Source organism: Nicotiana tomentosiformis, chromosome 5, assembly GCF_000390325.3.
Source record: "Nicotiana tomentosiformis chromosome 5, ASM39032v3, whole genome shotgun sequence".
In the NCBI taxonomy this organism is placed as follows: Eukaryota; Viridiplantae; Streptophyta; class Magnoliopsida; order Solanales; family Solanaceae; genus Nicotiana; species Nicotiana tomentosiformis.
Window position 1 is genome coordinate 136190842 of NC_090816.1, and position 139703 is coordinate 136330544.

General features: G+C 36.0%; 10 protein-coding genes and 1 long non-coding RNA gene across 11 annotated transcripts; 4 read left to right on the forward strand and 7 right to left on the reverse strand.

Moving 5' to 3' along the window:
• Window positions 1–1032: 1032 nt before the first annotated feature.
• Window positions 1033–2164, reverse strand: LOC104117578 (uncharacterized). The gene is made up of 2 exons (XR_691089.4): window positions 1735–2164; window positions 1033–1253 (listed from the first exon to the last, which is right to left on the reverse strand). It is a non-coding gene; the product is annotated as an uncharacterized lncRNA (long non-coding RNA).
• A 2919-nt stretch (window positions 2165–5083) lies between these two features.
• LOC104117588 (non-specific lipid-transfer protein P5-like) lies at window positions 5084–5431 on the reverse strand. Its single transcript, XM_009628657.4, has one exon. It carries the CDS (start codon window positions 5429–5431, stop codon window positions 5084–5086), a length of 348 nt encoding a protein of 115 aa, XP_009626952.3.
• Window positions 5432–24752: 19321 nt separating this feature from the next.
• LOC104117587 (RPM1-interacting protein 4-like) lies at window positions 24753–27180 on the forward strand. The gene is made up of 3 exons (XM_018778065.3): window positions 24753–25258; window positions 25998–26186; window positions 26969–27180. The coding sequence occupies exons 1-3, from the start codon at window positions 24971–24973 to the stop codon at window positions 26987–26989; spliced, it is 498 nt and encodes a 165-aa protein (XP_018633581.3). The 5' UTR covers window positions 24753–24970; the 3' UTR covers window positions 26990–27180.
• A 1903-nt stretch (window positions 27181–29083) lies between these two features.
• LOC104117577 (EH domain-containing protein 1-like) lies at window positions 29084–34328 on the forward strand. Its single transcript, XM_009628644.4, has 16 exons — window positions 29084–29251; window positions 29349–29428; window positions 30212–30280; window positions 30370–30427; window positions 30953–31008; window positions 31091–31136; window positions 31238–31299; window positions 31761–31880; window positions 31977–32079; window positions 32193–32242; window positions 32457–32585; window positions 32670–32921; window positions 33033–33112; window positions 33314–33440; window positions 33732–33875; window positions 33960–34328. Exons 1-16 carry the CDS (start codon window positions 29167–29169, stop codon window positions 34143–34145), a joined length of 1647 nt encoding a protein of 548 aa, XP_009626939.1. The 5' UTR covers window positions 29084–29166; the 3' UTR covers window positions 34146–34328.
• Window positions 34329–34564: 236 nt separating this feature from the next.
• LOC104117576 (uncharacterized) lies at window positions 34565–36229 on the reverse strand. The gene has a single exon (XM_009628643.4). The coding sequence runs from the start codon at window positions 36227–36229 to the stop codon at window positions 34796–34798; it is 1434 nt and encodes a 477-aa protein (XP_009626938.1). The 3' UTR covers window positions 34565–34795.
• Window positions 36230–37552: 1323 nt separating this feature from the next.
• LOC104117575 (tropinone reductase-like 3) lies at window positions 37553–40941 on the forward strand. Its single transcript, XM_009628642.4, has 6 exons — window positions 37553–37885; window positions 38655–38771; window positions 39730–39864; window positions 40063–40188; window positions 40445–40546; window positions 40639–40941. Exons 1-6 carry the CDS (start codon window positions 37754–37756, stop codon window positions 40786–40788), a joined length of 762 nt encoding a protein of 253 aa, XP_009626937.1. The 5' UTR covers window positions 37553–37753; the 3' UTR covers window positions 40789–40941.
• Window positions 40942–41496: 555 nt separating this feature from the next.
• LOC104117585 (glucan endo-1,3-beta-glucosidase 8-like) lies at window positions 41497–44143 on the reverse strand. The gene is made up of 2 exons (XM_018778064.3): window positions 43582–44143; window positions 41497–42789 (listed from the first exon to the last, which is right to left on the reverse strand). Exons 1-2 carry the CDS (start codon window positions 43935–43937, stop codon window positions 41661–41663), a joined length of 1485 nt encoding a protein of 494 aa, XP_018633580.3. The 5' UTR covers window positions 43938–44143; the 3' UTR covers window positions 41497–41660.
• A 1162-nt stretch (window positions 44144–45305) lies between these two features.
• On the reverse strand, window positions 45306–50590 carry LOC104117574 (uncharacterized membrane protein At1g16860). Its single transcript, XM_009628641.4, has 4 exons — window positions 49737–50590; window positions 46995–47150; window positions 45960–46171; window positions 45306–45873 (listed from the first exon to the last, which is right to left on the reverse strand). The coding sequence occupies exons 1-4, from the start codon at window positions 50463–50465 to the stop codon at window positions 45681–45683; spliced, it is 1290 nt and encodes a 429-aa protein (XP_009626936.1). The 5' UTR covers window positions 50466–50590; the 3' UTR covers window positions 45306–45680.
• An 8656-nt stretch (window positions 50591–59246) lies between these two features.
• Window positions 59247–63794, forward strand: LOC104117573 (serine/threonine/tyrosine-protein kinase HT1-like). Its single transcript, XM_009628639.4, has 3 exons — window positions 59247–60563; window positions 61823–62278; window positions 63359–63794. The coding sequence occupies exons 1-3, from the start codon at window positions 60144–60146 to the stop codon at window positions 63605–63607; spliced, it is 1125 nt and encodes a 374-aa protein (XP_009626934.1). The 5' UTR covers window positions 59247–60143; the 3' UTR covers window positions 63608–63794.
• Window positions 63795–92490: 28696 nt separating this feature from the next.
• LOC104107620 (uncharacterized) lies at window positions 92491–93698 on the reverse strand. Its single transcript, XM_009616468.4, has one exon. The coding sequence runs from the start codon at window positions 93690–93692 to the stop codon at window positions 92694–92696; it is 999 nt and encodes a 332-aa protein (XP_009614763.3). The 5' UTR covers window positions 93693–93698; the 3' UTR covers window positions 92491–92693.
• Window positions 93699–99158: 5460 nt separating this feature from the next.
• Window positions 99159–104003, reverse strand: LOC104107621 (probable carboxylesterase SOBER1-like). Its single transcript, XM_009616469.4, has 6 exons — window positions 103682–104003; window positions 101101–101153; window positions 100610–100733; window positions 100398–100519; window positions 99572–99679; window positions 99159–99489 (listed from the first exon to the last, which is right to left on the reverse strand). Exons 1-6 carry the CDS (start codon window positions 103950–103952, stop codon window positions 99400–99402), a joined length of 768 nt encoding a protein of 255 aa, XP_009614764.1. The 5' UTR covers window positions 103953–104003; the 3' UTR covers window positions 99159–99399.
• Window positions 104004–139703: the final 35700 nt, after the last annotated feature.

Genomic DNA, 139703 nt, shown 5'->3' on the forward strand with positions numbered 1-139703 from the left:
TACTAAATAAGTACAGACAATATATTTCGAGCATAATAAATTAAATGAATTGTGGTAGAATCTCAAACTCGAATCCATAATATTCGAATATTGGATCCGCTTCTGTCAAAGCAGATGCAAAATATCACTCGATTTACTAAGTTACTATTCTTTTGCTACAGTGAGTGCGAATTTAGATTTATACCCTTAAGATTTTCAACTACGAATACATTATACAGAATTTCAATCGGATTTTAAGGTGATACCTAAACCGGTGTTTCATCTATTTTTTAAAAATTTTGTGGTTAACGTAAGGTTTAAGAATACAAAAAATATAGGTAAAACTTTACAAAGTTGAGTAGTGTACGAAAAATAAAAAATTCAAAGCTTATCTAAGCCTAAGTAAGTATAAATCCACTTGCATTTCCTTTTCACTTTATTGACATTTTCTGCATGACTTGGTGAATGGATTTTCTTAAAATATACATTATAATGGTGGCAAATTTTAAGTATTGCTAATTCAAAAGCATTCATGACAGATGCAAAGTCAGGATTTCAAGCTTATGGGTTCAGGATCTTAATTATTTTAAGTTACTGGGTTCTAAATTAATAATTTGTACATATTTAATATAAATTTTAAGACAAATACATGATTTGAACCAAAACAACTGAGTTCGGCTGAACTCGCAACCGACATTGTGGCTCCGCCTCTGTCCATGGATGGAGTCATAATATGATAAAATTAAAGTCATATACCAACTAAAGTCTATTTGGTGATCCATATAAAGGAGAAATCCATTTTAATTCTCCCTTAACTCTTGCGAACACACTACGCAGTCCTTGGCATGTCAAATTTTTTCACGTAGTATCAGAGTAGACAAAAATCTAAGGTTTGAATCTCACAAGCACTTAATCAAAGAATCAAGTTCGCAAGTGAAGGCACGTGTTTTACCTGACATGTTAAACTTTTTAGATGACTTAGGTCCGTATGTGAAAAGAAGTATTATAAACCTAAAATAAATAATAATGATCAATATATGAAAATTTAAGAGATACTGATAATATTTGTTTCATTTCATAGCACTGGTAACAAGAGTCTTTTTTACCAAACTTAAGTCAATTGAGATTGGTACCAGTACACTTAAGCTAAAGCAAGAGTAGGAATGAAATTGAAATACATTTCAATAAGTAATAGTAGTAGTTTCTTAGCTTGGCTGACTTTCTTCTCAAATTTCAAACAGTGAAGCTTCTTTGCCAGTCCATATTGTCAAATACTGCATATATCCAAAAAAAAACTTGCAATTGAATTGAAAAAAACTCTTAGTTGAAACAGAGAATAATAGAGAAACCTCTTGGCTTTCAATTATAATTACTAATCACAAAACATGATAAAATCGCATGATAATTGGTTATGTACCGATTCAAGTTTATTATCAAGAGTTGTGATGATATAGATAGAATCCCTCCACCTTTACACAAAAGTCTCAAGTTCGCGCCTTAAAAATGAAAAAAATTTGGTTGAGAGCGCTTCATCTTTAATGAATCTTATGCGTCGTAAATTCAAATTAATCAGATCAGTAAGTTTCAGATACCGAATGGTTATAAAAAAAATAATAGACTCAAATGACCCTAATAATTAACTTGAAAACTTAATACTTTTTGTTTTCATCGTCGAAACCAAAAGGTTAGCTTATTAAAAGGAAAAAAATGAAGAGGATCAACATAAAATAGAAAATAATGGAGAATAAAATTTACCTGTCACAATCCACTTGTGGACCAATAGGAACTCTCTTGATCTTACAAACCTTGAAAAGTTTTCTTCCTTTTTTAACATCAATAACAGAAGAATTCCCAGTTTTCTGAAGACACTTACATAATTCTTTAATATCATCAATTGTACTATTTTTTACAAGACTAGCCAAAGTTTGAGAACCTTGACAACATTCTTCTGTAATAGTTTTTCTACAACCCAATAAAAATGGTTGACATGGTGATAATAAATCTTGGGCTTGATAACAAATCAATGATTTCATAGGAATATTAGTATTTTGCATAGTCACAAATCCTACTATTCCTAGAACCATTAGTGACCATATCATTGATTTTTTCATCCCCATACTTTGAAAATATTCTAAATAATTAAAGATTTTTTGGTTGCTTTGTTGGTTTTGGATATATGGTGTTCAAGTGAATTATTTTGTGGGCTAATTATATAAATGCATGGACTCTTTTACTGTCAATATTGGAGTGGTGTTCAACATTTTCTAGAGATCATGATTACCATTTCTTTTTATTTTTGGTGGGGGAGGGGGAGGGGGAGGGGTTGGATCTAAGGCGAGTTCTCTAATTCACCTGATTCATTTTTTACGATTATGTATGTATATGTAAGAAAAACATTTAATGCACAACCACACAAAGCATAACGTATTCACACATGTTCTTGAAAAGGATCACGCTCCAAGTAGGTATAATGTATGCAGCCTACCTTCAGTGGCGGAGCCAGAATTTTTGTTAAGGGGTGTCAAAATACATAAAAGTAAACATACCAGGAAAATAAGAGGAGTCAATACATAGTATATATACATATAATTTATTTTTTTACCTACCTATACAGTGTATTTTTTCCGCAAAGGGGTGTCATTTGACACCCCTTTCTATAAGGTGGCTCCGCCACTGCCTACATTTGATGCAAGCATTAGTGGTTAATTCTACGGCTCGAACCCGTGACCTTTGCTCAAGACTGGCCTTCAATATAATGTGAAAAATTATTTCAATCTCAACTTGCTATTTTTGTTTATTAAAAACACAAAAACAAGAAGATAATATACAAACTTAGGTGTGGAATCAAGTGAAAGCACTAAAGATTGTGGAATACTGCAAGTAGTGGATATTGGAAGACATATAATCAAGGATTTGGCAAGGGGATATTATAATTTTGTTGAATATTCACACAAATCATTAACTATAGAATTGGATTTGACACCCATTAACTTGCCGTCCATTGGAATTAAAAAGTCTTTTATTGGTTCTAAGCACCAAAATTCTTAAATATTATCATCGCGTAGGTCCTATTAAAGGAAGTGAAACATATTTTATTTAGATTTCTCCGTGGCTCGAAATCGAGATCTTAAGTTAAGAATGAAGGGATGGTATACATCCTGCACCCTTTGGTGGTAAGACATTTATGTTACTTTGATTAAATTGTAGACTTGGATTTACATAAAGTAAATATGATTATTTTATTTAAATCATTTGAGCATAACATACATATTCAACCATAATACAAGCTTTATGTGTGCTAAAGAAATGCCCACATGCTTCTTAGTGCGTTCCACTTGATGAAGATATAATACTGCATTTTCCAAAACAAACCAATAAGTATATTAGTAAAGTATTATTGAACTGGAAAATAATTTACATATAGTCTAAACTAGAAGAATAGTAAGAATTAATCTAAATAGCTGCTCACTCAACTGCATAAAATAAAAAATGCCAGCAACTAATGTTAGACGTATAATATATGTATAATTCATGTATAGTATATGTATAATTTATGTACACCAGTCAGAAAATATAAACAGTGAATCAGACTGGCTATTTATGTAAAGATTCCGAAGAATACATAGTAAACTATTTATAATATAGCCATGAAATTTCACCTTCATGGGACAATAACAAGAGGTTTCTTGTGGTGAATTGAATGGTTGTCATGATTAGGAATTGGTCTCTTGAAAGACATGATTCCTGTATTCCTGTATTTGTTCAGCTTGAAGCCTTGAGTTGATGCCGATGAAGCCTTTAGTCTACACAAGCAATCAAGTTCAAGATCAAACACTTGTAGGGTGTCAAATTTAGCACAGGAAAGTATAATGCGCAAAATATAAAATTGGTCGGTCGATAAAAATTAATTACATTCGCTAGCCGGAAAGTGTATATAATATGTATATTTTGTATATACATTATATTAGCTATTACTCAAGGGAGCGACTAATATATATATATTTCAAGTATAGTCCATCCAACCTATCAAAATTGGGCGAGTTAAACGGGACATATATTCATTGACGGGTTAATTTGAGCATAACTTGAATTAGCCCATCTAAGAGTTTGTGCCAAGTTGGGTAGTCTATGTAACTCAAATTGGCCCATAAAAATTGTCAAAATAGAGAAAAAGTTTAATAGCATGTTTGGCCAAGCTGTAAAAATCAGCTTATTTTAAGAAGTATTTTTTTCAAAAGTGCTTTTCTCAAAAGTACTTTTGGTGAGAAACAGTTTGTGTTTGACTAATTAATTTGAAAAGACTTCTGAGTAGCAATTAGTGTTTGGCAAAGCTTTTAAAAACTGATTCTAAGTGGATTTTTTTCTCAAAAGTGCTTTTGGAGAGAAGCTACATTTTTTAATTTTCTGTTTCTCCTCAAAAACACTTTTTTTCTTCCAAAAGCTTGGCCAAACACCTCAAATTTGAAAAAAAAAGTATTTTTTTGAAAAAAAAAGTAATGCTAGGATTGGAGAAGCTTGGCCAAACAGGCTATAGGTACGATTGGTTAGATATAAACAATATAAATAAAAGAAAAAGTAATGGTTGGTTTGATTAGACAATTAATCAAATCATAAATAATTTTTGAGTTGGACGTACGGGTTGAGTGACAACAACACCAACAACAACAACCCAATATAATCCCACTAGTGGGGTCTGGGGAGGGTAGTGTGTACGCAGACCTTACCCCTACCATGGGATAGAGAGACTGTTTCCAAATGACCCTCGGCATCCTTCCCTCCAAGAACTCCCCACCTTGCTCTTGGGGTGACTCGAACTCACAACCTTTTGGTTGGAAATGGTTGAGTGAGGAACCATTATTTATCCAACTTGACCCAAGTAAATTTAGTAAATTTTGAGTGTAACCTAACATTATTTTTAATGTAGCCCGCTTATCTGGATCCAAAGAAATTCAATCCGCTCATTTAATTGGCCAATCATGTGTAAAATCAAAAGTGAGCAAGAATTAAGAGGAGAGAGAGAGAGAGAGAGAGAGAGAGAGAGAGAGAGAGAGAGAGAGAGAGAGAGAGAGAGAGAGAGAGAGAGAGAGAGAGAGAGAGAGAGAGATTACGTTTTGCAATCGACATTGGGACCAATAGGAAGAGAAATATTAATATTGCAAAGGTGAGGAATTTGCTCAGCTCTCTCTTGAACTACTCCAATAGACAAAGCTTCTTTCTTGAGACATTCACATACATTTTTAAGCTTCAAATCATTATCATTAGTAGCTAATATTTTCATTAATCCCTTAACACCATTGCAACAAGGAACACTAATATCACCTTTTCCCATTAAAAACCCCTTGCATGGCAAAAGCTTAACAATGGTATTTGGACATTCATTGCCATTAACAGAACTAATTGCAATAATTAGAGCTAAAACCACGAACCCGAAAACAAAAATTGAACGACCCATATTTGTTATTTTTGATTGAAATTAATAAATTTGTGATGGAAAATTTAAGATTTGTGTATATTTTTATAGTAGAAATTTTAGCTTAAAGTTCTTGAGCAAAAGTGTGAGTATGAGAAGTGCATGCATGAAAAATGCAACTTAATTAAAAAGAGTTATAGGTGAAAAGGGTTGGATTTTACATGTGAGCATGTAATTGTTAATAATGTGAACATTTGGACTATCTTATAGTAGCATAGAACATGTGTAATCCACTTGAAAACTTGTTTCTTTATTTTCAAGCAAATGATCATGCTATGTTTAAGTATAATTGATCTTTTTCCCTCTTATTGGAAAAAATATTCAGTCTTACCCTGGAAAAAGAAAAACCACTTTGAACTGAAATCGATAAAACTCAATATATATTTAGTTTGATTCATTTTATATATTTAGCTAGCAAAATTACTTAATTAGTTGGTATGATCTTTTTCATTACCTTGACTCCAATCGAACCATGAGCAACCCCACTAAATCAATCATCAGGATCAAGATTAATGGAAACTTTTGTGATCAAAACCAAATATTGCTATTATTTTTAATTGAAATTATAGGACTATGTCCTAACCGATCGATGCAGTGCTGGATAATCATTGATTTCTATACCCCTTTTTTGGTGGTGTATCACTATGCTCTGGTATTGTTGGTGGAGAGTCGTTGACCCCCGATCAATGCCGGAGCTAAAATTTTGGTTAAGAAGTGTCAAAATATATAAAAATAAACATACTAGAAAATTAAGGAGAGTCAAAACATAGTATATATATACATATAATTTATTCTTTTTCCTACCTACACAGTGTATATTTTTTGTGAAGGGGTGTCAAATGACACCCCTTCCTATAAGGTGGCTCCGCCACTGCCCCGACCCTTTTGGTGCACCAATACAATTGGTACATTTATGCCCTTGTGTTGTGGACGGAGTGATATCTACCCCTTATTTTGGTGGTGCATCACCATGACCAATACCAGGACTATGCCCTGGTATTGTTGGTGGATAGTCGTTGACCCCCGACCCTTCTGGTGCACCAATACAATTGGTAAATCTATGCCCTTGTGTTGTGGACGGAGTGATATCTACCCCTTGTTTTGGTGGTGCATCACCATGACCAATACCAGGACTATGCGCTGGTATTGTTGGTGGAGAGTAGTTGACTCCCGGCTCTTTTGGTGCACCAATACAATTAGTAATTCTATGCCCTTGTGATGTGGACAGATAATCGGTGATCTCTACCCTTTGTTTTGGTGGTGCATAACCATGACCAATACCGGGACTATGCCCTACTATTATTGGTGGAGAGTCGACCCCCGACCCTTTTGGTGCACCAATACAATTGATAAATCTATGCCCTTGTGATGTGGACAGATAATCGATGATATCTACCCTTTGTTTTGGTGGTGCATCACCATGACCAATATCAGGACTATGCCTTGATATTGTTGGTGGAGAGTAGTTGACCCCCGACCCTTTTGGTGCACCAATAAAATTGGTAAATCTAGGCCCTTGTGTTATGGACAGATAATCGGTGATCTCTACCCTTTATTTTGGTGGTGCATCACCATGACCAATACCAGGACTATGCCCAACTATTGTTGGTGGAGAGTCGTTGACCCCCGATCCTTTTGGTGCACCAATATAATTGGTAAATCTATGCCCTTGTGTTGTGGACAGATAATCGATGATCTCTACCCTTTGTTTTGGTGGTGCATCACTATGACCTATACCAGGACTATGCCTTGATATTGTTGGTGGAGAGTCGTTAACCCCCGACCCTTTTGGTGCACCAATAAAATTGGTAAATCTATGTCCTTGTGTTATGAACAGATAATCGGTGATCTCTACCCTTTGTTTTGGTGGTGCATCAGCATGACCAATACCAGGATTATGCCCTGGTATTGTTGGTGGAGAGTCGTTGACCCCCGACCCTTTTGGTGCACCAATACAATTGGTAAATCTATGCCATTGTCTTGTGGATGGGTAATCGTTGATCTTCACAACTTGTTTTGGTGCATCATGATAATTTGTAGAATCATGTTCTGGTCTTGCAGGTGAATAATCGTCGACCTTTGCTCCTTGTTTTGGTGTACTAAGACCAATACCATATCCAGGGGCGGAGCTATAGTAGTGGGTGCGGGTTCGGGCGAATTCAGTGACTTTTTCCGGAATCCTGTATTTGTATTTAAAATATATACTAAATCTATATACATATTATAATATGGCCATTATTTTGTCAAATGGAGTCCATCTCACATAAGTATAAGCATCTTTGCAAAGTGTAGACTTTGTTGGCAATATTCTTTGGGACCCAAAAATATTGCATTGTGTGTTGGACATCATTTGCACAAGTTGTATCTCTTCTTTTACACCTAAGAGGTCAAGACTTTTTGCCTATAAAAGGAAAGGCTATTAGTTCATTTTAGACACACCAACAAGACTTGTCTTCATTTCTTGTTTCTTCCTTTCTTCCTTTATTAAGAGTGTTTTGTATGAGAGTTAAGTGTTGGGAAGCACTTGTGTGAACCCTTTCTTTGGAGTGATCTTGTGAGGTTATTCTCTTAGGGTATTTGGGATTAATTAGAGTGTTTACTTTAATTTTGTACTCTCTTTTGTACTCTTATTGTTATAGTAAATTGCTCCTCTCCGCTTGTGGACGTAGGTTACTTTGACCGAACCCCGTTAAATTTGTGTCTTCTTTATCTACTTTAATTGTCGTTGTTATCAACTTTCATTGTCTTTGTTATTGTCATTATATCGTTGTTTGGCTAAATTCCGCACTACCCGGGTTCCCGATCCTAACAAATTGGTATCAGAGCCGGATCTAACCGAATTAGTTTCAATAGCCAAAATGACTCTAACAAAGACCTATGTTGAGAAATTTGACCGAAGAGCAAACTTCGTAATATGGCAATTAAAGATGGAAGCTATCCTAATTCAGGATGGCTTAGACTTGGCGTTGCAAGGAAAGGAGAAGAAGCCGGATAAAATGACGGACGAGGAGTTTGCCGTCATAGACAAAAAGGCAAAAGCATGTATCATTTTAAATCTCTCAAATGAGGTTTTACGTGAAGTTTCTGTAGAAACCACAGCTAAAGGCATGTGGGAAAAATTGAAAACCTTATATATGAAGAGGATGGTAGAAAATAGACTTTACCTGAAGCAGAAGCTTTATACAATTCGTATGGGTGAATGTACCTCTATTCTCTCTCATCTTGACACCTTTGATTCCATTCTTTTGGATTTGAGTAATATAGATGCTGAAATTAAAGATGAGGATCAAGTCGTGTTACTGCTTTGTTCTCTACCCCTATCTTTTAAGCATATAAGAGATACTATGCTTTATGCAAAGGATAATATCTCTTATAAGGATATTAAATCTATCTTAAAATCAAAAGAACAGATAGATAGTGATATTACTGGGGAAGCTAGTGGAACTCAAGCGGAAGTTGGCTTGTTTGTTAGGGGCAAATCCGACTCCAATTCCAGATATAATAATTTAGAGTGTCGCTATTGTCATAAGAAAGGTCACATTATCTCTGAATGCTATAAACTGAAAAATAAAGAAAAGTACAAAGAAAGAAAAAATGAGCACAAAAATACTGACACCGCCGAAGCTAGTGTAGCAACTGATGAGATTGAGGGAACTATATTTTTAGCAACTGAAACTAGTTTCAGATTAGACAATGAGTGGATTTTAGATTCCGATTGTTCATATCATATGTGTCCTAGAAGGGACTTATTTTCTACATATGATTCAGTTGCAGGTGGAGTTGTCCAATTGGGTAACAATGTTACTTGTAACGTTATTGGCAAAGGTACAATTCGGGTCAGAATGCACGATAATGTGCTGAAAACTCTCACTGATGTTAGATATGTTCCTGAGTTGAAGAAAAATCTCATATCTTTGGGCACTTTAGAATCCCTTGGGTGCAAATTCACTGGTGAAGGTGGAGTTCTGAAAATTTTTCAAGGTGCTCGTGTGATCATGAAAGCACACAGATCTGGTTCGTTGTATACTTTATTGGGATCCACTGTTATAGGCCCTACTACAGTTTCGGTATCAGACAATTTATCTGATTTTGATGGCATTAAATTTTGACATATGCCCATTGGGGCTTTTGCGGAGAAGGTGGAGCAAATTTACTATATCATCCAAAATTAGGCCAAGGTGGAGATTTGTAATATGGCCATTATTTTGTCAAATGGAGTCTATCTCACATAAGCATAAGCATCTTTGCAAAGTGTAGACTTTGTTGGCAATATTCTTTGGGACCCAAAAATATTGCATTGTGTGTTGGACATCATTTGCACAAGTTGTATCTCTTCTTTTACACCTAAGAGGTCAAGACTTTTTGCCTATAAAAGGAAAGGCTATTAGTTCATTTTAGACACACCAACAAGACTTGTCTTCAATTCTTGTTTCTTCCTTTCTTCCTTTATTAAGAGTGTTTTGTATGAGAGTTAAGTGTTGGGAAGCACTTGTGTGAACCCTTTCTTTGGAGTGATCTTGTGAGGTTATTCTCTTAGGGTATTTGGGATTAATTAGAGTGTTTACTCTAATTTTGTACTCTCTTTTGTACTCTTATTGTTATAGTAAATTGCTCCTCTCCGCTTGTGGACGTAGGTCACTTTGACCGAACCACGTTAAATTTGTGTCTTCTTTATCTACTTTAATTGTCGTTGTTATCAACTTTCATTGTCTTTGTTATTGTCATTATACCGTTGTTTGGCTAAATTTTGCACTACCCGGGTTCCCGATCCTAACACATATATACTGCTGAACCCAGTTACAAAAGGGGTCTTGATTCAACGGTAAGAGCTGTGGGTTCGCTGGAAAAGATGAGGGTTCGATTCTCGCTGAAAGCGATGTTTTATTTTAAAATTTAGAACCACACACTACAAATCCTAGCTCCGCCTCTGACCATATCTATGCCCTATTCTTATTGATCTCTACCCCTCGTTTTGGACCATGACTCGCTCTGGGGGGTCCATAATCATCGACATGTTGATCATCAATGGATCGACTCGTAGCTAGAGTTTTTGGTATAATATGATCGGGGACAATTATCAAAGCCAAAGAAAGAAATATTGTTAAAGAGATTGAGTAACGAGCCATTATTTTAGTGCTTGCCTATGTTTTCAGTAGTGAATGCAGAGCCATTAGACTGTTGCTGTGTTTATATAGTTGAAGTAGTGATGAATCTGATTAATGTGATAGATCATTTGAGATTATGCAAATCACCCAAAATACAATAATCTTAGATACATTTACGATCCTATTTGAGTGATGCAATTTTCTGTTTACTTTAGATTACTTTGACATAAATGGACTCTTAACTCATTTTTAACCTTCATTATTCTTACTTGAGAAAGATATAGGAAAACTTCATTAATTATGGTCCAATAACCATTTTAGCTGCATTTTGGTTTATTTCTCGTGGATGGGTTTTGAATTTACCACGGATAGTCATTGATGCCATAGCTAATCTTAGTTAATGGAATATTCAAAATTAAATATTTATACATATTTAATGAAGTTCCTAATATAAATACTTAAGCAAAGGGTTCGGCCGAATTCGCGCACTATAGGCTAGCTCTACCTCTCACAGAATATTGGTTTTTGGGATTTCGATATTGTATTTGTGTAAAATATTATCATTTGCAACTTTTCGGAAAAGGATATATCAAATGTTGGTGATTTATTAGATATTAATCTTTTAAAAATTGTCCCCTAAATCTCTTAATGTTATGTTTATACAAAGCGTTTCATTAACAACTTATCAAACAAATTACAGATGCTAAAATTTACGAAGGGATCGAGAATAAGGCACTAGCAACCAAAGTGATCAAAATTGAATGATAGAATGATGAACAGAAAATAAATAGATCTGAGGCTAATAAGGGTTGTAATTGAGTAGTAAGTAGGTTCGAGCCTGGTATAAAGTCGCTTTTGTTAGGAATCGCTCTATTCTAAATATGGGACTTCACGACGCGAAATCTGAATTTAGTCGGGTCTCAATACAAGTACCAAACACCAGATGGGAAACAGAAAATTTAGAGAGAAAGACAACGGTTCTATTTATAGTTTGTGTTCACATGTCATTATTGAGCATTCTTAAATAAAAAAATACAATGTTCTAATTTGATTCAATCTTTGGTTTGATTCATTTTCACGTATTTACCAAATTACTTATTTGATGACTTCATAATCCTGATTTAAATTACGAAGAATAAACAACATAACTCGATATTCATTATGATCAAGACTACTAAAACATGCATGTAATCAAGAAGCAGATTTTTTAAGCAAATTTTTTGCTATTAATTTAAATTGAAATTCACCAACTTCTCACAGTGCAATCATGATTGCAGATACATCTACAAAATTTACCAAAATAGATGATTAATTTATCCTTGCATTGGTGCATCATTGATCTCTATACCTTGTTTTGTCACACCATAATCAATTGCAAGATCATGCATTGGTCTCGTGGGTGGGTAATCGTTGATCTCTGCCCCTTGTTTTGGCGTGCTAAAATCATTAACAAGTCCATGGGGTGGGCAAACATAGAATTCTTCACTCTCTTTTTGTTCTTGATCTTTATTGCTAAGACAATGACTTGCTCTTGGGGGACTATAATCTTCAATGTGGATTAAAGATCTAGAATGGCCATAATCAGGAACAATTATCAAAGCCAAAATAAGAAATGTTTCTAAAGAGATTGAGTAAGTGGCCATTTTTGTAAATTTTTTGCCTGTGTTTTGTAGTGAGTGTAGAGCTATTCAGGTTGTTGCTACATTATATAGTTGAGGTAGTGATGAGTCTAATCTTAGTGGATGCAAAAAACATTAAATGTTTTTTTCTTATCTGTCTAATCCTTTGTGAATTTAATTATTCGATATCTTATTGATAGGAGATAATAAGTACTATGTGAAATTAGTTGAGCTACGCGCAAGCTGATCCGGACATCATGAATATTAATAAACAAAGCAGTGATAAATCAATAGTCTTAGATATTTATATTTAGGGCAAATATATATACGGCCCCTTAAACTTGGTTCCAATTTCCATTTTGACACCTTAATTTAGCGCTTTTCCTATTGAACACTTTAATTCTATTTTGGTGTATACCATTTAAACACAACGTATGTCCGACCAAAGGAGAATTATGTCCACACATGATAAGCGCGTGAATGTTATTAATACTTGCTTAGGTGGATATTCCAACGGTAAAAATAAAACCCACCCGTTAGACCTACTTTAAAATACCCGATTTTTTCATTTTTTCTCTCAAGAATGCCCTAACTCCTCTTTCGTTTTCTTCCCTTGTGTCACACCTCCTTTTTTCCGAAGGGGGATAAGAGAGTTTTTTCAATTTAAGTGACATTGTTCGAAATGAGATTATTTATTTATTCAGAGTCGCCACTTGGAATAAGTTATGGTGTCACAAGTCACCGGTTTATTTTAAATCCCAAATCGAGGAAATTTGACTCTATTTATGGTCTGCGAACACAGAAGATCGGGTAAGGAATTATGTTAACCCGGGAGAAGGTGTGAGGCACTCTCGAGTTCCGTGGTTTTAGCACGGTCGCTCAACTATTATTAATTTGCCTAATTATATGATTTAATACATTTTTAAAACCTATTGTGTATTTTTAACCTTTTAAACCGCTTTTAGTATGTATGGAATTATTTCTAAAATAAGTCACGATGTCGTACACTTGTCATTTTGGTACACATTGCAAACCGCGCCACGTGAAACGCACCCGCAATTTATAACATGTTTATTTTTATTATTATTTGAAGTTATGGTCGAGTCACGTGAAACGCACACTCGAATTGGGATTATGTATCGTGACCATGCCACGGGAACCGTACCCATAGCCACAATGATTTATTAATCGCGCCTAAAGCAAGTTAGGATGTTCAAAATTGCTCTTCCTACTTTGAGATTGCATGTGAGGACATCAAGAAGTATGGATAAGGTTTATGAAATGAGTGCAGATTCATTTATCCTACGTTGTGTTACCATACAAAGATTGATGACACTATCACAACAAATATTTTAGTATGAGAAATCAACAAAAAATAAAAACAACAACAATTGAATTGGCCTGTTTGATCTTTTGGATAGGATCACTAAATACATTATGACATTGAATTTATTGAAGAAGCACCACAATTGAAATCATATTACATTGTGAACCATTTGGTGAACACGTATTCACTGGGATGGCAGGGCCAATTAACCTTAAGCCCATTTGACTCTGTAACTTCAAAGTTCTGCAGTCAAACTTGCCGTAACTGGTACATACGGAAATCAAATATTTTGCAACAATTCCAATTCCATAGCTTATATTTAGACTTTGAAGTTATATATGAACTAGCAATTGAAAATTTCGAATTATGACTAAGTGTACAGAGATGTGCTAATTCTATATAACCATTCTGTAAACAACCCAGATTCATATAGTTTTCGATCAATTTATAAACATACAAACCGAACCAAGAAAGCAGTCTTCAGATGCATAAGAACAATAAATTTTCGAGCTCGATAGAATCTATTCGACATATTCTGGCATAAATCAACAAATCAACTTTATAGATCAATGTAATTGCAAGCTTTTGTGTGTACCTTAAATGCAAGATAAAATAGAGAAACAATGCCAAATAAAGGCAAAGAGAAGAAGAAGAACACTCAGCACACAGGGACATCAACAATCAACAACTTCTTATATCCCACAGCTCGAGAATCCCAGAAACATACGCAGCGACAACTCACAACTTTGATTTTAATTCCAGGAACAGCTTGAGAATCACAAAAATATGCAGCAACGTTGCTGACTCTTGCTTTTTTAAGATGTGGGGAGGGGGGATCTGATTCTATGTTGAAGATGGTGAGGGTGAGATAGTAGTCCTTTTCTTCAGAACTGCTGGGATTTTTCTTTTATGTGGGGAGGGTGCGCCGCTGCTAAGGGTTGGGCGTCAAAAACAATCAGGGGAAGGGTCTGTTATGGGTGTCTTAAAGAGAGGGGGTTCGTTCTCTTTTTTTTTTTAGGTTTTTGGTAAAATGGGTATTTTAAAGAGAGGGGGATCCGGTTGGGTCAGGCGGGTCATGGAAATTGGGTTTCTAAAGGGACGGGCTTGACTAAACCAATTTGTGTGGCTAAACTATTATATATATTTTACTCACTAATTGACTAATGACCTAATTAATTAACTAGCCTAAGAATGTATTTTTTGGTTTTTAGATATTTAAATAATGCATGTAACAATGTAATTAAATCCTAAAAATGCAATTTAAAAACTAAAATGCTATGAAATTAAGATTTGAATATTTTTATGATTTTTATGATTTACGATATTCCTAACATGCATAAACAATGCGAATAAATATAAAACAAATAAAGAAAAACTTCTAAAGTTCATAAAACAATTGAAATTATTTTTGGATTATTTTTTAGGAATAACTTCATATGTGAGGCAAAAACAGGTGCTCACACCTTACAAATTCGCCATTTTCCCCTTCTACTGAAGTTTAGATGCCCAAGCTTGAATCTTGATCTGATTTCTTCCTCATCTTTCTCGTTTATCAGTTCCATGTCACAATAATCAACAACTTCTCGCAATGGAATGGAAATTTGTGTAACGACCCGACTTGTCGTTTTAAGAATTAATACCTCGTTCATTTACTTAAGGTCTCAAGCAGTTTCGCAATATGTATTATGATCCGCGGGTGTGGTCGAGTTGAATTACTAAATATTCAGAATTAAATTAAAAGAACAATCCTAATTTAGAAGATTAAATGTAAAGAGCGGATCAGAGAGTTGAGTTTTGAGCAAACTGCTCCGGAATGGAATTTTGATGATGTCAATAACTTCGTATGGCGATTATGGACTTAGGAGCGTGTCCGAAAAATTATTTGGAGGTCTGTAGTGGAATTAGGCTTGAAATGGCGAAAGATAAATTTTTGAAAAGTTTGACCGGGGGTTGACTTTTTGATATCATGGTCAGAATCCGATTCTGGAAATTGGAATAGCTTCGTTGTGCCATTTCTGACTTGTGTGCAAAATTTGAGGTCATTCGGACGTGGTTTGGGAGGTTTCGACGTAATTTGTGGAATACGAAAATTTCTAAGTTCATTAGGCTTGAATCCGTGTGTAATTCATGTTTTTGGTGTTGTTAAAGGCGATTTGAAGGTTCGACTAAGTTCGTATGATGTTATGGGACGCTTTGGTATGTTTGGTTGAGGTCCCGAGGATCTCGGGTGTGTTTCAGATCATTTTGGGCTACTTTGGATGCTGATTTGCTGATATCTAGTGTTGTTCTTCGCGTTCGCGGAGAAGGATTTGACTTCTGGGATTTTGTTCTTCGCGTTCGCGAAGAAGAAAATCTCTGTTGCAATAGTCTGACTTTGAAGGCTCATATCTCGCAATCTATAATGAATTTGGAGATGATCCAAAAATGAAAGTTGAATCCCTTTGTGTCTAGTTTTCAGAAAGGTAAACCATTTGTCATTTGGAGTTGTGTACCAAAGGTTATGGTGGATATTCTACAGGCTATCTGGGAAGAGTTTGGAAATCTCTGCTGCACATGGCTGACTTTGGAAACTTATATCTCGCAATCTATAAAGAATGAGGAAATGAGTAACAAATGAAAGTTATAGCTCTTTGATTCTAGGTTCCATAAAGTTAAACTATTTGTAATTTGGAGTTTTGTACAAAAAATTATGACCATTATACTAGAGGCTGTCTAAGAAGAGTTTGAAAATGGTAGTTGTAGAATTTGTTCATCGCGAACGCGAAAAACAAATCCCTAGGCAGCAGAATAAAGTCCAAATTCATCTCATTCTTCCATTTTTGGACCAAGGAAGCTCGGGTGAAGCGAGTTTTCAAGAGTTTTTCAAGAAAAATATTGGGGTAAGAATTCCTAACTTGATTTTGGTTAAATTACATGAATCTAGTGTTGTTTTTATCACTAAATTAGTGAATTGGGTTGAAAATGGTAGAAATCCTCTAGATTTAATTTAAGATTTGAAGGGAGATCCGTCATCAGAATTTGATAATTTTGGTATGGTTGAACTCGTATCGGAATAGGTGTTCGAATTTCGTAAATATTTTGTCGGGTTCCGAGGGGCGGGCCCCGCACTTACTTTTTAGAATAAAATTTTAAGTTGTTATTTTATTATCCGAAATTATTTTCGATGAATTTTAATGAAGTGGTACAATTAATTTGGATAGATTTGAGTTGTCAGGAGGTCAATTCAAGCAAGAAGACGATTTTGGAACATCGGCATAACTTCAATAAGGTAAGTATCTTGCCTAACCTCGAGTGGGAAAATTACCCCTTAGGCATTGAGTCTTATGTGAAAATTGTGTGATTTGAAAGCCGTGTACGCAAGGTGACGAGTATGTACTAAGGCTTATATGTGCAAATTTTATTGGTTTAAAGTTTTAGGCATTCTTATGTATTAAATTAGATAATTGTTGGCATTAGTAAATCCTTGAATTATCACGCCTCATTCCTTATTTGTCAAATTTGTATTTTATATAATAACTTGGTGTTATTGTCATTTGGATTTTATGTGAATTACGTATGTTTGTTGATTTGATATTTTTCTTGGAATTAAATTAATGATGGAATCCTTATCTGCAAATATTTATTAAATAAGTTTAAATTAAGGAGTTAATATAATTATCAAAAATTTGGATTGATGAAGGTGTTGCCCTATACTGAATAATTTTCACCTCTGTTGATTGTTTTGAGGTTTTATATACGTTTTGTGGAGCCTTGGGCTATTTGTTGAAGAATTTATTGATTCTGCTACATATTTGAAATTTGATTTTGGTCAGTGGCAAATTGTGATATGAATTGTTGTATTGTGTTGTGGTTTAAACACTCTCCTTGATGTTATTTATGCTTCCTACCTTGCTTGTTAATGATATACATGTGCTTGGTAAGGAAGAGTGTAATGCACGAAGGGTGATGCCGTGCCATTTGAGAATGTAAAGCACGAAGTGTGATGTCGTATCATTTGAGAGTGTAAAGCACGAAGGGTGATGTCATGCCATTTGAGAGTGTAAAGCACGAAGGGTGATGCCGTGCTATTTCATTTATATTATCAGGTGAGGATGAGATTAAAAATACGAAGGGTGATGTCGTGCAATTATTTTTATATTATCATATATTCATGGCACGAAGGGTGTTTCCGTGCAGGCAAGGATGAGAGACATACATTATATTGTGATATCGTTTTGTTATGTATACATTCATGCCTTTATCTTGAGATGTTATTGTGCACCTTTATTTTCTATGTGACTTGTAGTCGTTATTTCTTCCTGTGTGCCTCCACTTTATTTCTTTTATTGTTATTGACATTTCTCCCACCTAGTTGGTACTGTTATATGTATGCACGGTGAGAAAGATATAAATGCACGAAGGGTGTTACCGTGCCTATTGAATTGATCTACATATATGTATTGGGTGAGAATGAGACAAGTGCATGAAGGTATTGCCGTGCCATTTGATGTGATACGTTGAATATATTTCTCATGCCAGGAAAGTTAAATGAGGTGTCACAAGGTGACTTTTATTTGAAAGAAGTATATTTGAAAGATATTTACTTGAAAGAATTATATTTGAAGGATATTTACTTGAAAGAATTATATTAGAAAGATATTTATTTGAAAGAATTATATTAGAAAGATAATTACTTGAAAGAGTATATTTGAAAGATATTTACTTGAAAGAATTATATTCGAAAGATATTTATTTGAAAGAATTATAATGGAAGGATATTTATTTGAAGGAAGTATATTCAAAATATATTTATTGAAAAGGATTATATTCTATAGACTTTAATTGAAAAACTTATAGATAAAAGATGTATATTGAAAGGACTTGATTAATTGGTTGTACTTGTGTTTATTATTCCTTTGAGTAATATTTATGGTATTCCTGTTGCCTTGTTGTTTAAATCACTAGTTGATTTGTGTTGCTATCACTGCTATTTATTTTTTATTATTTTGTATATCATATTGCACAAGTTATTAGATTAGTGAGTGTTTTGACTGTACATCGTCTCTACTCCACTGAGGTTAGTCTTGATACTTACTGGGTACCGACGGTGGTGTACTCATACTACACTTCTGCACATTTTTGTGCAGAGCCAGGTATTGGAGATATCGAACTCGGATAGAGTTAGAGTGGGATCGCAACGATTCAAGGTAGAGCTGCTTGGTCGTCGTAGTTCCTTGGAGTCTTTCCATTTTATTGTACTGTTATTTATTATTTAAACAGTATTGAGTATTCGATCCTTGCAATCATTTTATGTATTCAGTTAGAGTTCGTGACTCAGTACTACCAGTCTTGGGAGATTTTTAAAATTATTTCCACTTTTAGTTTCGACACTGTATTAAATTATATTTTTATAAAAAAAAATGGCTTGATTTATGATTATAATCGGCTTACTTAGTCTTAGAGACTAAGTGCCATCACGACGCTTGTGGTGGAATTTTTGGGTCGGGACAATTTGCCACTGTGGATTTAATGCGCCACTGACTATATCATGGTCATCTGCAAACCCAGGTCGCCGATTTTATGGTTTTAAATTGGTAAGTCGATCGTATTATTTTTGTTAGACCTTTGAATTTCTTAATAAAGAAATCTGTTTTTAATTTTTTTTTTTGGCTGCATTTCTTTTTGAATTTTGTAGGGTCGAGGTGGCTGCAAATATTTCAGATGGCATGATGATGAAATGCCTGACCAAGCTAAGAGGGTTATACGGGGTCTGTTGAAGAGAGTCGAAAGAACTGAGAAAACAGTTGCGCGGTTGAAGTGGTTATTTGTTGTGGTGGTGGTGCTGTTTCTATGGATTTGGCTTTGGTGATGCTGGTGGTTTGAAGAACAATGTAGTATTTTTATAATATGTTGATGCTAATAGTGTTGTAGTTGCTGCTATTAGTTCAAGAAAAATATAGTATGTTTGAAGTAGGTACTAGGAATTTGGCATTTTGTTAATGTACACTATCTTGTTATGAATGAAATGGAAATGACCAATTTTTAATGCAAATTTAAGTTCAGTTGCACTTCCATAATGTGTTATGAATGAAATGCAAATTCATATTCATGAATTGAAAACATAACTGCCTAAACATTCCATTGCATAATGTGATGGACTAGCATTACATCCAAGCTAAAAAATAGAGCATTATTTTAGTCTACAAATTATAAAAAATAGAGCATTATTTTTTCAAACATATAACTGCCCAAACTAGTAAACTCTAATAGAGCATAACTGCCCAAACAAAAAACTGATAGTGACATCTTAGATAACATAAATAAAAATTGGTCTGCTTCACAGTGTAGATGCATCTGAACTTGTTTGACTTGAAGAACCTTTTTTTCTTGTTGCACTCATTTGCTGAAGTTGTGACCTTGTCACTGCATTTCTTCCTTTAAACTTCAATCCGGGGGGCTTAAATCCAATGTCTATGTTAGTTGCAGATGTATCCTTGAATGTCCCAGCTAATTTGATGTACTCATTTGTTGTGTTCTGCCATTGGTAGTAATTCCCCTATAGTTGGTACTAGTCCCTACAAAAAATAGTAATAACTATTAGTGGACAGTATATATAAAGCAGGAAAAAGAAAAATTAAAAGTTGATTGTAACTTTACCTTTTGCATATCTGACATAACAGTTAAGCCAACACCATCTCCCAACTGTAAATCTGCAATCAAATATGTGATGAACCAGCTCCAGGAGTGTTTTGTCTCTTGATCAACTACAACCCATGCAATAGAAAATATTTGATTGTCCCCATTTCTACCAACTGCAACAAGTAACTCACCCTTGTAGATTCCCTTTAGAAAACAACCATCAAATCCTATAATCCTTCTGTATAATCCTTCTGCACCCAGGCTCAACAACTTCTGGCCCACATAAAAGGCCACATGGGACAGTCTCATCAAGCAACACAGGCTCATTAACTACATGCTTAATATACAAATCTAAATGATCAAGATGATTAAGGTGACAAACTATATTATACAGTTGTTCATCATTTTCAATCAAGACAAAGTCATTAGATTTAGGATTAATTAAATAAAAACCCTCTACCTCAGCATAACCCATATCTTTTGTGTAGGACAAGAGCTCAAAAAGAGAAATGTGGTCCTTGTCTATCATGTGACCATCCTCACCCCTCTCTTCTACATATCTCGGGACAGGATCCTTGACAATATGTCCACCATGGTGAAAATCGACAAGAATATATTCGTCTGCAGACATGTCTAAACCCTCGAAACTTCAGTCACGACCAACTCCAGTCACGACCAGCTCCAGTTACGACCAACTCCACTCACCACCACAGTCAAACGAAGCAAATGATTACCCGTATTAGTAATATAATGGCCAAATAGTTGACGGACAGTTGAATCTAACTCAAAATCGATGAAGATTCCACCGGAAATCGGTCTCAATGTAGTTTATTAGGGTTTATTAGGCTAAAGAAAGGGGATTTTGGGTGGAAGATCGATTAAGTGAGGCGAGGTATACGGGTAAGGTAAAAACAGAGTTTTTTATCCAGTCTAGATAAATAAACACGTGTCAAACTATTATTGGTATGTTATTCCACGTGGGAAGCGTTTAAAAACACGCGCTTAAGTTTTTACAGCCCCGTCATGCATTGTGTTTAAATGGTATAGTCCAAAGTACAGTTAAAGTGTTCGATAGGAAAAGAGCTAAGTTAAGGTGTCAAAATGAAAACTGGAACCAAGTTTAAGGGGTCGTACACCTATTTGGCCTTATATTTACGATCCTTTTTGAGTGATGCTATTATCCATATTTTCTTTAAATTACTTTTAATAAATGAACTTTTAACTCTTTTTTTTTACCTTCATTATTCTTCCTTACCTGAAAAAGATAAAGGAAAACTTCATTAATTATAGTCAAAGAACCATTTTAATTGCATTTTGTTATTTTTATCTTTTACTTAACAAAAGTTATCTAAAGGCCAAATACAATCTTTTGACGTAGAAATAACACCAGGTAGCCACTCTAAAAGGCTGCTATTTAGGAATTAGTCAGTACGTCCTGAATTTTAATTTTTCAGTTCATTTTCTCAGGACAAAAATGTCCTGAGTTGTCCCGAAATTGAGATTTTTAATCTAATATTTCAGGACAAAATAAGTACTGACTTATCTCTATATAGCATCCCTGAGAATGGCTATATGTGCACTCACCTGATGTATTAAGCTATGTTTATCTTAGTTAACTAGAATTTATTCCATTATGCTCAATTTAGATCACTTTTTCGTAAATTTCCTTTCTGTTTTTTTATATATAATATAGTTACACCGTTTTAGCATTATGTAATTATTTCTATTTCATTTTCAATTTAATTTCAATATATATTTTTTTAAAATCAACCAATTCATATTCAAACGCCTCTAGAAATCTTTCCTCTAGTTTAGCAAGACAAGAGCCCGTTTGGACATAAAAAGAAATTCACTTTTTTTTCCAAAAAAATTTATTTTTTTCGAAATTAGTGTTTGGCCATAAAATTTTCTATTTTCACTTGAAGATGAATTTTAAAAAATTTCAAAAATTTGAAAAATTCTAAAAAGCTATTTTTCAAAATTTTCACAAAAATCACTCACAAAACTTCAAAAACAACCCAAAATAATATTCATGTCCAAACACAACTCTAATTTTCAAATATCATTTTCACTTGAAATTTTTTTCCACTTTTTTTGGAATTTTACAATTCTTATGTCCAAAACGAATACATAAAAAATACACAAAATTATGGATTGAGAAGAGCTGGAAAATGAGTTACGCACATTCTTTTTTCTGATTCTATGTACTATTTTTGTGAAATAATTGATTGTGAAAGCAAATAATATCATTTGAACCTTTTCCAAAAAAGGATTTACCAAATGTTGGTGATTTACTATAAACGTGGATGTCGATAAAAGTTTGCTAAACATTATAATGAAGAAACTATCCCATAGATCAAGAGGAGACGATCTAGTTTCATTAAAATATTCCTTCGATTTAAAAAAAATTAAAGAAAAAAGAACCATTTTGAACCGAAATCGATAAAATTCAACCAGTATTTGGTTTGATTATTTATCGCATTTAGCAAATTACTTGTTTAATTTTTTCATAATCCCGACTTTAAAAAGGGCTGTCCGGTGCAGTAAACTCCCGCTATGCGCGGGGTCCGGGGAAGGGCCGGACCACAAGGGTTTATTATACGCAACCTTACCTTGCATTTTTGCAAGAGACTGTTTCCACGGCTCGAACCCCTGACTTTTACCAGTTACGCCAAGACCTCCCTTCGTAATCCCGAATTTAGTCGAACGATAAACAGCCCCATCGATTTTATTATCAGAATCAAGATTAAAGGATGATTTTTTAATCAAGAAGCAAACTTTGCTATTATTTGAAATTAAAAGTCACCAACTTTGCATTACAAACCATGGCAAGATCAATAGAACCGAACACATACTAAAATTAAACCAGACAATAATATTACGTCTTAGTCCCAAACAAAGGGGACATCCGATAAATTAGACGATTGAGACAATTTGAAAAAGTCTAGTTTTGGTTACTGGTATTGAAAAAATAATGTGATATAAAAATTGGTGTTTTCATATAAACTTTTGAATCATTTCGCTTAATTTTGTTAAAGATATCTGGCAAGTCTAATATTGGACTCAAGGTTGTTTGGTTTTATTTCAATGGAAACAAATAGCTCTAACCAACAACAAACACTCCAAAAGATGAGTCAACAAAAACCAGTTAAATCATTTTGCTTTCGTTTAAAGATCATCTGGCTTTCCTCCATGTAAAGAAAAAGACAATTTTAAAGTCGTTGTTGGTTTTTTTAATAATCGTTCGGATTAGTTTGCGCGTACTTCAATTAATTTCACGTGATACCTGTTACCAACACAAATATTAATAGCATGTTTGGCTTATAAGCTTCTCTAATCCTAAAAGTACTTTTTTTTCCAAAAAAAATACTTTTTTTTCAAAGTTGAAGTGTTTGGCCAAGCTTTTGGAAGAAAAAAATTATTTTTAAACCTAAGCAGTTTTGAAGAATAGAAAAAAGTAGCTTCTCTTCAAAAGCACTTTTGAGAAAAATACACTTAGAAGCAATTTTTAAAAGCTTGACCAAACATTAATTACTGCTCAAAAATATTTTTTAAATTAATTAATCAAACACAAACTATTTTCTCACCAAAAATACTTTTGAAAAAATATATTATCTCAAAATAAACTGATTTTTGCTGCTTGAACCAACATACTATAAGTAATACTATCTAACGAGACGTGACCAGCTGAAAAGAAATCACTAGCATTTTGCTTTCGCTAGGAAATGTTGTTTGGTTTTATTTCAATGGAAACAAATAGTTGTAACCAACTAAACAATTTCTCTAGTTGCCTAGCAGGTCCAAATTTCATTGGGATCTCAGATAAATTAAAGAAAATACATTTAAATTGGTCCCACTTCAAATCTTAAGTTTTCTTAATTAGTCATTGTTCAATGGAAGAAATCAATAACAGGAAGAAGAGTTCCAATATCATTAATGGCTGTAAGTAATATTTTCTCTTCAGTTTCTAACTTTTGCACTTAATTAGCTTGTTATTCTTGATTATGGCTTTATTATTAAGGGGAAAAAAACACCTAAATTTAGTAGTTTATTTGTATGAACCTAATTACTCATTTGTGAAAACAAATGAAGTGCATTGTTTGCCTTTACAATCAAATATATAGTTCTGTCAATTTTACAAGGCAAAGGTGCTGTTGATTTTGGATGTTAAAAATCTTAGGAATCTTCTTATTTTGTAGATTAAGATACTATGTGATTAAAGAACAAATTCAAAGTTGTTTCTCAGGGACCAAAAGCTTAGGATTAAATATTAGTCGTGTTAACGACGAAAAGTGTCACTTTATAGAACGACCGATTTGATGTTGTCGCGTCGTTACCTCTTCTTTCCCCTCTCATCTTGCCCTTTTTTATTATTAAATAATTTTATTTTATCTTTTACCATACTTTTTTATATAATAATATTATCTCGTACCTTACTTTTCCTTATAACATTGCAAGTTTATTCTTCATATTGTGGGTGCATAACATCCTGAAACGACGACAAACAATAAAATATATCCAAACAATATATACATCAAAACAATATAATATAATACAATACATTATGAAATGATACATAACAACCATCCAAATAAGTTATAAGTCCTATATTTTCGATGAGTCTTTTAGTCATATCAATGATTTATATTCCAGTAGAAAATATAGAGAACTTAAGTGGAGCGGCATGATTAGTGATGATCCATACAGCCGACATCAACCTGCTTAATATTGAAGCGTCGTTGTATACTCGTTGCAGCAGGGATCACATGTTCCTAAGTTCGGAAACTGGGATGGTGACAATGTGCCATACACAACGTATTTTGAGAATGCGCGCAAAGGAAAAGGCGGTAAGATGATAAATCCAAATGATCCAGAGGAGAATCCAGAGGCTTTTGCATATAGAGGATATGAAGATGCTAGTATTAATGTTTCTCATGTGAATACTCCTTTAGTCGAAACGCCTCAGTACAATTATGGTCATCGCAGAAATCCTTCTGATGATCTTGTAAGTTCAGTTAACCAACCAACTGTCCATCGCAGAACATCTGATGCTAAGAAGAATAAGAATGATCGTGGCAATATATTCGTTCCACCTAGTCCAAATAGACTGAAAAATAGTAGAAATCCATCTGATGATCTTGTAAGTTCTTCTCTCTTTGATTGTCTAAATTTCAATTTATTGTCTCTTTAGAAAACACTGAATGATATACTCTGCTTTGAACGTGCAATAATTTTTATGTAGTGACAATAGTCTCTTTAAATGTTTGGTTAGAGCTTTAGAATCATCATTTTGGGGGTGAGGATCATACGATATCTTTGAATTAACACTTTGTCTAGTGTTATTATTAGTATAAAATGTAGTAACAACTTTGTAAGAACATGCAAGAATACTTAGCAAGTAAGTTGATGAAGTGATTAATATATCATAGTGATACGTATGAGATTGATGGTTAAAATGAGCAAAGCTTAGGGTGCACGCGTATTCACCCTGAAAAAAAGCAAGAGCTCGAGGCAGTGGAAAAGGAGAATCAACAAGATATGATGCTTTGAGAGCCCAAACTTGTTGTATTTCATGCTTTGCTGCCAAAATGAGCTGTTATTTTTAGGGTAAAAACTTACTCGCACTTAATGTTTACACCATGTCACTATTTAAAAGTGGAGGTAGTTCATGACTAAATCCTACTTCAATAAGAGGGGTTCTTCTCTTTTGAATTTAATCCTAGTTTTATCTCTTAGATTGTATTTAATCAAAATAAATGATGATGCAATAAACCTCTGCATCATTTTTGCTATTTTATAAGTGAATTCAGGCTTAAATTCCTAGTCGTATTGTGAATTAAATTATATGCTCTAATTGAACCACTTCCTCCATATGACAGTCTTATTATTCATCAGCATCAGTACCAAAATTTGGAGCATGGGATGAGAAAGATCCCAAATCTGGAGAAGGATTTACAGTAATTTTCAACAAAGTTAAAGAGGAAAAGCAAATAGCAGCTGCTAAGTTCCCTATTGTGCAGCCACAACCAAACATGCCTTCCTCACATAAAAGAAATGCTAAATCAAAGGTATGTCTCATTCTTGCAAATGTGAACACTAATATGCTTCGATCGAGATTTTAAAAAAAAGAGCAGATCTATTTGGAAAATAGACGATAATTGTCCTCAACTCTGAGCTATATATAGTAGTGGATGCAGTGGTACTCCACATCCGCTCGCTTAAATCAAGATCTTGTATGATATTTTTGGACTTGTACGCAAGTTTGTTTGGGGTCTGGGATGATGTGAGCGCATTTCGGCGCGTCATGTGAGAATTTGTGAAAATGAGTTTTAAAGTTGAAGTTTTTGAGTTTCGATGATCGATTCTTGTTATTTGATGTTATTTTGATGATTTGAGGTAGCGAGCAAGTTTGTAGGATGTTATTACACTCGTGTGCATGTTCGGTTTGGAACCCGAGGAGCTCGAGTGAGTTTTGAGTGTGTTACAGATGGGTTTGCAACTGCTGATGCCCAACAGCTGGTGTCCAGTTGCAGATCTCGCATTTGCGGTCACAGGACCGCATTTGCGATAAAGGGACTGGGCTTGGTGTCTTCGCAGTTGCGAAGGCAGGTTCTCTTTGTTGACTGTTTTATCGTCATTCAAAGTTTATTTATTAGCTTCCGCATGATGTATTATTATTTCAATTCCAATTGAATCATTAAGATGCATGTGTTCCATTGACAAAAGTGAAATAAGAAATTATATAAATTTAGTAACTTTACCTATTGTTAAAATGGCTTCACACTCATTCTTTAGGCATTCCTACATATTATTTGGTTGTCTGATTATCCTATTTTCTACTATTTTGCAGATGTTTTGCTGCCTCTTTTGAACATTCTCAAGTCTAGTGTTTATTTTGCTCCTATTCCTCACTCTATTGCGTAAGCGAAAGTTGAAGGATTTGTGTTAATGTTTCTTGTGAAAAAAATATTGTTTACATTTCACTCAAATTTTATTAATGCATGTTTGTTGATCAGAAGATGGTATATGCATATTATTTTCTACTGATAATTTGAGACATTAATATATTGAGTTATTGATGGATCATATAACTTAAACTCATTGCAGATAAACTATACAACCAAGTGTTATCGAATTGATGAAAGTCATATTGACTGAGTTTTTATATTTCACTATATAATTTATGAGTATTTGGTGGTAATTTTAAGGCCGTTTGACATATGTTTTTTTTCTATAAATGAAAAAATTTAAAACTAAAATCGTTAACTCACACAAACACAAAAGACATTTTCTCTTGAAAGGGAAAAAAAGGCCAAATCATAGAAATACTAAAAATAATAAAATGAAGGACATGTATTTATAACTACATGATACGAATGGATTTAATGGAAAACAATAAAATAAAGGCCATTATTTCGATCAATAAAGTTTCACGAGTTAATATGAAATTAAAAGAGAAACGAAAGTTCTAAATGATCTAGTCAATCATGTGGGAACCCCATATAATAGCCAAAAAAGAAATTAAAAGACTCATAGCTTATTTCAATTTATGTGGCTAAGCTCGAATTTCGAGAATTAAACTTTTAAATTTAATCGTGAATTAGGACATAAAATTTTTAAAATTTTTGAAATAAAATTTATATATTTGAAAATTATATAAGCAATACTACAATTTAAAAAATCTAAAAGGCATATGAAAAAATCGCACTAAAATAAAATCCGTTTCAATCTCGAAATTCGAATTCTGCCGCGTAAATTCGAACACTAGTGCCACGCTTTTGGATTTTGGCTGTCTCTTCATTCCGTTGTTGCAATTTGAATTTCAAAATTTGAGATTATGGGATAACTAAGACATTTTTTCAAAGATTCTTTTCGAGTCAATTCTTATCCTAAATTTTGAACACAACACCATCAATTATTAACCTAGATTTAAATATTTATACGGAGGGAATTTAAGGTAATTAGAAAATAACAATTGAAAATATAATGAAATTTACAAAAACTCTCTATCTTAACTAGTGCATACCTGTCTTCTTGTTTTATACCACTTACCTTCTTATATTATCCCACATAGAAGAGGATATATATCGATGCGACAAAAATATTATTACAGAAATATAAAAGAGATAAAGAAATATAATTTTTATTATTTATATTCTTAAAGATGATTTGACATCAATATGTTTGAAATTATTTTCATATTACTTCATCCATTTCAATTTATGTAACACTATTTCCTTATTAGTTATTCTAAAAAGAATGATATATTTAATGATAAGTTTTACGGTCACATAAATATTATGGCATATTTAAGACTACAAATTTCAAAAGTCTTATAGTTATAAAAATGTTATGATGAATATTAAAATTTATCAAAAGTTAATTATAGATACAGAAATGTCTTGATATGTTTAAGATTATAAATTTCAAAAATTTTATAATAATATAAATGTTATAACATATTTAAGACCAAAAACTTTTTTTTTTCTATGACGAATCAAAATAAATCATATAAAATAAAATAGAAGGAGTGTATAATATGAGTGAAGCGTATGAAATTTTCCGTTTGGACATAATTTTTTTTTAATTTTTTTCGATTTTTTTTTACTTTTTTCGAAATCAGTGTTTGACCATAAAATTTCAAATTTTCACTTGAAGATGAATTTTGGAATTTTTCAAAAATTTGAAAAACTCCAAAAAGTTATTTTTCAAAATTTTCACTCAAATCACTCACAAAACTTCAAAAATAACCCAAAATAATATTCATGTCCAAACACAACTCTAATTTTCAAATACCATTTTCACTTAGAATTTGTTTTTCACTTTTTTTGGGAATTTTACAATTGTTATGTCCAAACGCCCACTTAGTCTATCATATAAATGGGAAAAAAGCACTCTGTTCCCACCTGCTAAACGACATCGTAAGATATATAGCGCCCGCATCTGTGTTAAAAAAAATGCCGTAATAAATTCCCTCTTTCAGGGTTTTCAAATTTCAGATTACTGAAACTACATTCTTCTCTTCATCATTCATCTCCGTACACAAAAATGGAGATTGTATCAAGTTCTATTTCTTCGTGCTCTAAAGATGATCAGAAGATCTATCAAAACTGGTTCAACTTCGTCGATTCAGGTAAAGTTTCATTGGTTCATTTACAAGCATTCTTCGGTTTACATTTTCAGTGAAATCTCATCGGTTTATTGCTATGTTTTGGTCTTTCTATACGCAGATGGCGATGGCCGTATTACAGGAAATGATGCTACTAAGTTGTTTTCGTTGTCGAATCTATCTAGGCCTGAACTCAAGCAGGTAGTGTTCTGATGTGCAGTTGTCCTGATTTTGTGCATTTTTTTGGTTTTATTTTTGGTAAAAATGTAATTTATGATTGTTTATTTTGAACACACGGTTTCTTTACCTTCCAAGCCTTACTGTTTTAGTATATCTGAATTACCTATATACACACGTGAGCGCGCACACAAACATAGAGAGACATATGTATATATGTTGATTTTTGAACTTACAGCATTGTGTTTCATTCATAATTTTGTTATTTGTTTTTCGTTAGTAATTTGTTTGTCATGTGTGATTAATAGGGTTTATACCGTGTTTGGTTGAATATTTTGTAGCTTTTGGTGGTACGTCTTTTGGAGTGATTTCTTATGTTAGAACTAGTCTTCTATTTGATTGTTTATCGAGATGCAATCCGTTTCCATTAACTATCACTGTTAGATCTTATAGTCTTTGCATCTGTTATTGGAGTTTAAATGTAGAGAGTAGTGATTGATTACTTCAAATATTATGTAAGAGTCATCTATTGTGCCATCTTTTGCTTTAAAATGTTTACTAGCTTTATCTTCTGAGATATGCCAAATGTGCCAACCAATGAAAATGGAATGCACATTGTTATTTTCCAGCATAAATTTCCTTCAGTATGCAATGAGTTTAAGGGAATATTAAGGTTCTTTATTGTTTTAAAGCAATATTTTGACTGCATAAGTGGTGTTGTTGCTTGTTTGTGACTTCCTAGATATTTGCCTTATGTGATAGCATTAAATGACTAATCTGCAACTTTGTTGTGCTGTATCTATGAAGGTTTGGGCAATTGCAGATACTAAACGACAAGGTTTTTTGGGTTTCAATGAGTTTGTCACTGCAATGCAGGTCATTTTTGACACTAACCTTTTTTATTTATATAAATACTGTATAGATCGATCAGGTAGAACCTAAGTGCCTTTTTTCTTCTACTGTAGTTGATCTCCTTGGCACAAGAAGGACGTGAGCTCAGCTCTGATCTCCTTAGGAGCAAAGGTAATGCTTCTTGATCGGTTTTTATAATCCATATAGAAGCATTTAGGTTCACAGAGCCACAAGGTTATATAAGCTCAAGAATTTGAGCTCTATTTTTTCTATCATTGTTTTAAGCGAGGATAAGTATGATCCAGATATTTCTTAAATCATTATCTTATTATTTTCTGGGCATTATAGCTGAAAGATATTTCAGAAACTTCAGGAGTTGAATTTTGACATTCATTATATACACTTGGAAAGGATTTATTGCCAATCTGCTTATTGGGCTACTCAATTTCAAAAACTGAAATTTATAGTCAACGTACTTACTATTGCTACCAATTCATGCGACAAAGATTACGCAAATCTCAAGTCATTACTCATTAGTGTGGAAGTGGCAAGAATAATGCATAGCAATTGTTTTTGCAAGTTTTAGATCTATTCTTTTCAACACAGTAGTCAATTATCTGTCACGGTGATGAGAACATGTGAGTTTGTCGTGATTGGCTCAGTTCTTGTTTCCTTTTCTCTTATTTATTTTTGTAGCTAATATGGAGTTTTTGAGTCCTCCATCTATGGAAGGTTTGGATGCTTTATTATCCGTAAGTGCTTCTACAGTTCCATCTTGTTTTCTTATTGTGAATTATAAGCCTGGTAATGTATGGTTTACTTTTTGCCTCCAAGTCGCAGAAGACCAATGGTTCGTCGATGAAAAAGATTGAAACAAATGGTCAGTATAAAATATCATTTCACACCAATGATGCTTTTACTCAAACAAGAAGAAATATGAAGCCGTCTTGGCTAAATTGCCCAACTTGAAAATGTATACAGGAACTATACAACTGCAGCCACCGCCACCAATCAACTTGTTTTCCAGAAAATCTAGAAAGAAGGTGAGTTTTTTGATTTCTTTGGGATGTTGATGTGAAATCTATCTTGTGTGTATATGCTCCAATCTTTTCCACTCTCTGCCGAGGTAGCCTTGGCCTATGTTTTGTGCAGTTAATAGTCTTCTTCCTATAATTATGTCTATGCATGGTAAGCTGATTGACCAGGAAAACTGATATCTGCAGTTCTTTGCCTGTAGTTTACAACATGCATAGTTGAATAAATATGATGATTTCTCATTCTCATGAGAGCTAGTTGTTTTTATTTGACTTTAGATTGAGCTTTGTGTTATTTTTTCAAATTTATCTTATAATTTATCTCTGTTCTTTGTAACTTGGCTAACTCGGAAAATCAAAAGTTTACCAAAGCCTTGTCCCTTAATATAGTAATAGTGTCTTTACTACAAATTGGCTATTTGGTTATTTTTCATGTTGACTTAGCTAGTTTCTTTTCGTATTTGCTTCAGATCCAGCCTTCTCTTACCGCTGTTACATCAGTAACTGATGGTTTGAAGAGACTATACAATGAAAAGTTGAAGCCACTGGAACTTACTTACCGCTTTAATGATTTTGCATCTCCTGCTCTGGTGAGTAGATGAAGAAGCTTATAGTAGTACTTTTCAACAACCTTATAGATGTCAAACTTGTCATTTGTTTGTGCTTATTTTTATCTGTTGTCATAGACGGAGAGTGATTTTGATGCCAAGCCTATGGTCATGCTTTTGGGACAATACTCGACAGGAAAAACCACATTTATCAAACACTTGCTAAAGAGCAATTATCCAGGTTAGTAATAACATGTCCAATTTCGCTACTCATATTTTAATACCTGCCAATTCTTTTACCTAATGTCTATCCTTCTATTCGTCCTTTTCTTTTCACTCTTTTGACTGAAATAGGTGCACACATCGGACCAGAGCCAACAACCGACAGATTTATTGTGGTTACGGTAAATAGGGAATTATAATTGTTCCATATGTTTTATGCCCTTATTTAAAGATATATAGGTCCATAATAATAAATGTAGTAGTAATAGAAGTATAGTAACAGCAAGAGTCCCTTACAATTTGTTCTCTCCAATAAGGTTTCATGGCAGTATGTCTGTGGCAATTTGATTGTTTTGTACTTTTCATTATAGTGTCTTACAGTGATTTTTTGCTCAGTCTGGTCCAGATGAAAGGAGCATTCCTGGCAACACCATTGCTGTTCACAACGACTTGCCATTCACTGATTTGACGAAGTTTGGTGGAGCATTTTTGTCAAAATTTGAGTGCTCCCAAATGCCACATTCTGTGAGTCAATATCTAGCAATTTCTTTTACTTCTATACTATTAAGAAGCATAATTATTAATTAGTCTAATTTTTTTCCTTCATAGCTCCTTGACCATATTTCATTCGTGGATACTCCTGGAGTTTTATCGGGAGAGAAGCAAAGGACACAGAGAAGTTATGATTTTACTGGTGTCATCTCATGGTTTGCTGCAAAATGTGACATGATACTCCTCTTGTTTGACCCACATAAACTTGATATTAGTGATGAATTCAAACGAGTAATATCATCTTTGAAAGGTCATGAGGACAAAATCCGTGTAGTATTAAACAAGGCAGATCAAGTAGATACGCAACAAGTAAGATATGATGATGATCAATACATAATTATCTTCTTGTTTGCTTTTTTTACGTCACAAGATGATTTTGCGTAATGCTAAAAGTTTCTTTGCCTTTTGTTTTTATGGCAGCTGATGAGAGTTTATGGTGCATTGATGTGGTCTCTTGGAAAGGTTCTGAACACACCTGAAGTTGTGCGAGTCTATATAGGGTAAGAGAAAGGTCTTTTTTAGTTCTCTAAAGTTGCTACATTATATGCTTAGAAATGATCATTGGATAGCATGTCGACTGTAAAAGAAATGAAGAAAAGTTTATAGCTAACACCTTTTGTGCATGACTAAACATTTGTCAACATTTTCAATCATAGTCATTCTTCACATGGTGTAAGTTCTCACAACTGTTGGTTTTGCAGCTCTTTCAACGACAAACCAGTTAATGAAGAAGCTGTTGGTCCTACTGGAAAAGATCTTTTTGAAAAAGAGCAAGATGACCTTCTTGATGACTTGATAGATATTCCAAAGAAGGCTTGTGATCGTCGAGTAAGAACACCTCCCTTTCTTAAGATCACCTCTTCTTGTCCATTGGGTAGTGTATACGCAAACCTTACCCCTACCTGGGCTAGAGAGGCTGTTTCCGATAGACCCTAGGCTCCATCCCTCCAAGAACTCCCCACCTTGCTCTTGGGGTGACTCGAACTCACAACCTCTTGGTTGGAAGTGGAGGGTGCTTACCACTAGAGCAACCTCTTCTTGTCCATTGGCATTTCAATTTGCTTAACATTGTGTACCCAGATGGTTTTGGATTCTCATATAAGTTTTGTGCTATTTCAGATCAATGAATTTGTTAAACGTGCCAGAGCCGCTAAGATCCATTCCTACATTATTAGCCATCTTAAGAAGGAGATGCCTGCATTGATGGGCAAGTCCAAAACCCAACAAAAGCTCATTCAGAATCTTGATAACGTGTTCGAAAAGGTCTCTTTCTGAACACACTTGTGCTAAATGGATCTCTTTATATTTCAGATATGTGCTTATATTGAATTTACAATTATGACACAGGTCCAGAAAGAGTTTCGTTTACCACCTGGTGATTTTCCAAGTGTCGATCATTTTAGGGAAGTTTTGAGTCATTACAGCATCAACGATTTTGAAAAATTGAAGCCTAAAATGATTCAAGCTGTGGATGACATGCTCGGTCATGACATCCCAGAGCTTCTGAAGAACTTCAGAAATCCTTATGAGTAAAGCTCCTTAATGTTTGCATCACTTCAAGAAGTTTTGAGGTTGAAAGTTTTGCATGAATGATGATTCAGAATGCTACTTTTATCTTGATGTAAATTTACTGCAATTTCGTGCATTCTTTGCACTGCGAATTCGAACCTCATTCAGTTCTTTATGATAAATAGATAGTTACATTCAGTGCATAAATTTGCTGTGTCACATCCATTCTTTATTTATTTTTTTATTTTTTCTTTGAAGCAAATTTGCTTCAAAGAGCCCGAGGGTCTTCCAGAAATAATTTCTCTATTTCTTACGAGCCGAAGTTTGCATATATACTACCCTCCCCAGACCCCACTCGTGAAAATACATTGGGTATGTTGTTCTTTGAGGCAAATTGTATCAAGTCAGCAGAATCAAGTTACATATTAGTTTGCAAAATCAAGTACGGGAATCACAAAGTTTACTTCATAAGAAAATTACTACAACGTATCATCAAGATAAAAGAATGGAAAGGTAAATTTGGAAATGAAGGGCTTGATTCTCTCTTCCTTCTTCTCCTCCTCTTGGTGAACTTTCTCAAGAATTTACCTTAAGAGTAGTATGTCCAGAAAGGGCCTCCCATATCTCAACAAACACAACATCATCATCATTCTTTCCTCTAGCAACATGATTATTCAGATTCCTCCCAGCTCAGGACAAGTAAACATGGGCGAAAACGGAGACCAGCTCGAAGCATTATCTCCACCTTTCTTAAAATTCTCCAGGGAAAATCCTAAAGGCATAAATCCCCAACTACAGAAATAAGCTTCTTTTCCATCAATAATTGGTGGAGGGGACGCAATTCTCACAGCTTGAAAAGCCCTCTTACAATTTCGACACGAAAATGTACAATCAACATAATCCAAAGGGTACTCATACATAACGTAACAATAAGGGCATGCAGTCCAGAAGCTAGGTATCTTATTTGATGCATTATCTGATGCATTCCCTTCTTTCTCCTTCACATTACTCACATTATCACTAATATTAGCAGACCTGTTTTCATTGTTCCCCACCACATTCTCATTTCTATCGGAGTGCTGTTGATTACCATCCTGCTCTACAGAAACCAACGCCTCTCGGCCTCGGGTCGAGCTCAACTCGTTGCCAAATGGTGTGTTTTCTCTATTTAAGCTTCTCTCGGAAGTTACCACATTCTCATTTCTATCAGGGGGCTGTTGATTACCATGCTGCTCAACAGAAACCACCGGCTCTCGCCCTCGGGTCGAGCTCAACCCATTGCCAAATGGTGTGTTTTCTCTATTTAAGCTTCTCTCGGAAGTTACCGGCTGAGGTTGGTTTAAATTGAAGAATGTCACAGGCTGTTCATCTGTGTTTGAAAACGAAACAGAGCTCACTGGTTGTGTCTGTTGTCTCAGAAATGTTCCAGGTTGTTGCAGCTGATGTTGTTGCTCTGTACCCGAGCTTGCCATAGAGGTCACAGATTCTTGTTCACGATTCAGAAATGTGACAGGCATAGAAAATCCAGCTTGTGGGTCTCTTCCTTGATCTTGACTAGGCAAATTCACAAACACTTGGTCTGCAGTCGAACCAGGTATGTCAGAATACCCACCATGATGCACAAAACTCACAGGGGTAGGTGTAGAAGCAACTGGGTAAAGATTAACGAAGAAACCCAGCTCTTTATCATACATACTTTTCCTCAGGGGATTAGAAAGAACTGAAAATGCATCAACAACAAGGCGAAAAGCCTGATCTGAAAACGGAAAATTGTTGTTCTGAGGGTTCAGAAGAAGAGCAGATCGGCGATACTGATCGGCGATGAATTCGAAATCTTGGGTTTGATTAGGAGGGATTTGGAGGATAGAGTAATAATCAAAGTAGTGATTGTTAATCCGTTTGTCGCCGGCGATTAAGGTGTCAATGATGCCGAGTATTTGGTCGGTAGCGTGTGCTAATGTCGGGTCGGATTCACGGGCACGGGTCGCAAATGATTTGCTGCCGACTAGGTCACGGTTAGTGAGGAGTTTTTCGGCGATTGATAGCCACCTTAATGCTTCAGATGGGTTTGTGGGGGGCGGGCTATTGATGAAGAAGGGATGTTCCATTTTTAGGGTTTTCGGAAGCAATAATGGAGGAAGAAGGAAATAAGGAAAGAGAGAGTGCCTACTTAGATTGGACGACAAAGGACTGTGTGTGTGTGTGTGTAAAATGACATACAAGTCACATGCTGTTAGCATATAAACGCACCATAATCTCTAATCTTACTCTCATAGTAGATAATTAGTTTCTGATATACTCCCGGCTCAAGAAAAAAAAAAATCAGTAACAACAACAAGATAATAAGAAAATATATAGCAATAGAGAGTATTAGAATACAAGACTAACTACTAATATGTTGTTAGCATAATATTTAAACTAATAACCAAAAAATATATAATATATGTATAATTTATATATAATATATTCCCTCCATTTCAGAAAGATTGACATTATTTTCTAAGTAGTCTCTTTGGAAAAGATTTACATATATCAATATTTTCGTAATAAGAAGTATTTATAGTCACACAAATGACATGGTAGGTTTCATGCCATAAGTTTCAAAAGTTTTATAGAGATATAAATATTATGACTTATTTAAGACCACACATTTCATAGAAAAAAAATATTAAATTTTATATCAAATCAAACTAAGAAAATGTGTATATACATACAGGCTTAAAAAATTTAGCATTTGATGGAGTGACCCACACCATCATAATTTCTTTGAAAACTCTTATAGTGTTGAGAGATAAGTGTATTCTTTAATATGCAGGTAGAACCCCTTCCATTTCTACGAGATGTCTTAATTATTATTTAAATAAAAATTCATCTAACGCGAATCCAAAATAGTTAGATTATGCTAGCAAATTATCATTTGCGAGGGCTTAGACAACATTGATCCAAACTAGACTCCTTTACTTATTTTTTCTTCTCTGTTTTTTCGTTTGGAAAAATCTTCCAAATTATATGTGAGACCTAAAAAAATTAGAATTCCAAGACAAGAAGCAAAGTAGGCAAGAAATTTGAGGACTTAAATAAATTTTGCTTACACACGTGCCACTTCTCTTTTTTATTATTTAGCTATACTTTTGTTGCACATACACATTGATGGTAGCAAATAATGAAAAAAGTAAATCATTCTTGAGCAAAGATTAAAAATGATTTTATTCACTTTTATCAATTTCCTAACAATTTTATTCACTTATATCAATGCCTTTTCCTAATCCATAAATTCTCTTGTTTTAGTTTTTTTAAATTTAAAATTTCCCAACTATTAATTTTTGTAAGATATTTTCTTAATTCATTGAACTTATCAGCTACACTTTTTTGTTTCTTTGAATTTATCAGCTACTTTAATACACAGACAAAACAGGTGTGGGCCTTAAAATATATTAAACTCATTCCCATAGTAAAAATACATAAATTTTCATAATCTTCAACGTCCATAGATCCGAATCCGAATAAAAAGAGTCCCTTTCCCAATAATTCAGAAGTATTAAACTATTGCAATTCTAACTCCAACAAGAAAATCAGTACCCTTGTTTCTCTTTAATATATTTTTTTAAAGTGTTTGAGCTTATTAGTCAGCAATGGAGAAATTTGGAAAAAGATTTCAAGGAAAAGTGGCAATTGTAACTGCTTCAACACAGGGTATAGGCTTTAGCATAGCTGAGCGGCTTGGTTTAGAAGGTGCTTCTGTTGTTATCTCCTCCAGAAAACAGGTTTGCTTTATTGAAGGAAAAAAAAATTGTTTTATTTAATCTTTCAGATAATTCTTTGTTAATGTATTTCATAATTTCTTGTCAAGTTTCAGTGAATTCTTCTAACGAGTGTGTCTAGTTTGGCCAAAGTTTGATACTTTTTTCTGTATTTGATTGCATTTTCTAAAATTGGTTTTTCACCATTTCACGTAATTTACTGTTGATGTTTTAATTATCACCCTCGACCTTAACTAGATGTCTCGTGTTTGGGCTACGAAAAAATGGAGAAATTCCTAGGAGCGTCTCCCCTTTAATGGGTCCTATGTGGCACGAATCCCGATTAGTCGGTCTATATAGCTGATGGTTAGACAGTAAAATAGAAATTAACATTACCAGTAAAGTTTCTATTAATTCTTTAATTGGATGTTTCTAATTTGGCCAAAGTTTGAAGCTTTTTCTGTGTTAGATTGGATATTTTGAATTGGGTGTTTAATTATTTCATATCTTTGTTGATACTTCATCATTTCTTGTCAAGTTTATGTGAAATCTTCATTTGGGTATTTCTAATTTGGCCGGAAGTTTGGTGCTTTTTATGTCTTTGATTGCATATTTGATGGGTGTTTATTGAAAAAATTGAATCTTTCATATTTGATGGGTCTGCTGAGTCTTCAATTTTGCTTAGAGTGGATTTTATTTGCTTGTTGTAATTTGAACTATATATAGATTGGTTGCTTGTTTGTGCAATTGGTGTGTTGACTTGAGGCGTTCTCTTAATCTGTTGATTTTACAGAAAAATGTGGATGAAGCAGTCCAAAAACTTGGTGATCGAGGAATTGAAGTTTTTGGAGTAGTATGTCATGTGTCTAATGCACAACAGAGGAAGAATTTGATCGACAAGACCATTCAGGTATCCTACTAGTGTATCTATCACTTGCTCAATCAATCAAATCCAGAAGTTTGAGTTCAAATGTATGGTATATATCTACAAGATACTAATGAACTCTCGGAAGTTATTAAAACCGAGATATGCACTAATGTTTAATTGATTGGCGCTTGAATTCTTCACTGGCTAAATTTGCTAGTGAAAGAAACTAGTTAGCTTGTAATCCTTTTCTAGTGTGAGCATACTTTTCTTAATAACAGTGGTGTGTGGGCCAGCTCATGCGGACCTCGACTATTCTACCAGGTACTTGCTGCCTCTTTCACCAGCATAGGTATTGCATACGTACCTAGTAATTCTGCCCACCAAGGTTTAGGTAGATGATAAGAAATCACTTCATGTTTTTTGTCTCTGCTAGCTTTCCAAGGTTTGCACCCACTTTTGCGTGTAAATCTGGAGATGCTTTTCTCAATTGGTCCTTGCGCATGAGGTTCGTAGGGGAGTCTAACCGTTTCATCATATTAGAGTGGTTGTTGTTTACTCTTCTTAAAATGCTCTCCTCTGCAGCTAGAGATGGAGCCATTTAAGGAATCATTTTGGATAAGAAGTTTGTGAAGTATATTGGACATCGATTTAGATTTTGTGAAGATGTTAAATTTGAGTTCAGTGCCAAGAGCTTAATAGGTATTTGCATTCTCTATAAATTCTGGAGAGAAGAACTAAGAGTAATAAATATGAACATGGTGGATTAATAGTTTCCAGCAGGGATTTGGACTCTTGATTGCTCGCGAATCTTTGTTATTCATGACTGAGTGTGTTTATTCTCTTGGTGGTCAAAACTGCTCCTTAAAGTGTCTTTAACGATTTTTTTCTTTAACGATTTCATCCTTTGAGGTAATAATTTTGTCTACTTTCAAAGTGTGAAAGATGAATGAAGAATTCTGTGGTTAGTCCAATTTTTCTAATTGGAATTTCCCACTTCCAGAAATATGGGATATTAGATGTCATTGTGTCAAATGCTGCTGTAAATCCTACGGTGGATGCGATATTGGAAATTAAAGAACCAGTCCTTGACAAGTTGTGGGATATCAACGTGAAAGCCGCTATATTATTACTTCAAGTAAGTGATTTGATATGAATAACTTCAAGAGAAAAATGTTTCATCTTCATGTGTGCCTCTAGAAAATTCTATTGAGGACATTTGGTGATGCTAATATTTTCTTTTCGTCACGTGTTTCATTTTGTTCTAGATTCCATTGTCCAAATAGTATTACTTTTGGCATTGCACATAATATTTTACTCTTTTAACCACTTACAGGATGCAGCTCCTTACCTTCAGAAGGGTTCCTCAGTTGTTATAATTTCCTCTATTGCTGGTTATACACCATCAGCTGCCATGGGAATGTATGGAGTAACAAAAACAGCCCTTCTCGGATTGACCAAGGTACTTAATTTTGGCATTATTGGCATATGAATAACCACATAGTATTGGGGCATTTGCACAAATGGCCTTTTCTTCGGGCACTATTTAAATTATGCCCCCATTAGCCTAAAAAGAAAACTTCATTCAACTACTTTTGAAGAAGAAATTTAGTCCAGTGGGCTAACGAGGACAAAATTTAAAGAGTGGCCTCATAAAAGGCCATATGGTGCAAATTATCGATTTCCTATTAGTTTCCTTTTAATTTGTGGATTTTCAGGCTCTCGCAGCTGAAATGGCTCCAAATACTCGTGTGAACTGTGTAGCACCAGGTTTTGTACCCACACATTTTGCTGAATTTATCACGGGAAATGCTAATGTGGTAAGTTCTCATAATTTTAGATCTCTATCTGTTGTCAGTTAAAATTTGATCAAGTTCACAGTTTATTAATTCTCGATGCTGATTGTCTTAAGAGGAGAGAACTTGAGGCTAAGACATTACTCAATAGGCTCGGAACAACACAAGACATGGCCGCGGCTACTGCCTATCTGGCTTCAGGCGATGCTGCGTATGTAACAGGAGAAACTCTTGTAGTTGCTGGTGGAATGCATGCAAGACTGTAGCATCTTTCTTGTATGTCCTCCGTCTTTTATAATCTCGTTATCGCTTCTCCATAAGAGGAAATTACGATGATATTAAGAATCATGGTCTTTGTGCTCCTTTCATTGTTTTAAAACTACACATGAAATACAAGGGGTACTATGTTCTTCCCTTCACTGTTCTTTCCCTGCATTTAGTGAAGTACTATCTCCTATCTTGGAGCTAACAATAACATTTACTTGTTCCTGCTTTACAACAACAAAAAAACCAGTGAAATTACACAAGTAGGGTCTGGGGAGAGTAATGCGTACGTGCAGACCTTACCCCTATCTTATGAAGGTAGAAAGGTTGTTTCCGATAGACCCTCGGCTGAAGAACAGTGAAAAGGAGGGATTCGTTCCTGCTTTCTTTTCATAATTATACTCTTGAGCCGGACCTTTTTAGGTTTGTAATGTTGATTAATTTCTCCAAATCCCTCCCTCAATAGCAAAGCACATTAACAGCATTTAAACCAGCTTTAGAAACCAGTAAAAACAGCAACAGCAGCAAATTCCAACGTCAAAACAGCATTTAACCAGCATAAGAAACCATCAAAAACAACATTAGTTTCAACGAGCAGTAAACCAAGACAGCACCAGAAAAGCTGTTTATAAACTAGAATTCACAATTAGAACTAGAATTATGCTTACTCAACTTCAGCTAAATTGAACAAAGCTTGTACAATCCTAGGAAGAAATGTATCAAAATAAAATCTGCAGATGGCTTTACAAATCCAATGCTGAACTGGTTTTCACCTACAATAATCTAATAAACCTTGTTATATCATGTGAGCTGTCAATATAATACACATAAGTGGCAAATCATTAGACCAGCATTGGATTCAAAGTGACTTTCTCTAGGAAACAAGCAGCAAGAATACTAAACATCCCTCAAGAAGTATGATAAATAGTAATCTCTTCTGCAACAGCAGCACCATTGAATGACCAACAGAAATCATCAAAGGGAAGTGGCACTTATCGTCAGATGGATCGTCGTTAGTCACCACAGCCAAGCCATCGAAATCACAGTCCCAACTATTCTGATTCTTGAACTGATAATACATGTTAAAAGCATAGGAAGCATTCCCTTTCGCGCTAAGATGGTTACAGGAAGAACCATACCCCAAAGCTGTGCAATCTGAAAGACTGCACGCGTAATCAATATTTTTTGGCAAGTCTTCTTCTGCATTATCTACCCCTTCTGGTTTTAATACACACCACCTTTTGTGCATATAGTTTACACCTTCTACTGCAACCAATCCTTTATCTTTCTGCATCTTCCCGGATAAATCTAGCTCGTATTTTGGCTTTCCATCAAACTCAAAGATTCCCCAATGCCTCTCAAAGTTACCTGGAGCAATGCTTTTCGCGTTCTCATCAATGAGACTGAATAAATAAACCTCTATTTTGCCCTTGCGAGCAGGTGTTCCTTGTCCACTCAAACAATGTTGAATCAATCCTTGGTTAAATCTCATAGCATTTTCGATATTGGCATTTTTATCTCCATCTGTTGGCCACCCTACTTCTCCAACTACGATTTTCACTTCAGGAAAACCAGCTTTCTTCAATGACCAAACAAGAGTATCGAAATTGGCATCAAACACGTTAGTGTAAACATATTCACCATCTCTAACAGGCTTGTTTGAACCATCAAAAAAGGCAAAGTCTAAGGGAAAGTAGATGTTTCCATAGAGACTGAGGTAAGGATAGATGTTAACGACGAAAGGGGCATCATTTGAATACAAATATTGGACAATCTGAATGGTTAAATCGCGTACTTCTGGCCTGAAATCACCAGCAGAAGGAACTGGAGTTGACTCGGGGGAGAAGTAAATGTCAGCATTGAAGGGAATAGTTGCTTTCACCTCTGATCCTAATCCTGCTTTGTTGATGGCTTCTTGAATGTTTTTCAGAGCTGGTAATATGTAGGGCAGATATGTCCCGTTGTATGTTCGGAGAAATGGCTCATTTCCTACTGCCACATACCTACATTCATTTGAGAATTGAAACTGAGAAAAGCTACTTAGAAATTTAAAAGCAACTCTCAAGAAATCCTCCTATTTAACAAGTGCATATATTTTGATAAAACATAGGAATATACTTGAACAACCAAGGACTAATGGAAGTTCCAATCACAACAGATTGTGGATTCAATTCTTATATTGCCCCTGTTGCCCTTCCTTTCCTGGTCTCCCTATATATAACGACATTAATGTCTCAGTCCCAAATAAGTTGGGGTCGGCTATATGAATCATCAGCGATCATGTTTCTCCATTTAAACTCTAACTCATGTCGACATCATACCAAATAAAAACCAAAGTGAAATTGCTCGAGCTATGATTTTTGCAGACATAAGACATAAATTGAAATTCTTGGAGATAAATTGCACAAACCTCTACGAACTATTTAACTAGTGTATTTCTTATGACGATGCTATCCGGTCAGCTCACACGCAACTCGACTATTCCATCAAGTACCTGCTACCTCTCACCAATACAGGTACTGAATAATTATGTCGTTTAAGCAGATGGGAAGAAATCACCTAGTATTTAACTACTGGATTTTATGATGATACTATCCGTGTCAGCTTACACTCACCTCGACTATTCCATCAGGTACGTGTTACCTCCCACCAGCACAGATACCGAGTAATTCTACCACTTAGGCAGATGAGAAGAAACTACGTAGTATTTAACTAATGCATTTCTTTTTCAATGATCTTTAGTAAAGAAGGAAAAATTAAACAAACAAGGAGGCTATGAAATGAAACTTTTGAACCTGATTTTGACAACACCAGTGTAAACATAAGCAGAAACGTTTTCTTGGACCCAAGCAGTAGCCATTAAAGGGTCAGCACTCATATCATGTAACATGTAGTTAGGAATTGCAAGCATGACTTGAATATCAGTACCAACTAAAGCATTCAAAATACTGTCATCTGCCTCAAACAGTTTCACTTTATCAAATCCATTATCTTTCAGCATTTTCACCACACTCTTTGGTGGTAACTGTTGAGTTGCCATTGTACCCCAGTTCACTCCTACACTCCCCCAACACCTTGTCAACATTCCCATAAATGCAAATAATCCTACAATACACAAAATCAAGAAATGATGATCATTTCTTCTACCCATTCTCAATTTTTTCCCCTTATCTTAGCTCCCTTCAATAAAGTCTTGAAAGTTTATATCTCCTTCTTGTAAGCTCTGTGTGTGTGTGTGAGAGAGAGAGAGAGAGAGTGAGTGTGTGTGTGTGTGTGTGTGTGTGTGTGTGAAGTTCACAGGGGAATGAATGGAATCTTGATTCAGTTATTCAGTTAAGGAGGCAGGAGCCCTGCCATTTCGCGCTTCTAAGAATTGTCAGAAATATCGGTTTTGTTTATTGTTATCTTGTCAAAAATTATTTTACTTGTTATAACAGTATAAAATGTAGTACAAAGCTAAGAAAAATAGCAGAAAGAAATTTAAAAAAGAAAAATGTGTGATACTATTATCATTTAAATTAAGGGAATCCAAAATCAATTCTTAACCAACTGGACACGTGGACACTACTTAAGGCTGTCCACGTTAAAGTAAAGTAACTAAATTTTTTGTCACATTAAATCAATTGAAAATTTGAAATTACCTACTACAAAAGTAAAATCAATAAACAACAACAACCCAGTAAAATCCCACTAATTGGGTCTGGGGAGGGTAGTGTGTACGCAGACCTTACTCCTACCCCAAAGGAGTAGAGAGGTTGTTTCCGAAAACCCTCGGCTCAAGAAAACAAAAAGACAAAAGGACAAAAGGAGACAATATTAATATCACCACAACAATCATAGGAAAAATAGAAACACCATGAAATGCAGAAGAAAGATGCAAAGGAAAAGCGATAGCTAGTAAATAGGACATGCACTGAAAAGCGAAGTAGTAAAACACAATATTATCACCAGCTATCTTAGACAAAAACCCTACCTGGCTAGTCCCACAATGGTACGAAGTAAGTCAAGACTCAACTACATCCTAACCTACAACTCTAATACTCGATCTCCACATCTTCCTATCAAGTGTCATGTCCTCGAAAATTTGGAGCCTCGCCATATCCTGTCTGATCACCTTTCCCCAATACTTCTTAGGCCGTCCTCTACCTCTTCTCGTGCCCTCCACAACCAGCCGCTCACACATCCGTACGGAGCATTGATGGAAATATTTATTGTTAATGAATAAAGTTTAGTGACTACTGTTTGTGTAAAGCTAAGTTAACAAAAAGTATTTTTGTAAATTTACTTTTATAATGATTATTAATTATTTTATTGTTACTATAATAATCAACAAAATTCATATACTTTAATGGAACAAAAAAATTTATCACCTCATTGTTATAGTGGATAAATTAGAACCAGCTTGTCAACTTCTTTCTTTTTCCTTTTCTCCTTTTAAAAGAATGAATAATTAGTTGTATATTTACTTTTACTGTATTTTTCGTTCAAACGTTACAACACGCTTAGCCAAACGTTCACATGAAATGAAAAGCTAAAGTAAGCTATAAACTTATATATAAACATAACAGTTAATATACATATTGCAGCTAAAAAACAAACTAGATATAAAATCTACACGATACAACACGCTTAGCTGTTCAAGGGAGGAAAATGTCCAAGTCAGCTTGCGCACACCTGGACTAATTCCACGTGATATTAAGTATCTCCCACCAACATTGAAATACATAGGACTATCAACTTCAGACATCAAAGATATCAGTTTTGCCTGCTTCTGTTCTGCTATGCAATCTTACATACACTTGAATATTTGCATAGGAACCAAACAAGGCAGCTTTGCTGGCATCACGACGCCATAACTCATAGGGTAATCAAAATTGGTATTATACGATCAAACCTATACAGGAATTACATCGGCGTTCTGAATATCATCACAGGTCAAGATGAGACCTTCTACATAGGTTGGAAGGAGACAACGGGTCCATTGACAGCCAGTTGAAATAGGCTCGGCTGGTGGAACAATCATTAGCACATTCTCCTGGCGCCTTACAACGCCCATGACAGTAACGGTGCTCCCTTCTTTGATGTAACTGTAATTTTGAAACAACCATAAAGAACCTTAGTTTGCGTAACAGAAGCACAGAAGTAGACGAATCGCAGAATGAACTCAGCTTACCCTTCTTTCAGTCGCATTACACGGTCGTCACTTGAGAGGCTCCGATCAGCAAGCCATCTTAGGAAGTTGGGAGATAACTCCCTGTTACTCTTTGTTATATCAACAACTGTTATTGGTTTTACGAACGGCGCCACCTTTGCTCCATAACCGGCCTTCACCAGTGCTCTTAATCCAGTCTGAAAGTCTGATATATAGAAATCAGCAACATGTTTCTGTTACCACAAGACATACAGAAGTCAGCAACATATATAAGTATCTCATTAGACATAATCTTAGGAGTCATGACCACTACATAATAAGGGGCAAGTATCAATTGTCACCACTTGTTACGACCACTAAGGAGTTGAATAGTACAGAATTAGTGTATCAGAAAATTAAAAGTATCCAAAACCGTAACAGGGCTATTAGCTATAGCAACTTCTGACCAGTAGAAGCCTAGAAATTTCCCAGAACTTAAGCCTAGAAGTTGGCATATGAGGCTGGTTAAAGACCCTTTGACCCTTTGAAATCGCACATTTCAACCTTGAATATATAGATAGTCCATGGCCTTATGTGCCCTGAATTCCAAACTGTCAGCTAGTTGAAGCTTTAATACTTCCTTCAAGTTCCCATATAAGAAACCTTTTTTTTCTGAGATAAGGTAAAGGTTTCATAAAATAAAGTACCAAGATGGTACAAAAGTACAAGAAGGAAGGCTCAAGAACAGACTATCACAAATTCCTCCCTAGCATCTCTATAAAATCCAAGCATTGTTCTACATTTTCCAATATGTTCTTCTTGCACCAGAAGTACAAATTATGTGGAAAGTTATTTTTAATCCCAGAGATATCCCTTCCTTGTCCTTCAAAACATATTTTGTTTCTTTCCGGCCATACAATTATAACACTATGGCAACCTCTTGGAAGCATTTGTATAGACTTCTGATAAGTATTGTACTTGAAAATTGAAATAGCATCCAGAGACTGCTGATACCAATTGATACTGAGTACTATGACCAAATCCAGAAATACTCAAATAGTTGATATGCAAACTAACCTCCGAATGCCTGCGTCCCCATGAAAAGCAACGCTGTCTAGGATGTGCAGATTTTCCACCACAACCTTTATATTCGAGCAATTCTGTAGAAGCATATACACATCGTGGTATCTGCTGAAAAGAAGTTTCAAGAGGGATACTGCCACAAGTAACAACCTACAAAAAAAACAATATATATTATTCCCTAAATATACATTCGTGAACCGTGCATCATTTGGAATGCAAGATTTTAATGGCGACAAATGTATGGTTGACCACAACCTCAAGAGAACGCTATGACAAAGAAACGAGGACATAGAGCCATTGTGAGAGGCTTGGAGCAACAAGAAGTATAGGAACAGTACATAGTTTGTCCAGCTGAATACAGAAAAGCCCTCAAATTGCCTACTTTTGTAGGAAAAAGACATTTTAAAGGAACAACTAAGGATGATAGTTTCAAGGTGGATTTAGTTCTTGGAAACTATAAATGAGGCATATAATCCTAAAGGTTAGCAACCAATACAGTTATCAGAATATCTTAGCGACTTCTTGACTATACCATCAGCTTTACAGGTGTTACACGACCTTTTTTTTTATAACGGCAGTGTACCGTGTGCGGGCAAGCTTGTGTGCACGGTCACTTTTCATGCTACCTCCCACCGGGGCAAGGTAAAGGTGTTATTACACGACTTGAAGAATGCTAATAAGGACGGTCCCCGTTCAAGCATTATTTACACCTCATGAGGGTAGTGTTAGTAAGAACTCAACGACGAAGCCACAGTAAACGGATTAGCTTAATGTAGCAACAATTTAAAACAGTAGATATTTATCTAGATTTTACTCAAATGCTATAATTAACGCAAATGCTATACAATAATTTGATTACCACATTAAAAGCTAACTTTGTTCTCCTTATTTTACTCTGTTTGTATAAAGAAAAGTAGTTGTCCACTTTTTGGTATGGCACTTTTGGAGGGTTCCTTTTTTCCCTTTTCTGGGGAACAGGCTGGATCGAATTCAGCAAATGTCCATACATGAGGGGGTTATACAAATGCAATAATAATTCCTATACATTCATTCCATCAGGTTATTGGGAAAGGATAACTTAAATTATAATCTCAATTTTAGACTAGAATATGATTTCTCTTCCAAGCTTGCCTTTATACTAAAAGAATCTAGATTGGGAATAAAAGAATGAATCTTCCGAGGTTGCCTATATATGATAACAAGCTCAAATACTCACTTTCCAGTCATGTGGATTCAAATGTACTTAACTTTCTTATATTTAAATTTTATTTAATTTATTCTTGAGATAAAACTGGATAAAGAGAGAAATAGTTGTACTGTAATTGGACAGTCCAACTATTAGACAACACTTGTCACTATGTTGTAAATTTGATAAATTTACATGAGAAAACTTTAAATTGGATGGTCCTAACAACGTCAGGGCATTAGTTATCTATTAGTATAAGAGTCGGTCAAGATAGACCATGCCATAATATCATGTTCAAGGGTGCAAATGGCTATACGGTTAGTAAGGACAAGAAAGAAGCATAAGTTCTCCCTGTATTAGGTAGGATAGGAATCACAAAGGAGGACTAAACGAAACCAAGAGATAATAAGAACCTGAACACTACATTTAAAAGGACGGAGATGAGAAGCAGCACGCATTTTATAGTATCAAATGAAAAGACAAAAAGAAAGGAAAGGTTGCCACAAATAAACTTATAAGATACAAAAAGATATAAAAGTTATTTCTCTGTTGAATAGGTAATGAAATATCAGGAAGGTAGTTCTAACTTCTACCCTCTTATTAAAAAATAACTTTTGAAGTAACTAATTAAAAGCTGCAATGGAAGTAACTTATAAAAAAAAATGCAAAGTATATACACATCAGCAGCCAGTACATATCCACTTATTATATCATATTTTCCTTCCCATTCATCTTTCCATTTTCCCCTTTCTAAAGCAACTCTTCCACATTAAGAATCAAAGGAAAATGTTCAGAGCAACTTCAAATCACAATACTCAGCAGCCAACATTTCACAAGACTAAAACACCACATAAAGCTATGTGCTTTAACCTTTCCTTAAGCATAATTTAAGTGACAGTCAAAGTCAAAGCTTAAGAAATATCCCACCCACAAGCACACTCAAAGTCATTCACACACATGGTCATTCACTTCAAGGACAATATGGCAAATGACAATCTTAAAACTACTTACTCCACTCCACTATAAGTGATTTTTAAGGTTTTGACACACCAATAAGAAGATCACTTAATTACATTTATTATGACGGTTATTTGACTAAATTAACATTTATCTCTCCTCAACATAAATACATTAGCATTGGAAGACTATGAATTTGTTCAAATCATTTATTAGACAAGGGTAAATTTGGGAAAATGTTTAATACCTTCTTGCTTTTTAAAAAAGTCACTGATTTGAACCAAATTTTAAACCGGAGGGAGTATCATCCAAAAAATCCATCCTACTAAACAACCATAACTACCACCTAATGACAAAATCATGAAATAAAAAAATAGAATATACATTTCAACATCACCAAACAAAATTAATAGGAAATCAAATTCCAGAATTAAAATAATATTTCTTCTTGATACACTTTACTTTTTACTCTGTTCCAACAAAAAATGATACTTACTTCTTTATATTTAGAAGGACTTTAATTTTAAAATTCACAATTTATAATTTATATATGCCAGCTAAAATACAAAATGTGCATATGAGTGTAAAATTACCCCAGTAACCTTCACATACTGTCCATCAACAGCACCTCTAAGCTCAGCATCAGGAAATCTTCTTAAAAAACCCACCAAGCCTCGTTCTTTATAGCCATAATTCCACAGTAAAATCACCAAAATTGGCGCTAAAATTCCACCTACACCCACTAAAATCACCGATTTTTTAACTGCCGCCATCACAAAAGCACCCGCCATTAAAGCCATTAGTAACACAACAAGTAAAACCCACATTGCCACTCTTGAAACCCTAAAACCCATTTTAATTTCATCGCTCAAGCTCGTAACGGCTGAACCGTAGACTACTTTCTTAAACGAACCGGCCGGTTCGAGCTGGCCGGACCGTCGACCAATACTGGAACTCAGCGGACCGGAGGTAATGAGACCGGTGGGCTGAATTGGTGTCATTATTGGACCGGAACCGGAGGAAGAGGATCTTTTCGGAATTGGGCCGGAGTTAGGCCCGGATCTGACGGGTCCGGATCCACTATTATGCTGTGAAGAAGATGAAGGCCTCAGAATTGGCGGGCCCCCAAGAGGGTGGAGGTGGTCCCCAGTTGAGAAATCGATGCCGTACATTTTTCCAAGCTCGCCGGACTTTTTAACGTCGCCGCCGGTGTAAGGAACGGCACGAGATGCGACTGTGGGTTGTTTTTCCTTGTGTTGTTCGGGTCGGCCCGAGACGATTAACCCGTTGCTTAGCTGGTGCGACCCGGTTCGAGAACCCATTTTTTAGAGAATGAGAATCCAAAGTGAAGCTGTGAAGAAAGAGGAGAGTGTGGGTTTGGAGTGTGAAAGTGTAATGTAGCTAATGGAGTGGAAAAGGAGGTGATAGAAATTGGAAAGTGGAGAGTGGGGATTTGAAAAGACAAAAAAGGACATATTATTATGTATTTATAATGACATTTGTCTTACAAAGAGTATTTTAAATAAGATGATTAAGATTCCGCCTACTTTAATTAGATATCTCGAGTTCAAAATTTAGATATAGTGATCTCGTTTAGTAGTTGGTTAGGAGAAAAATTATTCATATATTAGGGCAACATAACTTATGCAATGTTTGGTAGCCGTCAGTTATTTTGTACAAAATTCAGCATAACTAATATCATATTTGGTTGTCATTTTATAATTCTACATAAATAATACATGTATAAGTTATGAGTCAATCTATGTATTATTTTATGCAAGATAGAAGATGAAATAATTAATACATGTATTAATAATTAAAATATTGAAATGATAAATTTACCCCTTTCATTTTACACATAAATGCGTCCTTCTATAGATTGATTTATATCAAATCATTTGGAGAACAAGCATGAAGATATTGATGCTATCACTGCTAGGCTCTTCCTCTTCTCAATCTATTAGAGACAAAATCAGTAAATAAGTATTTTACTTTAAAATTTATATAATTTATATCAATTTCTAATACAACAAACCAAATATTTAAAAATAATAATCAATACGTAACTAATTCATGTATAACTTATACCTGCATAACTAATCTCTGCATCACTTATTCATACATAACTAATACATGCATAACTCTAATCGGCAACCAAACCGACAACCAAAGGACCCCTTCTTAAATGTTCGATAGCGTTTGAAAATGCCTATGATAAATGCGATGAAGGGACAATAATTTTCCATCCCTTAAGTTTTAGTTTTGGATAAAGAAAATCTTTAAAAAGTACAGGATTTGCTCCTTTTAAAGATCCTTCTAATTCAATTAACTCGACCAATGAATTTTAATTAGATAGTTAAAATTTAAAAAAATGTACTAGTATTTCTTTAGAAAGTAAACTTATGATTTAACTAAGACTCATCTCAATGAATGCACTTTCTTAAGTTTTGATATAATAAATAATAGTATATTATTAGAAAGATTAAAGTATAATTAAACTAAATATGTTGTATTCCCATGCACGCTTTACGTTGTATTAGTAGTTGCTAATAAAAAAGGAGTGCTAAAGCAGAGTGGAGATTTAGGGGCTTGAAAATACAAAGATGGACCTTTGTTTAGAGATATTAACATTTGTGTCCCTGTCTATAAATAGCTGTACAACATGCGCTGTCTTTTTTTCCAATCTAGGAGGTTGCTAAACACTTTTTTGTTTTATATTATTTCTTTTATAAGTATTTTTATGATGTTATTTGTTACTAATAAAAAACCAATGAGGTTCGGACTTCGGTGGAAGATTGTCAATATAATCCATCAATTCTTGTTTTTTTTTTCTGATTGATATTAATTATTATATATTTTATGCATTAAATTACTTAATTTTCATGTCCTTGTAATTATTTTCTCCATTATGTTTATTTGTGTCGGTAGCAAATTAGCCATTGCCATCTGTTGGTCCTAGTTTGGTAAGTGAATAGATTGTTCAATAAAGGTCCCAATTTGTACTAATAATTAGTATGTGTATGATTTTGTCAATAACATGTACTGAATCTAATAAGGTCACTTTCAATTAGATTAAAACAAAATCAATTGGACTAATGATATCTCAAATTGAAATAAAAGTTTTCCTACATGTCATACTTTGAACTGATTACATATCATTCTAGTATTATCTTAGCCTTCGTTTTCTATTATTACCTATTATTTATCTTATGTTGGCTTTATTATTACCTATTGATTTGTTATTTTGATGTTGTTATTGTTCTTGCATTTATTATTTTTAACATTGCTTCTTTACTATTATTCTTCTTTTTCAAACATGATGTGAATTGTTTCTCTTAAGCCGAGGGTCTATCAGAAACAATCTCTTTACTTTCGCAAGTTAGGGTTAAGATCTGCATACACGTTATTTTTTCCAAATTCCACACTGTGAGAACATACTGTATATGTTATTATTGTAGTAATATACAGTAGCAATTTTTTTTGTTTTTGGTAGAAAGACTATTTATTATGTGATGAATAATCCAACAAATGAGTGAGGCAAAAGGCAGGTTGAAAAAAGAAGGAAATTGAGAAATGTCAATATAGGTTTGTTCAGTATTTAATGTAACTTTGATTAATGATTTATAAATATGAATTTTTTTTCCCTTGTGATTCAAGATTTTCTCTCCTTTGATTTGTTCAACAAAAATAACTTGAGTTAAAAAAAAATCACTTTTTAATGTGTATGTGTCATGTGCTTTTAAATTTCCACTACTTAATATAAAGTAGACATAAATGCCTTTTATATCACTATCTTTATTTTATTGATCACAAATCTAATCCCACCATAAATTGTCAAATGAATACAAAATAAAACAAGAGATACAAGCTTTTAAATATTCTTATTTATTACATATTTTTTTTATTTTTTTCAGCTTCTCTAATACTATTTGTCTAAGGATATTATTATTTAAAGAACTTGACTGGCATGACATAATTAAATGCATACATAAAATGATTAGCAAAAAAGAAAACTTGTTCACTTACTCAATATGGAAGAAAAGATATAAAAAAAATATACAAAAGAAGGACAAGATTGGCTTGTTATAATACATAGATTACAACATAGTTTTGGCCAATAAATAATACTTAGAAACATTTGTGTAAAGGGAAGAGCTCTTCATACAAGTCAAAATTTCATGGACGTAAATGTAATTTTGCGTACCAAAAAAAGATATAACCTGTTGATTGGGGATTCAGTTAGTACCTAAAGAAGCATAATATAAATATACTAAGTATATTTTAAAACTTTCAACTTGTTAAGTTATTTTAATCACTTTCAAATCTTATGTCCAACAAGTGGAGGATAATCTTTTGCTTTCTTAAGTTAACTGAAATTAGTAAATACACATCTTACTAATTCTCAAGTGTAATAAAAAAATAAAATAAAAAATAACTCTGTAACGACCCGACCAGTCGTTTTGAGCTCTAGCGCGTCATTCAGCGGTTTGAGACCTTGAGCAGTTTCACTTCAGGTATTATGACTTGTACGCGTGGTCGAAATTTAATTTAGGAAAGTTCGGAGTTGATCTAGAAAGAAAATTCTAATTTCGGGAGCCTTAAGTTGGAGGAATTGACTAAAGTGTAATTTTTGAGCATACGGCCTCGAAATCGGGATTTGAAGGTTCCAACAGGTTTGTATGATGATTTTGGACTTGGATGTATGTCCGGATCGGTTTTTGGATGACTCGGGAATGTTTCGGCGCCTATCGTGGAAGTTGGCATTTTGGAAGGATTTCATAAATTTGGTTTGGAGTGCATTTCAATGCTATCGATGTTCATTTGGGATTTCGAGTCTGGGAATAGTTCCGTATGGTGATTCTGGTATTGGGAGCACGTCCGGAAGTGGATGTGGAGGTCCGTAGGTCATTTCGGGATTATTTGGTGAAAGTTGGAATTTTGAAGATTTTTGAGAAGTTTGACCGGGAGTGGACTTTTTGATATCGAGGTCAAATTCTGATTCCGCAAGTTGGAGTAGGTCTGTAATGTCAAATGTGACTTGTGTGCAAAATTTGAGGCCAATCGGACGTGATTTGATAGGTTTCGGCATCGAATGTAGAAGTTTGAAGTTCTAAAGTTCATTAAACTCGAATTGGGGTGAGATTCATGATTTTGATATTGTTTGATGTGATTTGAGGCCTCGAGCAAGTTTATGTTATGTTATGGGACAAGTTGGTGTGATTGGACGGGGTCCCGGGAGCCTCGGGTGTGTTTCGGGGTGGTTTCGGGTCAAATTTGGGATGAAAAGTTGTTGTTGGTTTGCTGTTTTGCTCATAATGGTGTTGTCTTTCGCGAATACGGGAGAAGGGGCACGATCGCAAAGAAGGATTCCTGGGCTGGTGATTTTGCCCTACGCGAATGCGGTGAGGGGCATGCGAACGCGTAGGTGGGCCTGGCAGTGCTTCGCGAATGTGGAGGCCCAACCGCGAACGCGAAGAAGAGATGAGGGAGCGGGGCCTGGAGCAGTTGACCTTCACGAACGCGGCTACTGGAACGCGAATGCGAAGAGGAAATTGGAGGCAGTGTTTCTTTGGCCTTCGTGATCGCGATGGTCTTTCCGCTATCGCGAAGAAGGTCGCCTGGGCAGTGAGGTTTTAAAAACGGGAGTTTGGCCATTTTCATTTCATTTTTCTCCATGGGAGCCGACCTAGGAGCGATTTTAGAGCACCATTTTCATCAACAAGCATGAGGTAAATGATTTTTACTAGTTGTGAGTTTCATACAAGGTTTATACATAGATTTAGGCACAAAAACTTGTGTAAATTTGGAATTTTGAAGCAAAACCTAAAAATTTATATTTTTTGAATTTTGACCACTAATTTGGGCATGGAATTGAGAATAAATCATATATTGAGTTCGTAATGTTATAGATAATGTTTATCTTCGCAAATTTTCGGAATCCGGGCACTTGGGCCCGAGGGTTGCTTTATCGGCTTTTCGAGAGGAGTTGGGAATTTGTCTAAATTGATTTGTTATGAGTATTAGAGTATATTTTTATTGGTTTGCACATTGTTTGATTAGTTTTGGAGCGACGGGCATCGATTTTGAGGTGTTAAAGGGCTCTGGAGCCGGTAATGAAATTTCGGAGCAAGGTAAGTCTTCTGTCTAACTCTGTGAGGGGGAAAAACTACCCCTAGGTGATGTATTTAATGTATGAAACTTGTTGCGGGGACTACGTACACACGAGGTTACGAGAGTCCATATGTAGTTAGATTCATGTTATTGTCCGGGTAGACTTAGGCTTACATCATGTTATAGCTGTACTACTTGAGCAGTCTCTCGCCTATTTAATTCCTCTGTTTTACATTACTATTTGAGACTAGAATTTCTTTGTAGAGACTTTACGAGTTCATGATTAATCACCGAATAATGTTACTCCTCTTCCGGCATGTTCCCAGGATATATACATATACGTTTCATTGAAAGATTTTTGTTAAAGAAATTACAACTCACACGCTTATTTGTGAGTGGGGTCAAGGACCCATCAAAACTTCTTATTCTTATGGGATCGGGCCGTTCGCCTCAGCAGAATTGTGTATTTCACTTTTATGAGATCGGGTCGTTCGCCTCGACATGATTTATGTACCACACTCTCATGGGAGCGGGTCGTTCGCCTTGGCAGTTTAATAGATGCATCTATGGTTCGTGCCGTTCGACCCTCGGAAGTGCACCGTTTAAATATTTTTGTTGGATCGGGCCGTACGCCTCGGCATTTCCTATATCATATCCTCATGTAATCGTGCGTAATATTCGGCAAGAAGCCAGGGTATCTGTAAATTTTCCACCGATTCGAATTATAACAACCTGCTTGGTGAGATCTAGTACACACACATAATATATATATATATATATATATATATATATTCTCTAATATAGTGTTTAAAGATCGTGCAATATTCTCTAAAATTATTCATTTCATATTTAATCAATTTATAGCAAGGTTTCTATATATGGTAAAGTCGTTATGAAAAATATTAACGAATTCAATGGTTGAATAAACCTGTGAATTAGTGTTCCCCTTCTCCAAAACTAAAACCCTTATCACTCAACTCATTATATTAAACAAACAATTGAGCTAATCATATGCTTCAAATAATGATGTCAAGTACATGACCAACTTGTGGGGAAACCATATAATTAAAATTAGGCATAAGAAAGCTACTATTTGTACCTTATGTTTGGTACTCGAGAAAAGCAATAATTGATAGTATTAATGATTAGTGTCTAACTAGATTGTTTTCTCTGTTTATTTTTTCCAAATTTATTGCGTTTTTTTTTTCTTTTCTTTCTATTCGTTAAATATTGTTTGACTTCGTAAGAAGACGGGTATTCACTTAATTAATGAATATTCTCAACAAGTTTTGCATGTTGATTTTCAAATTCAAGGCGTATAGATTCAAAACAATTCTCAGCATAAATGAGAAATCACAATGATTCAAATATATATAAACACTATAAAGAATTCGTGAAATTATGTTATCGTAGGACATGTTCTTGGAGGCGTTTTGCAATAAATTCAAAGTATATGAAAATAAATTTGATTTATTAGTCTAATATTGTTTGACAAAAAAGAAACTCTAATAATTTATAGATCGTCCATTTACTTTTAAGAGAAAACTAATGTAAAGGACAACATAGTGTGCACAAGGCATCTCTTGTTCATATAGGGTCCGTGGAAGGGCCGCAACAAAAGGAATGTGATATAAACAACCTACCTAATGCAAACATTAGTGGTTACTTCCACGGTTCAAACCCGTTATCTATAAGTTACACAGAGTTAGAGGAAATTTTTTATAAACCACTATAGTTTAGAGCCTAATAACTATAATTTGTCTAATTACCATTCGTAACTTGTTTAATTATTACTAACTTGTATCATTTGTATTCAAATGCGCAACGATTACAGCCTGTGTCAACTGTATTCGTTCGCGCAAAGAATCCAACATGTATCAACTGTATTCGTTCGCACAATTGTATTTATTCGTGCAACGAATACAATACGTATCAAACTGTAACCAAGGCGAAATAAAGGATGTATACAAATGATACAACTTGTATCAACTACATACAAGGGTATATACAAAGGATACAATATGTAATAACTGTATTTGTTCCGCAACGAATACAATTAAGATAAATACAAAAAAATAGAAAAATAAAATATTCTTGTTGAGATTCGAACTCAAGACCTTCGCTAGCTAAGCAAACGCTCTAACCAACTGAGCTACAAATATACCCTTTTTTTGTAGTGCTTGTTTCAGCTCAAAATAATTAATTTCTTATTTCATGGATTTGCTATAAAATTTAAATATAGCTACGGATGGTAAATTTGCCGAAAGTATAGCTACGAATGGTAAATAAAATGTAAATATTCGATGTGTCGCGTAATTTTTCCATAACGTTATCGTCAATCCGAGACTGATTTAATTGGGCCTCCCTTGAGCCCAGTTGACATTATCTGCTTTTGAGTTTGGGCCTGGGAGTCACTTCTAAGCCCAATAAAATTGCTAATTGACTATCCACACTTGAAAAGGACCTCACATAATCTGCTTTAAGTGAAAAGGCATGGGCTTGACTGTCCAACTTGCATAGCAACTCCATTGAAGAAGACATAATTCAAGATATTTCACACTATGAGAATTGCAGTGGGAACCTTTTTCTAATATATTTTCACATAATATTAATGTGATAACTTGGTGAAAGATTATGTTATTACAAGTTTGAAATATGAAACAATTTTAAAATATATAGTAATTTTTTGGTGGGAAGGGGGAGGAGAGTTTCCTCTTATCAATTTTTCAAGATTCAAAACTTGTCTGTGTGAGACACTCTCTCCGAGCAAGAAACAATGTTGATGGAAATGCTATCTTAATAATTTGATCTTTCTATTGTTTATTAATAAGTTTCTAATTTAATTTGCTGAGAAGTTGTTGAATCTAAAAATAAAGTATATACAACTTGAATATTGTAAAATTTAAGAAAGACCATGATAAGTTACATGTCACTTTTTGAAACCTTTATGTAGTATGTATATGTAAACTTTTTATAGTAGTCCCGTTTATTCCGATATTTTTAAGAGAACATATATTATAATATAACATGACGAATGATTCCAAAGAAAATTTGGCTGTTATAGTGAAATATTGTTATAAAGGATGATTGTTATAGAGAGTTCTGACCGAGACAAAATTAATGAAACCTTTAATGTTTAAAATTGAAAAGATAGACAATATCAAATTTGGTCCCTAACAAGTTCATTTCATGGCAGTGCCCCCCATAAATAAATCAATTTCTAAGGATTTAGGTAGGGTAGGGTATCTTATCCCCAATTTAAATAGGAAGTATCCCCAATTCCAAACTTAAAAGGAGTTGCATAAATCAATATTTGAAGAAACTTTAGATTGGCTTACATGCAGAGGAACAATATGGGACTGTATCTTGTTTGTTTTTGGCAAAAGAACGTCCAATATTTTAGTATGGTACAAGTGTCAATGTTACAATTAGCCCTTTAAACTGGCTTTGAGCAAGTACCTCGACTATTTCATGTGTATCTGTTACTTTCCGCGTAAATATTAGTAACTCTATCCACTAAAATTTGATAGATGAAAAGATATCATCTAAATATTTTTGCCTTAACTAGAAAAAAGAAATTGAATTTAATATGACAAAATGAAAGTGATGTATTGTGGATGGCCGGATGCAAACTAAACGTAAATTTAAAATTATACCATGGAACAAAGAAATTTTTGGCGAGAAGCGCTTTATCCTCTAGTACGTTTTGTAGGACACAAATCCAAATTAATTAGTACGTTTTGTAGGACACAAATCCAAATTAATTAGATTAACGTGTTTATTAATTGAATGAGATTCAAGCTGGAAAAAATAGTATGAATATTGTTTCTATATAGAAGTGGTAAATGATTCTCTTATAAATGTGCTTAAATTTATTTCTCTATAATTTGTGGTTGTAACAATGTGGTCACTTAAAAGCAATTTAGCATTGATTGATTAAAAAGAAGAAGGAAGACTTGGATTCCTTCTAAAAAAAGCATTCCCATTTCCTTTTCCTTTTTTCTTTTACTTTCTCTATGTCAAGTCTTAAACAGCTTTTGATCTTGAACCAAGAATTCACGGGACTCCCTTGAAATTATTGCTTTGACATTCATCTTTTTTCCCCAAACCAAACTAACTTCTTTTTTCTCCTCAACATGACTATTCCAAAAGTTTCATGCAACTCTCACAGGCTACTTCTGCAAAAAAGACTCCATTTTTATGGCTATTCTTCTTTCAATTTTTATAACCATGAAATCTTTTCTACATTATCTTCATCATTTTTTCTTTTTCCATAGCTCTTTCTTGTAATTTTTACTCTTCAATGGTCTTGAAATTTTTCTTTCCTTAATCATGCAAAGCTTATTCCTTTCTTGTTTTTTAACGTCAACTTTCCTAAAACGCTATGTCTTTATTTAGGTTAAGGCAAAAAAACGTCAGCGCACTAGCCAAACACTTCCAATCTATTTAACAATGAAAGACTGATTCTTGAAAAATGGTCTTGAAGTTTGTCTTTCCTTAATCATGCAAAGCTTCCTTTCTTGTTTTTCAACGTCAACCTTCCTAAAACGCTCTGTCTTTATTTAGGTTAAGGCAAAAAAACGTCGTCAGCGCACTAGCCCAAAGACTTCCCGTCTATTTAACAATGAAAGACTGATTCTTGATCTTCGACCACTTTGAAAAACTTTTTCGGTGTAATGGCTTAATGGTTTGTTTTAATGATAGATTAATGAATTTAAGTTTACCCTTTGGAACCCATGTTTCTAAATCAGTTCATGCATTTCTTGAAATCAAATCACACATTCAGAAGAAAAACACCTTCTGAAAAGTGTGTTTTGACACTTTTTATTTAACGGGGTTGTGTCAAAATTTCTCTTTTTTTTTAAATTTTTTTTTTTTTTTGGGGTCCAATGGCTACTTGTTTTAATCCCTTTAAGCTTAGGAGGTCAAAGAGTAAACCATTAGAAATGTCTTCATCTTCAACAAGAAATCAGTGGAATTCATCTGATATAGAAACAATGGACAGGAAAAGATTTGATAGTTTAGAATCATGGTCAATGATATTAGAATCTGATAATGTTGAAACTTGGGAAGTTTCTAAAGAGGATCAAGAGGAATGGACAGCTGATTTGTCTCAGCTATTTATAGGTAATAAGTTTGCTTCAGGGGCACATAGCAGGATTTATAGAGGAATTTATAAGCAGAGAGCAGTTGCTGTTAAAATGGTAAGGATTCCAACTCATAAGGAGGAGACTAGAGCTAAACTTGAACAGCAGTTTAAGTCTGAAGTTCGTTTGCTTTCTCGATTATATCATCCCAATATAGTTCAGGTTGAGTTCCTTTACATTTCAGAATGATGGCTTTTATGCTCTTTTTATGTTATTTATATCATGTTTACTTGTAATGATAGTTATGCTCTTTTATGTTATTTATTGTGTTTATTTGTCCGGTAGTTTTAGTGCATTACTTAGTGTTAGTCTTGTATTTTCTTAAATCTATATTATTACTTGTTGTTTCTTTCGATTCGGTTTTCTGATTGCATTACTTAATGTTAGTATTATATTTTCGGTTCGGTTTTCTGATTGGTTTGCTTGTTGTTGTTCCTCCCTTTTACCTTTCCCGAGTCGAGAGTTTACCGGAAACAACCTCTCTGTCTTCTTAAAGGTAGGGGTAAAGTCTGCGTACGTACACATTACCCTCCTCAGACCCCACTTGTGGGATTACACTGGGTTTGCTATTGTTGTTGTATCGTGTTTATTTGGTACCTTTTATCTCTCACTAGCACATGTGTTACGTAATTCTTTCCGCCAAGACTTAGGCAGATGGAAGGAAATCCGGTTTTTGTCTCATGTTTACTTGTATTCTTGTAGTTGGAACAATAGAAATTTTCTCTGAGAAGTGAATTATTATGCTGTTGCAGAAGCTAAGTGGTCAGTTTATTACTGTATTTCAAAAAGAATCAACTAACCAAATATGCTACACAGGTGACTAGAGAATTGTGAGATTACCTTTGTAACACAAGATTTTTTCTTAGCACAGAAACATTGATGTCTAGTATTTATCTTTTATCTAAGGAACATACTTCTTCATGTATAGCTTCTCCCTTGTTATAAATACTTAAGTTTCTCATATCTATAGCTTAGCTTCAGCTTGATTATTAGGAGGAAATGCTTGTAAAGGCAGAAACATAATAGGCATTGTTCTGCTCCGCGCGTTATGTCAAATGCATCTTCCCTCTTTTATGTTCAAAAATCAACATGCTGTCCTCGACCATCAGCAACATCAAAAAAACAAAAAAGAAATAGGATTCAGGAAGTGATTGCTCTTTGCATTTCTTGAGAAAAATAAAGCAAGATCGGTGTAGTTTGCACACACTTTTCTCCTAGTGTAATCAGTGGTGAAGCCAGAAAATTCAATAATATTGTTCATTGAGTGGTTCTGTTGTGTGGTATCTTTCAAGTTTTTAGTTTTATTCTAATGAGACTGTCAATTTGGATTCCATAAATTTGTGCAGCTTCTATTGATGCTACTGTCAAATGCTTGTCCAATGATACAGTTTTGCTTACAAATTATCCTCTTTTATCCACAGTTCATTGCTGCTTGTAAAAAGCCTCCTGTATACTGCATTATTATGGAGTACATGTCACAAGGAACATTGAGAATGTATCTCAACAAGAAAGAGCCTTATTCACTTTCAATAGAAACAATTCTGAGGTTAGCTCTTGATATATCGCGAGGGATGGCGTATCTGCATTCACAAGGAGTGATTCATAGAGATCTTAAATCAAGTAACTTACTTCTGAACGACGAAATGCGTGTCAAGGTTGCAGATTTTGGGACATCATGTCTTGAAACACAGTGTCGAGAAGCTAAAGGAAATATGGGAACTTATCGTTGGATGGCACCAGAGATGATTAAGGAAAAACCTTATACACGTAAAGTTGATGTGTATAGCTTTGGAATTGTGCTTTGGGAGCTCACAACAGCTTTGTTACCATTTCAAGGAATGACGCCCGTGCAAGCCGCTTTTGCTGTTGCTGAGAAGGTTAGACTTCTGCACATATTTTTGTTTTCCATCAGGCAGTCGAGCGTTTCTCTTTGTCTTACTCAGTTGCTAGTATTAGTGTTAGTATGATATCTTTTTATTCATAAATTGCTATTACTACCTAGAGTTTAACTGCATTCTTGGATTCAATCTTATTTTATTTTGCTGTCATTCCTACTTGTTGCAATTACCTTTTCTTTTTCAGTCGTTCTCTAGCCGAGGGTCTATCGGAAACAACCTTTCTGCCCTTCCAGGGGTAGGGGTAAGACTGCGTACATCTTACCCTTCCCAGACCCCATTTGTGGGAAACTACTGGGTTTGTTATTGTTGTTGTTTTTCATTGGAAATTTGAGGAACTTATTAACAAGAATAATTCATCTTCAAAATGTTACGGAGAAAAGAGCTGCTCTCAACCAAAAGGAGGTGGTCATAGTACTGATATCGTGTACCTTTACCTAATACGTCAAACCTCTTTATAACAGTCTCGTTTGTTTCGATATTTTTTGGCTGCTATAGTGAAGTGTTGTTATAGAGAACTTATACTATAACATAATATAAAAATCGGTTCCGAAAAAAACTTGGCTTTTATAGTGAAAGGGATATTGTTATAGAGAAGTGTGACTGTACCTTATTCTCATCAGAAGCGATAGCAAAGAATTGCGCTTAGGCACCCTCGCTAATGAAACGGTGCCGTTACAATGGATGACAGATGGTCCATAGTACCTGAAGCACTGGAGTGATCCAGCAGCCCGGGAAGGAGCCTAGAAGTGGCTACTATTACAACACATTACACTTGGGTTTACACATTTATATCCACACCCAAAACAATAGCCAATGCGCAAATGTATATCTTTTGTATATTAAGTACAATATACATATTACCTTATACATAATCAATGTATATTTGGCTACTTGCTGTAATTATTTTTGCTCGCTTGGAGCCCTGGACAAATGTGTTAAAAGCCCGAGACTTACTGAACCATTTTCATTTATATTCTGATGCAGTCTTCTTGATATATACTTCCATAAACCTTGAAGGAATTTCATCTGTTTTTATATCTTTCTTTCACTATTTTGCAGAATGAACGACCACCCTTGCCCGCGAGTTGTCAACCAGCACTCGCGCACCTCATAAAACGCTGCTGGGCTGCGAACCCCTCAAAGAGGCCAGACTTCACAGACATTGTATCTGCATTAGAGAAATACGACGAATGTGTCAAAGAAGGGCTTCCATTGACACTCCATTCAAGACTTGTCAGTCGAAACGCCATTCTTGAACGATTGAAAGGCTGTGTATCAATGAATTCATCTATACCTGTACATGTCTGATCTTACTCTTTTATAACCAACAATAAACATTGTCATTGTATTATTGATCAGCCTTTTTGTTCTCCCAATAGGTTACTAAATTACAACTTGTATACAACTTGTATATATAGTATACTTATCACATCTGATGTAATCCTTGTTATATGATATCTAACACTAATGTGAATGGTCTGCTGGCATCTTAGTATCTTGTACTGTTAAAATATCATAAATTATTTTATTGTATTATGTATATTTAAGCTTGGCTTATTTTATTTGAGTGTGCCAGCAACATCAATTCATATTACATTATTTCATTTAAACTGAGTTTCCAAAAATGCTCTGCTTATTCTATTTTAGTTTTATGCCATACTTTCTAAATCTGTGTATTATTTACCTCGCCCTTACAAAGAGATGCAGTTTTAATTGCAGCCAATTAAATTAAAAGACCACAATTACATATAGAAATTCAAAAAAGACGAATCTTTTCAAACGTCAACAGAAGAAGAAATCAGTACCTCCCGGTCAAATTCGCAAAGGTATATGTTTCTTTTGTTATAAGACTAAAGGGCAGTGAATTGATCTCGTACATTGAGATTTTATAACATATATAGGTTAATAATTACTTTTATACATAGTATATTAAATCTTGAATACTCTTAGTTTTAGGATCAGGAACCCGGGTAGTGCGGAATTTAGCCAAACAACGGTATAATGACAATAACAAAGACAATGGAAGTTGATAATAACGACAATTAAAGAAGATAAAGAAGACACAAATTTAACGTGGTTCGGTCAAGGTGACCTACGTCCACAAGCGGAGAGAAGCAATTTCACTATACCAACAAGAGTACAAAAGAAAGTACAAAATTAGAGTAAATACTCTAATTAATCCCAAATACCCGAAGAGAATAACCTCACAAGATCACTCCAAAGAAAGGGTTCACACAAGTATTTTCCAACACTCACTCTCTTACAAAATACTCTATAATGAAATAAATGAGGAGAAAGAAAGACAAGAGTGAAAAACTCTTGAATTAGTGTGTTTGCAAATGAGGAGAAACTCCTCTATTTATAGCAAGAAATCCTTGGCATAATAATGGATATTATGTCATGGCAAATGTCATGATCCACAAATTTATTATAATGGATATTATGTCATGAACCACAAATTTGTTATAATGGATATTATGTCATGGCAAATGTCATGAAAATTTGGCCATATTACAAATCTCCACCTTGGCCTAATTTCGGCTTATAGTAAATTTGCTCCACCTTCTCCGCAAAAATCCAATGGGCAAAATCATTCTTCATAAATGCCAATCAAGTTCAGGCAAAGCTTGAACTTGGATACTGGAAGAGGTTTTGTGAACATGTCAGCAGGATTGTCTCTAGTGTTGATCTTCTGAACATAGACTTTTCTTTCAGCAATGGTTTCTCAGATGAAATGATACTTTATATCAATGTGCTTCGTCCTCTCATGATACATTTGATCTTTAGTCAAGTGAATGGCACTTTGACTATCACAAAAAATGGTAATACCACCTTGGTGTAAATTGAGTTCCGCAAATAGACTCTTCAACCATAAAGCTTCTTTGATTGCCTCAACCATAAAGCTTCCGCAAATAGTTCCGCAAAATACATAGCCTGTCAGTGATCTTCTTTTGTCAAGATCACCTGCATAATCTGAGTCTACAAAACCAACCAAAGTGTTAGTATTTCTCTCAAACTCCAAAAAGTACCTCGCAAGTATCTGAGAATCCATTTCACAGCATGCCAATGTGCTTTACCAGGGCAAGCCATATACCGGCTTACCACGCTCACTGCTTGTGAAATGTGTGGACGTGTACAAACCATTGCATATATAATACTGCCGACTGCACTGGAATAAGAAACCTGTGCCATGTACCTCTCTTCTTCCTCTGACTGCGGGAACTGAGCAGCTGATAACTTAAAATGAGCAGCAAGAGGGGTACTAACTGGTGTAGCATCTTTCATGCCAAACCTCTCCAAGACTTTCTCCAAGTACTTCTTCTGGGTCAGAAATAGCCTGTTGGCTTTTCGATCTCTTTTGATCTCCATGCCAAGGATTTTCATAGCTGCTCCCAAATCTTTCATCTCAAATTCACTTTTCAGCTGACTTTTCAAATTGTGAATTCCTGTTAAATCCTTAGCAGCAATGAGCATGTCATCAACATATAATAATAGGTACACAAATGAACCATCATTTAACTTCCGGAAGTAAACACAACTATCATACATGCTCCTCAAATAACCATGACCCAACATAAAGGAATCAAACCTTTTATACCATTGCCTTGGAGACTGCTTTAATCCGTACAAGGATTTCTTCAACAAGCAAACATGATCTTCTTTTCCTTCAATTTCAAATCCTTCGGGTTGATGCATGTATATTTGTTCCTCAAGTTCGCCATATAAGAAAACTGTCTTAACATCAAGTTGTTCTAATTTCAAATCATACATGGCAAGAAGGCAAGCAAGACACGAATAGAGTTATGTTTAACAACATGTGAGAAAATATCATTAAAATCAACTCCTTGTACCTGACTATAGCCCTTTGCAACTAATCGTGCCTTATACCTCGCATCTTCAACCCCTGGAATGCCATCCTTTTTCTTGAAGACCCATTTGCAACTAACAATTCTTTTTCCTGATGGCAGCTTCACAAGAGACCAAGTACCATTCTTGTGGAGAGACTCAATTTCTTCATTTATTGCAATCAGCCACTTGGCTGAGTCAGCACCAGAAACTGCTTCTGAATATTTTGATGGTTCTCCAATTTCTTCAGTTTCCTGTGCAACTGAAAAAGCAAATGCAACATAATCTCTAATCCTTAATGGTTGTTTACCTTCTCTTCTTGATCTATGTTTGGCTATAGAATACTCCTCTTCTTCTGGTTCAACTTCAGGAGTCTTAACTTCAGGAATTTCAGCTTCTGTCTCAACTTCAGGAGTTTCAACTGTATTTTGCTCCAAAGTTGATGAGCTTGGCTCAGAAGGAATGCCAACCTTAATCTCCACCAGGTTCTGTGTACACTTTCCTTTATCTGTATCACAAGAACTAGAAGGCTCTTTTCTAGAATGTAACATAAAGGATTCATCAAAGGTTACATCTCTGCTAATTATAAATTTTGGTGCCATGGGATCAGGATACCATAGTCGGTATCCTTTCACCCCAGATGCATACCCAAGGAAAATGTACTTTTTAGCCCTTGGCTCTAATTTTCCATCATTTACATGCATGTATGCAGTGCAACCTAATATCTTTAAATCAGAATAATTAGCAGGAGTACCTGACCACACTTCCTCTGGAGTCTTAAAGTTCAAAGGTGTAGAAGGAGCTCGGTTGACAATATAACAAGCTGTAGAGATAGCTTCTGCCCAAAAGGCATTTGTCAACCCAGCATTTGAAATCATGCAACGAGCCCTTTCCAAAAGAGTTCTATTCATCCTTTCTGCCACACCATTTTGCTGAGGTGTCATTCTCACAGTACGATGTCGAGCAATTCCTTCATTCTTGCAAAATTCGTTGAATTCATCATTACAAAATTCCAAGCCATTATCTGTTCTAAGCCGCTTAACCTGTTTTCCTGTTTGCTTCTCAATCAAAACTTTCCATTGTTTGAAATTTAAGAAAACATCACTTTTATTTTTCAGGAAATAAACCCAAACTTTTCTTGAATAATCATCAATGAAAGTTAACATATACCTGGCATCACCTTTTGATGGGGTACGTGAAGGATCTCAAAGATCTGAATGAATATAATCCAAAGTACCTTTTATTCTATGAATCACTGGAGATTTGAAGCTGACTCTTTTCTGTTTCCTGAACACACAATGTTCACAAAACTCCATATTTCCGGTACTTTGGCCACATAAGAGACCTTTTTTGCTGAGGATGGAAAGACCTTTTTCACTCATATGCCCCAATCGCATATGCCACAATTTGGTGATGTCAGAATCTGATTTATCTGATATTGAAACTACAGCAGCACATGTAATAGTAGATCCCAAAAGAGTATACAACGTACCAGATCTGCGTGCTTTCATGATCACAAGAGCACCATGAGAAATTTTTAGAACTCCACCTTCACCTGTGTACTTGCACCCAAGAGATTCTAGAGTGCCCAAAGAGATGAGATTTTTCTTCAAGTCAGGAACATGTCTAACATTGGTGAGAGTTCTTACCACACCATCGTGCATTTTGATTCGAACTATACCTTTTCCAATAACTTTGCAGGCAACATTGTTGCCCATCAAGACAACTCCACCTCCAATAAATTCATATGTGGTAAATAAATCCCGACCGGGACACATATGATAAGAACAACCCGAATCTAAAATTCACTCATTGTTAGATTTGAAACTATTATTAGTTGCTAAAAAAATAGTTCCCTCAGTTTCATCAGCAGCTACACTTGCTTCGGCAGTGTCAGTATTTTTGTGCTCATTTTTCTTTTCTGTATGCTTTTCTTTGTTTTTCAATTTAAAGCATTCAGAAATAATGTGACCTTTCTTATGACAATATTTGCACATGACATTTCTGTATCTGGATTTTGACCTTGATTTAGGTTTCTCACTACTTGAATCTTTCTTATTGGATCTACCTCTTATGAATAAGCCTTTCCCTTGGTTCCCACTAGTTTTCCCAGTAATATCTCTATCTATTTGTTCTTTTGATTTCAAAATAGATTTGATATCTTTATAAGAGATATTATCCTTTCCATAAAGCATAGTATCTCTTATATGTTTAAACGACTGGGGTGAAGAACCAAGCAATAACATAGCTTGATCCTCATCTTTGATTTCAGCATCTATGTTACTTAAATCCATAAGAAGAGAATCAAAAGTATCAAGATGAGTAAGTATAGAGGTACCTTCAGCCATACGAAAAGTGTAGAGTTTTTGCTTTAGGTAAAGCCTGTTTTCTACTGTTCTTTTCATATATAGGGTTTTAAGCTTTTCCCATATGCCTTTGGCTGAGCTTTCTGCTGCAACTTCGCGCAAAACCTCATTTGAAAGATTTAAAATAATACCTGCTTTTGCCTTTTTGTCTATGACGGCAAACTCCTCGTCCGTCATTTTATCCGGCATCTTCTCATTTCCTTGCAGTGCCAAATCTAAGCCATCCTGAATTAGGATAGCTTCCATCTTTAATTTTTACATTCCGAAGTTTGCACTTCGGTCAAATTTCTCAACATAAGACTTGTTAGAGTCATTTTGGTTATTTAAGCTAACCTGGTTAGATCTGGCTCTGATACCAATTTGTTAGGATCGGGAACTCGGGTAGTGCGGAATTTAGCCAAACAACGGTATAATGACAATAACAAAGACAATGAAAGTTGATAATAACTGCAATTAAAGAAGATAAAGAAGACACAAATTTAACGTGGTTCGGTCAAAGTGACCTACGTCCAAAAGCGGAGAGAAATAATTTTACTATACCAATAAGAGTACAAAATTAGAGTAAATACTCTAATTAATCCCAAATACCCGAAGAGAATAACCTCACAAGATCACTCCAAAGAAAGGGTTCACACAAGTGTTTCCCAACACTCACTCTCTTACAAAATACTCTATAATGAAATAAATGAGGAGAAAGAAAGACAAGAGTAAAAAGCTCTTGAATTGATGTGTTTGCAAATGAGGAGAAACTCCTCTATTTATAGCAAGAAATCCTTGGCCTAATAATGGATATTATGTCATGGCAAATGTCATGATCCACAAATTTGTTATAATGGATATTATGTCATGAACCACAAATTTATTATAATGGATATTATGTCATGACAAATGTCATGAAAATTTGGTCATATTACACTTAGCGATGTTTACACACCTTGACTGTTCCACCAAATACATATTACCTCCTAACCTTGGCTGTCAAGGCTTAGGCATATTAAAAAAAAATTCTCCGCCCTTCATCGAATCCTGCGTGAACGTGGGGATACTTTTTGCACCGGCCTGCCCATTTTTTGTTGCATTTAGCTGTGCTTTGGTGATTAATTTTTTTTTTTTTTAAAAAAAGGAAAATTTTACAATATGGCAGCAGTTTTACAGTATTTAGTGGCGCTTTGGTAAATAATTTTTTAAAATTGCAGAGGTTTGTTGCATTTCGCGGCGCTTTTGTTGCATTTAGCAGCAATTTAAAAGGAGAGGAAAAATCAATTTCCAAGTAATCCTTCCACTTCACTGCTCTTACTCTTGAATTTCTAACTAAATTGATTCATAAATATCAGTTTAAAAAGAGAAGGGAAATCACATTATCTAATGTTACACACAACACATTGTTCAGAATCTTGAAAAAAAAAAACAAGAAAAAGTATTAGGGAAAAGAAAGTGATGGACTAAACATGAATGCCCAACAGAGAAGATAAGTCAACAGCACAGTAGAAAAGTACAGAACCATTGCTCCCTTTTTTCCAAGCTACATATTTGGTCTGTCGGTCAAAAATAATTATATTCGCTAGTCAAATATTAAAAAATATATACACTGATTATGTAAAAATATGTATATAAGACATATTAATATACAAAAAATTTATATTTTGCCAGCTATTATTTTTCGGAGCGGCTAATTTTTCCTCTCTTTTTTTTCTTTCTTGTAAACTTTGTACTAAAACTCTTCTTCGCAGGAGCCTAAACTGTACGGAAAAGTACTCGCAGTATTATGTGAAGATAGAATAATGATTTTGTCCCTCTCATCTTGAGCAAAGGATTACTTGTTTTTGTTTCAATTTAGATTAAGTTCGAACCAATTCGAACCATGAACATTTCCCAGTTCAAATCATTTTTGGTTGGTGATATATCATAAATGATTAAGGAGATTCAATGTCCCATTCAAAAGGTAAACGGGGTATTGTTTCTTATGGACGTCAACTTAAATGCTCAACTCAAATTGAAATTACTAATTAAAAGCTAACAAACTTTGACAATTTGAGGACCAAAATAATTGTGGTAGAAAATGAGAGAAAAATTAGAAAAAAAAAGATTAATATGATCACACAAACACCATAAATGCTGAAGATCATGACTCATAAGATAAGATAGCATAAACAACTTTAGCAATATGTAATTGTAAGTACTCATAAATCATTAATTAGAGATCACGGGTTCGAATCCTGAGAATGAAGTCGCCTTTAATAGAAAGCGCTTTACTCCCAAAGCAGAATTTTCTGTAGCAAATTTGAATTAGTCAAGTCCCAAAGCGGATAGCGGATATCGGGTAGAAAACCACCCTTTCAGTTTAGTGGTAAGGGTTGTTAGATAGACTCTTTCAGAGATGCTACTACTAGCAGATCATTCTTGGTATCTTGTACTACTAAAATATTACTATTTCATTGTATAATTGAGATTGGCTTATTTTATTTTGGGTGTGCCAACATCAACAATAATATTACATTATTTTAATTAAACTGAGTTTCATAATCAATGCTGCATATTCCATTTAAGAATCATGCCATACTTTCTGACTCTGTATATTTGTTTTAGTTAAGCTGAGTAGTAGTTGACCTTGCCTTTATAAAGAGATGCAATTCTAATCTCAGAGGTCATTTGGTTGGCGTGATTAGGGATTATAATCTCGGGATAAAATAAGGAATACTTTATTTTGTATCTGGTTATGAGTATTAATTAATTCCGAAAATTATTTTGTATTAAATAATGAAATTAACTATTCCATATAAAAAAAGTATATGGGATAGCTAATCAAAGAGAAATTATTTTGTCACCATAAAAGCCAATTACATGTAACGCTTTGTTGTACGTAGACACAAATTTATGGTGTATATAAGTTAAATACTTTTCAGATTTCTAAGATTTGTAAGAGAACTAGTCAGTAACTAAGTGAAAATGAATAACCTACAGTAACATTGGGTAAGTTATAAAGATGAAGTACTTTTTTTAGAGAATTACACCTATTTTTTATCAAAAAAATACTTTAGTATAGATTTCCTAATAATATAAGATATTAGTAGTATTTATTTCGAAATGACATTTATTAGTTTTTTCTCTCATTACCCTTTTTGCGTGGAACTCTTTGTACCAAGGATGTGTTTGGTACGAAGGAAAATATTTTTTAATTTTTTCATGTTTGGTTGGCTTAAATAATTATCAAAAGAAGGCAAAACATTTCCAAAACTTTTTTTAACCTTTTCCACCTTATTTCTCATCCCCACAAACTCACCCCGCCCAACCCCCACCAACCCACCCCCATCTGCCACCCTCACCAACCCAACCCAACCCTCGTCCCCAACCCTCCACCCTAAATAAGAAATATTATAATGGTACTTTCTTTTTATGTTATATATAAAGTATTTTTTTTTCATTTCAACAAATGAGTATTTTTCTTTTCATGATATAATTTTTTTTTTAAAAAGTACTTTCTTTTCATGATGTAAAAAAATATTTTCTTTTATTTCAACAAAATGATGTAGTAAAAAGTATTTTCTTTTATTTCAATAAAAAAAGTATTTTCTTTTCATCATGTAGAAAAAGTACTTTATTTCATATCAATAAAATGAGTATTTTCTTCCATGATGTAGAAAAAATATCTTCTTTCATTTCAACAAAAGAAGTACTTTATTTCATGTAGTAGAAAGAATACTTTCTTTTTGAACCAAAAAAGAATATTTTCTTTTTAGTTATGGAGCATAAATTTCTAGGAAAGTAAGCAGCTTCTATTAGCGCCGGACCTTGAGTCGAATTGATCGTGTCATGTGCAACATCCATCAATGATGATTCATTAGTGTCCATTGATTTAGACTCCTTCCCCCTTCTTAACGTAAGAAAAGATCGAGAGGGGCCCCAAAGCCACCCCAGAAACGGAATTCGATTCACTCCCTATTCTCTCTAATCGACTGTAATGGTTGGAGAGGACCTACAACGAGTTGCAGTTGCTTCGCAAGCAATATAGCGCATGCGTCTCATCGTCTTGGGAGCACTCGTAGTTGTTTGAGTCGTTGCGTTAGGGCAATACAACAACGTTATTTTTGTGTAAAAACGTAATGCAACACATTAGTTCCTTTGGTTTTATGTAATTTTTTAGAAGAATAATTAAATTCTTGAAGAAAAATAGAGTTTTGAAAATATTGGGTATTTGGTGGTGGTGGTGGTGGGGGGAGGGGGAGGGAAGCACATGAAACATGGGGACTTGAGGAAAGAGGGTGAGTGATGATAGTAGCATAAAATAATATTTTCTTAAAAAATATTTTTTACTCTAATCAAACACTAAAAAATATTTTTCGAAAAAAGTTTTCCACTCACTAATCATACAAGAAAAAATAAGTCATAAAATCACTCATTTCCCATGAAAATATTTTCTATGAAAATATTTTTCATGGAAAATATTTTCTTTCTTACCAAACACACCCCAAGTTTGATAGGGTAAACTGAAAATTAAAATAAGACTGTAAGGATTTACTTATAACCAAGTAAAATGCATTGATAGTGTAAACAAATTGTTAATTTAAATAAAAAAATTCAAAAGCTATAGAAGTACTCATTTTCAACATTCATGTTGACTTAATCCAATAGTAAGAATTGTTGAACAACTAGTTGACTCTACTTCCTTAAATTCTACACGTAGACCATTCTTTAGGTTTTATTTTGGACTTGGTCTACACTAACCAAGGACATCACATTCTATTGGGTCATTGTTGTATGTATTGACTAATTTTATCCATAGACTTATGTTATTGATTTGTAATTGGAGGGCGAATTAGGGTTATTTAGCTAGAGTCTCGAATTCGAGTCATTAGAATAAAGATTTGTTGATAAAAAACACTCTACTCATTAATGTTTACCCGACATAAATTCGAATGAGACAGGTCCGTGGGTTCCGAATATTGGATGATTTAAATTTTAAAAAAAAGTTGAACAATACAAATTTTCAAAAGGTGTCAAATTAATTGTCGGGGCCAAATTTAAATAGGACTTCCTATTGAATTTTCCTTAGATTTTAGAGATTTTAAGGTATTTCAAAAACGTTTTCATCCCTAACCTTTGCCTTGTCTCCATCTTTATTTACATTTCTCTCTAGTGGAAAATAACTATATTATTACTATTTTAGAAATTAAAAAGTATTTTCTTTGACTGTGCCTTTTTAAAAATATTTAAGTATAAGATTTGTGATTTATAATCTCTATTACGTATTTTTTATTTAAGATTTTATTGCAAGAGATTTACAAAAAAAGTATTCGAATTCACGTTGAAAATTAAATGACTTCAATCCTTCAACTCCAAATGTCATTTCATTTTTGAAGGAGTAGCTATTTTTGTTTGGCTATAAAAAGCAACTAGCAAAATTAACTTATATGGACAAAACAATAATGAGTTTAAGTTAGCCTAATTAAACATGGTCCCTGAAAGTATAGGCTTAATAAACTTAACTAGGGGACCAGATCAATGTATGTAACTAACAAAACAGTTATTAATATTTAAATCTATGTACTTTTCCAATCCATATTAGTTCTTATCTTGAAAATAACTTTTTTGTTTAGTCATAAAAAGACTACGACTTGGACCAATATGGAAAGAATTCATTAAGTTGTTCCAAATATAACTCTTAGGGGTGGCTTGGTTAGGAAACAAGTTATCTCATGATTAATTATCCTGAGATTAGTTATCCCACCTTCCCATAGGGATACAAAAATACTATAATCCGGGATAACTAATTCCGGAATTAGTTATACCACGATTTTATCCCAACCAAATATGGGATAAACTTATCTCAAATTTAATCCTGAAATTAATTATCCCTTATCTCTCGTACCAAACAAGCCCTGAGAGCCGATGCATGTTGACTTATACATTTAACTTAACAATTTTGCATAGAATTTTCCCTTGGTATTTATCTTTTTCCATTTTTTTCCCGATAATTTGTGTGGCGCTTTTCTCTTTTTTTGGCTACATAAAAAATAAAACTGTCTACGAACATTATTTTTGACTTTTGAATACGTAAATATGTCATGGCTTATGAATTAAATTTACATATTGAAATTTGGAATTCCAAAAGGAAACAAAAAACCTAGTCAAATACGTCAGGCAGATTTTGAACAAGAGATATAAATCGTAATCATATTGAGTTCAAAGGTGGCATACAAAATACCAAAATGTTAGTTGATCAACTAGAGTCTTGTCTCTATTTGAAGACCTTGATTTACACTTTTATCTCGACCAATGTGAATATTCATTCCTAATAAATGCCTTCCACCAAGTCAAGTTTCAATTTTTTTTAATTTAACAGTGGTGTCTGAGATAATTTATACTACTTTATCGGATATCCACCACTATAAATATCGGGTAATTTACGCTCTAAGACTTAGCTAAAAGGAAAAAAAAATTACTTAATATTTGTTTTCATCTCTGCTAGGATTTGAAATTCTTTTTTTTTTTATGTTTACGTCCACTTCGTTGATCACTACGCCATGTTCCAACCTTTTCTTTTATTGCCTATTGCTATGTGAAAAAATAATTATTTAATCAATTGAACTTACATGTTTAACATATAAAATGACATATGATTACCGGAGGTGTATAAACCGAACCAGAAAATCACACCAAACCGAAAAGTCAAACCAAACCGATTAAAAATTCCGAGTATGTTTGGTTTGATTTGGTTTGGTATTGAGTAAAAAAACTCGAACCTAACCGACATATAAATATATAAATTTTATATATACTTTTAAGACTTTTATAGAATTTTCTTTAAAAAATGTCTAGAAATATTTGTGATTCTTTTATGAGATATAATATTTAGTTAAATATGAAGTGCTCCATATTTATTAGTAACTTTAAATAATGAGTTGTATGATCACTTTCTTATCAAGTGTTAGTGAAATACGTCAATCTCTTTGTTCTTCCCTAATCATACGTCAAGATCTATTAAATTCTTACATCTTTTTTGAATTCGAAATGATATTTCGATAATTTAAAACTAAATAGAACATATCATTATATAGGTTTATATTTATTTTTATATTTAATTATTAAACTCGGTTAACGTTGAAAGTGTACATCAACGTAAAATTATTGTCATACGACTAAAAAAGAATTATCATGTGTTACTAAGAAAATTCTTCCACAATAATATTTTAATAGATCATATATTTGATAATTTTTTTAATTTTTACTAAACGTATATTTACTTATCAAAAATTTAACAACAACAACCCAGTATAATCCCACTAGTGGGGTCTGGGGAGGGTAGTGTGTACGCAGACCTTACCCCTACCCTGGGTAGAGAGACTGTTTCCGATAGACCCTCGGCTCTCTCCCTCCAAGAACTCCTCACATTGCTCTTGGGGTGACTCGAGCTCACAATCTCTTGGTTGGAAGTGGAGGGTCCTTACCACTAAATCAACTCACTCTTATCAAAAATTTAACAAGGTAAGTTTAGAATAATATTCATATAATAAAAAAATTGAAAATCCCGAAAAAATCGAACCAATCCTAGCCGATATAGTAGATTTGGTTTGGTTTGGTTTTGATAAAAACTGAACAACCCGGTTCATATATACCCCTAATGATCACTACTATATATATATATATATATATATACCATTATTAAATTCAACTACGAATCAAAAATTTAAATTTAATGAGTTCAAATTTACATTAAACTTATTATAATATTAAAACTTAAAATTATGTGTCCCGATCTGACATTGTTAGAATTTTAAAAGATTTTACATATGTATTTGCATTCCATATCGAAATTCATTGATTAACCCATAGACTGTAGGCTACCTCCATCTTTGCGATTTGTCAAATGATTATTAAATTTCCTTTTGAATAATAGAATATTACCAAAAAAAAAAAGTGCTTATAAATAGAGTAATAGACTCATGGCCCTCCCTTCCATGCAGTGGAATGCTGGATGTTGAGACATTTATTTATCTATTTTCTTTTCTTGGCTTAACGCAATAAGATAAGATCTTGTCATGTGATTTTGGTGACAGTTTCAAAACCCTAAATTGGATTCTGACTTGGAAATTGTAACGTGTAAAAGCGAAATGCTATTTGTTTTAGTCTCCTTTATGTTAATTTTCTCCCAAATGACATCAACCACGGGCGAAACTAAAAGTTCTGATTTCGGTCGAACCAAATAACTTTTGTTTGAATATATTTGTGTTAAAAAAATCGTTAATTATATACATATTAAATGAAGAATTCAATTGTTAACGCTTGAAGTCGTCTTTGTAAAATATAAAACTTATAAAATTAAGATCCTGACTCTACTTTCCTAACAGTACGTTACAATTTTATAATGGGAAGTGTTAAACATAACAAGCATTTTTCTAGCTTCTAATACAGTCAGATCTCTTTATAACAGTATCTCTATATAACATTCATTCACTATAAAAGAAAAGTTTTTCTCAGAACCGATTTTTTAAGTTATATTTTGCCTCTCTATAACAGCTTTTTACCTATAATAGCAACATTCCTCTTTAAAATTGTCCCTCTATACCAACCTTATAGAATATTTAAGATTACTAATAATAATTCTAAAAATATGTACACAATCTTTTCCATTAAACAACATTTTTATCTTGCATAAGATTTGAATATTTGCATATGATATCTTTTTCATTGAACAAATTCTAAAAAATATTTAGATAGAAAATTTAACTGTTAAACTCTTAGATTGTCTTCCAGGAAAAACTATTGGATTCCTTTTTGCTGAAAATTTGGACACGGATTTTTGCCAATTCAAGCATTATTCTAGTAAGAGAATAAAATCTATGAAACAAACTACAATTACAAAGTTCTTCCATCAACTTGAAAAAAATTATTTTTTAGGTAAATTTAAAATGTCTAGTTTAGAGTTTAAATCTTTATTCTTTTAGTTATGAGTTTATTAATAATGTATTAGCTTTCTTCAATATTTAACTAGTGAAATATGCATATGTGTGAACGTGCAATTACAGGTATGGAGGCAGACCCTGGAATCTAAAGGTTTCAAGTTGAGCAGGACCAAGACAAAATACTTGGAGTGTAAGTTCAGTGGCGAGACTTAAGGAGGGGAAGGGGAGGCGAGGTTGGACTCGCAGGTCATCCCTATGAGAGGAAGTTTTAAGTACTATGGGTCTATTATTCAGAGGGATGGGGAGATTGATAAAGATGTCACACATCGTATTAGGGCGGGATGGATGAAATGAAGACTCACGTCTGGTATTTTATGTGACAAGAATGTGCCACCGAAACTTAAGAGTAAGTTCTACAGAGTGGTGGTCAGACCTATGATATTGTATGGGGCTAAGTGTTGGCCAGTCAAGATTGCTCATGTCCAGAAGATGAAGGTAGCAGAGATTAGGATGTTGAGATTCATGTGCGGGCACACCGGGTTAGATAGGATCAGAAATGAGGTTATTCGCGACAAGGTGGGTGTGGCCCCTATTGAGGACAAGATGCGGGAAGCACGGCTTAGGTAGTTTGGTCATGTGAGGAGGAGGAGCACAGACGCCTCAGTGAGGAGGTGTGAGAGGTTGACGTTGGAGGGTCTACGGAAAGGTAGAGGTAGGTCAAAGAAAAGGTGGGGAGAGGTGATTAGGCAAGGCATGGAGCAGCTTCAGCTGACCGAGGACATGACCCTAGATAGGAAGGTATGGAGGTCGAGAATTAGGGTAGTAGAGTAGGTAGTCTAGAATGTTCATAATAATATTATTGGCACGCAGTCTCATTTTCTGTTGGTAGTAGGTTTTTATGACTATCCGTTGTTTTCTTTCATTTTTGATCACCTTACTATCTTGTTATTTTTATTATGCTTTTATATGGCATTTTGGTATTGTCCCTCCTTATCTATATTTTTATTAATGTGTTGCTTATACTTTCCTGAGCTGAGAGTCTATTGGAAACAGCCTCTCTATCATCACAAGGTAGGGGTAAGGTCTGCGTACACACTACCCTCCTCAGAACCCACGGTGTGGGATAATACTAGTATGTTATTGTTGTTGTAAATTTGAATAATTTTTTTAATTTTTTGTCTGTAACATTTAAGAAGAAAAATTAATTGATTTTTGGATAATTTTTATCAATAACAGCCAAAAATATTTAAACGTCAAATATTGTTATAGTGTATAATAGCATTCATTATAAAAGCCAAACAAATATTAAAACAAACGAGGTTGTTATAAAGAGGGTTGTCTGTATATGTTTTAAAGTGGTCAATAACTAAAAACCTTGTTTGAGAAGTCACTTCAAGGACATAAGTTAAGTTGCTAGATGTTTTAAAGAACTACAAAATTGAACTAATATGATTCTAATATTCCTAACAAAATTATATCCAAGAATTTTGGTATTAAATAAGCTAATTCATGATTCAAAATTCGTTCGTCTTTTTATTCTTCTTCATTTAAATACCAAATTTTTCATCAGCAGTGGATTTTGAACTCATGTGTGTGCATAACTCAAATATCACACAATGCGCTTTTACCATTAAACCAAAGTCCATGACTAATTAAGTTGTGTTTCTTTTGAAATTCCTAATTCTTTATGTTAAAAACGTTTTACCAAAAAAGGTAGAAAAGCATTAGAAAGAAAAACGCTTGCTTGGAGTTTAAATAGTTATGTAAAAGGGAAGCAGAGTGCTAAATAATGGAAAGAACAAATTCCCTTAGGCTAAGACTCAAAAAGGAAGAATAATTAAAAAGCAATTTTGGACTCAATTCTCTTAGTATCTCTTTTTTTTTTAGCTTTAATACAAACTACTTTAACAACTTCTTTAATGCTATGCTGCCCCTTCTTCACCACTTTCTCAAAAAATAAAATTAAAGGGCAACTCCCTCCCGTCCCGGGGGGGGGGGTGTTAAAATTCAGCAAATAAATGTAATTAACTATTGAAAATTTAGACATTAATTATTTTCTCCGAAAACTTTGTTCACTAATCAAAGATCGAGAAATATTTTGCAAAAAAAAAAAATTAGATTGTATACGGTCGAAATAGATTTCGGCCTTAGCACGTCCGATCGAGTTCGAATGATGATCTATCGAAGTAAGACCCCGAAGGTTGAACAAACTAACCTCGAACCCGGGGAGGCCAATCCGTGCCGAGTTCGATATCATCATCAAGCTCGAATTGAAATCGAACCATGATGCAGAGTAGATCTATCATACTGATAATCCAGAGACCAACCAACATTGACCTCGAATCAATTCGAGGGCTCGAGCCAGGATCAGGCTCGAACCAAGATCACGAGTTCGAGCCGAAATCAAGCTCAAACCAAAATCGAGGGTTCTAAGCAAGATCGAACTCGCAGACAAAAGCCGTTGCAATCCCACTAGAGAGAATCTTGGCAGAAATTATGGAAAAACTGACTTATCATGGGTCTCCCACTGAATGTTTATTTTATTATGCTTAGAGCCAAATCCCTCCACTATAAAAGGGTTTGGTTACCATTTCTGTAAAATAAGTTTTCTGAGGCTTACATTGTAATAAAAGTGTTATATTCTTCTACAGTAAAGAATCGTTCTTTCAGATTTCTTAGATTGATTCTATTTGTTGAATCCTAAGATTCATTGTTCCTGATAACCTTATCTATTTTGCATTCTTTGCAATCTATATTTACATTTCTATTTATCCTTACATTTTGTGTTAAGTTACGCCACATATCCTCGGAACTGCGTATAAATTCAACTCTATCCATTTTTCGGGTAAACAGTTTGGCGCCCACCGTGGGGCCGAGGATAACAGTGGTTATTTGATACAAATCTGAAAAAATACGCCATTGTGCTTTGCACTTATTTCCGAAAACATCTTGAATTTCGAATCAGCTACGAATAACCACCAATCAAATGGCTTCACCGATCGATTACGAAGCCGACCTTCAAGATGAAACCAACAACTTGGCATCCGGGGCCGAAAGGCCAATTAACGATGGCACCGAGGCTCGAATCGAAGTACCCAAATTCGAACCGAAATACCATTGGATGTCAATTCACAAATAGCTTTGGAGGCAAATTAACGTTCCGAACCGGAAAGAAGCATTCAGGGCGGTACTCGATCCGTACCCCGAGACACCCAAAACGGGGAAAAAATCGGGGCCAGCTTACGTATGATCTTCGAGATGCTACAAGCCCAACAAGTAGCGATAGCTCAGCTACAGATCCAAACTCGCGCACAAAGCAGGCCGGATTCCAATCCACTTCGAGAACTCACCCCCAGAACAGAGCCCGCCATAGTGAAATCTAACGAGCAAGAATCGGGGACTACTCCCGTAATTACTAAATTTCTCGAGGAACTCACAAAATGAGTCGAAGCCAACGACAAGAGGGTAGAAATGTACAATGCCAGGGTCGATCAAATCCCGGGGGCTCCACCAATGATAAAGGGGGTTGATTCGAAAAAATTAAAACAAAAGCCTTTTCCGTCGAATGCGGCACCGAAGCCAATCCCCAAAAAATTTTGTATGCCCGAAATTCCCAAATATAATGGTACGACCGATCCTAACGAACATGTCACCTCTTACACATGTGCCATAAAAGGCAATGATTTGGAGGACGATGAGATCGAATCTGTGTTGTTGAAAAAGTTCGGGGAGACCCTCTCGAAGGGAGCCATGATCTAGTACAACAATTTACCGCCGAATTCCATCGATTCTTTTGCCATGTTAGTAGATTCGTTCGTAAAGGTGCATGCTGGTGCCATAAAGGTTGCAACAAGAAAATCAGACCTCTTCAAAGTAAAGCAAAGGGAGAATGAAATGCTGAGGGAATTCGTATCCCGATTTGAAATGGAACGCATGGAATTACCCCCGGTCACAGACGATTGGGCCGTACAAGCTTCACCCAAGGGTTGAACGAGCTAAGTTCGACAGCATCACATCGGCTGAAACAAAATTTGATCGAGTATCCAGCGATAACTTGGGCAGATGTACACAACCGATACCAATCGAAAATTAGGGTCGAGGATGATCAGTTGGGAGCTCCGTACGGACCCGTTCATCATAACAGGACAGTTACTAAAAACCAAAAGGAGATCGACATAGAACAAAGGTCGAACAGAGACCGATATCGACCGTACGTCGCAGATCGGGTGAATAACGGTTCAGCACGCAATGCAGTTCGGAACAATCAAAGGATTGATCGAGGACAAAATTCTCGGGGGCTTATGAGTAAGAGCAGCTTCGATAAATATGCCGATCCTATAGAAGCACCTCGATTATCAGAATATAACTTCAGTGCCGGTGCATCCGCTCTTGTGTGAGCCATCGGACGCATCAAAGACACTAAATGGCCTCGACCCCATGCAGACCGATCCTGCCCGTAGAAATCCCAATCAAACGTGCGAATATCATGGTACCCATGGCCACAAAACAGAAGATTGCAAGCAACTAAGAGAAGAAATAGCTCGCTTATTTAACAAAGGGCACCTTCGGGAATTTCTGAGTGATAGGGCGAAGAACCATTTTAAAAGCAGGGATTTTAGCAAGCAAAACGAGCAAGAAGAACCGCAGCATGTCATCCACAGGATCATCGGCGACATTGATACCCCTCAGGGACCAGTGCTTAAACGCACTAAAACATCAATGGTGAGGGAAAAATAATCTCGGACTCAAGATTACGCACCCATGGGGACTTTGTCCTTTGATGATGAAGATGCAGAGGGGGTCATCCAACCTCATAACGACGCACTGGTAATATCCGTACTCATGAATAAAACTAACATTAAGCGTGTGTTAATCGATCCAGGTAGCTCGGCTAACATCATCCGATTGAAGGTAGTAGAGCAGCTCGGCCTACAGGATCAGATCGTACCCGCAACTCTGGTCCTAAACGGGTTTAATATGGCATGCGAAACCACCAAAGGTGAGATAATCCTACCAATAAACGTGGCTGGAACCATCCAGGAAACAAAGTTTCACGTGATCGAAGGCGATTTAAGATATAACGCCCTTTTCGGAAGGCCATGGATCCACAACATGCGAGCTGTGCCTTCGACCCTGCACCGAGCCCTCAAGTTCCCGTCATCGTGAGGTGTCAAAACGGTGTACGGAGAACAACCAGCCACAAAGGAAATGTTTTCCGTCGACGAAGCTAAACCAATATCCTCATTTTCGCCGATAAAAGGATCGGGCCCGGAAGGAGAACGGGACACCAAATAGCAATCACAGACATCGGCTTCAACCCAGCCAGACAACCTGAAAATCGAAGAGGATGGTGATCAAAGGGTCCCTCGATCTTTCGTGATTCCCAATGACTCCGACGCCACCAAATCAACAATCAAGGAGCTAGAGCAAGTCACATTAATCGAGCACTGGCCCGAGCGAAAGGTATACTTGGGAACGTCGTTGAGCCCCGAACTCAGGAAGAAACTCGTCCAATTTCTTATCGATAACATCGATTATTTTGCCTGGTCCCATTTAGATATAACAGAGATCCCGCCGGACATAACGACGCATCGTCTAAGTTTGGACCCCAGGTTCAGACCGATGAAGTAAAAGAAAAGACCCTAGTCCGAGAAAAAGCACGCATTCATAAAGGACGAGGTAACCAAGCTTCTCAAAGTAGGATCCATTCGGGAGGTGAAATATCCCGAATGACTAGCCAACGTAGTTGTAGTCCCTAAAAAAGGGAACAAACTTAGAATGTGTGTGGACTATAAGGATTTGAACAAAGCATGCCCCAAAGATTCCTTTCCACTGCCCAACATCGATCGCATGATCGATGCCACGGCCGACCACGAGATCCTCACTTTTATCGATGCCTATTCCGGGTATAATCAAATCCAGATAAATCCGGAGGACCAAAAAAAGACTTCATTTGTCACCAAATATGGAATGTATTGCTATAATGTGATGCCCTTCGGGCTAAAAAATGCAGGGGCTACTTACCAACGCCTAGTAAATAAAATGTTCGAAGAACAAATAGGAAAATCAATGGAAGTTTATATTGATGACATGTTAGTTAAGTCCCTGCGCGCAGATGACCATTTGACTCATTTGCAGAAAACGTTCGAGATTTTAACGAAATACAAAATGAAGCTCAACCCCGAGAAATGTGCTTTCGGGGTCGGTTCGGGCAAGTTCCTCGACTTCATAGTGTCACATCGGGGAATAGAGATTAACCCCGATAAAATCAAGGCCATCGAAGACATCGTCGTTGTGGACAGCGTGAAGGCCGTACAAAGGCTAACGGGTCGGATTGCAGCCTTAATCCGGTTCATCTCAAGATCATCTGACCGAAGTCACAAATTTTTCTCTCTACTCAAATAGAAGAACGATTTTGCTTGGACCCCGGAGTGCCAACAAGCATTAGAGGAACTAAAGAGATATCTATCAAGCCCACCACTACTTCACACTCCAAAAACAGACGAAAAACTTTGTTGTACTTGGCAGTATCGGAAGTCGCCGTAAGCGGTGTCCTAGTTCGAGAAGAGCAAGGTACGCAATTCCCCGTTTACTATACGAGTCGAACCTTAGGAGAAGCGGAAACTAGATATCCGCTCCTAAAACAATTGGCACTTGCATTGATAAGCACCTCAAGAAAGTTAAGGTCGTACTTTCAATGTCATCTCATATGTGTGTTAACCACTTACCCGCTTCGTAATATTTTACACAAACCCGAGTTATCAGGCCGACTGGCCAAATGGGCCGTCGAACTCAGTGGGTACGATATCGAATATCAACCCCGCACGGCCATCAAGTCTCAAATTTTAGCAGATTTCATGGCCAATTTCACACTAACCCTCGTACCCGAAGTCGAAAAAGAACTGTTGAAATCAGGTACATCATCGGGGGTATGGATCCTTTTTATGGACGGGGCTTTGAACGTAAAAGTGTCCGAGCTGGGCATAGTTTTGAAACCACCCACGGGTAGCACTATTAGGCAATCTATTAAAACTATCATGTTGACTAACAACGAGGCCGAGTATGAAGCCATGATTGCAGGTCTCGAGCTATCTAGAAACTTGGGAGCAGAAGTCATTGAAGCCAATTGCGACTCCTTGCTGGTAGTGAGTCAAGTAAACAAAAATTTCGAAGTTCGAGAAGGTAGAATGCAAAGGTATTTAGATAAACTGCTTGTCACTTTGCACTATTTCAAACAGTGGACTTTACGGCATGTACCACGGGAACAGAATAATGAGGCCGATGTGCTTGCGAACTTGGGGTCGTCGGTCGATTTGGGCTCGGGGAATGTTGTTCAACTTTCGAGATCGGTAATCGAAGAAGGTCACGCCGAAATAAATTCTACAAGCTTAACCTGAGATTGGAGAAACAAGTATATTGAATACTTGAAGAGTGGAAAACTCCCATCGGACCCTAAAGATTCCAGAACCCTACGGATGGAACGCTGTACCGAAGAACGTTTGATGGACCGTTGGCAGTATGCTTGGGTCCGGGAGATACCGATTACATCCTACGGGAAGTACACGAGAGTACTTACGGGAATCACTCTAGAGCCGATACATTAGTTCGAAAAATAATTAGAGCAGGGTATTATTGGATCGATATGGGAAAAGATGCGAAGGAATTTGTTCGTAAATGTGACAAATGCCAAAGGTTCGCACCGATGATCCACCAACCCGGAGAGCAACTCCACTCAGTCCTATCCCCATGGCCATTCATGAAATGGGGAATGGATATCGCCGGCCCTCTGCCATCGACCCCAGGTAAAGCCAAATTCATTTTATTTATGACTTACTATTTTTCTAAATGGGTTGAAGCGCAGGCGTTCGAGAAAATAAGAGAGAAAGAAGTTATAGACTTTATTTGGGATCATATCATATGCTGATTCGGGATACCCGCCAAAATAGTATGTGACAATGGAAAATAATTTGTTGGCAGCAAAGTAACAAGATTCCTCGAAGACCACAAGATAAGGAGGATACTATCGACGCCATACCACCCCAGTGGGAATGGGCAGGCCGAATCAACAAACAAAACTGTCATTCAAAACTTAAAGAAGAGGTTGAACGACGCTAAAGGGAAATGGAGAGAAATCCTGCCCGAAGTCCTTTGGGCATATCGGACAACGTCAAAATCCAGTATGGGGGCGACCCCATTCTCCTTAGTAGATGGGTCCGAAGTATTGATACCAGTTGAAGTTGGTGAACCCAGTGCCAGATTTCGATTCGCGATGGAATAATCAAATAACGAGGCTATGAATACCAGCCTCGAACTATCGTACGAAAGACGAGAAGCTGCTCTCGTCCAATTGGCCGCCCAAAAGCAGCGAATCGAAAGATATTATAATTGAAGAACCAAGCTCCGCCATTTCAAGCCCGGGGGACTTAGTGTTAAGATAAATTACTATCAATACCCGAATTCCGAACGAAGGGAAACTAGGACCGAATTGGGAAGGACCATATCAGGTGCTCGAGAACATCGGAAAGGGATCGTACAGGCTCAGCATTATAAACGGCAAACAGATATCAAGCAGCTGGAATGTATCACATCTAAAACAATACTACTGCTAAGGTACAACCTTTCCATATTCGTTTATATCTCAAAACTGACCCCTGCAGAAGTCCGAACAAGGGCTAAAATGGATCTCTCACTTGAAAGCACGCGTTGCACTCTTTTTCCCTTAGACCGATTTTATCCCAAATGGGTTTTTCGGCAAGGTTTTTAATGAGGCAACCATTGATCGTGCAGCATTTACAACAATATCCGAGGCCTCGCAAGAAAGTTATTTCACAACAATAGGGTTCCAATAGGAAAACTTGTAAGAGCCAAATGGTCGAAGCGAACCATGCTCATATAGATTGGCCCGAGCCCGGGCGTGTAATAATGTGCGAAGAAAGTTCTCTTCTTTATCGGCATCTTATATCCAAGGAAAATTCTTCTATTTTGAGATTTATTATTCAATCATAATTAAGATAAACTTGACCACTAAGCCTACGGGCTACTTTTATTTCGAGTTCGAGCAAACACTCACTTGACCCTTACGCCTACGGGCTATATTACTTCGAGTTCGAATCATTCACTTGACTAAGCTTACGTGCTACTTTTATTTTTAGTTCGAGCAAACGCTCACTCGACCATTACACCTACGGGCTACATTACTTCGAGTTCGAATCATTCACTCGACTAAGCCTACGGGCTACTTTTATTTCGAGTTCGAACAAACGCTCACTCGACCATTACGCCTACGGGCTACATTACTTCAAGTCCGGATCATTCACTCGACTAAGCCTACGGGCTACTTTTATTTCGAGTTCGAGCAAACGCTCACTCGACCATTACGCCTACGGGCTACATTACTTCGAGTTCAGATCATTCATTCGACTAAGCTTACGGGCTATATTACTTCGAGTTCGAATCACTCACTCGACTAATAAGCCTACGAGCTATATTACTTCAAGTTTGAGCAATCACTCACTTGACTACTAAGCCTACGGGCTACCTTATTTCGAGTTCGAGCAAGCACTCACTCGGTTATAAAGGCTACAAGGTCCAAATACGATCAAATTGCCTAAAGCCTTATGAAAATCTTCATAAGGCATGAGTGAAACAAAATCTTCACGAGGCAGAGAGTAAAACAGAGGGAAGTCAGGAAAATAAAAGATCTTTATATATATACAAGAATGTTTAAATGTCCGAACAGGACCCTACACAAAAAACCAAAATGAAAACTAAGGGCTAAGTTTCTTGGTTATCTACGGGGGCAGTCTCTTCTCCATCGGATCAGGAGCGGTCTTTTCTTTATCAGGCCCCCCCTCGTTTTCGGATCCGCTCTTGCTCCTATCGTCATCGTCATCGCCATCAGAACCAGAGCTTCAGTATCGGCTTCGAGTTCTTTGGCCCTTTTTATCTCTTCACCGAGATCGAAACCACGAGCATGGATCTCCTCGAGAGTTTCCCTTCTGGATCGGCACTTAGCAAGTTCGGCGACCCAATGTGCTCGAATATCGGCGGACTCGGCTGCCTATCTTGCCTGGACTTGGGGAGCTTCAGCATCGGCCCGATAGACGGCCACGAGCGCATCCGCATCGGCCTTTGCCTTTTCGGCATCGGATTCGGCCTTGGCAAGTACAGAGGCCAACCGAGCTTCAAGCTCCTCAATTCTTCTTGCTTGAACCAGGCGTTTTTCCTTCATTTTCTGAAGTTGGGTTTCGGACAATGATAACTGGGCTCGAGCAGTCTCTTTTTCTGCAGCAAAGCGGTCCATACCTTCTTTTCACCGCAAAGACTCCGTTCTTATCACGTCGACCTCATCACGAAGCTTCCCGATCATCTCGATTTTTTGCTGCAGCTGTGAGACCGAAATGTTAGCTATTGTTCCGGTATCAAGCCTATAGGCTTTCAAAAGCATAATTACCTGCTCAGACAAATCGGTCTGATCTCGATAAGCCTTGGCCAGCTCAGCTCGGAGGTCTTTTATTTCCTCTTCTCTCTACCCTAAGGAAAGTCTAAGGGAGTTCCTCTCGTAAGTAGCCCGGTGTAGGTCGGCCTCGTATCGATGCAGCTCATTCTGGGATCGAGAACATTGTTCTCGATGAACTGTCGCTGCCTACAAAGAAACAAGAAGCGAAGTTAACGAAAAATGAACATAAAGATAGTACCGACAAAATAATTTTAAAAGCTCACCTGATTCAAAGCCTGCCGCAATCCGTGAAAAAGATCCGATTCATCACCAGCACCGGCAACATCCTCAATGCCGGTAAACAAGTCACGAAAGGGATCTTCTTCATCGTGAGGCCTGTCTAGATCGAGGGCTCCTAGAGCTTGAGCTTCCCGAATCACCCCTGCGGAAAAAGCGAGAAAGGTAGGCGAATCCTCGACTGCTACTGCCCCAAATGAATCGCCTGGAGCATTCTCCTCGGTTCGAAGGGGTTCGAGGGCCTCTTCGGTCATATCCCTTGTCGGTCGACTCCGATGAGATGCGTCTTCGATATCTGATAGTTCGGGGACTCTACCCGAATTTTTCTCCGGTATATCTTCAGTTCGAGGCGTAGCCTCATGGAGCATCATCGATCCAGCCGGCGATGAAGCATCGGTGGTTCTCTTCATTCGGACCGCCAGCGCAGACTCATCGTTCTCTTCTTCTTCTTCATCTTCATCCCTTAGACGCAGAACGGATTCCACGGTCAAAGGAATGACAATCTTGTTCGGCTTACGAGCCATCCTCTTCTTCGGTTTTGGATCTTCGGGAACCGAGGCTCTTTTCCTTTTTATTTTCCTTCGTCGGCTTTGGGACAGAGGCCGAAATTTCCTCTTCATTGGACAAGGGCCTCTAAACCGCGTCTTTACCCAAACCTGCATATGGAAAACCTTAATAAAATATTTTGAAAACCACCTCGTTCGGATCATCAAAGAGTCCGAGAAATGAGCTTACCGTGATTTTTGGCCTCCCACCGACCCTTTGATAAATCACGCCATGAGCGCTCGGCGTATGTGGAGGTCGAAACAAGGGCTCGTACCCAATTCTTGAGATCGGAAACTGCTCCGGGCATCCAGGGAACCGCTACATCACAAAAAGAGGAGTGTCGATGAGAGAATAAATGAAAGAACAAAGTAGAAGTAACAGCAAGATTACACTTACGTTTCATATTCCACTCCTCGGGAAAGGGCATCTTTTCAGTCGGAATCAGGTCCGAAGTCCTTACTCGAAAGAACCTGCCCATCCAACCCCGGTCCATGTCCTCATCAATACTCGAGAATAGAGCCTTGGTAGCCCGACGCTGAAGTTTTATTAACCTTCCTCGAAAAAGTCAAGGACGGTACAATGGGATAAGATGGTCGAGGGTGAACGGCATCCCCTCGATTTTGCTCACAAAATATCGGATCAGGATAACGATCCGCCACAAAGAAGGATGGACCTGGCCTAGGGTTACCTGGTATTATCGACATAAGTCAATAATAACGAAATCGAGGGGACCTAAAGTGAAAGGGTAAGTATACACATTCAAAAACCGTTTTACATAAGAAGTGATATCTTCATCAAGGGTAGGAATTATTATTTCTTTTTCACCCCAATTGCAATCCTTCTTTAGCTGTTCGAGGTATTTTTCGGTTATCGAACACATATACCTCGATACTGGCTCACACCGGCCAGGGACCGATGAACCTTTATCGACCTTAAAATCTGCAGTAAGGACACACGCCCCGAGAACACACTCCTCAGGCCGTAGTTCTGCCGGTATCTCATCGGCGGCACACTGTGAAGATGAAGCCTTCTCTTTCTGAGGAATGGTTTGCGATGTTTTCGCCATTTTCGAATTCAAAGGTGAGGAATAGAAGAAAGTGACAAAGATTTGGTAGAATTGAAGAGGGGCTTTTGCAGAAAGAAATCACAGATTTACTGGTAAGTTGGAGAGTACGAAGAAGAACTTGGGAAATTTGGAAGATAAAAGATGTAAAAGTGGTAAAAGATAAAAGAAAGGGTTATTTATAGGTTCAAGCGATGGCGGTTCAGTATCAGCAGTGGCCGACCACCGCCTGACATACATTAAATGCCTTGAAAGACTAAACCGACGGGACAGCTACCAGATGCGTCATGGTCGAACCCGATGGAAACGACAGGTTATAGTCCGATCGAACTGTTAAAAAATCATATCGTTTCTCGCCACATTCTTTCTGAGAAACGAGGGGACTATCTGTATACGGTCGAAATAGATTTCGACCTTAGCACGTCCGATCGAGTTCGAACGTTGATCTATCGAAGTAAGACCCCGAAGGTTGAACAAACTAACCTCGAACCCGGGGAGGCCAATCCGTGTCGAGTTCGATATCATCATCAAGCTTGAATCGAAATCGAACCATGATGCAGAGTAGATCTATCATACTAATAATCCAGAGACCAACCAACATTAACCTCGAATCAATTCGAGGGCTCGAGCCAGGATCGGGCTCGAACCAAGATCACGAGTTCGAGCCGAAATCAAGCTCAAATCAAAATTGAGGGTTCTAAGCAAGATCGAGCTCGCAGACAAAAGCCGTTACAATCCCACTAGAAAGAATCTTGGCAGAAATTATAGAAAAACTGACTTATCATGGGTCTCGTACTGAATGTTTATTTTATTATGCTTAGAGCCAAATCCCTCCACTATAAAAGGGCTTGGTTACCATTTCTGTAAAACAAGTTTTCTCAGGCTTACATTGTAATAAAAGTGTTATATTCTTCTACAGTAAAGAATCGTTCTTTCAGATTTCTTAGATTGATTCTATTTGTTTAATCCTAAGATTCATTATTCCTGATAACCTTATTTCAATTAAATATCGAATAACTCTATCCACTAAAATTTAGATAGATATGAAAAAAATTTCTACGTATTTTTGTCTCTGCTAAAATTTGAACCTGAAATTTCATATCGAACACATTTCATCCATAAGCATAAAACAAACTTATGCTAGAATTAAAAATGGAGATGAATATTATCCTCCAAGCTTACCTCACGTGCATTTTCTTTTTCCAAGTGTCCCTAAATAAGTATTAAACTAGAAAATGCCAAAATGTATATGATCATCTCTAAATTAAATAAATTTTTTGGACTAAAATAGTATTAGTAGATAATCGTACTCGTGGTAGATAATTATATCACATCACGAAATTGAAAGTTCTCCAATTTGGATTATTGAATATTTTACATTGATCACATCAAACGTACTATTGAATCAAGAAATTCAATAGAGTTGGTAGTGTTAGTATCACCAAACCCACATTAGTATTTGGTACTATAATGTACACTATTATAATCAAGTTCATAGCTAAATATTTCTATTAAACATATAAACAAAAAGAATAAATGATCGAATTTGCTTTTCAATATCCGCTATTGAATAAATTAGGAGTAAATTGAAACGGAGAAAGTAAGTATTTTTTTCTAACCAGTCCAAAAATTAATAAACAAAGTTAGGCGATACTAATAGTAATAAAAGGTCGCATCCTAGTAAATATTCAGTAAAATTAATTTAGATACATACAAAATGGCTTGAACATCATAAGCATATGATACAAAAGATAAAATTGAACAATTTCAAACAATGAGCCAACCTATTCAAACCTTTTTCAAGAGGCGGACCTACGTTGTAAAGAGAGGAATCACAGACAGACAAAAATTCGACAAAAATTTCGTGTGTTATATATATACAGTTTAAAAAATAATGATATATTACTAATTACACTTCATATATAAAATAAATTTTATTAAATGCAAAAATGTATTAAATTCCGAGTCCGCCTTGTCTTTTCCAATAAGAAAAGAACAAGCACACACAAAAAGACCAGTACATGAGTGTCTAAGTCATTCCTGGCAATATGACAAAATTTTGAAAAGTGTCGACCTGTGCTTCCTCGAGCCAAATGAGATTAAAAAAAAGTTCGTACTACTCAAAAGTAAGAAAATAAAAGGGCAATAGTTTTGAATATTCAAAAATCGACACCTATAGTTGCAGAAAATTATTTTTAGACCACTGTTAATTTCTATGGCCTAGAAAAAAGTTCACCTTTCTCTATATCCAAGAAATTTCAAGAATGGCCGATTTTTTTTGTCACTTGTTCAAAGTACAGACTTCAAACCGTCCATATATGACCTAAAATTCCCTAGCCCCCCACTTTCGGCCATTAAACAAATAAAATTCCAATCTAACATCTTTTAGAAAACTATAATTAATTACAAAAATTTCTGAGTAACACTATCTTGCAACTTTACAATCAATAAAATCCAAGAAAAGAAATACTAGTATAAATTTATATAGATATATTACTCCCATAAGCAACTTTTAACAAATAGAGTAATCAAACATTTTCTACAAAATGTGAAATGAAAACTACTCATATTCACCCAAAAAGAATCAAAAACTATAAAGTGGAAATGAAGATGGCAAAAAATATATATATTTCTTGGAATTAACTTCAAAAATTTTATTCTTTTAATCTAAACTACTCCATAAGCAACTTTTAACCACAAGGGAGAGAACAAAAGATTTATACAAAATGTGGAAATAAGAAAAAACCAATGAAGTGATCATTCAAAACACTACCATATTTTACATTGTGAAGTAAAAGGGTATTTTACAGACCCCAAAAGAGGAACCACAAGAAAAATTTAAAATTAAAAAAAGAACTAATATGAGATTAAGTAGAAGTGGAGATGGCAAAAAACCAACCTAAATATTTCTTGAAAATTACCTTCAAAAAATATTTTTTCAGGTCCAAACACTCCAAATCTTTTCACCAATAAAACTCACAAACTTTCTAACAGAACCTTTTTCACCTCCCTCTTCTCCACCACTTTCATCTTCATCGCCGCCGCCATGGTTGCCGGAAGTTTCCTCCACCGGGTCAGATTCCCCTGACCCGTCCGGAACAGACCCGTTTATGTTCAAATTTGACTCAGATGATGTCTTTTTTAGCTCAACAGAACCACTACTATTAGAGCTGTAGCCTTTGTTTTTATTTCTCCTTTCTTTTTTGCTCTTTTCTTTTTTGCTTTGTAAACCTTCTTCATAAGCATCAAGAATCTCATGAATAAGTTGACGGTTAGGTGATAAATCCCATTTCGCCCAATAACTCATGTAACAGCTAAAACAGTCGCAGTTAAAAGAAGCTGGATGGTCAGCACCGCCGCTAACGCCGCCGCTCATGGCAGCGCCACCTTTTGTTCCACCACCGGATGTTTCGGTAGCTGAGTTGGGTGTTTTCAACTTGTGGGTGTTTCTCCGATTTCCAGAAAACTCGCCGGAAAGTACACGTTCAGCTCTTCCTCCGCCGCCTCCGCCGCTCACGGCGGAGCTACAACTTTTTGCACCAGAAACTGCGGTTTCAGAAGCTGAGTTGGGTGTTTTTAGCTTGTGGATGTTTCTCCGATTGGTGGAAACGTCGCCGGGGAAGTTGCCGGAGCCGGGAGAACAAGAAATGAGATAAGCTAAGACTTCTTTATCTTCTTGAGATAAAGCAGCAGCAAGAGTTAAAATAGCAGCTGGTAAAAAAGAAAGATGGTCAGAAACCAAAGGAGGAGTTGGATGAACTGTGCCTTTTCTATAAAGTTTCTTCATAATTAATGAAAAAATGGAGATTTTTTTGAGAGTTTTGAGAGGGTGGGGTAGTTGAATAGGGTGGGTGGGTGTAAGGAAGATTGAATTGAAGTAAAGAGAATGAGGGTTTGTGGGGACTTTGAAGAGTTTATGGTAAGAGAAAAAGAGCATAGAAATTGATTACATAATTTTATGTGACTTAGTAAAAATAAAGGGAAAAGGCATTGGGGAATGGTTCATCTGTGGGACAGTGTATTTTACAGAGTTTAGGGCATCAATTTCAAAGAATTTTGATAGTTTTTGTTGAATTTTGATTGGTTAATAGTGGGGGCTATGTGATGGACCCTACTTATTACAGAATCTAATGATCAATCTTCTTTTTGCAGAATTTTTCCTCTTTTCCCTTCACTTTCCAAGGAAGAGATGAAGTTAGTAGAACAAATCTAAGAGAGAGTAAATTTTAGGCAAAAAAGGAAAAGGAAAAAAAAAAAAGCTTTTAGGATTTTGGTTGTGGTATTGGAGCAATTAATTTTAGCATATAATCTTGTAGTATTAGATAATACAATATTTGAAAAAAGAAATAGTTTTTGTATAACTAATGCAATATTCGGTTGGTGATATTTAGTAATAATCCTATTAAGTTATACGAGAAATTATATATATGCAATAGAAAGTGAAGTAAGAATATATATATTAATAATATATAAATTAATCTACTTAAAGATAAAATACCTTTTAAAAATAAGTAATTCATGTATATCAATCATTTTATTATTAATTATTACATAACAATTCATTCATTATTCGTTATTACTTAACAAATCATGTATTATAATTCCGCATAAGTGGAAATGTATCTTCTTCTTTTTTTGGTGTGTATTTTTGTCTTAGGGGAAGATACTTGTTTCTCTATGTTTTGATTTGACATGTCTTGCTGTTTTGCTTTATTTATCCTTGATCAATTTATATCATTGTTTGTTAAAGGGACAATCCATTTAATTATGAAATCAAGACTTATAGATCATGAGTTTAAGCCCCATTTGGCTATGGATTTTGTCAAGTTTCTTTCAATTTTTTTTTTGATAAAATATATTTGTTTATAGATTTTATTCAATATTTTGGCATATCTTGAAAATAGAATTTTCAAATCTCAAAACTAGCTATAGAAACGTTTTTGGCCCAAAATATTATTGTTGGATTTTTTAATAATTTTAAAAATTACCCCAAACTTTTATATTTTATAAATAAAAAAAACCCACCATACCCAACTAATCCACCAGCTAACTTTCATTTTCTTTTGGACTGATGGATCTTGTAATATTATTGCAATTTGACGAATTATAGTTGCTAGTAATTGTGTTATTAGCAATTGATATTAAAATATCAGCCAATGATTTTAGGATAGTGTATTATATAGTTCATTATAAAAATAATAATTTTATGCCAAATGATTTGTGATAATGATAATGAATAGCATCGATGAAGGTTCTGCATATACAGATTTATCAAGTTTGTTTGTTTGGTATTGTTGTGTATTTTTTATTATTATTTAAAATAAATTTAAGAATTTATGGCCAAACGATAGCTAAATTTCTTACTTTATGCCAACTATGTAAAAAAAAACAAATAAACATCTAAAATAATTAAATTTACTAAATAGTATACTAATTTATCAATACATGGTTATTAACTATTGGAAAGTCATTATAGTGAGGAAAAAAGCAGAAAACAGGAGCCTGTTCCCAATTTAGTAGACAAAATAAGAATCGCATTATTTTTTGCATTATTTTCCTCTCTTCACTTTCTAATCAGTCAAATGATCTTTGCCATTTTAGGAAGGGAGAGTTAACTTATATAGCCACAAATCCAATCATTTAAACTAAAAATAGCTGGCAAATGTATAATATATGTATAATTTATATATATAATATAATTAGTGTATAATTTATATATACCGGTTAGAAAAAATAAACAGCGAATCCAACCAACTATTTGTGTAAAGATCCCCTTGGGCTGATAAAGTAATGGGCTTGGATCGTTCCTTTTTAAAGTTAATGGGCCTAAGTGGATCATATGAACGTGAAGTAATGATTTTCAATTTTTCATATTCGGTGCCTTAGCCACGATTTCTTCTCAAACAATCATAGGTCATAATTAGTAATTATGGTAAATATAGCATCATTTTTCAAACTATAGTTTGACACAGATTTCCTCTACAATTGATTGTATTCACCAACTCATTTTTTAAATCAAGAGCAAAATCTTTTTGGGCGAAACTAATTTCGTTCGCTAGCAAAAACGTATGTAAAATATGTATATAATATACCTACATACAAATAAATAAATATATATATATATATATATATATATATATTTTATTGACTGTTATTTTTTGGAACGGCTAATAATATATATTTCTCAAATTTTTTTATATTTGTATTTACCAACTCAATATAATTCTCAAGCTCTTAAATGGAAGAACTCTCTGTAATAATTCCGAAACCGAAACTATAATCCAACATTTTTCTTTTAATTTAACAGTTCAACTACTTGTCCCATATTTCATCACTACTAGTATCTATGAACGTGCGTTGTACGTTAATAATAGTACGTGATGATTTAAATAATTATTTATATGAAAGAACAATAAATTTAATTAATAAAAGAATTTTTATGTAAAATAATACAACAATCATCTAAATACCGAAAAATATTATTATAATAGCATAATACATGAATTTAAAATAAAAGGATATCATCAAAACTTACACAAATAATCAATTTTGTCATGTTAGTTAGATAATTATGTATTATAGTTTAAAAGTATTTAATGTGATATAATGGTATCTTAAAGGACACTTCTTTGTGAACAATATTATTCTGTGTATGTTCCCTCTTAATGCTTTGGTTGCTCTGCCTTAACCAGAACTCTTGTTGTCAATCTTGATATCCCTCTTAAAAGTGCAACATACAATTGTTCGTGCAAGAAAATATATTGCGGTAAATATAGTCCAATATTTAGGATGTTTGTCTTTGTGCTTTATTTATTATATTTGTAAAACATAAACATACTAAAAATTATTTTCACATAAATTTAAAAAGATATTCCTTAGTTTCGAAAGACGAAAGTTGAATTCAGGGATAAGAATATACTTAGAAGCACATTGACCAGTATCATAATTTTTGCATGTGTGACGTTATTGTCAAAACTTCTATATATCATATATGTGCTATTACATAAGATATTCGGCGTATTTAAATTTTTCAGTAGCATGACATGCATATTTTTCTTCAAAATCAACCTATATACAATGGAAGATTATCTTAGTCTATTATATATACGGTGACACTAGCATACGTAAGAAATAATAAACTTGACAACAAACATGTAGGGTAGAATGTCGCTTGGTATTAAATTATTTAAGTTTTCTTCTTGGTAGTAATTATTGGGATCATTTTCTGCTGAGCCAAAAACAGAAAAATATTTTATTTTTACTATAAAATTTTGTAATCAACCTTTTATTTAGTTGATCAACATATTCATTTCTGCTAGCTATGATATTTTTTTAATTCTATCATGCGATTTGCACAAATTGCGTTTTAATCTAATGATATAAATAATTCTCTTATTAAATGCACTTCTATTACCATTGGGATTGATAACCAAGTGTTTAGGAAGAACCAACTCTTCTTTTATTGGATGTTCTTATTCGTTTCCAACACGAAGCAAGAAAACATTGAATCAGTGGCGGAGCCACCTTATAGGAAGAGGTGTCAATGACACCCTTTCGCGGAAAAAATACACAGTGTAGATAGGTAAAAAATATATATAATGTATTGGCTCTCCTTAATTTCCTAGTATGTTTACTTTTATATATTTTGACACTCCTTAACCAAAATTCTGGCTCCGCCACTGCACTGAATACTGGATCTGTTCTTACTTTATATTTCTTGTCAGTTGAATATTTTTCATTTGAGGCCAAAAGTATAACTTTGGCAAGCTCGCTTTTACAGTCTCTGCTTTTGTCGATTTTAGAACTACTGGTAGTACTTGGCATAAATTACCTCCTAAACCATTAGTTTTTCATCAAACGGTTCATTAATATCAAATATATCTCTAGAACTCCGTTTGACACTTAGCCATAAGTGCTTCATCCCATATTATCAATTTTGTTTTTCTTATAAATTAGCACCATTGCTCTGCTTTGATATATTTGTGATGGTTATTTGAGTTGTTTGAAGAGGTATATCAAATGTAAAGTGGGTGACTTCACAATAAAATCTTTGTTGGTACACCACTTGCTATTATTGCTAATAGTGTCATGCCTCTTGATATGATATTTGCAAGTAATGCGTGACATAGAAATATTATTTCGATTCCGCCAGAGGCATCTACAAAAAATAATCCCATTATAGCAGAGTCGACTCTTTATAATATAGTCTTGAAAGCTTGTTCTTGTTTAGGATTTAGCTTCGATTGTGCTTCCTCATACACCTGTATAGTATTTTGATTCTTAATAATATATTAACCTTTTTACTTTGTGTTCTAACTCTCTTTTATGGAATAACTTTATGTCCCCTAAGATTTATTTTTAACTTGAATAAGAATTTTACTCATATGATAAATTTTAAAAAATAATTGAATTGGATTCTCTAGCTAAATAATTAATTAAAAATATAATTATTTAATTTTAACATAAAAATAATTTATTCTATTTTAATTCAGATCTTAATATTAGTTCATCTCTTGTTTTGAATATTTAATCTTAATTATAATTTTATCCATCATAATTTTATTTTCAAAGTGTAAAAAATTGATTTGACATTTCACTTTTAGATCTTTATGTCGGTAGAATCATTAGTGGTATTAACTCTTACCCACCATTTTATTCCTCTTTCTCACACATTTATATTTTTAAATATTTTCTTAGTTGTTGTTTAATAATTAGGTATTTTTTAATATTACACGGAAAATTGATTTAAAAAAAAAGATATTATTTGAGTAGGAATATAATTCAAATATAATATAACAAAAAATTATCGTGGGGGTATTTGTTTCTAAATTTTAACTCTTTATGCAGTCCATTTAATTTTTTTTTTTTGGTATTGGACATTATGGAGTGGTAATGTGTTGTCAATACGGAGGATTCTGATGAAATTGATTTTATTAAACTTTCCTACATATTTTTACTAATAATTTAATAAACAAATGTTATTAATTTTAAAATCTTAAATATTAAAAATTAGCATAGAAGGTATTGTAGTCCAAAAAATAAATTATTGCAGTTATACCCTTTCTCTATGAGTTCTTCCGTTTAATATTTTAGGGCTATTTTGAATTTGGACAATATAATACATTCTCAAATTAAATTATTAATAGGACATTATAACACGTTTCAAATTAAATTAGTAATAGAAATTTTTAAGACATGACTAAAGATATTTACTTGTTCAATTTTATATGAATTAGACAGTCGGAAAGTAATTATACTAATAGGATTCCTAAAGGTAATTAATCATGTAGGATTCCTATCGTGTAGTATTATGTCCTAAAACTAATAGGATTATAAGGCTAATATCTAGAATTTCAGTTATGTCCTTTTATTATGAGTTAATATGCTTAATATTATAAGGTTATTTTTGTAAACCGATATTGTATTCATGCTTTTATAATAATATAGATAACTGTAAAATGAGTCAAGAAATACAGTAGAAGAATTAATAAGTGAATGAGAAGGCGTTTTGCACCAACTCAACTACAACTTTTGTGATATAAAACAAGCTGCTCATTACACAAACAAGTAAGCAGCAAATGAGCAGCAGTTCTTGAACTCAAGAGATTGATCGTATGAAATGAAATCGAATACCCTGTGGACCGTTAAGAATTGCTTTGAAGACGAGTCTTGATCCAAGATTCCAAGTTCTTCAACTCTTCATTGTTTATCGAATGAGCAAGACCAGGGTAAGCCTAACGAATATGGTAGACAATGGTTTATTGGTGATACATTCGTGAAAGATAAACAAAACGATCAAGAAACATGAGTAATTACCTTGAATTCGCAAGTCATACCAGCTCGCTCCAGAAAAGGTGGCCCTGCTTGTCCAGCTTCAAACAGTACAGTCCTATCAGCGATACCATGAGACCACAAAATAGGGGTCTGTTCAAAGCGTTTTGGTGTTAGATGCTATAAAAACATGGAAACTAATCAAGAAACACATATCAAATGGTAAGAATGCAGTTGTGATGTGTAGGTTAGGTGCATGTCACGAGTTTGAACCCCCTGGTAATTAAGTGGAGAATTGTCGAGGGGCAAACCAACTTATCCACCGAGTTTCGAATGGTGCACCAACAGGCCCTCGAGAATTTCTCGATTATTTAAAAAGAAAAAAGGTTTCTTGAGATAACATATCTTTCAATCATCAACATCATTATTCAAATCGCAAATAGCCAAATATTATTTGACGGGCATCTCCATACAGGGAGAAGGAGGCACTGTTTTATATATGTAGGTAGTACCAAGCTTTTATAATAACACTGCTTCTCCAGAAATCTCTTCGAGCGACTAGGTAATTCATTAACATTAGCACTGTCATGACGTCACAGTAATTTACTTTCACACAAAACAGAAATGAGGAACAAGTGCTATGTCCGTTCAGTTGTGCTGTATCGTAGTGTTCATATACACATCCTAAGTAGTGAAACAGTTAGCAGATCAGGGATCATATTAAGAAAGTCCTATGAAACCCATGCCCTTTGCACACTCTTAACACTCCCTCCACATAAGAAAGCAACCAACTTTAGGACAAGATTAACATATGTTACTTCAAAACTAAACTTCAGAAAATTATGAGTAGAAGTTAGTATCAGACAATTACCTTTTTAGCTTCAGGAGTTTGTTTCTCTAATATAGAAGAATTAAAGGGGACCCATCCGCTAAACACGGCACCTCCTCCTAGAGTTTTTGGGTACAGAAGAACACTTGCTAATGTTAAGGCACCTACACAACCAAGTATAATTTGAAAGCTCAGTGTATTTAATAGCAATACAAAAAGTTGCCCGAGAGAGAGAGAGAGAGAGAGAGAGAGACCTCCTTGACTAAATCCACATATGAAAACATTATTAGGATTAGTGCCAGCATCGATCTCTTTATCGATCATTGCATGAACATTCTTAACCGCTTTGAGCAGACCACTCTCATCGTTTGGCGAACTCTGGTACATGGTATTAAACATTAAATTATATGGAAGCAATATCAATAAGCGTAAGTACAACCATCTCTTTGTTTCTGAAGCCATTTCTCAGGCAACATAAATATAAGAATTTTGATGGAGGTAAAGTATGACTATTCCTCACAAATATCATAGTATTCAATAACATGCTTGTTTCCCAGATGAGACACTATTGCTAATTGTCTACACGTCAAGAGGAATAAGTTTGAAGTATAATAAAGTTCTATCTTTGATTTCTCAGTATCATCCATGCAGATAACACAGTTGGGGATGATTACAAGGAAACTTTGAGAAAAGAAAAAGTAAAAGGATATACGAGGAATGAAAGGTGTGAAAGAGAAGAACTTACAGCTGTCACTGGTATTTCATGAATGTCAAACCATGACGGCATGACAGCACCATCTACAGTAAAGTACGACAAGAAAAAGTTTAGACTTTAGATATTATAAGTATCACCATTACTACAGTGAAAAGTTGGCAATGTTACCATAATATTTACGAATTACACAATCACTATTCCGCTGGGAACCCATTTGGCTAACAAAGCAAACTTTAAGTTTGTTAAATTGCGTGACGATAATTAATGGGAAAGGCCAAATATCTAGAGAAAGCAAATTCCAGTAAAGAACCAACAATCATACTGTCACTTTAGTAGGAGAAAAGTTGGAACATCGGATAGGTACAACATCTTATAAAACATTAGTGTATCAAACCTGCTCAAACATTATTGTCCTAAATGGAGAATCTACATATTCTCTCATGGAAATGAAACTCCGGTAGAAAACCAAGCGAGACTGGCATCATGGTATTTCAGCAAACAAGATGGCGTTAAAAATCTATGTTCTTCTTACAAACTTCCTTTGTACCATTCTTAGATACAATAATATGATACATCATAAAGTTTATGGAGAATGCTCTTTGACGTTGTTGGCCAATTGCACCTAAATCACCGCCAAGCTAATCTTATCGTTAAGAAGCTGTTTTTCACATCCTCAAATGTAATTAGGCACTAATCAGGCTGAAACTAGCCTGGGTTGTTTCAGCTTGAGTTGCTTCACAATCTCTCCAATATGTCCAGAATGAGATGCAAGATTATCTATACTAGTAGCTAAAGATATCCTTCAAGGAAAGAATTGCTTAAATTTATCAATTTGCCTTTGTTGTTGAATAACTGTCATTATACAGAAGGCTATTCCCAGCAGTATTTCACAAAAGCGTTCATATTAGTCATCTAAGAGCTAAAGCTGCTCATTGCCTAAACTGGCAAGCATTAACTATCAAAACGAAAAGTAAAAACAACCAAAAATAAAGGAGCTTGGTGAAGCTTCAATTTAAGATGGTTCACCAACAAAGGGGAACTACACTACAAAGGTTAAATCCCTACCCAGAGGGCTAACTTTCCCTCTAACGTATGTTTCCTAGAAAGTCATTCGGTTGATTTCTCAGAACTTCTCTGTTAACACATTGTTAGAGGAACAACAAAACTACATGTTTTGCTATTTTACACTTTACTGTTCAATTTTTTCTTTCTTTTAAAATTTTTGAATCACAACTACTGACATAATACTGAAGCAGAAACTGCATCCTTAAATTGAAATGACTCTAGTCTAGCAAATTTCTCTCATCTCCTCAAACTGCAAATTATCTTATAAGGACCAGACATGTATATCCATTCACACCTTGAAAATGAGCTAGAATTTTGATTAAACAGCCGATGCAAGTGGACCTACTCTACATTGTAAGCAATCCCATCCACTAGACCCAAAAAGCAATCACAATAAGAACAACAACTATGCCTCAATTTGTTTGGACCTGAAATAATTCCATATTTTTTACCAAAACAAAGACTCATGTTATAAAAATTATCATATCAACAGTGACCATAGATGATACAGGTGATGTGCCAACTAAGAACCCCATCAAGGTGTGGGCCAAAATGAAATCTTTATGCAATTCCATCATACACCCTAGAACGACAATTCCACCAGAACCAATAGAAACAATTACAATACACAACCTGCAACACTATACCAAATCAAACACTTCATAATTAATCAATTATGACCATAGATAATAAATATGACATGCCGATTACCAACCCCATCCATCCCAGTGTAGTCAAAAATGAAATCTTTATGCAATTCCAATATATCATTTGACCCAAAAATGCCATTCCCATGGTGATCACACAGAACTAATAGAAACAAATACAATACACAACCGGTAACACCATACAAGCCCACCAAGGGGTTGGCCAAAAATGGAATCTTTATGCAATTCCAAAATACTATTTGACCCAAAAACACCAACTTCACAGTGATCACACAGAACCAATAGAAACAAATACAATACACAGCAGCTAACACCATACAAACCCCACCAAAGAGTAGGCCAAAAATGGAATGTTTAGGCCATCCAAATGCACCATTTTACCCAAAAATATCATTTCAATGGTGATCACACCATAACCAAAAGAAACAAAAACAATACAAAACCAGTAACACCATACAAACCCCACTACAGGGTGAGCCAAAAATGGAATCTTTATGCAATTTTAATATACCATCTGACCCAAAAATGCCAATTTCACAGTGATCATACAGAATACAAACAAAAACAATATACAACCAATAACAAATTCCACCAAGGAGTAGGCTAAAAACTGAATCTTTATGCAATTCTAATATACCATTTGACCCAAAAATGCCAATTTCACAGTGATCATACAGAATACAAACAAAACAATACACAACCAATAACAAACCCCACCAAGGAGTAGGCTAAAAATGGAATCTTTATGCAATCAAAATACACCATTTGACCCAAAAACACCAATTCCACAGTGATCGCACCATAACCAAATCCAAAAGAAACAACAACAACCCACAACCTGTAATAACACTACAAGTACAAGAAAAATTATAACTTACAGTTGCAGGTAACTGGGTTAGAAGGAGCAGAAGGGAAGGACCATTTTGTGTTCTTGAATTGAGGAGAAGTGAACAATGTCTTTATTGGTTCATTAGCAGGGCCAGAATCACCCAACCCATGTAGCCAAAGAATAAAACTTCTAGAAGCCATGGGATTGGATTTGGTGGAAGATGGGTTTGTTGTTGGCTGAGAGAGTAGCACACAGAAAATGGTGAAACCAAAGGTGATTACAAGTACTAGTAAGGGTTTTAGTAGTGGAATGAATTTCATCTTTGGTCTTCCATATTATTTGGTTAGTCTTATGCTTTTTAGTCATGAAGTTTGGTGGAGAATTTAATTTTTCTTTTTTGCTTTAATAACACTATCCATTCTTTTATTCTTTAAAATTAAACACAATATATATGACATATTTTAATGGTAAATTCAGACATAGAATTTTTATATTTTAAAATAAAATTTATATATCTAAAAATTACATAAAATATATTATAAGTCACGATGATTAATAATTTAAAATATTTAAAAAGCATATGAAAAAGTAGCACTTAAAGAATTATTTATTTGAGTCTCGAAATTTAACGGTGTCACATAAATTACAGAGGGAATAATTTAAACAAAAAAAAACATGAAAGAATAGAATTAGAGTAAAGGAAGATTTATTTAGTTATGCTAAATATCTATCTTTTCTGTCAAAAAAATAATTATCCTAAAATATCTAAAATTAACAAGTTCAAATTTTAATATTTGTTGTCCATGATTCACTAACATATGTTGTGCTCAGCATACTGAATCATATAAACACAGAAAAAACAAAGTACCCGATACCTATGAATATTCATTAACTTATAAGCTATGAGGTATATGACCATCTAAAATTACTTTTTTCCCAATATTTTCTTCAACAACTCTCCAATCAAAAACAAAAGTTCTACATTTTCCAAACACCCTATAATTAAATATGATTATCCTGTTATAAATAGAATTATATTTACGGTGAATATCTATATTTTAGAGAGATTTTATGGTGTTTTACTTGGTGGCCAAGTCACTTTTTTCCTATAAATAGAAGGGTTATATTCAATTGTAATTCATCACAAATCAATAAGAATTCTCTCTCTCTACTTTTCTCTGAAATACTCTTCTTCTTCTCTTATTGTTTTATATCACATTATCGGTACGAGATTCTAACCAATTGAGTAGAGGCGGTTGATTTAATTTGTAGACATACTATTAATTAGTTGTCTAATGTTTGAGAAACCAAACAACCCGTGCAGAGAAGATATAGGAATTTGTGTGAGGCTCTTACGTGAATGTATTGATATTCCTATACTAGACATATGCTTTGGTCACCAGACTTTGGGATACGTGCATGGTGCTCAACTTGTACATAATATTGAGCATAATGATTGTCAATTGATCCATGAACTTCTTTCAGGAATAAATTTTAGATTTAAGGTAAGTATTTTACCTATTTTCTCTTTTAAATTCTTGGCATTCTATAAATTGATTTTAAATACAAGCAAATACAATAAATTTTGATTATAACTCTAATGGAGTTTGTAAGAAATTATAACCACCCGAAGTGATAAAATTTATATGTCTTGCCATGATCAAATTCATGTATGATTGTGAGCAGAAGAAGTGGAAATCCGCCCCATTGAATTTGCTTCATTCTCATTTCCTTAAGAGAATGTGATAGGAATATGTGCTCTAAAAGATGACAAAATTATTATCGTGAAGGTATCAATGGATGTGGACGTGGCAATAGACGAAATTATAATCGTCATCATTGTGGTAATGAGAATAATAAGAATTAAAATAATCATTCACTCTGTAAAAGTAATATTTGTCATCAATTTGACATGAGATTTTGTAAAGAACGTATAGATGATTATGGTCCATTCATGACGTAAATGTGACAACATGTGACTTATGAATACATATTAATTCTTGAAAGAATATGAACGCGCTAGTGGTAGTGGGTATACCACACTAACCTCTTGATGGTAGGCTATAATTATAAGGCCCCGTAAAAAATTTCTAATGATTTAAGATTTAAAACTTTTACCAGCGATATTTGGGAATAACGTATTCGAGTATTAAAGGAGACCTATGGAATAGAACCACGTCATTTTGAAATGAGAATATATGTTTAAGGTGTGCTGGATCATATTAAGGAGTTTTGTGAATGGAAAAAATTTGTGTGTAATATGTTGGATACATTAAATAGAAAGGATGTTATTATATAAACATGATTTCATACTTATATAAAGGTTTGGAAGTCAATTCGGATCTATATCATAGCAAGGTATCAATTGAGGGTGAGTGGATAAGAAAGAAATGGAAAAGAAAATAACTAGGAACGTGCTAGGGACAGTGCAATGCGCGGATTATGGCACGCCAGCCCTCTCAGCAACTTTGAAAACCAATGAAGTATAGGCATTTGGCGCTGGCACGGGCATGCTACCCCCACCTGAAGATTTTCCCGTAAGTACTCACCTTGGGGGTTTATTTCCCCCATTTCACTTGGACGGATTTGGGAGCTTTTCTCCACTCTCTCAAGACCACCAACTCCCCTCTTCTTCAAGGTAAGCAATCCCCATTATCTTGGTGTTAAATTCCATCATTCCTACACTAGTATTAATGAGATCTACACATAAAATACCTAGATCTTCAAAATAATTCTTCAAGAACTCAAAGGAGGGTTTTGCAAGATTTCTCCCAAAAGGTAATCCTACACCCTTAGACTTATATGTATGGATATATTATGGTAATATGAGTATGAATTAAGTATTGAAACTTATGGTATGGTGATTGGAAACCATAAGTTCCCAATTTAAATACATAACTATTGTAGAGATTGAAAGGTGATTATTTGATGGATATTTGTTGGTTGGGTATGGATGGATGGTCATGTATGTGACGTTGGAAGTTATGAATTGTTTAAGAATGATGGTGAGATAAATTGTTGGTAAATGGTAGTAGTTGGATAAACTAATTCTATGGTTAAGAGGTGTAGAGATTCATGCCTACTAGGTGTTTGATAAAATGCCTAAATGACCTAAATTATGGAATTTGTTACTATTTTTGGTCCCATTGGATATTTTTATTGTAGATTGAAGTTGCTTAGTGTAGTGGATCATTGTAGTATCATTAAGGGACAAATTTGAGGTATGTTGGCTAAACTTTCTCTCTTAGAATCAAATTCCATAATGTTCCCGTGAGTTTTAAAGTATGGGTTGCGTATTAAAATGTTGTGGATTTGAATCGTATTTCAAATGAAAGCTAGTATGCCAAATAGTGTGAGGAAATCTCAACATTCTTAAGACTCTTAATTGCTCATATGTGTACCTAAAGTCTTGATTGAAAATGTCTTATTATTGATAACCTATAAAAGTGGTTGAAAATGAAATAAGTGAATTGGGAATATAGAGTGGGGCCAACGTGCCAAGAATTTAAGTTATGATTATGGCTAGTAGTGTAAATGATTTGAGAGGATGCGATAAAAAATATGAAATGTGCCTCGACTCGATTGTTTAAAAACGATTTCGAAAATAGAACTGTGTAAAGGCTTTTGTACTCGATTCATGCCCATAAGTGACTGCTTTAACTAATGCTTTGCTTTATAAATATACCCACTGTGATTCGAGTTCTTACATACTCGTGTGTTGAAATTGTACATTGTCATTTCTGGGGAAGAGTATTGCAAGAATAAATGGTGTATTGATTATTTTTGATTTTGATGTGTGTTTCTATTGCTGATTGGTATGCCCCATTCTTTGGGAAGAAACCATTTGTGTTTAAAGTTCTCATTACAAATGGATTTGAAGTATATGATTTCTGAAATATTCTATATGTTGATATTTGATGGTGATCTTTGAAATTGAAAGGGGTAAAAGTGTGGAATATGAAATACGGCCATCGTGCCAGGAATAAAGAATCTTGTGAATGATCAAATGAGCCAAGGAAATATTTTCGTTGTGAAGGACTAGAAATACTAATGAGAATTTATACAATGTGAAAGATGTTGAGGTGAGTACAATTGTATTTATGATACCTCTGTGTGCAAATCAAATCAAAAATAGTTTTGGGAGAATCATTAGCAAAACCGAGGAAGGGTGGGTCATAAGGCCCACACCTGAAACTACACTTGCCGGTGCAGGGGTGAATTGAAATTATTCCCCTTATTTGTGATAAAATTGGAACCTTTGGGAAATTGTGATATTATTTCCCTTAATTGGGATGAAACTGGAACCTTTGGGAATTGGAAAAGTCAACCCACACGGCATATGTGGGAAGGCGGCCTAGGTGATCGGGCGGAGATCAGACGCCATATTGCGCATATGGTGGTACTACTCTTGGTAACAACTTTCTTTCGCATCACATGTCAAACCACATTGTTCGACGTGATCGGACTCCGTGCTAACAAAGACGGTGGTATATCGGTGCTAATGATCTCCGAACCAAAATTGTATATAAAGTTCGTATTTGGAAAATTATTATGTTTAAACTGTACATTTGGATATTGTTGATTGTGACTCTATGTGTTGCCTTTTCTTATATGGACATTCTATTTTGAAAGATGATGTTTAGCTATATATATTAGTGTTATTCGACAGTACTAACGTCCCTTTTGTCGGGGGTGCTGCATCTTTAATAGATGCATGTGATTCTATGGTAGGTGGCATTGATCAGTGATAGCAGTACACTCTTTTCAACTGATTTGGTGAGCCCCACTTCATTTCGGGGTCAAGTATATTTTGTTTCTCATGTACTGTGTTTTGAGGTATAGTCGGGGCCTTGTTGCCGGTATTTTCATATTATTCTTCTATTGTACTTAGAGGCTCCGTAGACAGGTTGTGGTTGATGTTGGGAGTTGAACTAGAAATGTTGGTATTTGGAAATCATGTTTTACATTAATTTTATAAACTCATAATATTTTGAAAATTATGAATGAAGCTGCTAATGGGACTGAAAAGGAGGTTCTTAATAGAACCTTTTCAGTGTTTGATTAATGGAGTACATCTCATATTTATTCATGGATAAGTTTGGGTAGAAGGAAATCTAACAGGCTTGCTCGGCCGGGTTCTCTCAGTTGAGCGCCGGTCGCGCTCCCCGAGTTCGGGGCATGACAAACTTGGTATCAGAGCCTAAGGTTTTAAAGTGTCCTAGGATGTCTCAGAGCCGTGTCTAGTAGAGTCCTTCTTATCGGTGTGTTATCGACCACATCTACAATGAGGAGACTACTTGGACATTTAAGAATTTCACACTTCTTTGATACTCCATATCGTGCGATAGAGCTCAAGATAGGAAGCTAATTTCCTCGCCATGTCTCATTTTCTAGATGAGTAATCCATGAGTTCGAAGTAGCAAGGAGGGAATGACCACGCCATTGAATCTGGGGGAGATTACACAAGAGTTCGTTGGGAGAATGCGTCGAGCCGTGGAGGTATTGGAAGAACTTGCTGCTAGGCGAAGTATCATTGTTCCTACCAATGTCACCGCACCATCGGATCATGTGGTGAGTGTATCTGAGAAATGAAAAGGGGTTGTTGGTAATAATGAGCCGGATTGTTTGGTTTGCAAGAAGCGTCACTTGGGGAGATGTTGGATGACTCTTGAAATATGTTACGGTTGTGGAAAGAGGGGGCACAAGAAGAACAAATGCCCTAGGTTGGGTACACCCATCCCGGTCTGCCCGATGTGCGGGAAGGAACATTTGGCGTCGTGTAGTGAGTATGCTTAGCAGTATGTTAGGGGTGGTAGGTTTGGGAATTCCAAAGGCCCATACAGCAAACCGATACGAGGTTATTTACTCCCGCATTGGAAGCTTGGAGGAAGGATAAGGGGGATGCTTATAATGTATGCAAAAAGGGTAATTATCAGGTCAGTGGGACGAGTCAGTTTAGTGGACCTCGTCCTCGTTGTGTGAAGTGTGGGAGATTTCATCCAGGAGTATGTCACTATGATACCTATGTATGTTACAAGTGTGGTATGAGGGGTCACATTCAGAGAGATTGTCATTCGTCTCGCCAGAGCATAGGCAGGGGAGCGACACAACCATCCAGTTCCATAGCTACTACATTCATAATGCCTCCCCCAGCTATAAGCACTATATCGCCCGTAGGGCGTCGAGCAGCTAGGGGTGGTATTCAGAGCTCGGGAGGGCCCAGCAGGTTTTATGCTATGAGGAGGCGTCAAAAGTTTAAGGCTTCTCCAGATATGGTTACAGGTATATTGACTGTCTAATCTCATTATGTGTATGCTCTTATTGATCCCGATTCCACTTTATTATATGTAACTCATTATGTTGCTATGGATGTTGAGATAGAACCGGAATAACTTTATGAGTCATTCTCTGTATCTACTCTTTGAACGAGACCTATCAATTATGAAGCTTCTTTATCACAATTCCTTGTATTTACAACCTCTTGAGAGATCGAACTCTATAATTCTTTCCTTGAATTGAGTTATAACTCTAGGATTAATACATCCCACTTGCTTCCCTAAATTCTCAATAAAGGACTATACCTGATGAATTTCTTACAACACCTTTTGATTAAAATGGATAACATCTGCTCATATGTGCCTATGCACACACCATCAAAATATTTACCTATGTGGTATCATATCCAAGGAAGAGCAGCCTAGTGTTGATATCCTTCTTGAGTCACTGTTTTTCTCTCTGGTGTATGTGACTCCTATGATTAGAACAATCATTTTACTCCTTTGTGAGCATTATCATGAATCCATTTTACTGTCTAGTAACATGAGATCATATCTCAGCACCTATCATGTGCATACATGCCAATTGAAAGGGTCCACTTATCCACATAAAGTTTCTGAGCAATTTGAGATTTATCACAAATTTGTCACAGGGAGATCTTGTTGTTTACCCATCTCAGTATGACTTTTATGTCCACATATATCATGCCTTAGTGAGTAACTCACTTTGTTCCCAATATGGTGGTTGCCCGTGAAGTGACCTGATATAGCGGCTTGAGAGTTGTTATGGTAGAAATATGTCTAGCTAGCAAAGTGTACATTCTCTCTAACTAATACATGATTTCATCCAAACGTTAAGATGTCTTATCTACATGATTTCACTCGTGTGTGGTTGAAAGTTAAACGGCCTTATGATGAGCATATTTATTTGAATGATAAGTTTGTTGTATCTCTAGTCCTCTCATATAGGATCAACTATTGCAAAGGGCTAAGATGTCAGAATGATAATAATCTCACCAGTGTTCAACTTCTTTTTCATCCCTATGGGCTTGTGACATAGATCCCTTGTGCTAGTTACTGTTAAGAGCATAATACAACTTCATGTATTTTGAAACCCATATCACATTCAGGGTGCCAGAATATTCTCATTTTGAGATAAACTGATTTTTCCTACATTCCAAGAGGCAACTGGTATCACGTACTTGGCTATTTCTCTTTGAGTCCTACTATTGCCGAACAAGGCACATATGGAATGAAATAATTGTTACTGTCCCTTTCATAACTCATAGTCATCCAAGAGTTATGGATGCTAATGTATTTATCCTCCCGATCATGCCTCCCATATGTCACATGTCTAAAAGGACTCACTTATTTTACATATCTGAATCATGTACATGTTTCCACGTTATCAATGTGTACTAGGCAACTCTATGCCTCATTTGTCAAATTTATGATGTTATCACAATGATTAATCATGTCAGCACTATTGGTAGTAACCTTCGTGTCTCTTAGAACATAACTTCCTGAAATACCCTTCTCGGCACATTAATGGATTCTTGAATAATTCTAGCAAAATCTCGAACCTCGTTGTTCCTATTTGTAGCAAATCTATCGAGAGTTGTAGGTTCAAACATATCAAAGAAGGAGCATTATCCTGTGATCAAATATATTGGATAGGAAGTTTTATGGTCATATTCAAGCTAGCACATCTTAGAGTTATTGTTGGAGGTCGCCAAAGGTTTTATTTGGGTGTTCGGCGTAGGGATTTAGAGTTAAAGAAAGTGAACGGGTTATTCTCAAGATTTTCTCTATGAATATATTGGGTGAATTGTTAAGGAAGGTAAAGTATGTGTAGTCCCATTAGGCCTTATGAAATCTTGAAGGAGATATGTCGAACTATGGTGTTTCATGTGTCTATGTCTAAGAAGGTAGTTGGAAATCCTTTGTCTATCGTTCCGCTGAAAGCTAGTGAAGGTGAAGTTATTGGATAATTGGCCTATGAGAGGTACTTAGTTTTTATCCTTGTTAGATAAGTTCGGAAGTCGAGATTGCCTCCGTTGTGTGTTGTGTTGAAGTCTGTGAGTTGAACCACGTCATTTTGAAATAAGAATATATGTTTAAGGTGTGTTGGATCATATTAAGGAGTTTTGTGAATGGGAAGAATTTGTGTGTAACATGTTGGATACATTAAATAGAAAGGATGTTATTATGTAAACATGATTTCATACTTATATGAAGGTTTGGAAGTCAATTCGGATCTATATCATAGCAAGGTATCAATTGAGGGTGAGTGGATAAGAAAGAAATGGAAAAGAAAATAACTGGGAGCATGCTAGGGACAGCGCAACGCGCGGATTATGGCACGCCAGCCCTCTCAGCAACTTTGAAAACCAGTGAAGTATAGGCATTTGGCGCTGGCACGGGCACGCTACCCCCACCTGAAGATTTTCCCGTAAGTACTCACCTTGGGGGTTCATTCCCCTATTTCACTTAGACGGATTTTGGAGCTTTTCTCCACTCTCTCAAGACCATCAACTCCCCTCTTCTTCAAGGTAAGCAATCCCCATTATCTTGGTGTTAAATTCCATCATTCCTACACTAGTATTGATGAGATCTACACATAAAATACCTAGATCTTCAAGAAATTTCTTCAAGAACTCAAAGGAGGGTTTTGCAAGATTTCTCCTAAAAGGTAATACTACACCCTTAGACTTACATGTATGGATATATTATGGGAATATGAGTATGAATTAAGTATTGGAACTTATGGTATGGTGATTGGAAGCTATAAGTTCCCAATTTAAATACATAACCATTGTAGAGATTGAAAAGTGATTATTTGATGGATATTTGTTGGTTGGTGTGGATGGATGGTCATGTATGTGATGTTGGAAGTTATGAATTGGTTAAGAATGATGGTGGGATAAATTGTTGGTAAATGGTAGTAGCTGGATGAACTAATTCTATGGTTAAGAGGTGTAGAGATTCATGCCTACTAGGTGTTTGATAAAATACCTAAATGGCCTAAATTATGAAATTTGTTACTAATTTTGGTCCCATTGGATGTTTTTATTATAGATTGAAGTTGCTTAGTGTAGTGGATCATTGTAGTATCATTAAGGGACGAATTTTAGGTATGTTGGCTAAACTTTCTCTCTTAGAATCAAATTCCATAATGTTCCCGTGAGTTTTAAAGTATGGGTTGCGTATTAAAATGTTATGGCTTTGAATCGTATTTCAAATGAAAGCTAGTATGCCAAATCGTGTGAGGAAATCTCAACATTCTTAAGACTCTTAATTGCTCATATGTGTACCTAAAGTCTTGGTTGGAAATGTCTTATTGTTGATAACCTATAAAAGTGGTTGAAAATGAAATAAGTGAATTGGGGATATAGAGTGTGGCCAACGTGCCAAGAATTTAAGTTATGATTGTGGCTAGTAGTGTAAATGATTTGAGAGGATGCGATAAAGAATATGAAATAAGCCTCGACTCGATTGTTTAAAAACGATTTTGAAAATAGAACTGCCTAAAGGCTTTTGTACTCAATTCATGCCCATAAGTGGCTGCTTTAACTAATGCTTTGCTTTATAAATATACCCATTGTGATTCGAGTTCTTACATACTCGTGTGTTGAAATTGCACATTATCATTTCCAGGTAAGAGTATTGTAAGAATAAATGGTGTATTGATTCTTTTTTATTTTGATGTGTGTTTCTATTGTTGGTTGGTATGCCCCATTCTTTGGGAAGAAATCATTTGTGTTTAAAGTTCCCATTATAAATGGATTTGAAGTATATGATTTCTGAAATATTCTATATGTTGATATTTGATGGTGATCTTTGAAATTGAAATGTGTGAAAGTGTGAAATATGAAATACGGCCATCGTGCCAGGAATAAAGAATCTTGTGATTGGCCAAATGAGCCAAGGAAATATTATCGTTGTGAATGACTGGAAATACTAATGAGAATTTATACAATGTGAAAGATGTTGAGGTGAGTACAATTGTATTTATGATACCTCTGTGTGCAAATAAAATCAAAAATAATTTTGGGAGCGTCATTAGCAAAACCGAGGAAGGGTGAGTCATAAGGCCCACACCTGAAACTACACGTGCCGGTGTAGAGGTGGATTGGGATTATTCCTCTTATTTGGGATGAAATTGGAACCTTTGGGAAATAGTGATATTATTCCCCTTAATTGGGATGAAACTGGAACCTTTGTGGATGGGAAAAGTCAACCCACACGGCATATGTGAGAAGGAGGCCTAGCTGATCGGGTGGAGATCAGACGCCATATTGCGCATATGGTGGTACTACTCTTGGTAACAACTTTCTTTCGCATCACATGCCAAACCACATTGTTCGTGGGGAGATGGCCTAGCCGATAGGGCATGTTCGGACTCCGTGCTAATAAATACGGTGGTATATCAGTGCTAATGATCTCCCAACCAAATTTGTATATGAAGGTCGTATTTGGAAAATTATTATGTTTTAACTGGACATTTGGATATCGTTGATTGTGACTTGCTGTTTCCATGTGTTGTCTTTTCTTATATGGGCATTCTATTTTGAAATAGGATTTTTAGCTATATATACTAGTGATATTCGACAGTACTAACGTCCCATCTGCGGGGGGCACTGCATCTTTAATGGATGCAGGTGGTTCTACAGCATGCAACATTGATCAGTGATAGCAGTACACTCTTTTCAGCTGCTTTGGTAGCCCCAATTCATTTCGGGGTCATGTATCTTTTGTTTCTCATGTACTGTATTTTGAGGTATAGTCAGGGCCTTGTTGCCGGCATTTTCATATTACTCTTCTATTATATTTAGAGGCTCTGTAGACAGGTTGTGGTGGAAATCATGTTTTGCATTAATTCTATAAACTCGTAATATTTTAGAAATTATGAATGAAGTTGCTAATGGGAATGGAAAGGAGGCTCTTAATAGAACATTATCAGTGTTTGATTAATAAAGTACATCTCCTCTTTATTCATGGATGAGTTTGGGTAGAAGAAAATCTAACAGGCTTGCTCGGCCGGGTTCTCTCAGTTTAGCGCCGGTCGCGCTCCCCTAGTTCGGGGAGTGACAATAATTACATGTTTTAGTCGCTTATTTCACTCTAATTTACTGCACTTTAATTGAGTTTGAGCATTAATCGCTATTGTTTTAAACTTATTATGTATTTTATGCCTTGCAAGAAATAATTCCTAGTTAAGAAGATAATTTGGAGCTAAATCGAATAATTTGAAGCTTTGAAGTCTGAGTAGAAACCAAAAAATTAACCCGGGATCGAGTTCAGGACCGAAAACTAAGTATATATGAAAAATAGAAGAAAATTCCTCAAGGCCATAAAATTGGCCTATGACAGCGTGGCTCATCTACTTTATGAATGGCTTAATATAGTGTTGTTGTCATGCACTATGAAAGGCAACAAAAGTTAGGCAAAAGAAGTATTAAAAAAATAAGCTTAAGAGGAAATGTATTAGCACGACGCACGGTGCAAAATATGGCCAGAAATGATTTTTCAACACGTCTAGAATTTCCTACTAACGCGCCGCATGCCGCGGCATGGCATGCGGCGCGGTAGCATAAAAATGTTAGAGTATCTTCCCATTTTCCGATAAAAAGGGAATTTTTGTCCAGGGATTATTGGGGGATGGTTTAAATACATGGGAAAACACAATGTTCGGGACTTTTGATACAATTTCGACCTAAGGAGGCTAAGGAGGAGTTGGAAGAACACAAGCACAAGGATTTGATCATCCCTTCTTCACTCAAGATCCGGGTTTGGATTGAATTTATGTTTTTCTATACTTTAGTTATATTTGTGAAGAACTTCTCCATGTCTATGGAGTAGTTCCTTTTGGGTTTTGATGGATTTGGTGTATTGATGACTGTTTGTGGATTATAACTCTATTTTTATGTAGTTGAATCATTTTTGAAAGATTTAATTGTTGCATCTATATTCACTTTTTCTTGTAATTGAAAGAGCCATAACTTGTGATATCTTTGCATTATATTGTTGGTTGAGTTCATAGATTCTTCTAAGTAATCGAAAGAGGCAGTGTGATATCCCACACTAGGCATGGTGCGTCGCCCAGTACGGCGTGCTGATAAGTAGGGATTTTGACTGCTTATTTGTTCTCTCTTACTTATGTTTTAGCTAAAAAATGCTTAAAGGTATTCCCGAGAACTAATGAAATGTGCTTTCTTGCAGGAATATTGAGAAACGAGCCAAAGAAGTAAAAATCAACTCAAAAATGAGTAAAGTTGGACAAGAACCAAAACAAGGCGAAAAGGGCTGCAGTGCAGACCGTATAATACTGTGTAAGGTCGCAAACTCTAGAGATGCACTGATAGAATTTCTTCAAAGAGTGCGGACCACACAATTATTGTGCGGCCGCAGAATACTAGATTCAGAGAGCTATAATTTGGGAGCTTTAAGATATGCGAACTCTGTGAAGGACATGTATGATGGGGCTAAGACTCGGGTTAGGACAGTAGGAGGCGACTCTGAGCATTTTTTGGTTGTAATGGGGTTACACCAAGGTTCTGTGCTCAGTCCGTTCTTATTCGCACTGGTGATGGACGCGTTAACACACCATATTCAAGGGGATGTGCCATGGTGCATGCTATTCGCCGATGACATAGTTCTGATTGATGAGTCGCGAGCCGGTGTTAACGAGAGGCTGGAGGTTTGGAGACAGGCTCTTGAGTCTAAGGGTTTCAAGCTGAGCAGGACGAAGACGGAATACCTGGAGTGTAAGTGCAGCGCTGAGCCAGGGGAAGAAGGCGTGGATGTGAGGCTTGATTCACAGGTCATCCTGAGTAGAGGCAGCTTCAAGTACCTTGGTTCGGTTATCCAGGGGGAGGGGAGATCGACGAGGATGTCACACACCGTATTTGGGTAAGATGGATGAAGTGAAGGTTAGCATCTGGAATCCTGTGTGACAAGAGAGTGCCACCTATACTCAAAGGAAAGTTTTATAAAGCTGTGGTTAGACCGTCCATGATGTATGGGGCTGAGTGTTGGCCCGTTAAGAACTCACATATCCAGAAGATGAAAGTAGCAGAAATGAGGATGTTACGGTGGATGTGCGGGCACACTAGGATAGATAAGATTAGGAATGATGATATCCGGGAGAAGGTGCATGTGGCTCCCATTGATGACAAGATGCGGGAAGCGAGGCTTAGATGGTTCGGACATGTTCAGAGGAGAAGCCCAGATGCTCCGGTACGGAGGTGTGAGCAACTGGTTGTGGAAGGCACGAGAAGAGGTAGAGGGCGACCTAAGAAGTAATGGGGAGAGGTGATCAGGCAGGATATGGCGAGGCTCCAGATTTCCGAGGACATGTCACTTGATAGGAAGATGTGGAGGTCAAGCATTAGGGTTGTAGGTTAGGAGGTAGTTGAGTCATGCCTTAATTCGTATCATTGTGGGACTAGCCATGTAGGGTTTTTGTCTAAGATAGCTAGTGGCAATGTTGTGGCTTACTATTTCGCTTTTTAGTGCATGTCCTATTTACTAGCTATCGCTTTTGCTTTGCATCTTTCTTCTAGATTTCATGATGTTTCTATTTTTCTTATGATTTTTGTGGTGATACTAATATTTACTAATATTGTCTCCATTTGCTTTGCATCTTTCTTATGGATTTCATGGTGTTCCTATTTATCCTATGATTGTTGTTGTGATACTAATATTGTCTCCTTTTTGTCATTTTGTCATTTTGTCCTTTTATTTTTTTGAGCCGAGGGTCTTTCGGAAACAGCTTCTCTACTCCTTCGGGGTAGGGGTAAGGTCTGCGAACACACTACCCTCCCCAGACCCCATTAGTGGGATTTTACTGGGCCGTTGTTGTTGTTGTAAGATATGCGGACCGCACTATTATTGTGCGGCCTCATAAATATGTGGTACGCAGAATGAAACCCTAATCCAGTCTATGAGCAAGAGTGTGGCCGCACTCAAAAATGTGCGGTCCACACAATTAGAGAAAGTGCGGCCGCATCTCACTTTTATGCGACCGCAGAAAGCCAACCTGACCAGTCAGTCTCAAAATGTGGACCGCACACAAAATTGTGCGACCGCACAACCTTCGCAGGGGAAATTTTGTCAGATATTTTCAACTAGGTATAAATAGATCTTTTTGTCATTCTTAGGTTAAGTTTTCGTGCACCTGAACACTTAAAGCCATTTTTATTTACTGTATTGGGTAACTTTGTACTAGTTTAGAATTTAAACATTAGATTTTATTTCCTTAATCAATTATTATGCATTTTATCTTAGTTTTTTCTTTAATTTCTTCATTTTCCATGAGTAGCTAAACCCTTAGCTAGGGTTGTAACCCAACCCTAGTATGGGTACTTAATGGGTGATTGATTTATGGCTTATTTATGATTGAGTATATGATATTTAGCCTAGTTCTTGCTTGAATTTAAGAATTGATGGTTGCAAACATTAATTCATGCCTAATTGACTTAGTCTATACTTGAGAAAGTGAGACTAAGTCTAGAAAAACTTGGCTAACAAGAAATTGGGGTGAACTCAAGAAATTAATAGCCCCAATTAAAGAGTCGAATCTAGAGAGAGTAATACCCAACTTGAGAATTTATCACTTGTTTCGTGAGATACCCATTTGGACTTGAGAAAACCAAATTGGGAAAAATCACTCTAACTACCGAGAGGTATAGAGTGAGTAATTGCGTGTGATTGCTATATTGTATCCCGATCAACCAAACATGCCCTAAAGCTCTAAATTCGTTAGGTAACCAACTAGGCGGAAGTCGCAACCCTAGATCTTTTATAACTTGAAAAACAACCAAAACCAAAACCATTGTCTCTTAGCTTTACAATTACAAGCATTAGCGTAAAAGTAGAAGTAGAAACAACAATTGAAAATGTGGAAGTGTAATCTTAGGCACGTCATACATTCACACTAGGTACCTAATCCCACATCAAGCTCCCTGTGGAATCGACCCCGACTCGCGTTGGGTTTTTATTATTGCATTGATCGCCTCGCAACCTAAATTACTGGTGTGAGTTTGGGCGACATCAATATTTGGCGCCGTTGTAGGGGAGCTAAAAACGGATTTAGCTATATATTTGGTTTTGTGTGTGAATTGTCTTATTTTCCTTCTGGGTTATTAACCTTTTTGTGAATCGATTGTAGGTACAAAAATGGCTCTCAACAATGAACCTCTCGGAAACATGCCTTTGGGGAATGTGGGCATGGAAGATGACACAGTTGAAGAGGTTCCTCTTGAACCTCAAGCAAATAGACAAGGTCGACCACCTCAACACAACATTCTTGTTCCTCCCCCAAACCCATCAAGAGCGGCTCCACACCGGGTGTTGCCGAATGAAGGGTACGCAAGTGCCATAGTCCCGCCCCGTATTAGGGCGGGCAACTTGCAAATCACAAATGTTATGCTTACTTTGCTTGAGCAATGGGGATTCTTCACCGGGGCTCCAAATCAAAATGCGTACAAGCACTTGAAAGGATTTGTGGACATTTGCTGGGGGAGTAAACATACCAACATTTCTGAGGATGCTTTAAGGTTGAGACTATTTCCCTTTTCTCTATGGGGAAAAGCCTTGGACTGGTTAGAAAGATTGCCAAACCATTCTATCCATACATGGGATGAATTGGCGGAAAAATTCATTGCCAAGTTCATATGGCTACTCTTAGAGACGAGATTCTAGCATTCAAACAAGAATTCAATGAGCCTTTGCACGAGATATGGGAGAGGTACAACACTATGGTGAAAGAGTGCCCGAATAATGACATGACTGAAGATATGATTCAACAAACCTTCTACAGGGGGATCAATACTACCAATAAATGCGTGGTCAACCAACTTGTCGATGGAAATTTCATGACAACACTATATGTCGAAGCTTGCGAAATCTTAGATGAAATGAAGGATACTTCATCGGCATGGCAAAGTAGAGCAAATGTTCTTCAAGGTGATCCAAACGTGATTCACCTACATAAAGAATTGCACGATCATTTGCAAGTAATTGCCGATTTGACCACTATAATGAATCAATTGGCCAAAGCTCAACTTCAACAGGTTCAAGGTCCTAAGCAAGTAAATGCAATGGGATGTTTCAATATGATGGTGAACAAGCGAAAGCAAAAGGGTCAACAAGTGCAAAACCGTGTAGAACAATTTGTGCAAGATGATAGTGGGTTCGACCAAGTCGAATCATATAATAAGCAAGAGGAAGAAGTGCAATATGTGAATAACTACCAAGGGCAAAGGAACAACTCTCAAGGCCCGAATCAACAACAATGGCGATCTCAAGGAAATCAAGAAAATTGGAACAATCAAAACCACCAAGGCAATTGGAGTGGTATGTGGTGGTACCAATAATCAAGGTAATTGGATCAATAACAATAACCAAGGAAATTGGAACAATCAAGGCAACCAAGGCAATTGGGGTGGCAACAATCAAGGATATTGGGGAGGCAACAACCAAAGAGGTTGGAATGGTAACCAAGGGAATCGGGGGTCGTGCTCTCAAAGTCCCCCGATGTATCAACAACCAAAAAACCCGCCTCCTTATCCGTCTCAAGGTTCTAGTTCTTCCAATAATGAGATGGTACATATTGAAAATATGTTCAAACAAATGATGGAGAAAAATGCCGACTCTGATGCTCAATTAGCCTCTCACAACACTTCAATCCGCAATTTTGAAGTTCAATTGGGGAAAATCTCGCAAGATTTAAACACTCGTCCTAAAGGGGCACTACCTAGTGATACGGTGGTGAACCCGAAGGGTGGGAACAACACGGGACATGCCATGGATTTAACAACAAGGAGTGGAAGAAGTGGAGATGCAACCACCTCAAATCAAAGAAGAATTGTGGATGATGATGTAATGGTTCAAGAAGATGAGATTCCAAGCAATGTGGTTCAAGCTAATGAAGAAGTGAGAATTTATATTGATGGGAATGTGGAGGAGACCCCATAAGAAGTGAACCCGTCTAGGGAACACGTGATTGACATACCGGAAATAGTAGTGCCAAAGGCCAAGGCACCAATGCCAAGGCCTCCTCCACCATACCCTCAAAGGCTCGCCAAGCAAAATAGTGAGAGCTAATTCAAGAAGTTTATTGACATGATGAAGAGCTTATCCATTAATGTACCATTGGTTGAGGCGTTGGAACAAATGCCCGGTTATGCAAAGTTCATGAAAGATTTGGTGACAAAGAAAAGATCTATGAATTGTGAGACTATCAAGATGACACATCAAGTGAGTGCTATTGTTCACTCAATGGCTCCTAAATTGGAAGATCCCGGCGCTTTCACAATCCCTTGCACTATTGGAAGCGCCGACTTTGCCAAAGCTCTATGTGATCTAGGGGAAAGTATCAACTTGATGCCATACTCAGTGTTCAAACTTTGGGAATTGGGCAACCAAGACCCACATCTATGAGGTTACAAATGACGGATCGTACTATGAAGAGACCATTGGGTATTACTGATGATGTGTTGGTTCATGTTGATATGTTCATCCTCTCGACGGACTTTGTGATTCTTGATTGCGAAATGGACTATGAGGTGCCTATTATCTTGGGTATACCTTTCCTTACTACAGGGAAGGCTCTTGGTTATATGGAAGCCGGTGAGCTCACCTTTCGGGTGGGCGATGAAAATATGGTTTTCCATGTGTGCAAATCTATGAGGCAACCGAATAGCAACGAAGTTTGTTCATTTGTGGACTTAGTGACCGAGGTGATTGTTGATGATCCTAGTGACATGATGAATGTTGATGATACTTTGGAGGCCGTATTGCTTAATCATGATGATGATGATGAGAAGGATGGATATGTGGAATATGTAAATGCATTACAAGGAATGTGGTCGTATACTTATGAACTCCGAAAATTGTCCTTAGATCTTGAGAGCCGGAAGACTCCTCCAACAAATCCCTCAATCGAGGAGCCTCCCACTTTGGAGTTAAATCCATTGCCTTCACATCTCAGGTATGAGTTTCTTGGCCCATGTTCTACTTTACTTGTTATTCTTTCCTCCTTCTTGACTAATGTGCAAGTAGATTCTACTTTGGCGGTGCTTCAAAAGAGGAAGAAAGTTATATGATGGACATTGGCGAATATTCGGGGTATAAGCCCTGCCTTTTGCATGCACAAGATTATTTTGGAGGAGGATTCAAAATCCTCCATTGTACATCAAAGAATATTAAATAAAGCAATGCAAGAGGTAGTGAAGAAGGAGATGATAAAGTAGTTGGATGCCGGGGTAGTTTACCCTATTTCCGATAGCTCGTGGACCTCTCCGGTGCAATGTGTCCCAAATAAATGGGGCATGACTATGGTCACCAATGACAAGAACGAATTTATTCCTACAAGAACGGTGACCGAATGGAGAGTGTTCATGGACTATCGGAAGCTCAACAAAGTCACTCAAAAAGATCATTTTTCGCTTCCATTTCTTGATCAAATGCTTGATAGGTTAGTCGGACGAGCTTTTTATTGTTTCCTTGATGGATATTCCGGCTACAATCAAATTCTCATTGCCCCTGAGGACCAAGAGAAGACTACTTTCACTTGTCCCTATGGTACTTTCGTATTCTCGCGGATGCCATTTGGTTATGCAATGCACCGATGACTTTTCAACGGTGTATGATGGCCATCTTCACCGACATAGTGGAGGATTTTCTTGAGGTCTTTATGGATGATTTCTCTATGGTTGGGAATTCCTTCAATGCTTGCTTGAACAACTTGGATAAGGTCTTGGAAAAATGTCAGGAGACAAACTTGGTTTTGAATTGGGAGAAATATCACTTCATGGTCGAAGAAGGCATAGTCCTCGGCCACAAATTTTCAAAGCATGGTATTGAGGTCGACAAGGACAAAATTGAGGTGATCTCCAAACTCCCTCCTCCTACATCCGTGAAGGGAGTGAGGAGCTTTTTGGGTCATGTGGGGTTCTATCGCCAATTCATCAAGGAATTTTCTAAGGCGGTGAACCCCTTGTGTAAACTTTTGGAGAAGAATGCCAAGTTCTATTTCAACGAGGATTATATGAAGGCATTCGAATTGCTCAAGTTCAGGTTGACTACTACTCATATTATCACCACACCGGATTGGAGATTGCCTTTTGAGCTCATGTGTGACGCAAGTGATGCGGCGGTCAGAGCAGTTTTGGGGCAACGTATCAACAAAATCTTCCATCCGATCTATTATGCTAGTAAGACCATGAATGATGCCCAAGTCAACTACACAATGACCGAAAAAGACCTCCTTGCTATTGTTTTTGCTATAGAGAAGTTTCGCCCGTACTTGATAGGTACAAAGGTGATTGTTCACACCGACCATGTGGCGCTTCGATATTTGATGAGCAAGAAAGATTCTAAAGCAAGACTAATGTGGTGGGTGCTTCTTTTGCAAGAGTTTGATCTAGAGATTCAAGATCGCAAAGGTAGTGAAAACCAAGTAGAGGACCACTTGTCTCGTTTGGAGGAGGAGGGGAGGCCACATAATGGCCTTGAGATAAATGATTTATTTCCCGACGAGCAACTCCTAGTCATTTATATGATCGGGATGCCATGTTTTGCCAACTTAGCCAATTATCTTGTGAGTGACATTGTACCGAATGAGTTCTCTTCGAACCAAAGGAAGAAACTCAAACGGGATTGCCTTGACTATTACTGGGATGAGCCTTATCTCTTCCGGATTTGTACCAATGGTGTGATTCGACGATGTGTACCGGAGGAGGAACAAATGGAAATCCTTGAGGCTTGCCACTCTTCTCCATATGACGGTCACCATGGTGGAGCTAGAACGGCAACAAAAGTGTTGAGTTGTGAATTCTATTGGCCTACTCTTTACAAGGATGCTAGCGATCTCGTCAAGCGTTGTGATAAATGTCAAAGGGCCGGTGGGATTTCTAAGAAAAATGAGATGCCCTTCACCACCATCTTAGAGATTGACATTTTTTATGTGTGGGGCATTGATTTCATGGGTCCGTTCGTGAGCTCTTGTGGGAACACTTATATATTGGTAGTTGTGGATTATGTGTCAAAGTGGGTTGAAGCCGTGGCTTTGCCCAACAATGAAGCTCAGAGTATGGTGGCATTTTTGAAAAAGAACATCTTCACAAGGTTTGGTACTCCAAAGGCCTTTATTAGTGATGGGGGATCGCACTTTTGCAACAAAGCTTTTGATACCTTACTTACAAAATATGGTGTTACTCACCAAGTGTCGACCCCCTATCATCCTCAAGCAAGCGGGCAACTTGAAGTTTCCAACCGGGAGATCAAGAGTATTTTGTCAAAGACCGTGAATGCCAACCGGATGGATTGGTCAAAGAAACTTGATGATGCTCTTTGGGCTTATAGGACGGCTTACAAAACACCGATTGGTATGTCTCTATATCGGTTAGTATTCGGGAAAGCTTGTCACCTATCGGTGGAACTTGAGCACAAGGCTATGTGGTCATTGAAGAAGCTTAATCTTGAATGGGATGTCTCCGCCAACTTAAGGGTGGCATAATTGAATGAGCTTGATGAATTCTGGTTCCATGCATATTCAAGTTCGTCCTTGTACAAGGACAAGATGAAGTACCTCCATGACAAGTATATCCGGAACAAGGAGTTCAAAGAATGTGATCTTGTGCTATTGTTCAATTCTCGGTTGCGGATGTTTTCGGGAAAGTTGAAGTCCAAGTGGAGTAGTCCATTTGAGGTTGTGCATGTGACACCCTTTAGAGCATTAGACTTGAAGAATAAAAATAATGAAGTGTTTAGAGTCAATGGTCACCGGGTGAAACATTATCTTGGCAAAGTTGATGATGTCCACGTTGTGGCGTTAATTCATTTCAAGTGATTGATGATAACATGCGTCGTGCTGTAACGTTAAATCAGGCGCTTCTTAGGAGGCAACCCATGTGTATTTTTATTTTTATTTTTCATTAGATAGGCTTTGTTTTGTGCTAACTAGTTTTGAAGTGTATGCAGGAATGGATGTGCATTGCATGGGCTGTGTCATAAAGTTTTTGGCTAAGTGTTGAAAGAGTGCGGACCACACATTAATTGTGTGGACCGCACAATTCTAAAGGCAGCAGCAGAAATCACTTTGCGGCCTCACAATTCTGTGTGCGGCCGCACAACTGGAAGACCAAAATTGCAAGTTCTCTGAAGTTGGCATGTCAAAATTCATAGCCAATCTGCGGTCGCACACAAAATTGTGCGCTCCGCACAAATGTTAAGGCCGCACTCACTTTTATGCGGACCGTAGAGTTGCTTCAAGGTCCTAGTAAAGAGTGTGGTCTGCACTCAAAATTGTGCGGCCGCACTCGCCTTAGGTTTGGGGCGACTTGGTCAACCTATAAATAAAATCTCAAGGCACTATTCACAACTTTACCACTCTGAGTTCTTGAACCCTAAGCAAACACAATGCACGATCAATTAGTTCACAATCTTCCTTTATTTCATCAGTGTAGATCCTTACTTGCATCCTTCATGATTGACAATGGTTAGTTCACGTGGTGGAGGCGATACATTAAAAGGGAGAGGTGAATCCTAGGCAGAGGAAAAGGCATTCGCCCTCTGCGAGTGCAATCAAAGCCTATTACTAAAAAGCCGACCACCATGAGAGAAAGGGCCACAGAGCCCTCAAAATCCAGCTCTTATGCCCAATCCAGGGAAGCCTCCGAGGGACATTCAATGGAGGTCCAACCTGAAACCCAGTCCCAACCTGAGGCCCAGTCCCATCCATCCCAACCCACTGGGCGTTATCAATTGCGCGACGAACCTACATCTAGTTCTTCTTGGGGTTCTGATGCGGGAAGCCATGGTTCCAAGCCCTCCTCTACACCTACTCCTCCGGTACTAGTAGCTATTGATGTCGATGATAATGTCCCGGATGATGGTAGAAGGGGGGACACCCAAGTGGGCGGCCTTGAGAGGTCGAAGAAAACGGAAATGTGGGAGGATTGGTTCGTGAGCTTGACAGCTTTCAACAGGTTCCAGGAATGGTGGCCCCAGAGGTCGCTCACACTTGAGCGACAGTTCTTAATGAAGGATTTGGATATTCATAATCCAAATGTCCTTAGACAGTTTTACGAGCGCAAGGGGTGGAAGTGTTTCACCCACAGTGTCATCGATGCAAATGAGCACTTGGTCAGGGAGCTCTACGCCAATGTGGCTCACATCAAGAAGGGGACAAAAGTGACAAAGGTGAGAAATTTGAAATTCCGCTTCGACGCCGGCTCTTTGAATACTTATGTGGGATTCGAAGAAGTGGAGGCAGTCCAGTACCTAGAGAAGTTGGCTCTGGTTGACGCAGCTCTCCTTGGCTAGATGATATGTTGGCCGCCCGAGGACCATCATCACCATGGATTACACCAGGAGTTCCTATCCTCCGGGTCACCCTCAATTTTGAAGCTAAAGGGTGGCAAACCTTTGTGTGTAGCCGGATTGATACGAGTTTGAATGAGAACAACCTCCCACTTCCCCAGGCAGTTCTGGTGGCTTCTATTATGGTGGGGTACCCGATCAATGTGGGTGCCATCATGTCAACCAACATCACATTGGCGATCCGAAAAAGTGAAAAGTCCTACCCTTATCCAAACACCCTCACAGAGTATTTCAATGATGCCAGGGTGGAGCCGATGCCATATGACTCAAAAGTAAAGGCCAAGAAGCCTTTCTCATGGTACCACCTGCAGAGTGCGGACAACCCAAAGTTCAAGGGTAAGGTCACTACCATCATCGGTCAGTCTGACGAGCCATCGGTGGTCTATTTTGAGGTTGCTGTTGAGCCATCTATAACTCACATCCCTTCCACAATAGTCGGGTCTTCCACCAGGACAACTGCAATGCCACCATCTTCATCTTCTAGGCCATTAGTTGCAGTACCAGTGCCAACCTTATTCACTTATCCTCTCACTGCGCTGCGAGTCACCCAGAATTTGGCGAGCCTCAATAACTGGATGCAGACAACCACTTCTAAGCTATCTAACATATCCAGTACTGTTGCAGCACAATCCTCTACTCCAGCAGCACCACAGGTCCCTCCGTTAGTGGAGGATACATTGAAGAAGATTCTGGACAACCAGAAGAGTGTTATGGATACATTGGTGGCTCACGGGGGTGCTATTGAGGAGTTGACCAAGCAGGTGAAGAAGATGAGGAAATCCTAGGCTTCAAAAAAAGCAGTGGAGAGTTTGAGAATGGAGGTGAAGAAGATAGCAGCAGCAAGTGATTTGCCTTTTGACCTACTGATGGAGACAGATCCATCAGTACCAGCTAACCCAACAGCACCATCAACAGAGGCACCAACTAACCAGTCTGATGAGCCAGATCTCACTGCCTTCACCGCTGAGGAGATGCTTCAGATGATCATCAACCATGTTGTCCCTCAGCCCAGTGATGATGAGATACAGTTGGAAGAGACTGAGGGTGGTGATGTTGCCAGTCACCTTGAGACCACATAGGGAGTTTTCTTTACTCTCTATCCTCTTTTGTTTTGATTTTGCAAAGCATTGTGGACAATGCTTGTTCTTATTCTGGGGGGTCTATTTTGGTTCATTTTGGATGACTGTGATGACATTTGATTACTTTTGGGCTTGTAATAACTTTAATACTCTTTTTCTTTTATTTTTATTTTCTCCCTCATTATGTATATATTCTATTCCTCTCGTTTTGTATATTCATTTGCCTTACTTTCAGTAGTTTATTTTATAGCTTCTTCATTTTGTTTTCTTAATAGTATAGTTTCTTAGTTACTTTATTAGCTTCTTTTTGATTTGTTAGCTTCTTTTTATGTTTTAGTGAACAATAAGCCTTTGGTTTTCTTAATGCTACGGTTCTTTCCAAAGGTGGGTCTTGTGTGAACTGGGTGGCTTTTCCCAACGATGGATGGCGTGACAACCTTCTTAAGGGATCGAGACAGTTTTTTATGATTAGGTAGAAACAAGTAGTATTAATGAATATATAAGGGTCAAGCATGCTTAACTTGGTACCAACACACTTAACTGCGCGCTTATGGTTAAAAACAAGTTTTTGTAAAGAAATAGCCCTAGTTAGTGACCTTGTGACTCTTGTGGTGACTTAGGCGATCATCGAGTGGTTTATTTAAACCATTAGCGATTTTCAATCTTGAATGCGATTATTGTGGGCCCCCAATTCTATTCTCTTTGACAATCCAGTTGTGTGAGAGGTGAGGTATTTTGTTACAAGTCCAAGTACCCGTGCGAGTGGTGTAGAACTTTCCCCGAATGTGTTTCTAGGCAAAATTCTAAGTTAGTCTGGCTTGAGAAGTGATTGTAGGCTTTCCTTGACCCGTTTTGAAACCTTCCACGGCCCACCAATGATATAATCCTTAATAAATCCTTTTGAGCCTAAAGCCTTTTTATTCGATAACCATATTACAAGCATTTCACCGTTTTATAGTGACTCTCTCTCTTGGCACCCGAACTTTCTTTAGCACTCATGTGATTCAAAAGGCAAAAACATAAGTTTGGGGGAGAGACGAGGAGTTTAAAGATGGTCTCATGGAACAAAAAGAGAAAAGAAATGAAGAAGAAAGGCAAAGAAAAAGAAAGGAAGAACAAAATAAAAATACAAAAAGAAAGTGAAAGTGTGAGCTTCCTTGATGAACAAACTCAACCCTTGATAGGAGGAGTTTGGAGGAGGAGTTTGGGATTCACAGTGACTTTCATGAAAGTGCGAGCTTCCTTGATGAACAAACTCAACCCTTGATGCTCAAGCGTCACATTAGAGCCATTTGTGCTTTAACATTCAAATCATAGGCTTGTTAATGATTCGTGAGCGTGTGGGTAATTGTTGGTCCCAATTGATTTGTGTTTGATTCAACTTAGGCCAGCTGAAATAGCCCTTTTCTAGTGGAGGTGGGAAATTGCCTTAATTGCTTGAGGACAAGCAAACGCTTAAGTTTGGAAGAGGTTATAAGTAGGGATTTTGACCACTTATTTGTTCTTTTTTACTTACGTTTTAGCTCAAAATTGCTTAAAGATATTCCTGAGAACTAATGAAATGTGCTTTCTTGCAGGAATATTGGCAAACGAGCCAAAGAAGTGAAAATCAACTCAAAATGGAGTAAAATTGGACAAGAACCAAAACAAGGCAAAAAGGGCTATAGTGCGGACCGCATAATACTGTGTGCTGTCACAAAATCTGGAGATGCAATGATAGAATTTCTTCACAGAGTGTGGACCGCACAAATATTGTGCGGCCGCACAAGACTAGATTCATAGAGCTATAATTTGGGAGCTTGAAGATGTGCTTACCGTACTATTATTGTGAGGCCGCAGGATGACAAAATGCGGTCGCACTCATATATGTGCGGTCTGCATAATGAAACCCTGATCCAGTCCAAGAGCAAGAGTGCGACCGCACTCAGAAATATGTGGTTCGCACAATTAGAGGAAGTGAGGCCGCTTAAGTTTGGGGGGGGGTTATAAGTAGGGATTTTGACCGCTTATTTGTTCTCTTTTACTTACGTTTTAGCTCAAAAATACTTAAAGGTATTCCCGAGAACTAATGAAATGTGCTTTCTTGCAGGAATGTTGGAAAACGAGCCAAAGAAGTGAAAATCAACTCAAAAAGGAGTAAAATTGGACAAGAACCAAAATAAGGCAAAAAGGGCTACAATGTGGAATGTACAATACCGTGTGCGGCCGCAAAATCTGGAGATGCACTGATAGAATTTCTTCACAGAGTACGGACTGCATAATTATTATGCTGCCGCAGAAGACTAGATTCAGAGAGCTATAATTTGGGAGCTTGAAGATGTGCGGACCGCACTATTGGCATCATGCGGACGCACTCATAAATGTGCGGTCCGCATAATGAAACCTTGATCCAGTCCAAGAGCAAGAGTTCGGCCGCACTCAGAAATATGGGGTTCACACAATTAGAGGAAGTGCGGCCGCACCTCACTTTTATGCGACCGCATAAAGCCAACCTGACCAGTCAGTCTCAAAATACGGACCGCACACAAAATTGTGCGGCCGCACAACCTTCGCAGAGGAAATTTTGTCAGATATTTTCAACTAGGTATAAATAGATCTTTTTGTTATTCTTAGGTTAAGTTTTAGTGCACCTGAACACTTAGAGCCATTTTTATTTGCTGTATTGGGTAACTTTGTACTAGTTTAGAATTTAAACATTAGATTTTATTTCCTTAATCAATTAATATGCATTTTATCTTAGTTTCTTCTTTAATTTCTTCATTTTCCATGAGTAGCTAAACCCTTAGCTAGGGTTGTAACCCAACCCTAGTATGGGTACTTAATGGGTGATTGATTTAGGGCTTATTTATGATTGGGTATATGATATTTAGCCTAGTTCTTGCTTGAATTTGAGAATTGATGGTTGCAAACATTGATTCATGCCTAATTGACTTAGTCTATACTTGAGAAAGTGAGACTAAGTCTAGGAAAACTTGGCCAATAAGAAATTGGGGTGAACTCAAGAAATTAATAGCCCCAATTAAAGAGTCGAATCTAGAGAGAGTAATACCCGACTTGAGCATTTATCACTTGTTTCGTGAGATACCCATTTGGACTTGAGAAAGCCAAATTGGGCAAAATCACTCAAACTACCGAGAGTTATAGAGTGAGTAATTGTATGTGATTGCTATATTGTATCCCGATCGACCAAACATGCCCTAAAGCTCTAAATCCGTTAGGTAACCAACTAGGCGGAAGTCGCAACCCTAGATCTTTTATAGCTTAAAATAGAAGTAGAAACAACAATTGAAAATGTGGAAGTGTAATCTTAGGCACGTCATACATTCACACTAGGTATATACCTAATTCCACATCAAGCTCCCTGTGGAATCGACCATGACTCGCGTTGGGTTTTTATTATTGCATCGATCGCCTCGCAACCTAAATTAGTGGTGTGAGTTTGGACGACACTATTTTGGTTCATTTTGGATGACTGTGATGATATTTGATTACTTTTGGGCCTGTAATAACTTTAATACTCTTTTTCTTTTATTTTTATTTTCTCCCTCATTATGTATATATTCATCCCTTTTGTATATATTCTATTCCTCTCGGTTTGTATATTCATTTGCCTTACTTTCAGTAGTTTATTTCATAGCTTCTTCATTTTCTTTTCTTAATAGTATAGTTTCTTAGTTACTTTATTAGCTTCTTTTTGATTTGTTAGTTTCTTTTTATGTTTTAGTGAACAATAAGGCTTTGTTTTTCTTAATGCTACGGTTATTTCCAAATGTGGGTCTTGTGTGAACCGGGTGGCTCTTCCCAACGATAGATGGCGTGATAACCTTCTTAAGGGATCGAGTCAGTTTTTGATGATTAGGTAGAAACAAGTAGTATTAATGAATAAATAAGGGTCAAGCATGCTTTAGTTGGTACCAACACACTTAACTATGCGCTTATAGTTAAAAGCAAGTTTTTGTAAAGAAATAGCCCTAGTTAGTGACCTTGTGACTCTTGTGTTAACTTAGGCAATCATCGGGTGATTTAGTTGAACCATTAGCGATTTTCAATCTTGAATGCGGTTGTTGTCGTCCCTCGACTTTATTCTCTTTGACAATCCGGTTATGTGAGAGGTGAGGTCTTTTGTTACAAGTCCAAGTACCCGTGCGAGTGGTCTAGAACATGCCCCGAATGTGTTTCTAGGCGAAATTCTAAGTTAGCCTGGCTTGAGAAGTGATTGTAGGCTTTCCTTGACCCGTTTTGAAACCTTTCATGGCCCACCAATGATATCATCCTTAAAAACCCTTTTGAGTCTAAAGCCTTTTTATTCGATAACCACATTACATGCCTTTACCCGTTTTATAGTGACTCTCTCTCTTGGCACCCGAACTTTCTTTAGCACTCATATGATTCAAAAGGCAAAAACATAAGTTTGGGGAAGATATGAGGAGTTTAAAGATGGTCACAAGGCACAGAAAGAGAAAATAAATGAATAAGATTAAAGGCAAAGAAAAAGAAAAAGAAAGGAAGAACAAAAGAAAAACACAAAAAGAAAGCGAAAATGTGAAAGGGTTGAAAAGATGCAAAAGAAAGCAAAAGTTCAAAGCGTGGAGATAACAAAGAAGGAAAGTATGAATAACATGACAAAGAAAGAGTGATGTCAAATCTCTTTAATCCCCCTAAGGGAAAAGAAAATGACTCAAAGAGTCGGCAAAATAAGAGCCAAGAAGCGAATATGAAGTGCTAAAGGGAAGATGAACCAATTCCATTCCTATATTTCCCTCTTTAGTCCAAAAGCCTTCATTACATGCCGAAAACGCCCTACGTGATTTCAGGCCGAGCGAGCTTACATTAGTGGTGATCTACATGAGGGGAAAGAATATGGTACTTAGAGCCGGGCTTATGACATCCTTTTGAGAGTAATGAGCGAATCTTTCTCGAGTCATTGAATTGAATTCTTCATTCGTGAGTGAGATGAGATTCCACAGAGTATAGGAGGAGGAGTTTGGGATCCACAGTGACCTGCATGAAAGTGTGAGCTTCCTTGATGAACAAACTCAACACTTGATGCTCAAGCGTCACATTAGAGCCAATTATGCTTTAACATTCAAATCATAGGCTTGTTAATGATTCCTGAGCATGTGGGTAATTGTAGGTCCCAATTGATTTGTGTTTGATTCAACTTAGGCCAGCTGAAATAGCCCTTTTCTAGTGGAGGTGGGAAATTGTCTTAATTGTTTGAGGACAAGCAAACGCTTATGTTTGGGGGAGGTTATAAGTAGGGATTTTGACCGCTTATTTGTTCTCTTTTACTTAAGTTTTAGCTCAAAAATGCTTAAAGGTATTCCCGAGAACTAATGAAATGTGCTTTCTTACAGGAATGTTGGGAAATGAGCCAAAGAAGTGAAAATCAACTCAATAAGGAGTAAAATTGGACAAGAACCAAAACAAGGGGGAAAAGGCTATAGTGCGGAATGCACAATAACGTATGCGGTCGCAAACTCCGGAGATGCACTGATGAAATTTCTTCACAGAGAGTGGACTACATAATTATTGTGCGGCCGCAGAAGACTAGATTCAGAGAGCTATAATTTGGGAGCTTGAAGGTGTGCGGACCGCACTATTGGCATCATGCATCCGCACTCATAAATGTGCGGTCCGCAGAATGAAACCCTGATCCAGTCCAAGAGCAAGAGTGCGGCCGCACTCAGAAATGTGTGGTTCACACAATTAGAGGAAGTGCGACCGCATCTTACTTTTATGGGACCGCAGAAAGCCAACCTAATCAATCAGTCTCAAAGTGCGGACCGCACACAGAATTGTGCGGCCGCACAACCTTCGCAGGGGCAATTTTGTCAGATATTTTCAACTAGGTATAAATAGATCTTTTTGTCATTTTTAGGTTAAGTTTTCGTGCACCTGAACACTTAGAGACATTTTTATTTATTGTATTGGGTAACTTTGTACTAGTTTAGCATTTAAACATTAGATTTTATTTCCTTAATCAATTATTATGTATTTTATCTTAGTTTCTTCTTTAATTTCTTCATTTTCCATGAGTAGCTAAACTCTTAGCTAGGGTTGTGACCCAACCCTAGTATGGGTACTTAATGGGTGATTGATTTAGGGCTTATTTATAATTGGGTATATGATATTTAACCTAGTTCTTGCTTGAATTTGAGAATTGATGGTTGCAAACATTGATTCATGCCTAATTGACTTAGTCTATACTTGAGAAAGTGAGACTAAGTCTAGGAAAACTTGGCTAATAAGAAATTGGGGTGAACTCAAGAAATTGATAGCCCCAATTAAAGGGTCGAATCTAGAGAGAGTAAGACCCGACTTGAGCATTTATCACTTGTTTCGTGAGATACCCATTTGGACTTGAGAAAGCCAAATTGGGCAAAATTACTCAAACTACCGAGAGGTATAGAGTGAGTAATTGCGTGTGATTGCTATATTGTATCCCGATCAACCAAACATGCCCTAAAGCTATAAATCCATTATGTAACCAACTAGGCGGAAGTCGCAACCCTAGATCTTTTATAACTTGAAAAACAACCAAAACCAAAAACATTGTCTCTTAGCTTTACAATTACAAGAATTAGCGCAAAAGTAGAAGTAGAAACAACAATTGAAAATGTAGAAGTATAATCTTAGGCACGTCATATATTCACACTGGGTATATACCTAATCCCATATCAAGCTCCCTGTGGAATCGACCCCGACTTGCATTGGGTTTTTATTATTGCATCGACCGCCTCGCAACCTAAATTAGTGGTGTGAGTTTGGGCGACATCACGCGCCAGTTAAAAATATGGCCAGAAATGATTTTTCAACACGTTCTGGAATTTCCCACAAGCGCGCCGCATGCCGCGGCATGGAATGCGGCGCGGTAGCACAAAAATGTTAGAGTATCTTTCCATTTCCGCTAAAAATGGTATTATCATCCGGGGATTATTGGGGGTTGGTTTAAATACACAGGAAAACACCATTTTTGGGACTTTTGACACAATTTCGACCTAAGGAGGCCAAGGAGTCTAAGGAGGAGTTGAAAGAACACAAGCACAAGGATTTCATCATTCCTTCTTCACTCAAGATCCGGGTTTGGATTGAATTTATGTTTTCCTATATTTAGTCATATTTTTGAAAAACTTATCTATGTCTATGGAGTTATTCCTTTTGGATTTTGATGGATTTGGTGTATTGATGATTGTTTGTGGATTATAACTCTATTTTTATGTATTTGAATTATTTTTGGTAGATTTAATTGTTGCATCTATATTCACTTTTTCTTGGAATCGAAAGAGGCATAACTTGTGATATCTTTGCATTATATTGTTGGTTGAGTTCATAGATTCTTCTAAGTAATCGAAAGTGGCCAGTGTGATATCCCACAATGGGCACGGTGCGTCGCCCAATGCGGCGCGCCAGTGCAAAATATGGCCAGAAATGATTTTTCAAAATGTTCTTGAATTTTCCACAAGCACGCTGCATGCCGCGGCGTGGCATGCGGCGCGGTAGCACAAAAATATTAGATTATCTTCCCATTTCTGCTTAAAAGGGTGTTTTCTTCCGCGGGTTATTAGGGGATGACTTAAATACATGGGAAACATTATTTTCGGGACTTTTGACACAATTTCGACCTAAGGAGGCCAAGGAGGCTAAGGAGAAGTTGGAAGAAAACAAGCACAAAGATTTTATCATTCCTTCTTCATTCAAGATCCGTGTTTGGATTGAAGTTATGTTTTCCTATACTTTAGTTATATTTGTGAAGAACTTCTCCATGTATATGGAGTAGTTCCTTTTGGATTTTGATGGATTTGGTGTATTGATGATTGTTTGTGGATTATAACTCTATTTTTATGTATTTGAATCGTTTTTGGAAGATTTAATTGTTGCATCTATATTCAACTTTTTTTGTAATCGAAAGAGGCATAACTTGTGATATCTTTGCATTATATTGTTTGTTGAGTTCATAGATTCTTCTAAGTAATCGAAAGAGGCCAGTGTGATATCCCACACTAGGCACGGTGCGTCGCCCGGTGTGGCGCACCGCCCAATGCGGTACGCCAGTGCAAAATATGGCCATAAATGATTTTTCAACACGTTGTGGAATTTCCCACAAGCGCGCCGCATGCCACAGCGTGGCATGCGGCGCGGTAGCACAAAAATGTTAGAGTATCTTCCCATTTCTGCTAAAAAGGGTATTTTCTTCCGGGGATTATTAGGGAATGATTTAAATACACGGGAATACACCATTTTAGGGACTTTTGACACAATTTTGACCTAAGGAGGCCAAGGAGACTAAGGAGGAGTTGTAAGAACACAAGCATAAGGATTTCATCATTCCTTCTTCATTCAAGATCCGTGTTTGGATTGAATTTATGTTTTTCTATACTTTAGTTATTTATGTGAAGAACTTCTCCATGTCTATGGAGTAGTTCCTTTTGGGTTTTGATGGATTTGGTGTATTGATGATTGTTTGTGGATTATAACTCTGTTTTTATGTATTTGAATCGTTTTTGGAAGATTTAATTGTTGCATCTATATTCACTTTTTCTTGTAATCGAAAGAGCCATAACTTATGATATCTTTGAATTATATTGTTAGTTGAGTTCATAGATTCTTCTAAGTAATCGAAAGAGGCCAGTGTGATATCCCACACTGGGCACGGTGCGTCGCCCAGTGCAAAATATGGCCAGAAATAATTTTTCAACACGTTCTAGAATTTCCCACAAGCGGCCCGCATGTAGCGGCGCGGTAGCACAAAAATGTTAGAGTATCTTCCCATATTCACTAAAAGGGATATTTTCGTCCGGGGATTATTAAGGGATGGTTTAAATACATGGGAAAATACCATTTTCGGGACTTTTGACACAATTTCGACCTAAGGAGGCTATGGAGGAGTTGGAAGAACACAAGCACAAGGATTTGATCATTCCTTCTTCACTCAAGATCCGGGTTTGGATTGAATTTATGTTTTCCTATACTTTAGTTATATTTGTGAAGAACTTCTCCATGTCTATGGAGTAGTTCCTTTTGGGTTTTGATGGATTTGGTGTATTGATGATTTTTTGTGGATTATAACTCTATTTTTATGTATTTGAGTCATTTTTGAAAGATTTAATTGTTGCATCTATATTCACTTGTTCTTGTAATCGAAAGAGGCATAACTTGTGATATCTTTGTATTATATTGTTGGTTGAGTTCATAGATTCTTTTAAGTAATCGAAAGAGGCTAGTTGAATCATTGATTAAATCTAGTTAGAATAATAATCGAAAGAGATTTTCCTAAAGACCGATCCACTACGAATTCTTGCATATCTTCACAATGCTTAAATTGATTCATCTCGTGAGGTTAACACTTCATCTTGAGAGGAGTTTTTGCTGAAAGTTTGAACTAATAATAGAGTGAATTAGAGAGACTCACTTGAACATTGGAAGTGAATTATCTAGAGTTAGATCCTGAACAATTATCTTGCATTTATTATGTCAAACCCCTATCCTCTTCCACTGATAACTTTCATTGCTTATTCCTTGTTTCGATAGTCACTAGTTAATAACTGTAGATTTTAGATTCTTAGTTAAAATTTATTATTAATCATATAAAATTTCAATTGTTGATCCTCCTGGATAGCAATCAAGTTAGAAACTACGAGAATACTATTTAAATCCAATCCATGTGGACACGATATTATACTATACTATCTTTGACTAGCGAGCACAATTTAAGTGTGTATTTTGCGCTCATCACCTCTAGAAAGAGGTTTGAGATGAAATAAGAAAATAATTTCATTATTATGGCATGAATGGTCATTGATCACGTACCTATTGTGATTATGCCAAAATATTGTGGCAGTGTGATTATTACAGTGCAAAAGTAATAGAAGCAACATATCTTGCCTATAATGATTTTGACCATGACCATAATGGTATAACTTTCTCCTTAAAAGAGATATTCACCATATGGATGTTGATGAATATGTGCTTGTACAAAATTAATTGAAAGTCCTGGAAGAGTCAATTATACTATTTTAGAGAAATAAAATTAATTAGCAAAGAAACTTATTTAGTTTCTAAAATATTCGCGAAAGTGGTTGGTTATATTGACACTATAAATAAAGAAAAAAATTAATATTTTATATTACTACAACTTGTAACGGGTAATATGTATGTTAAAAGATACCCGCTTTATTCTCCAGTTTGTACTACATAAATAAAAGAATGCCACAATAAAGTGGAAGTTTATTGATATAAAAATCCATATCATAATAAACTTGGAGTTTATTGATAATTGCACACGTCATGGTGTGAACATGAAGTTTATCAATATTGATAATTTATATGGTTGGCATAATTGATTTAGCCATGTTAATTTAAGTATGATGTGCAAAAATAAAAGAGAATTCACATGGGTAATGATCACGTCCAACTATGCCTTATAAAAAGAACTAAGCGATTGTTGCAAATATATTCCGGTGTATAAGTCCGGAGTCGAATCCCACAGGGAATTAACCTATCAAACACAGCTACTAGACTCGCAAAAATTCACACAATCAATCTTCAGGAATATTTAAGTAACAATTTAGGTTTTTTTATTAACTAAATATTACGTAATAAAAATGTAATAATTAATAACTAACTACGAACGGGTTGTAAATAAGAATTGGAATGATCTAAGGTTGTGATTTCCCCTATTGTCGGAATCTTTTCCGCTACGTTTTCTACAAATTTGCCTAAGTCTTCTCTATCGACCATGAACACTCTAACTGTCGTAACTCTTTCCCGAGTAATTACCACAATTTACTAGACATATTCTCCCGAATTACGCTAGCTGGCATTAAGTACAGCTCACTCAGATCGCACGAAGGTTTCGTTATCCCTAATCCCATCTTTAAACCTCCGTATTGATACCTCATATACGTTTAGAAGTGATGTTGTTCAACAACTACCTAAATATGCACTCTCTCACGAGTAATATATACTAAATAGGCACAGCTAATTGAGGGCCCTTCGATCAACCACAAAAATAATATAGTTGAACAAATAGAGAAAATACTACGGCAAATCTATATTAACGTAACAAGAAAATCATCCTCCAATAGGTTCCATCAAAACCCTAGAATAGGAATTTAGCTACTCATACTCATAGTAACAATATCCCAAATATTTTGCATAATTAAAATACAGAGTAAAGATAAAAAGATGTAGAAATTGATGATTCTAACTCCCAAGGGGTGATTCCACCGGCTCTTCTTGCCTCTAGATGCAAAAGTCCCTCCAAGTGGTGTTTTTAGGTCTATTTATATGTGTAGAAGAAACCCTAAATGTGTAATCCAAGTCCTAGTCAAACCCGGAAACGAATAAAGTCTTCAAAACTCGGATTGGACCTGGCCTCAGGCCTGGCGTCGCCAGCCTAACACCTGGATTTTGGCTGGCCTCGCCAGGCTAAAGCCTGGTTCAGCCTGGCCTTTGGCTGGCCTCGCCAGGTCTCTCCTTTTCACTGTTATCGAGCACACTTTCAACGTTTAAGTATCCCTTTTGCTCTACTTTCATCTCCAATCTACCTACACATAAAATAGATTCCATTATGCGCAAATAAAGTGTTTTTTATCATTAAAGCATATAAAATGCAAGGCACATAATGTACGAAACTATGGAATTATAGCCACACATCAATACCCCACACTTAAACATTGCTCGTCCTTGAGCAATCAAACTACACTTGTAGATACGACCTTTTTAAGCAATTCTCTTAACTCATTGCACCAAGAATTATTTTTTTTTAAATAGTTTAAGCACACAAGTGTGACATCCTCGCCTCAAGATTCGACTCACAAATACCATGACTTATTCACAATTCACTTACTTACTCTAACATCGATGTCAACAACATTACCTTTCCTTTATGAATCATGTGCCCTCACTCAATCAAAGCGCTTAGTTCCACACACAATGAATTTTAAGAACATAGGAACTCAAGATAGACAAAATTCACTCGCTCTCAGAAATAACATTCATATGCCACAAATGATGCACCATAGGCTTGCCGTAGTGTAATACTCTACTAATCGAGTTCATCCAGTCTAAGATCAAGTAAGACTTTCATTGGTTGTAATGTAGGCTGCGGGTCGGGTAGGATACATTTGGATATGAGTGACTTCACCTACCTTAAGCACTTCAATACATATACTTTGACACACATCCCATACTTATGCCAAACCAAACATTCCATCTTCACTTCAATTTATATTACCCCATATTTCTTTAAGCATAATTACATTAAGAGTCACCCCTTATTAGAGAATATTCTTTTTCCCACCAATACAACTATATATTTTTTATT

What these genes read in the sequence shown, in the direction of transcription:
- LOC104117588 (XM_009628657.4), bottom strand. Translation starts at nt 5,431, where the DNA reads ATGGGTCGTTCAATTTTTGTTTTCGGGTTCGTGGTTTTAGCTCTAATT.
- LOC104117587 (XM_018778065.3), top strand. Translation starts at nt 24,971, where the DNA reads ATGATAAATCCAAATGATCCAGAGGAGAATCCAGAGGCTTTTGCATAT. An exon ending in GAAATCCATCTGATGATCTT is followed by an intron (nt 25,259 to 25,997) that starts GTAAGTTCTTCT and finishes TCCATATGACAG; the next exon opens with TCTTATTATTCATCAGCATC. An exon ending in AAAGAAATGCTAAATCAAAG is followed by an intron (nt 26,187 to 26,968) that starts GTATGTCTCATT and finishes ACTATTTTGCAG; the next exon opens with ATGTTTTGCTGCCTCTTTTG.
- LOC104117577 (XM_009628644.4), top strand. Translation starts at nt 29,167, where the DNA reads ATGGAGATTGTATCAAGTTCTATTTCTTCGTGCTCTAAAGATGATCAG. An exon ending in GTTTGGATGCTTTATTATCC is followed by an intron (nt 31,009 to 31,090) that starts GTAAGTGCTTCT and finishes TTTGCCTCCAAG; the next exon opens with TCGCAGAAGACCAATGGTTC. An exon ending in ACAGATTTATTGTGGTTACG is followed by an intron (nt 32,243 to 32,456) that starts GTAAATAGGGAA and finishes TTTTTTGCTCAG; the next exon opens with TCTGGTCCAGATGAAAGGAG.
- LOC104117576 (XM_009628643.4), bottom strand. Translation starts at nt 36,229, where the DNA reads ATGGAACATCCCTTCTTCATCAATAGCCCGCCCCCCACAAACCCATCT.
- LOC104117575 (XM_009628642.4), top strand. Translation starts at nt 37,754, where the DNA reads ATGGAGAAATTTGGAAAAAGATTTCAAGGAAAAGTGGCAATTGTAACT. An exon ending in TTATCTCCTCCAGAAAACAG is followed by an intron (nt 37,886 to 38,654) that starts GTTTGCTTTATT and finishes TTGATTTTACAG; the next exon opens with AAAAATGTGGATGAAGCAGT. An exon ending in CCGCTATATTATTACTTCAA is followed by an intron (nt 39,865 to 40,062) that starts GTAAGTGATTTG and finishes AACCACTTACAG; the next exon opens with GATGCAGCTCCTTACCTTCA.
- LOC104117585 (XM_018778064.3), bottom strand. Translation starts at nt 43,937, where the DNA reads ATGGGTAGAAGAAATGATCATCATTTCTTGATTTTGTGTATTGTAGGA. An exon ending in ACTGGTGTTGTCAAAATCAG is followed by an intron (nt 42,790 to 43,581) that starts GTTCAAAAGTTT and finishes AAATGAATGTAG; the next exon opens with GTATGTGGCAGTAGGAAATG.
- LOC104117574 (XM_009628641.4), bottom strand. Translation starts at nt 50,465, where the DNA reads ATGGGTTCTCGAACCGGGTCGCACCAGCTAAGCAACGGGTTAATCGTC. An exon ending in AGTATGTGAAGGTTACTGGG is followed by an intron (nt 47,151 to 49,736) that starts GTAATTTTACAC and finishes TTTTTTTTGTAG; the next exon opens with GTTGTTACTTGTGGCAGTAT. An exon ending in GGGGACGCAGGCATTCGGAG is followed by an intron (nt 46,172 to 46,994) that starts GTTAGTTTGCAT and finishes TTGTGGTAACAG; the next exon opens with AAACATGTTGCTGATTTCTA.
- LOC104117573 (XM_009628639.4), top strand. Translation starts at nt 60,144, where the DNA reads ATGGCTACTTGTTTTAATCCCTTTAAGCTTAGGAGGTCAAAGAGTAAA. An exon ending in ATCATCCCAATATAGTTCAG is followed by an intron (nt 60,564 to 61,822) that starts GTTGAGTTCCTT and finishes TTTTATCCACAG; the next exon opens with TTCATTGCTGCTTGTAAAAA. An exon ending in CTTTTGCTGTTGCTGAGAAG is followed by an intron (nt 62,279 to 63,358) that starts GTTAGACTTCTG and finishes ACTATTTTGCAG; the next exon opens with AATGAACGACCACCCTTGCC.
- LOC104107620 (XM_009616468.4), bottom strand. Translation starts at nt 93,692, where the DNA reads ATGCTCTTTTTCTCTTACCATAAACTCTTCAAAGTCCCCACAAACCCT.
- LOC104107621 (XM_009616469.4), bottom strand. Translation starts at nt 103,952, where the DNA reads ATGAAATTCATTCCACTACTAAAACCCTTACTAGTACTTGTAATCACC. An exon ending in ATGAAATACCAGTGACAGCT is followed by an intron (nt 100,734 to 101,100) that starts GTAAGTTCTTCT and finishes ACCATGTACCAG; the next exon opens with AGTTCGCCAAACGATGAGAG. An exon ending in AAACTCCTGAAGCTAAAAAG is followed by an intron (nt 99,680 to 100,397) that starts GTAATTGTCTGA and finishes CGCTTTGAACAG; the next exon opens with ACCCCTATTTTGTGGTCTCA.